This window comes from Pongo pygmaeus, chromosome 14 (assembly GCF_028885625.2).
Source record: "Pongo pygmaeus isolate AG05252 chromosome 14, NHGRI_mPonPyg2-v2.0_pri, whole genome shotgun sequence".
In the NCBI taxonomy this organism is placed as follows: Eukaryota; Metazoa; Chordata; class Mammalia; order Primates; family Hominidae; genus Pongo; species Pongo pygmaeus.
In genome coordinates this window covers 118,148,611-118,270,506 of record NC_072387.2, presented here as the reverse complement: position 1 = coordinate 118,270,506, position 121,896 = coordinate 118,148,611, and the positions used below count along the sequence as shown (strand labels likewise).

Here is a 121,896-nt window from a genome sequence, read left to right as displayed (position 1 = left end):
TGTTGTCTTCATCACCATCATCAAACCTCAAATGGTGAGGATTATGAATTCTCCACTGTACCTTTGATGTGGTTTGGCTGTGTCCCCACCCAAATCCCATCATCTTGAATTGTAGCTCCCATAATTCCCATGTGTTGTGGGAGGGACCTGGTGGGAGATAATTGAATCATGGAGACGGTTTCCCCCATATTGTCCTGTGGTAGTGATAAGTCTCACGAGATCTGATGGTTTTATAAGGGGTTTCCTTCTCCACTTGGCTCTCATTCACTCTTTGCCTGCCACCATGTAAGATGTGCCTTTTGCCTTCTACTGTGATTATGAGGCCTCCCCAGCTATGTGGATCTGTGAGTCCATTAAACCTTTTTTCTTTATAAATTACTCAATCTTGGGTAAGCCTTTATCAGCAGTGTGAAAACAGACTAATACAACCTTCTAATTACAGCAGAGTGGGGGTCGGGCCCAAGATGTAATAAAGGTTGCTGCCAATGAGATTGCCCTCATTGATGCCTTTCGTGATCCCTACAAGATGCTTGTCCTGGTGGAATTTCACCACCTCATAGTCAGCTCCTTAGGAGAAGAATGCTTGGCCTGCTGTTAGCTTTTCTCAGTTATACATCTACTTAATATTATAAGTAATATATAAATACTTGATATTATACCAATAATATATACTTAATATTGTACTAAAAATCTCACAAAATATACTGTACTGTTGGATAAATTCAACTCTAAAGGTAATAACATAACCGATGTCTGCTTTTAAATAGTTTAAAATTAGGTAGTTAGACAGATACAGATGTGAACAGATTCTTTTTCGGATATGGAAAATATTCACATTTCCAAACTATCATATCCTAACACAAATTAATTTATCATGTTTCACCTGATTTTAAAAATAACATTTAATTATACAGCGAGAATTCAAAAGGTGGGTGTTGCTAGACAAACTCAGTCAGACAATGAGGCAAAAGGCAATGAATGTTTTTATTTGTTAATCCACATTAGCAGCAACACCAGAAAAATCATTAACCACTCCGCCTAGCATTGAAACTCTGACTCCACTTATCGCTTCTTCTTTTTAAATTATAATGTAAAAATGAATTGCAAAATATATTTTATTTGAACTTACTGAAGTCGAAATCACAGGAACCAGATATTTAAATAAAGTTTAAATCTAAAGTTTAGATTTTAAACATAAAATTTAAATCATTTGTTTTGAAAAGTATATCCTTGAAAAGTATTTTGATATAGATGGGAACATTTTCATAGACTGTCATCTATTTTTCCACCTACTGTTTAATGAAGTAAACTGTTGAATGATGTAAACTGTTAAATGAAGTAAACAGTTAAAACTAATGACATAAAAGACAAGCAAAGCAAAGGAAACATGTTATAAAAGATAAGTATTCCAGCATTCTTAAGTATGGTACTTTATAAAATGAAAACTGGGGTGATGTCTTCTGAGATATCAACATATTTATAAGGAGCACATGGTATGTGACATACTTCAGGATGCCAAGAATTTTAATTAAAACTCAACCTCTATAAGGTGAATATAAAGCTAATAGGAGGAATATTTTTAAAGGTTGGGATATGTAAACTACAATAGCAGCAGTTTGAAACAGAAGAGCAAGAAATAAAGGGAAATTACATTACATTAGTATGAATGTATTCAGTAACTTCTGTTGGAGATTATGTGTTATATATGCAAAATTATAGTTATTTTTCAATCAATGCTTTATATGCATAAATTGAAATTACCTGATATTAAAAGTTTCTGAAATTCACTATAGAAAATACACATGAGCATAAACAAATGAGGATATTCTCTCTCTCCTGTGAAAAAATGTGTGGGTAATATATTACATTATAGATAGAAATTGCATACTTGAAATAACCATAAAAGACTTAAATAGTACATGGATACTATTTTCAGCCAAATTGCTTCATATTTAAATTTAAACTTTTAGTTATTTTTTTCATGTCTCTAATGCAAGATTTCTAAAATTTTCATTTCTTACTTTTTATAATGTTAACTGAAAAGGAGGGAGTGCATTTAACATAAAAACAGAAGATGAATCCTGAGATTTCTCATAAATGTCTTAATGTCCTAGAGATGTGGGCACTTGTTCCATAGTAAATTATGGATGCCACATTTTACAAAATCCTTACTGCCCCTTTGAATTGTGTCCTTCCTCCAAGATAAGAAGCTATGACTCAATTGTTCAACATGGAATTATAATGAAAAGCCTTTCTAGTTCTATCTTTCCCTAAATGGGCTCTATTTCTTGTAATTCACATGACACTCTTTGGCTGTGGCTGTCTGTTAAATTTCCTGTTTTGGACTAGTTTCAGCAAACCAAAACAAATAGCTCACAGAAAAGGCAATGGTAACTCCTTTTTTTTTTTTTTTTTCTTTTTTTTGGTATTTTCAGTTAGATTCTTTCTTCTTAGAGGTACAGAGAAAGGGAGGAAAATAGCTACAGACATGGTGTAAGTAGGTCACAGCAGTTTCAATGCACCAAAAAATGTGACATCTCCATCCAGTGATATTTGTGCATTTTCTCTTGGTATTGCAAGTTGGAGTTCATCTCCTTCTTCCAGTTTTGCAATGCCTGGGAAAAAATGATTTACAAGAACTATAAGTGGTTATACAACAGAAAAGAAAAGAACCTTAAATAAAACTATTTTGTTCTGTAAAAAAAAAAAAAATGTCAACATAGGCATTCACACTTCAAAATACAGCAACGGACTAAACTATTACAATTATCTTAGCCTAAAAGAAATTTAGAAGAAATAAGCAAAAGGAGTTACAACAGATACGTATGCATTTATCACCTACTCTTTAAAAAAAGGAGTTCCCCAAAAGAAGCCCAATATCTAACTTTTTAAACAATTAGGTAAATCATGGAACATCCCTTGATAGAATATTAAATGATTAGTGATGAGTTTTGTTTAATTTTGTTGACAAGGAAAGCTTTTATGATAATGTTAAATAAAAATGTGAAAAATTACACACACATATATATACTGGATATTCCTAATTATAGTTTTAAACATAAATATTAAAAACTGAAGAAAACACCATTTCTTAACATACCACATTCATTAATATAGTTTTTCTTGAGAGTCCAGACTATGGATTTAAGCATTATCTGGATTACTTTTCACAACCTCTTATATTTTGTTTTCTTAGATGACCACGTTTGTCTTTATAATCAAAAACAACAATGTAATTAACTCTTCAAAAATGACCAATAAATCTGTGTGCAACTAATTTACAAGGACAAATGCATCTGTGAATTAGTAGTACAAAATACATTCAAGGACTACACTCAATGTATCAGGTAATTCTTTACCCCACTTCAAAAGAAAAATATGAAGGAGAAGAAAGAGGAGGAATAGGGGAAGAGAAGAAATAAAGAAACTAACAAACAACGAAACTGTTATCTGAATCATCAATACTTGTGGCTATTTTTAGAATAGTTGCATTGTTTCAGTAGCATAGTGAAAATGTACCTACATAAACACATGCATGTTCATGTGTATTCTAACGTAAAGCCCAAAGCATGCAAATTTGCTCAGGCAGCAGCCAGGGGGACTTTATTTATTGAACATAGTAGTACCAGGCACCCTTCTAGACAAACATACAGTAGTGATCAAGGATGGCAAAATTTCCATCCCCACTGGGCATGCTTTTTTGTAATGGGCAAAGACAGAATACAAGCAAAAGAAAGATTTTTAGGACTTATTAAAGGTTATGTGTACACTTTCTAGAATTGACAAAGCATTTGAGGACTACCTTAAGTAGTAAGAATAAAAAGATTGAGATTTATTTGTTGAACAGACTTGTCATTTTCATAGAGATTGGAAATGACCTAACATTTTGACAAAGACCATAGCTCACAAAGCATTAAGTAATACTAACTCTAAAGATTAGGTGGGTGTGAACAACTATAGAGTCCATTTAACATTTTAACACTAAGTTATTGGCTATTTCAATTCTTCCAGATTACAGCAATCAGGTATAATTTTTCTAATAAACATTTTATTAATACAATAAATAATAAGATTCAGCTTTAGGTATATAAGTGGTTCTTTGGTATTATGTTGGGTTTCTTAAGTTGGCCATTTACATCTTTTCAGGTTACTATGGAAACCTTTTATGTACTTATATATACTCTAATGTGTGGTTTTAAATGGCTTTAAATAAATTTGCCCTAAAACAGATTAAAATTGCAAAACCTGAAACTTACTAGAGGATGGCACTCATATACAACAGTAAGCTACTAGTAACGAAAAATATTTTTAAAGTCCGGTGAATTATTCTTAAAAAGTAAGACACCTTAAGAAATCTAGCAGAGTCCTCTAATAGCAAGTAAGTGTTAGAGGAGCAGATGATTAGAAAAATGTTTTAAAGAGTTACTTGTAAAATTTTTAGTACTAATAAGTATAAATAAATAACAGATTGGAGTAGTCTCACCATTTATAAATATTTTGCAACTCCAAACTACTAGTCAGCACTGGGTGAAGGGAAACATCTCTTTATGAAAATTAGGGAATTCTAATTTTATAAACTTCCTCATCTCTGCACCAATGCTATCTGTGGCTGCAGATCCAGAATGACATCATTTCCATTATGAGAAACTATTTTCCTTAGTTTCTAACTGACTTATTGGGCATTTGTTTGTAAACACCTTTGAAATACAGTTTTTCAAAATGCGTAGCCAGCCTCCGTTCCTGTGTGTCACACAGTCATTCATGGTAACCATCTGGAACTGAAGCCATTCCTCAGGGTTCTGGATTTTTACAAAATCAACAGAGAAAATAAATGTGTTTAAGGTAAATATTTTTCTCCAAAACCGGCCTGGATTAATTTTAAATCACCCTTGAAAAATAAAATGAAGGAAATGTTGACAATTACAGCTGAAACAGACCTAAGGTTTACAAGACCTGCCGTGCTCTCTGCCTCTCACTGCTCCTGGGTGCAAAGGTAGGTTTGCGCCTACACTTTCACATTCTTAAGTCACCTGTCTGGTGTCCATTGACACAAGATGTCACCTGTATTTAGAAAGACACCATTGTACAACTTTCCCTTACCCTCAAACCCAGCCAGGGGCATTTCTTCCACAGCATGCAAGAAGAGTTTTGGTTGCTCCCAGTGTGGAGCCAGACTGGCTGGTTTAAACCAAGTCTAAAAATTAGTAGCTGTGTAACCTGGGACAAGTTATGTTACTTCTCTGTGTCTAGATCCTAACTCCCTTAAATGCAAAGATTAAATAAGCAAGCATATATAACATGCAGAAAAGAGTGCCTGGCAAGTGGTAATCACTCTATCCTTGTCAGATATTATTATTGTTGTTATTAAGTGTTGAAGAAAATACATTAGAATTTTTCTTAATGTAGAAGTTACTATGTAGAAGTACTATGTACCATGTACTATGTACAATGTAGAAGTTGCTATGAAATGACTACCCTTTCTAAATGTATCTAAAAATGGTGAAACTATTAGTAATAATTCCATCTTTCTCAATTAGACTAGTTTATCATTCAAGATTTAAAAAACACAATATATTGAGGAATGTCTTTCTGTCTATTTGTATTTTAGGGCACCATCCTTTCATTTTTGCATTTTGCAGCTCAGATTTTTCGTCAAACTCTCTTCATTTCACAATTAGCAGGGTGTGAGAACTATTTATTTACCAGCTGAATAGCAGGAATTATTGGGTAGTGTTTCAGGCATATTTTGAATACATCGAAACAAAGTCACCAGACTCAATTCATCCCCAAAGACATGGACCTTTTTCCTCTGAATTAGATGTCCCATGGCATAGGTCTTATCAGTATATAAAACCTGAGAAACAAACCAAAAAACATTGTCAGAAATGAACACAAAATGGGAGGCTTTGAACAGTAAAACCAGAATTAGGGTTTGAACCTACCTGACCATATATAAAAAAGTAACCAGTTTCTTTGACCAATATTTTATTCTCTTTTTCTTCTAGGGCACTTCCCCTTTTAAAGCTGAGAAGCCATGGAACAAATGTGTAAGATCCTGCAATGAAGAGAATCATTTATAAGGAAAGAAACCAAGAAAAGCAGTTTTCACCTCCATTTAGTTGTTAAGCTACCTCTGAAACTTAGAAGATAATTCCATCCTTAAAAAAAAAAAAGAAAAAAAAAGGAAAAAGGAATACAAGTCACATTACTGCACTGGATTCTTTGCCATCACTTATATGTTAACCTCGGTTAATACATCAGATACAAGAACCTGAGAGCTAACCCTTTATATGAATGTCTGGGTTTTCCCTTTATTGGTCTATATTTCAGCTATTTCATAATAAAGGCTGATCTGGATAAGAGAGTTTGAAGCAAAGAGTGGACAAAATTTCTCTGAATAACACACTAGTAGAGATTTTCCTTTGATTCCCAGAGAGGAAAGAGTATCTGAAGAGTTCAGCAAAAGGTTTCCAGAGGAAGAAATGTCTCCATTCCTTGGCCCAAATGTGGCAACAGAAGGGAGCCTACGGAAGAAAGAAGAAAGTGACTAAGACACAACCCTTACTAAGAACAGTCAAGGAACTTTGTAACAACCATCTATGATATTTGAGTTTCAATGGCTTCTGTTCAGTTCAGTGATAATTCTCCTCCATTACCCATCAAAAGTCACTTGGGGAGTGACAAGGGGGCCACTGTGCTCAAGGGTGAGATGAAAGGGACAGAGAGAGGACAGTAGCCATCAGTGAGTAGGCACATGGGGGACCACATTGCTGAGCCAGAATCTGTAGGTGCGTTCAGACATCAAAACCCATTAAGAGAGCAGAGACACTCCTTTCCTGTGAATTCATACTTTACATTCCCTGGATTTCTCATGGGTGTGTCGAGTAAAGGGTGAGCCCTAAGGCTGGAGATTGGGAAATTTGGGGAGTATAAATTAAATGATGTAAAATGAATAAAAAGAAGATTGGGGGACTGTAATATAAGGATAAAATAGTAAAATAGAGCTATGGAAGTTAGTCTAAAATCATACTTTAAATGTCCCTATATAATTGCTAATGGTGGACCATACCTGTGTCCAAATTTCATCCTGATCATAGCAAAAATGAAAACAAAATTGATAATAAAATTCAGAGTCCACAACAGACAGTAGGCTAGAAGCCCAAGAAGATAACAATCTTTCTAGAATTGAGATTAAAGAACATTTTTTTCTGTGGGTTTTCATGAGGGGCACAGGATGATGTGGTAGCTAACAATGTGTTCACATTCTGTAAATACAACTGCCAAGTGTACATGCCTTCTTCACATAGTGTTTCCAAGGCAAACCAAACATATTTAAACTTTTTCCAAATAAAATTCTTTTTTGATCTTATGTTTTAACTGACAGATAAAATTGTACATATTTGTCATGTACAACATGATGTCTTGAAATATATAGGCATTGTGCAACGACTGAGTCAAGTAAATTAAAATATATGTTACCTCGTATAGTTGTCATTTTTGTGGTGAGAACACAATATCTACTCATTTAGCATTTTTCAAAAATACATTTTCATTAACTGTAGTCACCATGTTGTACACGAGATCTCTTGAACGTATTCCTCCAGTCTAACTGAAATTTCGTAACCTTTGACCAACATCTTTTCACCCCCACCCCCACCACCCCAGCCACTGGTCAACACCATTCTACTCTCTACTTCTTTGAATTTGACTTTTTTTAGATTCCACATATATGTCAGATCATGTAGTGTTTGTCTTTCTGTGCTTATTTCACTTGTTATAATGTCCTCCAAGTTCATCCATGTTACTGCAAACAACAGGGTTTCCTTCTTTTTATGCTGAATAGTATTCCACTGTGTATATATCGCACATTTTCCCCATCCATTCATCTGCAGATGGACACTTAGGTTGATTTAATATCTTGGCTATTGTGAATAATTCTGCAATAAACATTGAAGTACAGTTATCTCTTCTATGGTCACACCACTCCGAATGCACCCTATCTTGTCTGACCTCAGGAGCTAAGCAGAGTTGGGCATGGTTAGTACTTGGATGAGAGATATCTCTTTGACACACTGATTTCATTTTCTTTGGATATATACTTGGTAGTGGGATTGCTGGATCATATGGTATTTTATTTTTAATTTTTAAAGAAACTTTTATACTATTTTTCATAATGGCTACACTAATTTATATTCCCATTCCAAATAAGATTATTGAGGGAAGAATATAAAATAAGAACCACATATTTCTGATTGTTTCTAAGGAGTAAGAATCCTAGGTGATAACAAAGCAAATTACATTGTAAATTCAAGTTGAAATAAGTAACATTTCCTTAGTCAGATCTTTGAGTTCCTATTACCATAGACAGAGGGAGGAAAGATGTCAGAGAGAGTGGGGAGGAAGGATGGAGGATCTATGGGTGGATCAAGAAACTTCCCAGGTCTTCTTCAGCACATGTTCTTGTCGGCCTGTGCTTCTTGCTCACTCCCAGGAGCCACCTCTGTCACCGTCTCTCACTAAGGGTGAATGTGCCTTGATATGGGCAGGTCTAATTGGCTTTTTCCAAAGAAGGGAACATTTTCCTTAAAAGAAAAGCCCTCTTGTATAGTAATAGTTAACACAAGATCACCTCAATGACAAATTACAAATGCAAAATCATCATCGCCTCTTTTACGATATAATTTCAGTGAAAAGATTATAATAAAATAGTTTTTAATTTTGTTTAAATGACATAATGTATGCAAAGCACTTTTTGGAGTGCTGAAAAATGAGGAAGAGTTAATACAGTTACTGTCATTATTGTAAAACACAAACTGATGACTTCACCAAGGCAGTTGCTTTCATAGTTTAATGATATTCATTTGATACTTGGAGTGAAGAGAGCTTTTAAAAAAATAATACACTTGAGAGATACTAAATTTTCTGAGCTAAAGGGCCATTTATGTTTGGTTCCCTGTCATTTTCCCAGAGCTTAACATCATGACTGACCCACAGTAGACATGCAGCAAATATTTATTAAATTAATGAATTCAAATTTAAACATAATATAATTCACAATAGCAATGTACTGTAAAAATTAATCACAGATATTCAATTTTTTTTAAAAGCATTTTACTACCAAGTTACTGAAATTCTTGGTAATGAAATGCCCTCCATCATAGAGCTAGTATATTCTCTTAAATTTAAGTAAAATACAAATTTCTAAAACATTGTTTTACATTCTGGCTAGAGATATTTGTTTACTAAAATTTTATGATAATTTAGATTGATTTGTTAGATTTTTTACATTAAATTTATATCTATAAAATTAAAGACCCACTTCTTAGTAAATGTCACTGGTATATTGTCAGCCTAGAAAATAAAACAAATACGTAGTAGGTCTCTATTCTTACTGTCTCTTAATATTTTATTTAGGCATTTTATCATCCCTTTCTGGCAATAATCTTATCAAAGTGATAGAGAACATGTTTACTTATTTTTATATATTGTCTTTATTCCTCCAACATCCACACACACACATATGCACATCCACATACCTACCTGGGCTCTCTGCAAACAGGAGGTAAAGACTAAGTTTAACTGCAGACAGCCTAGTGAAAGGTTGAAGAAATACCCCAGTTCAGAGGCTGTTTGTAAACACCAAGAGAGATTTTTATTTTTATTTTTTGACTTCTAATGTTTAACGAAATCTCTGTCAGGATGAGGATTAGCGATAAAATCATCTGTATCAGGCCAACAAAAGAGATAATAGAAGAAGGACTCCTGTGTCCACACAGGACAAGGAATAGACTCTAGGCAAAAAAACAAAAAAAAAAGTATTTTGGAAAAATTACTAAACAAGTGAACAACTGCAGTCCACATCCATTAACAGAAAACCCTGAGGATGAGAGTAGTTTTGATTTCCAGATTTTGCTACATTGTAACATCCTAACTGCCTAACTGTTCACTTTTCAAGAAGAAACTTCAAGGCATACAAAGAAAGAGAAAATTATGAACTACTCAGCAGACCGAAAGAATAAAGTCATTACTACAAGATTAATACTCAATAGCGAATCACTTTTCTACCAGTGATCTAACACTTTTCTACCAGTAATAAACAAGTGGAATTTGAAACTAAAAACATAATGGCGTTGAGATGATTACCTCAAAAAATGAAATACTGAGGAATAATCCAACAAAACATGTAAAAGATTTAAATAACTAAATAAGTGGAGAGCTATTCCATGTTTATGAATAGGAAGACTCAATATTGTCAAGATGTCAGTTCTTCCTGTAGATTCAATGCAATGTTTTGTTTATTTGTTTGTTTTTTGTTTGTTTGTTTGTTTTTCCCAAGTCTTGTTCTGTTGCCCAGGCTGGAGACAGGGGCGCCATCTTGGCTTACTGCAACCTCTGCCTCCTGGGTTCAAGTGATTCTCCTGCCTCAGCCTCCCGAGTAGCTGGGACTACAGGCACGTGCCACTACACCGGGCTAATTTTTGTATTTTTAGTAGAGAGGGGTTTCACCATATTGGCCAGGCTGGTCTCAAATTCCCGACCTCGTGATCCTGCCTTGGCCTCCCAAAGTGCTGGGATTACAGGCATGAGCCACTGTGCCCAGGTGACTCAATGCAATCTTAATCAAAATCAAAGCAAGTTGAATATCAACAAACTGAGTCTAAAGAATATATAGAGAAGCAAAAGACACAGAAATGCCAACATAATATTAAAGGATAAGAACAAAGTGGTAGAACTAACACTACTCTACTTCAAGACTTACTGTAATTGATTTTAATAAGATTTGGAATCTTTTTGTCTTTACCCTCCTTGAAGTTTACTGAACTTTTTAGATGTGTAAATTTATGACTTTCTTCAACATTGGAAAGAGTTTGGCCATTATTTCTCCAAATATTCTTTAATCAGATTTTAACTCTCTTCTCCTTCTGTGACTCTCATAATGCATATGTTCATCAGTTTAATGTATCCTGGGGGGGTCTCTTATAATCTGTTCACTTTTTGTTATTCTTTTTTAACTTCATTTTTAGAGTCATTTAGATTCACAGAAAAACTGAGAGGAAGGTACAGTGATATCTCATAGACCTCATACTCCCTACAGATGCATATCCTCTCCCATTATCAAAATCCCCCACCAGAGTGATACATTTGTTACAATTGATAAACCTACACTGATATATCATGGAGGAAACTTAAATTGCTATTACTAAAAAAAAGAAGTGAAAATAAAAATGTTACATACTGTGCAATTCCAACTACATGGCACTCTGGAACAAAGTTAAAACTATAGAGACATTTAAAAAATGCCATTTCCAGGGGATAAGCAGCGGAAAGGGAAAGGTAGTTGGAGTGAAACACACAGAATTTTTAGGACAGTGAAAATACTCTAATACTACAATGGTGGATACATGCCATTATACATTTGTGCTAACCTATAGAAAGTAAAACATTAAGGTGAACCCTAATGTAAACTGTGGACTCTGGATGACAATGATATATTAGTGTAGGTTTATCAGTTGTAACAAATGTATCACTCTGGTGGGGGATAATGGGGGAGGATATGCATCAGTAGGGAATATGAGGTCTATGAGATATCTCTGTACCTTCCTCTCAATTTTTCTGTGAATCTAAAATGGCTCTAAAAATAAAGTTAAAATAAAAAAGAAAAGTGAACAGATTATAAGAGACCTCCAGGATACATTAAGCAGATGAACATATGCATTATGAGAGTTACAGAAGGAGAAGAGAGAGAAAATTTTGAAAAAAGAATATTTGGAGAAATAATGGCTAAACTCTTTCCAATGTTGAAGAAAGTCATAAACGTACACAACTAAAAAAATTCAGTAAACTCCAAGAAGGGTAAACACAAAAGATTCCTACCAAGACTTATTAAAATCAAGCTATTAAAAGATAATGACAAGGAGGAGACCTTGAAAGCAGAAAGAGAGGCAATTCATCAAATATAAAATATGCTCAATAAGATTAATAGCTGATTTGTCATCAAAAACCATGGAGGCCAGAAGGCAGGGGAATTACATATTTAAAGTACTGAATGAAAAACACTGTCTACCATGTATTCTATACGTGGGAAAATATCCTTAAAATGTGAAGAAAAATCAAGGTGTTCTCAAATAAAGAAAAACTGACGGAGTTCATTGGTAGCAGACTTACCCTGTAAGAAATAAAAAAGGAGATAGAAATAAAAAAAATAACACTAAGTGAGAACTGAAAGACATATGAAGAAATAAAGAATACAAGTAAAGGTACATACATAGGTAAATATAAAAGCCATCGTACGTGTATTTTTAGTTTTTAGCTTCTCTTTTCGTTTCCTATACTATTTAAAAGACAAATACATAAAATAATAATTACTAATTTATGTTAAGGGCTTACAATGTATAAGTGTATATTTTGTGACAATAACAACATAAGAGAGAAGCTAAGTTGTTATCAATTCAAACTACATTGTTATAAATTTAGGATGTTTATTGTAATCACCAGAATAACAACTATGATAATAACTTTTAAAAATGCACAAAAAGAAATTAAGAGAAAAACAAAATGGTGAACTTATAAAAGTCTATTAAAAACAAAATAAAGAGGTAATAAAAGAAATGAGGATCAAAACTTATAAAAGAACAAACAGCAACATAAGTAATTCTTTCCTTATCAGTAATCACTTTAAATATAAATGAGCTAAATTTAAATTTGGCAACTAAAATACAGAGATTGGCAAAATAAATTTTTTAAAAGCCCAAATGCATGATCTAATTATATTCTGCCTACTAGAGACTCACTTCAGATTCAAAAGCACAAACAGGTTTTTGTGTTTCAAGGTTTCAAGATCAAAGGATGACAAATATGCCTCCTTGCAAATAGCAGCCAAAGAGAACAGGGATGGCTAATACTGATATCAGAATAAATACATGTTAAGCCAAAAATTTTTATGAGACAAAGAGAGTATTAAATATTGATAATAGGGTCAATTTATCAAGAATACCTAATAATTATAATCATCACTCAACAGGACCTCAAGATATAAGCAGATATTGGCTGAACTGAAAGGAGAAACAGACATTTCTATAGTAACAGCTGAAGATTTCAGTATCTCACCTGAAATAATAGCTAGACCATCTAGGTAAGAGATCAATAAGGCAATAGTGAACTTGAACAACACTGTAAACTAACTGAACCTAACAGACATATAGAAAACACTCCACCTAAAATCAGGAGAATAAATATTTTCAAATGCACGTGAACATTCACCAAGATAGACCATGTTATGCAACAAAATAATTCTCATTAAATTTTAAAATATTTGAATTCTACAAATATCTTGTATTTTAAAAAGATATGTTTTTCATCCTTTGACCTTGAAACCTGTTTATGTTTTTCAATCTGAAATGAATCTCTAGTAAGCATTCATTCTAGCTACCTTCAATAACATAAGGAAAATTGGAAAACTCACAAATAAGTGAAAATTGAACAAATTCTTAAACAACAAATTGATCTATGAACAAATCCTAGAAGAAAATAGAAAATGCTTTGAGATGATTGAAAATAAAAACACAACATAGCAATATTCATAAGAAGCAGTGAAAGTAGCACTCAGAAAGAAATGTACAACTGTAAATGCCTATGCTAAAAAATATCTCAACTCAATATTCTAAGTTCAGCTTAAGGAAATAGAAATAGAAGAAGAAACTAAGCCCAAAATTGACAGAAGGAAGAAAATAATAAAGATCACATAATACAATAAAGAAGGTAATAATAAAGAAGGTAGATGGAATAAAGAATAGAAAAAGGGCTGGGTGCGGTGGCTCACAGCTGTAATCCCAGCACTTTGAGAGGCCAAGGCGGGTGAATCATTTGAGGTAAGGAGTTGGAGACCAGTCTGACCAACATGGTGAAATCCAGCCTCTACTAAAAATACAAAAAATAATTTAAAAAAATTAGCTAGGCATGGTGGCACATGCCTGTAGTCCCAGCTACTTGGGAGGCTGAGGCAAGAGAATTGCCTGAACCTGGGAGGCAAAGGTTGCAGTGAGCCGAGATTGCACCACTGCACTCCAGCCTGGGTGACAGAGACTCCACCTCAAAAAAAAAAAAGAACAGAAAAAGATGAAATAATAACACTGAAAATTGGTTTTTTGAAAAATATGAACAAAAATGACAATCATTGAGCTACATTGACCAATAAAAGAGAAAATACTCCAATTAATAAAATCATTAAAGAAAATGGAGGTATTATTAATGGTCTATCAGAAATTAAATGTTTATACCTTTTTATTATTTATAATAATTGTACTCCAACAAATAAGATAATGTAGATGAAAGGGACAAATTCCTAGAAACACACAAACTACCAAAACTGACTCAAAAATAAATAAAAAACCTAAACAGACCTATAACCAGTATACAGTTTGAATTAATCCAAGTCTTCCCTCAAAATTCATAACTAGATGGCTTTACTGCTGAATTTTACTAGACACTTAAAGAAAAATTAACATCAATCTTCTCAAACTCTTCCAAAAAACAATAAAAGAGAAGGGAACCATTCCTACCTTGTTCTGTACGTCTAGAATTACACAGATACCAATGCCACATAAAGACACCACAAAAAACTACAGGCCAGAATCAACCATGAATATAAACGTAATAATCCTCAAGACTACCCTAACATCAGAAACAAGACTATGCCTGCATTTACCACTGCTATTCAACATATACTGGAAATTTAAAAAAAAATCCAAATGCAAGGAGAGTAGTAAAACCATCTCTATTTGCAGATATCATAATTCTATATACAGAAAATTTCCAGCCAGGTGTGGTAGCTCACGCCTGTAATACCAACACTTTGGGAGGCTGAGGCAGGCAGATCTCTTGAGGTCAGAAGTTCGAGATCAGTCTGGCCAACATGGTGAAACCCTGTTTCTACTGAAAATACAAAAATTAGCTGGATGTGGTGGCAGGCGCCTGTAATCCCAGCAACTCGGGAGGCTGAGGTGCGAGAATCATTTGAACCCAGGAGGCCGATGTTGCTGTGAGTCGAGATCGTGCCATTACATTCCAGCCTGGGCAACAGAGTGAAACTCTGTCTCAAAAAAAAAAAAAAAAAAAAAAAAAAAAAAATCCATGAATTTACAAAAAAATCTACTAAAACTAATCAATGAATTCAGTTAAGTTGCAGGGTACAAGATCAACACTCAAAAATCTGTTGTGTTTCAATATACCAGGAATGAATAATCTAAAAATGAAATATTAGAGAAGATTCCCATTTACAGTAGCATCTGTTATGGACTGAATATTTCTGTCACCCAAAATTGATATGTTGAAATTCTAACTTCCAATGTGATGGTATTAGGGGGTGGTGCCTTTGGGAAATAATTACGTTGTGGCGGCACAGCCTTCATGATGGGTTAATGTCCTTATAAGAAAAGACACAAGAACTTGCTTTTGTCTCTGTTCTCAGCCATGTGAAAACACAATGAAAAGGCCACCATTCACAAACCAAATCTGTTGGCACCTTAATCTTGAATTTTCCAGCCTCCAGAAGTGTGAGAAATACATTTCTATTGTTTAAGCCACTCAGTCTACTGTAATTTGTTATAGCAAACTGAACTGACTAAACAGCATTCAAAATAACACCTAGAAGTAAATTTACCCAAGGACATAAAACACTTTAACACTGAACACTACAAAAGATTGCTATAAGAAATGATAGGACATATAAATAAAAGAGAAGATATCTTGTGTTCATGGATTGATAGATTTAGTTTAAGATGGCAGTAATACTGTGTTATGTACAGATTCAGTCTAATCCATATACAAATTTCAGTGACCTTTTGTTTTCCAAAATGAAAAAGCCAGGCTTACAATTCATTTGTTATTGCAAAAGAGTATCAAATAGCCAAAACAATCTTAAAAATAAATAACAAGATTGAAGGATTCATATCCTAAATTTCAAAATTTACTATAACATAACAGTAATCCAGATAGTATGGTGGTCCAGCATAAGGCGAGGTGTATAAACAAACAAAATAAATTTGAAAGTACAGAAATAAACCCATACATCTATGTCCAACTGATTTTTAACAAGTGTGCCAAGACCATTCAATGTGGAAGAAATCATCTTCTTCAACAAATGATGTTGGGACAACTAGATATCCTCATGCTAAAAGATGATTTTGGACCTCTGCTTCACACCATATACAAAAATGAATTAAAATAGATCAATTACCCAAATATAAGACATAAAACTACAAGACTCTTAGAAGAAAACATATGGGTGAATCATGATGTTGAATTTGGCAATGAGTTCTTCAATGATGACACTAAAATCACAAGAAACAAAAAAAAAAAGATAAATTTTACTTCATTTATCTGATGCACATTACTCTTGTGCCTCAAATGACATTCTCAAGAAAGTAAAAAGATAATCCACAAAATAGGAGAAAATACTTGCAAATCAGATATTTGATAAGGGTCTTACGTCCATAATATATAAGGAAGTTTTACAACTCAACAACAAAAAGACAAACAACCCAATCAAAAAAAATGGACAAGGTACTTGAATAGACATTTTTCCAAAGAAGACACCAAAAAGGAAATGAAAAGATGCTCAACATCATCAGTCATAAGGAAAATGCAAATAAATAACAGAGATATGGCTTCACACCCAATAGGAAGGCAATAACAATAAAAACATTGAAAATAAGATGTGTCGGTGAGGATGTGGAAAAATTAGAACACTCGTACATTGCTGGGGGGAATGCAAAATTGTGCAGCACTGTAGAGAACAGGCTGACATTTTCTCAGCAATTCTACTCATCGATTCATCGATGTATACTCCAAATAATTGAAAAGAGGAACTCAGGAAGTACTTTATGCAAATGTTCAAAGGATCACTACTCACAATAGCCAAAAGGTGGAAAAAACCCAAATGCCCATTCATGAAATTATGGCTTACTTATAATAGAATGATATACATTCATACAGAGGAATGAAGTATGAATACATGCTAGAATGTGGGTGAACCTCAAAACATTATGCTAAATGAAAGAAGCCAGGCACTAAAAGTCACGTATTGTGTGACTGCATTTATATAAACCATCTAAAATAGGTGAATCCACAGAGACATAAAGCAGATTGCTGGTACAGGGGCATGGGGAGACAGAGAAATGATAACTGATTGCTTAATGGATACAGGATTTTCTCTGGGGCTGAAGAAAATATTTTGGAGTTATAGAGAGTTGGTGGTTGTAAAATATTGTGAATACTACGTTACAATGAATTGTGCATTTCATTTTATGTTATATGAATTTAATTTCAATAAAAAGATATAACTGAAAAGGTAGCTACCCCTAGTATTTAGCATTTAGAAGTCTACGCTAACAGAAAAAGCAAAGCAAATAGCCTACATAGTAAGCAATCTCTTTAAAACTATAAAATAGAAACTCTTTTGTTAATGTAAAAAACAATACACAGTATAGCACAATATGATGAATAAAAGCCAAATACATTTCTGAAATAAGTAAATGTAAATTGATTTATATCACCCAATAAATGAAAATTATTTTAAGATGAGATCAAAAAACAAAGAGCAACTCTGTTTTGCATACATGGGAAACACAGAAAAATTATTTCAGAGAAGTTAAAAGTAAAATTTTGGGCAAAGTCATGCTAGGGAAATGCAATCCAAAAACAAAAGAAAACATTTCAACCTTAATATTGAAAAGATATATCATGGAATTCAAGGCTTTTATACACAAAAAGAACAACCAGCTGGAAAATATAATGAAAGAAAATGTTTCTATTTATCATAGCATTTGAAAAGGTAAAACACCTTGTAATGATATTAATAAGAAAAATGCACGAACTTCTTGAAGAAAATTTCAATACATACTAAAAGAAACAAAAGGAGACTAAACAAATATAAATATATATCATGTTCTTGGATTTGATTTGTACATCTGTTATCATGAGGGTATTTTTCTTAATTTATAAATATGAGATTCAACAAAAATATCAGCAGGTATTTTTCTTTTTCTTTTTAACTAAGTAAGCTGATTCTACAGTTCCTATATTTAATAGAAAAAAAAAGAAAAATTCTAGAGGTAAAAAGAAAGAATGAGTGAACTAAATTTACCAGAAAATAATACAAAGCCCTAGTAACCAAAATGCCATTTTATTGGGGTGCATAAATAGACGTTAAGTCAATATGGTATAACAGAAAAGTATTTAAAAAGTGAAAAAAACATAGACTAAACACGGGAATTTAATAAAAGTTAAAGTTAATGTCTTCAAGCAGTGTGGAAAAGATGGGCGATTAAAAAAAAATTGTGATGCCCTCACGGGGGTAAATTAAATTGGTTTCATACCTTACATCTTATACCAGGATAAATTGCAAATAGATAAATTATTTAAAGGTAGAAAATAACTATAAAGGTTTCAGAAGGAACACGAGATCTTTCCTTAATACATTTAAGTGTAAAAGGCCTTTCTAATCACAACCCAAATCCAGAATCCGTTAAAAAAATTGACAAATTTGACAGAAAAAAAACTATGCAAAATTAAGACAAATGACAGCATGGGAGGAAATGCTTGCAATTAGTCATAAAAAGAATTAATCTGCTTGAGATATAAGGTACTCACAAAAATCAGTTTAAAAATGACCAAGTCCAATGAAAAAATGGAAAAAAATATGAACAGATGGCTCACAGAAAAAAATAAAAATAGACGTGAAAAATTGGAAGAATGTAAAGACAGAAATACAAATGGTTCTTAAAACATACAAAAGAATGGCTTGAAAGAAAGCAAATTAAGAGATGCTCTTTTTCACCTGATGTTCTCTTGCTGCAAGTGATAGCATAACACTTTACAACCCCTATAGGACCACTTAGCAATAACTGTCAATATTCAAAATCTGTCCCACACATAGGCTGACATATGAGAAGTTACGGATGCACACAATTATTTTTTGAAGCACCTGCATTGCAAAAGATGGTCACCAAGAAGTCTATTGGTAGACTGGTTAAATACATTCAATTCGTACAGTGGAATACTATGCTGCTTTTTTTTTTAATATGAGGAACTCTGTACACAGGCATCAAAATGTCTGCAATATACATTGTTAAGTAAAGAATGCAGGTTATAATCTCATTTTCAAATCATATGTATTGAAAATATGGTTTTTAAGTGTTTACTATAAGAAAGGAGGAAAGCAGAGCTACATTTGCATTTGTTTGCGTTAACATAGAGGGAGTCTGAAGTCTATATAGGAAACTAAAAGTGAGGCGACTGTGGGCAGGAACAGATGGGAAAAGGAGCAATCCACACTCTTTGTGCTTTTTTATTTTTTGCAACATGTGAATGCATTACCTATTAAAAATCTAGATTAAAACTCAAAAAAACAAATGAACAGAAAAGACACAAGACTACACTCTGATAAACCCCTCTTGTCTTTTTCTCTTTTGTGAAGTTTACCTCTGCCCTCACTGTCTGGACAAAGGTATGGGGCAGAGTAAGCACAGGAACTCAAAATATCAGATGGACGTAGCCCCGCTCCTTTGAACCTCCATGTCTCCGGAATACATAACATGATTTCATCTCAAGACCTGATGTTATGTATAATACAATAAGATAATATATATAATATGCTAATAATATTATCATCATATTATATATATATCATATCATATTATATATTATATATATAAAATATATATACACAAAATATATATCATATCATATTATATATAAAATATATAAATGATACATATGTCATATCATATTATATATATATTTTCTTTCCCCAGAAGATAATAATACATTATTATATATAATTATTATAATACATTATATATTATATAATACATAATTACATATAATATGCTAATAATATTAATATTATATTATTATATTTTCACAGAAGTATTCTTATGGACCTGTGCAAGTGAAATGCTTCATTGAGTACAATCTTTTTTAACAAAATGCAACCTACCTCTATCTGCCTGCTAAATGCCCATGCACACTAACATTTATATACTGGTCAAGGGTTTGCTGACATCACAAGGGCAACCTGTTCATCCTAAAGGTTGGAGCACTGCAAGCAAGCATCCCAGGTAATCATCCCAGTTCAGCACCCCTGAATCTGTGGGAAGCAGTCACCACTCCAGGAAGATCACAGCACACTCTCCAGTTCACACACACATTGGAGTATAGCAGCTGCATAATTTGGTGCAATTTATAGCATTTTGGGGGGTGGGAGAGAGATGTGTAAAGTAAACCTTTTCCAAGGAATTTTTAAAAACTGTAACTTTGGCCCTTAAGGTCTTCTTCTGGCTTTCTTTTACTTCTTAGGAAACAGTGTGCTGCTTATTAAAAGTTGCAAACATGATTTAGGAAAATGTTGAGCAATAAATAATAGATTTACAAGTAGTTTAGTACTTCTGTTGCATTTAGGACAATTAACGTCACACAGAAAAAAACAGATGAAAAGAGCATGCCAGGGAATCATTACCACTGCCAACTCACATTCATCATCTGTGCTAGTTTTGTTTTGCCCATTCCTCATCGCCTAGCTTAATCTCCAGATATTCCTGAACTCGTAGTTCGTTCACAACACAAAACTTCCTCCTGCCCCCGCCTGCTTTGCTGCCCTCCACAGCATTTCGTCTCATCTACATTTTACTTGCTCATTTGTGGGTTGTTGGGTCTTTCATCTGTTTTCTCCTCATCAAGAGGTAAGCTCTTTCAAAGTAGAAAACCACCCATATGGACTTGCGACAGTTTGGCTTAGACTCTTCAACTTTACAAAGATGTGAAAGCCACATACATTCAGGAGAAATCATACTTCAGTCCAGTATTCAAAACATAATATGAGCTACTCAATACTTTACTATAAAATGGGCTTCATGTTAGATAATTTTGCCCAATTGTAGACTAAAGTTAAGTGTTCTGAGCACATTTATGGTAGGCTAGACTAAGCTATGGTGTTTGGTAAGTTAGATGTCCTAACTGCTTTTTTCAATGTATGTTATTTTCAGCTTAGGATGGGTTTATCAGGACATAACTCCATTGTAAGCCAAGGAGCATTTGTACATATTTTAGTCACTGATACACCCAGTAAACATACAGTAATTAAAATATTGTATATTCTTAATTAATAAATGTAAAATAAATGAATCAATGAATGTGTGAGTGAACGAATGGTTCTTTTAGTACATTTTTGTTCACTAGTTATCTTATATAAACAAACGCTACTATAGAGCAGCAATTCCCATTTGCTTTCAGAGAGAGGTCGATACATGATAAAGCAGCATAGTCACAAAACTTTGTGAAAAACTGGATGAAACAAAGTTAAACAAATATTTTTTAAAGTAGGACTACTTAGATTCAGTAACTTGCTAATGTGCCTTGTGACTCAAACAAAAATATGTAAGATGCTGTGTTTCCAAACTTATTCGACACTGTAACTCTTATTTCAAGGACCATTTCTCTGGACTAATATTCTGGGTGATACATATTGGGAAATGACATTAAAAGTTGTTTCTTTGTGAACCTGGTTTCAGGCCATTATTACAGAAAACACTTACTTGTCTAAAATTAAAACTAAAAAAAGCTTCAAATAACTGAAAAATGTAAAACATTCTACCTCCGTGAGAAAATGGTAAATTATCAAGCAATAATTTGACATTGGAAATTTATTTTAAAAATACAGTTTTTAAATAATCTGTTCAGTTTTATTTTCCTCTATGATTTTTACAATTGAATATAACAGGAGAATTCATATTTGTGAAGATGGTCTTGAGTCATTCTAAAAGATAAAATGCTGTCTAAATGATAAAAATGAAATTTGATTTATTATTGGTTTTTATTTTATTGTAGTTTAATTATTTAACATTTCTAAGTATTAGTGCCTCTAACGTCATTCTCCTTATTAGATTATTACTTTGGCCTTAATTATTATTTATTCCCAAGTCATTTTGAATAAATGTAAGTTTATTATTTTTTACCTGATTATAAGAAGTTTTGAGATGGTTGATTGATTTTAGATGCAATTCAAATACAGTCTTTAGACTTGAAACTTACAAATATTTGGAGTGGACTGAATTCTAAGTGGAAAAAGTACTGGGGATTTTTTTTTATTATTATACTTCAAGTTTTAGGGTACATGGGCACAAAGTGCAGGTTAGTTACATATGTATACATGTACCATATTGGTGTGCCGCACCCATTAACTCGTCATTTAACAGTAGGTATATCTCCTAATGCTATCCTTCCCCCCTCCCCCAACCCCACAACAGGCCCCGGTGTGTGATGTTCCCCTTCCTGTGTCCATGTGTTCTCATTGTTCAGTTCCCACCTATGAGTGAGAACATGTGATAGTTTGCTAAGAATGATAGTTTCCAGTTTCATCCATGTCCCTACAAAGGACATGAACTCATCATTTTTTATGGCTGCATAGTATTCCATGGTGTATATGTGCCACATTTTCTTAATCCAGTCTATCATTGATGGACATTTGGCTTGGTTCCAAGTCTTTGCTATATTTTATTACCTTTTTGTATAGTTGGTGTTTCACTGTCTGCAATCAGTTGCAAGCAGTCTTGAGTGACTAAAAAGCAAAAATTTATCATTTTAGTTACTTGAGTAGAAATAATAAAGAAACTAACTGAGAACACAAAGCTAGAAACCCACTCTTCCAGAAACACTAAATCAATTATACTTTTTACATTGATTGCATGATATTATTTTTCAAGTTACTTTATATTTGCCCATTGATTTATATATATGATATATATATGAAATTCATGACATTTCAGAAAAGCTCTATGTGCTGTTAAAATATAATATCACCCATACAGTTTAACCTAATTTGCTCTGAGAAATGGCTGAAAAGAAAGCAAGTTTAATCATTTGTTTTGCAAGTCTACCAAATACATGAAACAGCTAACCTTATAAGATCATTCTAAACAATCTTTGGTTTTAAAAAAATCTAACACTAAATAATGACTTACTACTACAGAAAATACTATTTCTGAAACTTCTGAAAGTAAAAAAAAAAAAAAAATGCTAATACGTATTGAACAGATTTAAGTGCAGACAGTGTACCAAGACAGTATATATCACTTCCTTTTACCCTCACAAGAATCCTAAAAATTAGATATTGGAAACTAAGGCTTGGAAAGTGTAAACAGCTTGTTCAGGAATCAGAGACAGAAAGTGATGGGACCAGAATTTCAATTCCACCTGTTTCACTCTGGATCCAAAATCAAGCTTTTGGTAAAATATATTGGACCGAAGAGAGAAAGAGAGATAGAACATCTTTTACAAATAAAATGGAAGACTTTCATGAGAGTGCATATAGTCAGTAAAGCTTCTTGAAAACATCAATTCACATCACATATTACATGTAGAATATTCCAGTCAATATTTAAGAAACTAAATAGCATTGCGTTAAATAAGGAGAAATGCCTTTAGGCAAAAGCAAATTAAGTACACCTGCTAGATCTGTAGGGAAGATACAATAAAGCAGTAAATGTCTGTGAAAAATATGAAACATAAATCTAAACTTGCATGTTTTAGATTAAGAAAATATTAGTTTAGTTTTTTATCTACCAAATATTTTACTCAGAGTTAAAGTAATACTTTATAAAGGTGCTTCTCAATGTATACATTTTATGAACTTGACACAGTAGGGAACTTCTATTGTGATTAGTTGGTGATTGTATGGAGATTAGCTGAAAAATTTCTAATACAGTCATGCACTGCACAATATTTAGGTCAATGAGAAACTGCATATCTGATGGTGGTTCCATAGGATTATTTATAATACCAAATTTTTACTGTACCTTTTCTATGTTTAGATACGCAAATACTTACCATTGCATTATTATACAATTGCCTACAATATTCAATACAGTAACATGCTGTACAAGTTGGTAGCCTAGGAGCAATGGTCTGTACTGCAGAGCCTAGTTGTGTAGAAGGCTACACCACCTAGGTTTGTGTAAGTATGCTCTGATGTTTGCACAATGATGAAATTGCCCAGGGATGCAGAATGTATCCCTGAGACTGTATCCCTGTTATTAAGCAATACATGAATGTATTTAAAACTTGAAATAACATAGTAGTAACTAAATAAGTTTGAGTTTGTATAAATACATACTATTAAAGGGTGTGGTCACATAAGAAAATCTGTTAAGAAATTCCCCTTGGTATTTAAAGATGAAAATATATTGTTAAAAACTATAATTCCTTTATAACTATAAAGCTTTTCTAACACATTTTTATGTTAATTTTCAGATATTTTGATAGGAGCAGAGCATTTTGGTCCACTCTGAGGATTCTTTTATTGATCTTATACAAGAAAGGTAGCCATGCCTGTGCCCCAGGAAAAACATGATTCGTTAGTCACTATGGCAGACTCTCTTCTGCTGGAAGTATGGAAAAGCATCCTAACAGGAAGAATGGTAGTGAAAGAGGACAGAATGAAAGAAAGGAATAACAATGCCTCCGGGACAGCTAAAGCCCCAAGCGCACAGTCTCTACAGTAGTACAGTAGTAGCCACATTCAACCTATTTTAAAAGAGTTTTTATTTTTCCAACAAATTCTTCTAAAGTAATTATTATTCACAAGGCACCCTGACAGGTTTCTGTGAGTAGCACTAGGGTCAATCAGAGCATACAAAGCTCTCATCTTTCCTCCACATCAAAAACAAGGGAAGATGTTGATGAAAGTCAAAGTCAGATTTTTAAACTTTGCATCTTTCCTTTGTTATACGTATGTTGTAAAGAGTAAATGACACAATGCATGGGAAGCACTTTGCGCTACACTCAGTGCATAACACCTGCAAAATAAATAAATCTTGACTATTTGTATCAGTAATGGTGTTAGCATTATTGTTCTTAATAACATCAAGGCAAATAACTTAGAAAACATCATGGAAGGACACCGTGGAAACATGCCGCCCAACTGCAGCTGACAAAGGCTAAAGAAATACCAGAATGTATGACCTCCTATTTCTTTTGTCATTTATTTATTTATTTATTTATTTATTTATTTATTTGAGGTGGAGTCTTGCTCTGTCGCCCAGGCTGGAGTGCAGTGGCGCGATCTCAGCTCACTGCAAGCTCCGGCTCCCGGGTTCACGCCATTCTCCTGCCTCAGCCTCCCGAGTAGCTGGGACTACAGGCGCCCGCCACCATGCCTGGCTAATTCTTTGTATTTTTAGTAGAGACGGGCTTTCATCGTGTTAGCCAGGATGGTCTGGATCTCCTGACCTCGTGATCCGCCCGCCTCGGCCTCCCAAAGTGCTGGGATTACAGACGTGAGCCACCGCACCTGGCCATGACTTCCTATTTCAAGTCACCCTTTCTCTTTTTCCCAAAAACTTCAGTAGGAGACGGCTATGGTCTGAATGTCTGTGTTGCCCCCAAATTCCTATGTTGAAACCTAACTGCTGAGGTGATGCTATTAGGAAGTAAGGCTTTGGGGAGGTGATTATGCCATGAGGGCAGAGCACTCATGAATGGAATTAGTATCCTTATAAAAGAGATCCCAGAGAGCTAGCTTGCCCTATTTTCCCCACGTGAGAACCCAGTGAGGAGGTATCATCTACAAGCCAGGAAGCAAGTCCTCTTCAGATACCGAAATCTTCAGGCATCTTGGTCTTGGATTTCCGATCCCCTGAACTGGGAGAAATAAATCTCTATTGTTTATAAGCCACTCAGTCTGTGGTATTTTGTTATAACAGCCTTGAATGAACTAAGGCAGAGTTAGATGTTCTATGTAGTCAGAGAGAAGTTTACCTAGTAAGTAATGACTTGACACTATGAATATGTCTCCATTTTAGTCTCCACAGCCCAATTAAAACTTAGTCACAACCTACACATTGAAAAACAGTGGTCTATTCTCTCATGTAGTAGCAGAAATCTAACATTTAGCAGAAAATGTGCTTTAAAGAGAAAAGTTTCTTTCAAGAACTGTTCTTCAGAAGAGAAAATAAGGTATAAAATTGAGGTTTCAATAATGAGGTTTAAATTACAGCCACTGAACTTGTGTAAGTATGCTCTGATGTTTGCACAATGGTGAAATTGCCTAGGGATGCAGAATGTATGCAGAATGAACAATTGTCCTTGTTCCAGACAAAGTTACTCGGCTTTTCCAAGACAATTCGCTTTAGGAAATTTGATAGCTATTATCGAATTTCAACTATTTCAGCTATTTCAACTTATCTCCTATTCAGTCTTTTAAGACTTTCTTTCTCATTCAACATAGATCTGGTCTTAGGCTGGAGATTAGTGCTCAGCTAAAGATTTGCCTCACAAAGAGAGGAGCAAAAATGGCAATATTATTTTTAATATCTTCCAGTAACATAGATATCTAACGGCAAGAGTTTTGAAAATGCGTAGTCTAATATAAGAAACACAGTTTGATAGCAATTATCATATTAATTGATTATTGTTTGGTTCTCAAATGCCTTTCACACATCTCTCCCTCTACTACAATTGAAAGGAATTACACAAGGGGTTAAGAATAGTTTTTTTTATGTTTGTTATTGTTTTTTCTTTTAACTAAGCAAGGCAATAATATACATTAAAACCTTTCTGAGCCTATGGAGACACATTTCTGAATATACATTTCTGGGGATTATGATGTAATAATGTGTAAAATACATAATCTTATAAAATGCCATTTTACGGCATAAGAGAATTTACTCATCATGATAAACTTCACATAAAATATTTCTAAAAACAAAATATTATAATGATGACAAAATGTTTACAAAATAAAATTACCAAAATAAGAACTTTAAGGACAAAAATAATTTGCTATTGATCAATATTTAACACAATAAAATTCAATACTTCACAATTAGAGGGTAATTTAAATACTAACCATATGGGAAATATTTTTACAGTTTGAAAGGCCACCTTTTGAAGTATAATGTCTAAATACCATTTAATCAGAAAAAGTGATTTGAAAGTTTAGAGAATGGTTAATATCTGTTATACTATTTTCTGTACTGGAACTGAATCCATTAAAACTTGAAACTGGTTTATTACACATTATTTCAACAAAGCCTAAATCTAATATGAACTACCATAAATAATGCAATTATTGCAGATTATGTGTGTCTCCCATGAAAAACATTACACACAGAGCGTTCCGATTACGTTTATCCCATCCATACCACCTGCACCCACAGATTCTTCATAGTGCTTCTCACTCATCTCATTCAAGAAGCCTCCTCCAGATGAGATGTACGTCCTGCTTCTTCCCTTATCTCTTTGTGTGTTTTTTTTTCCTGTCATCTTATTTATTGCACCGTATGTTTTTAAAGAAGGAGGATCTTAGACGGCAATGCCTCACTTTCATTTCTGCAAAACTTATCATTTGGTAAACGTAAGTTATGACAAACGTAGCTGTTTAATTTTTCTTGAACTAGCTTTGAATAAATAATCAGTGGCAGAAAAATGTTAACTAGAAAAAAAACACTTAAAGATCTCAATATTGACCTAATATTTGACATAGACTTATGAAGAAAATGGGGAAAGCATGCTATTGAATTAACATTTTCACTGAAATTAAAATACATGAATTTAGAGGAGGGAAGCTAGTTTATAAGGTGTTATTTGACCAACGATAAGCAGTTTGCTTTGGTTGCTTACTTAAAAAAGTAATAAAAGTTGAGAACTTTGAATTTTGAGAGAACTAGATTGAGAAGTACATATTGGCCTACTAGAAATTCTTATAAGTAGAGTTCCCAATCTTGGGAGGGGTCTGCCTGACAGACCTTGTGCTTGAGGAAAATCATGCTCCTGTCTGTGTGTGAAGCAAGCTCCTGTGAAGGGAGGGTGGCAGCAAAGGTCTCAGTGATCTACTGGGAAAAGACATAGGATGAGGATGGTTTGGTCTCAAATGCAGTTATGTAAATGCAGCATCTAAGATACATTGTGAAGAAAAATTGAAGTCGTGGCCAATAGTTTTTAATTTTGGAGAATTCAGAAAGATAATAGCACTATAGTGTTCCTGAGAAAGTAAGAAAGGGGTGCTGGGTATTTTTTGGAAGGGGGTGTTGGAAAGGAGTTGATAGAATAGAAATAACCACAGCTGACGGAATGATGACAAATACTTCAAATGATAATTTTCTTTTCTTTCTTTCTTTTTTTTTTTTTTTTTGAGACAGAGTTCTACTCTTGTTGCCCAGGCTGGAGTGCAATGGCACAATCTTGGCTCATTGCAAACTCCATCTCCCAGGTTCACATGATTCTCCCAGCCTTCTGAGTAGCTGGGATTACAGGCATGCGCCACCACACCTGGCTAATTTTGTATTTTTAGTAGAGACAGGGTTTCTCTGTGTTGGTCAGGCTGGTCTCGATCTCCTGACCTCAGGTGATCCACCTACCTCAGCCTCCTGAAGTGCTGGCATTAGAGGTGTGAGCTACCACGCCCGGCCTCAAATGATAATTTTCTATAACTTGCGTTTGTGTGTGTGCGTGTGTTTGTATAGACAGAATCTTAAGCACTAATTGATTATTGTCACATATCCACTCATATTTTAACTATGTTTTGTGCTTAAAGCAATATTGGAGATGTAAAATTGCAAGGCTTTTGCATTGCCTCATAGGCACTAAGAGTAAAAAAAAAAAAAGCATTATCATCGCTTAATGTTGCTTCAATTTACTATTCATCTAATATTTTAATTTTAAATTGATAATTTTATACTTGAATCATCATCTGTGTTTCTCCATGACTTCACTGAATTATGTTAGAATATTTCAATTTATTAATAATATATTCTCGGAATGCACTGAATATCAGGAGCTTGCCAGTAGCTTCACGATATCACATGTAAACCAACCTGATGTCAAGGAAGATAAAGCCAAAAATAGAAAAACAGTTGAATGTCTGTATGAAGTTACTAATGAATTGCCCAATCAGCAATTAAATCTTCACCTTCCCCTTGGACCTTTCCATTTGGATGCCTTAGTGATACTCCAAATTCAACATGTCTCAAATATAATGCTTTATCTTTCTCATGCGTACTTATTTTCTCTCTGAGTGGATATATAACTATCCTCCGAGTTGCCCAAGCTACAAACTTTATAAACATTCCTGATTTCTGCCTTCTCAATCTTGGAGTTCAACTAATAATCAAGTTCGAATGGTTTAAATTTTTAACTTTTGTTCAATTTAGATTCCATCTCTCATCCATTTCATTTTAACAAATTTACTAAGGACGTAATCTATGTCAGGTGTTGTGCTAAGTACAGCAAAAAAAAAAAAAAAAAAAAAAAAAAGCAGACGCCATCGCTGCCCCCAGGGAGTTTACAATCCAGTGGAAGAAATGGGTATTACTCAACATCACACAGACAGAATTAAAGTTTCAACTTTAATTCTTGGTGCCCAGGCCGGGCATTTGATCCAATCAGGAAGGCTTCTCTGGGAGGTGACACTTCAACTAAAATCAGAAAAAAAGAGGAGCAATATGAGCGTCACGGACAAAATTAACAGTTCATGAATCTATGCAGATGGTGATATTGGGAGGGACACAGAGAGAGAGGGAGGAAGATGAGGAGCATAGCAGCCTAAATTCGGATCCCTACCTCACCATTCTTGACAATTTCATTAGCCTACCAAGTTGTGTCTCTCTTTTTCACAATAACTAGTCCATCATTTGCATTTCCTCCTGAATTATCTTTCTAAGTGCAAATTTGTTCTTCTCATTCTAATGCTTATAATTCACTCACTGCATCTTCCTGGAATACAAACCAGTTCCTCCATGCCCTGGCCCAGCCAACATTCAGTCTCATGCGTGTCACCCACCCAAACCCAGTTGTACTTAAACACACCTCAGAACGAGAGGTCATCTTCCATGCTTCCATGACTGTATGTCTGCTGTTCCCTCCTACAAAATATACTTTACCTTCTAGCCAGTGGAACTCCATTCATCCTTCAGTACTCAAATCAAATACAAACTTTTTCTACAATCCTTCTAGCAAAATATTTGATCCCACTATACTTTGCATATCATCTATTGAAATACATGTTACTATACACACAGTTGTTTCTGTAACTGTTTCTCTCCCTAGATTGTGAATCACTTGATACTAAGGACAATCATTCACAAATTTTCAGTGTCTGATTTACAGCAGACTTAAAAAAAATCCATGGAATAATATATGAAACAAAATTTACATAAAAAATAGCACTCAACTTTTCCAAACAATTCTTAAAAACCAGTCACTAAATCCAGCTTTATGAAACGTGTTAGATCAAATTAAGTCAATGCTTGAGGGAAAAGGGGTTCCATAAAACAAAACAATTTCCATGAATTGTGGACTCTCTCATAATAGGCTTTGAAACCTCAGTTATATAGGAAACATTTTCCTCAAGAGAAAACCTTAATAATACATTTTTGAATCTCTATCCACAGAAGTGTAGCACTCTATAATATTTTTAAAGTAAGTAGTTGTGCACCATTTTCCTAAAATGTCTTATTTTGTAATTTCCAGAGGCTCCAGTGGGGCAGATAGAAGAGAAAAAGGCCTGAAAGTGAGACTTCATAGCTGCTGTCAGGAGCTGTCACAGCACAGTTATTCCCCTTTCTCTTACCCTTCCCTGTCTCAAATAACCTGATCAGGAGGAGGAGGAGGAGGAAGAGAAGGGGAGGAGGAGGAAGAGGAGGAGGAGAGGAGAGGAGGGGAGGAGGAGGAGAAAGAGAAGTGGAGGAGGAGGAAGAGAAGGGGAAGAGGAGGAAGAGAAGGGGAGGAGGAGGAAGAGAAGGGGAGGAGGAGGAAGAGAAGGGGAGGAGGAGGAAGAGAAGGGGAGGAGGAAGAGAAGGGGAAGAGGAGGAAGAGAAGGGGAAGAGGAGGAAGAGAAGGGGAAGAGGAGGAAGAGAAGGGGAAGAGGAGGAAGAGAAGGGGAAGAGGAGGAAGAGAAGGGGAGGAGGAGGAATAGAAGGGGAGGAGGAGGAAGAGAAGGGGAAAAGGAGGAAGAGAAGGGGAAGAGGAGGAAGAGAAGGGGAAGAGGAGGAAGAGAAGGGGAGGAGGAGGAAGAGAAGGGGAGGAGGAGGAAGAGAAGGGGAGGAGGAGGAAGAGAAGGGAAAGAGGAGGAAGAGAAGGGGAAGAAGAGGAAGAGAAGGGGAAGAAGAGGAAGAGAAGGGGAGGAGGAGGAAGGGGAGGAGGAGGAGGAGAAGGGGAAGAGGAGGAAGAGAAGGGGAAGAGGAGGAAGAGAAAGGGAAGAGGAGGAAGAGAAGGGGAAGAGGAGGAAGAGAAGGGGAAGAGGAGGAAGAGAAGGGGAAGAGGAGGAAGAGAAGGGGAGGAGGAGGAAGAGAAGGGGAGGAGGAGGAAGAGAAGGGGAAGAGGAGGAAGAGAAGGGGAGGAGGAGGAAGAGAAGGGGGAGAGGAGGAAGAGAAGGCGAAGAGGAGGAAGAGAAGGGGAGGAGGAGGAAGAGAAGGGGAGGAGGAGGAAGAGAAGGGGAGGAGGAAGAGAAGGGGAAGAGGAGGAAGAGAAGGGGAAGAGGAGGAAGAGAAGGGGAAGAGGAGGAAGAGAAGGGGAAGAGGAGGAAGAGAAGGGGAAGAGGAGGAAGAGAAGGGGAGGAGGAGGAAGGGGAGGAGGAGGAAGAGAAGGGGAGGAGGAGGAAGAGAAGGGGAAGAGGAGGAAGAGAAGGGGAGGAGGAGGAAGAGAAGGGGAGGCGGAGGAAGAGAAGGGGAAGAGGAGGAAGAGAAGGGGAAGAGGAGGAAGAGAAGGGGAAGAGGAGGAAGAGAAGGGGAAGAGGAGGAAGAGAAGGGGAAGAGGAGGAAGAGAAGGGGAAGAGGAGGAAGAGAAGGGGAAGAGGAGGAAGAGAAGGGGAGGAGGAGGAAGAAGAGAAGCGGGAGGAGGAAGAGAAGGGGAGGAGGAGGAAGGGGAGGAGGAGGAAGAGAAGGGGAGGAGGAGGAAGAGAAAGGGAAGAGGAGGAAGAGAAGGGGAGGAGGAGGAAGAGAAGGGGAGGAGGAGGAAGAGAAGGGGAGGAGGAGGAAGAGAAGGGGAAGAGGAGGAAGAGAAGGGGAGGAGGAGGAAGAGAAGGGGAGGAGGAGGAATAGAAGGGGAGGAGGAGGAAGAGAAGGGGAGGAGGAGGAAGAGAAAGGGAGGACCAGGAAGGGGAGGAGGAGAGAAGGGGAGAGGAGGAAGAGGAGGAGGAGAAGGAACAGGAGGAGGAGAAGGAGGAGGAGGAGGAAGAGAAAGGGAGGAGGAGGGATAAGAGGAGGAGAAGGGAGAGGAGGAGGAGGAGGGAGAGAAGGGGAGGAGGAGGAAGAAGAGAAGGGGGAGGAGGAAGAGAAGGGGAGGAGGAGGAAGAGGAAGAGGAAAGGAGGGGAGAGGAGGAAGAAGAGGAGGAGGAAGAGGAGGAGCAGAGCAGAGGAGGAGGAGAGGAGGGGAGGAGGAGGAAGAGGAGGAAGAGGAAAAGAAGGGGAGGAGGAGGAAGAAGAGAAGGGGGAGGAGGAAGAGAAGGGGAGGAGGAGGAAGAGGAGGAGGAAAGGAGGGGAGAGGAGGAAGAAGAGGAGGAGGAAGAGGAGGAGCAGAGCAGAGGAGGAGGAGAGGAAGGGAAGAGGAGGAAGAGGAGGAAGAGGAAAAGAAGGGGAGGAGGAGGAAGAAGAGGAGGACAGCAGCAGAGGAGGAGGAAGAGGAGGAGGAGAGGAGGGGGTAGGAAGAAAGCTTGCATTTGCAAAAACACTTCAACAGATCAGCACTTGCAAAAATTTACAAATTTAGAAGAGGAAAGGGATAATATAAAGATGTCTGTATGGGATAAGCCTCTGTGCCTACTAAAACAAGGCCTTTTCTTGAATTATTTCTGTTTCCTATTTCTACCTTGTCCCCATAACCTCAGATATTCTGTCCTCTTACCCAAGTCTGCTCCATCTTCAAACCCACTTCAGCTCACTTGACCACTGTCTAGATAATCTCGCAGTCTGCAATCTCTACCACTAACAGCATTCTCTGATTGCTTAACTTGATGTCTCTCTCACTGGCAATAATCATAATACCCTGGGCCTTATCAGACCCAATATTTTTTTCTCAAATCTGGTGGCACACTTGAAAATTAAGTATGTACCGCTATTATCACTGAAAAAAATCAGAATTTATAATCAATAGATAATGAATTCAAACCTTACCTCTCCTATCAATTAGTTGTCAAACCATGAGTTTGACACTTAATTTTGAAGCATTTTAAATCTGTATAATGATGTCAGAGGCAGGTGAACCAGAGCAACTCCATCTTGAATAGGAGCTGGGTAAAATAACTGAGACCTACTGGGCTGTATTCCCAGATGATGAAGGCATTCTAAGTCAGAGGATGGGATAGGAGATCAGCACAAAATACAGGTCACAAAGGCATTGCTGACAAAACAGACTGCAGCAAAGAAGCCAGCCAAAACCCGCCAAAACCCACCAAAACCAAGATGGCGAGGAGTGACCTCTGTTGGTTCTCACTGCTACACTCCCGCCAGCGTCATGATGCCATGGCAATGTCAGGAAGTTACACTATATGGTCTAAAAAGGGGAGGCATGAATAATCCACCCCTTGTTTAGCATATCATCAAGAAATAGCCATAAAAATTGGCAACCAGCAGCCCTCAGGGCTGCTCTGTCTATGGTTTAGGCATTCTTTTAGTCCTTTACTTTCCTAATAAACTTGCTTTCACTTTACCCTGTGGATTTGCCCTGAATTTTTTCTGGCATGAGATCCAAGAACCCTCTCTGGGGGTCTGGATCGGGACTCCTTTCCTGTAACATTTCTCTGGTGACCACAGAAGGGAATATAGTACAGAAACCCCCCCACCCAAAGGTTAACTTTGGGTAAGTGTTGGGTCCTGTAACAATGGGAATAGCAATATCCATTTCATACTGCTGCGAAAATAGATTGAAGTCATAATTTAGATGTGTTTTATGAATTGTAAATAACTTATCTATTTTATTGTTCTTTTAAATTTTGCATCAATTTGGCTTAACTTCTCCAACTATTAAATAATTAGCTTGCTGAGAGAGACATTTGATTCTCCGGGTTGCAGTTTTCTCATCTAAAATGAAAACAATAATGCCCAGCTAACAGAGTTGTTGAGAAAGTAAATGATACACATTCCCAGAGCCCAACACAGTGTTTGCACATGAAACACGCCTAATAATTGTTAGCTTTGCTGTCCTCTTCTCTGTATATTATGGAGTGCCTACCTCAGATATTTGCAGAAACAGTGGGTGATAAATCTATTTGAAGAGAAACCTTCTGTTTCTCTAACTCTTCAGAAATGGGAACGTCTTTTAAAAAAAATATCACCACAACAAAAATGCAGCTGCTCAATGCAGTTCTGTTAAGTAGGAGTTGATCTATAAAAAGAATAAGCATTAAAACTAACATTTTCCATTCATATGGAATTACTAATAAAAACAACACAGGTATAAACATTTTGAATTTATTTTAAAAATCACCTACCCATATCTGCAATGTTAAAAAAAAAGTCAAAAGTATAAAGTATAAAGAATTATTGAGCTTTCAAGAAAAGATAAAAAAGGGCTTAATGAACCTGGCCTCTCCATTCAAAATTAAAACGCATTTCTTTCCTTTCCTCACCCTTCACATTCCTGATACTCATTCCCCTGCCCTAACCTTTTCCCTTTTTCAACATATTTACCATTTTTTTGTATTTTAATTTGCTAATTAACTATATGTACTATCATTTTTCTGTTTCTCTTCAACTCACGATAATGTAAGATTGTGTAAAAGAGATACAATATCACATTTGGCTGTGTTGACTGATTTGTTTCCTAGCTCTTCCGTTTCCCAACATCTCAAGCTTAACAAGAACAGGTCAAAGATTTGGTTTGAAGGTCAATGTTTTCAATTTTAAATACTTTTCCAGAAGTTGAACAGAAGCCAGTTCTTGCAACACTGAAAAAAAGTCTCACTATTGAAGCAGGGGGAAAAAAAATTACTCTCAGGGAAAGCTCTGGTCAAAGATCGCCTAAGCAGCAGCCAGCTGGTTCTGTTCCATGAAGGAACACACCCTTGCTGGGTAAAAGGCTCAAGTTAGCCTAATTTTGATAAGGGCTGGATGGTCAAGTTCTACACTGCATGCTTCCAACACTCATGTTACAGTCTGGAACTCACAGCTAAGACAGAAATGCCAACCGGGCAAAGACTGGACATTACAGACTTGTCAAACATCTCATCTTTCCTTGCAAAGGAGTTCGACTTTGGATTTCAAAAAAGAAGACTCAAAAATAGTATTGATATCTTTACTTTTGAAAATTAGAAAGGTTTATCCTATAGAAAACTTAAGGTATAGTATTGGGTGTTTATATATGCTACATTCAAAATTTTAATTTAAAAAATATTAAATACAATGTGATATCCTGATGGATCCTAAAACATAAAATCATTAGTAGAAAAACTCGTGAAATTCAAATTAAGTCTAGAATTTAGCTAATAGTTAAGTCTCAATGTTGGTTTCCTTTTTGTAATGAAATACCATGGTCATATAAGATGTTAGGATTAGGGAAGCTGGATGAGGTACATGCCAACACAGTGTATTCTTTGCAAGCTGTGTGTAATTCTTAAACAATCCCAAGCTCACTTAAAAATGAAGAAAAATATAACTTAAAGTAGATTGACCAAAAATCTCACGATAATTATTTGGAAGGTGAAATACGGACAATTTTTTCTATTCTTGCTTTACATTACTTTGAATTGTTCATATTTTTACCATTATTTTATTATTATAATTGAGACAATTATAATAAACATTATCAATAAAAATAATTTTGTCTTTCTGTAACCTAAAACACATAAATTTCTAATAGTTATTAATTAACAGGAAAGAAAATACAAAGGTTACCTAATTTTAACAATGAATCTTTTTAGGTCAGTGATAACCCATTTGAAAGAATTCACTTTCTTGATAGACTCTAAAGACATTTATCTTTAGGTTCTTAAAATTAAGAAAATTATAGTTAAGTGATGTTCAAAATGTGGATCTTCATGATTCCATTTGTAAATAAATTTTATTATGTAATATTTTCAAAGCCATATTGTTTTAGTTAATTTTTAAATTGGGAATATCTCCAAACACAGTTACGGGCTTAAAAGTGAATTTTTGGCTAATATGAGCTATTTGGCAATTTTTTAATCCTGGATTTCCCCACATTTCTGTTTATTATACTACAATCAAAAATGATATTATGAAATACATTAAGCTTAATGAGATTTTGGTTTGAAACACAAAGTAATTAAGAAAAACAAAACTAAAGCCAAAGTACTAAATTCTAAAATTAAAAAATTAAGTAAAACCACTGTTTACCCATGGGATGCCTGGAAGAGAGTATCATTGGGACATGTTGGCTGATGGTAATTCCCCTCCCTTCTTCTACAGTTTGTGTGAAGTTCCAATAAAAATACTTGGTTCTAAAACTTGTAGACAATTAATAAATATGAACATAAATAAACACTTTAAAAGTAAAAAGGACAACTTAAGGTTTTGAGTCCTACTGAAAATAAATCAGAACTTGAATGAAAACAAAAATCAAAGAAAGCTGCATAGAATTTTCTCAATGCCAAAAAATTCCTACTAAAAAAAGTCCTTGTGTTACAGACAACTTTTTTGGGAATATAAACATTAATTTTGGAGTATGCTAAATAAAATAAACTTTCCCTCCACCAAAGAATAGTATCTAGAACAACATTCAAATGAATTTCCTAATTTTATTAACAAGGAATAGTAGACATCACCTGTCATTAAGATTCTTATCTTCAAACCTTCCACCTTGGATTTATGAATGTTATGAGTGTGTATACTATGTCCTATTTGAGTATATACACATAACACATATGCACACTATATATATGTATATATATATTTGTATGTATATATATTTGTACATATATTTGTATAAATATATATATCTGTTCATATATATATATGAACAAATACAGTTGATCCTTGAACAACACAGGAATTAGGGTCACTGATCCCATTCAGTCAAAAATTTGTGCTTAACTTTTGACTCCCAGATCTTAATTACTAACAGCCCACTGTTGACCAGAAGCCTTTCTGATAACAAAAACTCAATCAATACGTATTTCATAAATTAAATGTATTATGTAGTGTATTCTTACAATAAAGTAAGCTACAGAAAAGAAAATGTTATTTAAAAAAATCATAAGGAAGAGAAAATGCATTTACTATTCATTAAGTGGAAGTGGATCATTATAGAGTTCTTCATTCTTCACATTGAGTAAGCTAAGGGGGAGGAGGGAAAGGAGGCGTTGGTCTTGCTATCTCAAGGGTGGAAAGTGGAAGAAAATCCACATACAAGTGGACCCTCGCGGTTCAAACGTGTGTTGTTCAAGGGTCAACTATAATGTCATGACTCTTCTTTGCTTCTTGGGAGCATTTCCAGCATCATTATCGCACTTTCTATAGGTCTCATGGTGTTATTCAAGGTTTATGATATTGTATTATACAAGATGAAAAATACACACAAATCATGAGAAATCATTTTTACTGCAATACCCAATTGATTGGAGATACAACTGGCTCATGCAGAGATGATTAGCATCACATGGTGTTTTAAGCAGATACTCACAGCACTTGAGCTCACTGCAGTAGCAACAGGAGGTGGCTATGAAATTATTACAGTAGTACAGTATGTACCACAGTTAATTTTATGCAGTGATGACTTAATACTGCATGTTTATGTTTGTTTCCATTTCTCTAGACTACAAAGGGCGCTATGTACAGTCTGTTTGTATGCATATGTTTTGAGAATTTTTAACTTTTGTGTATATTTTATGATAGTAATAAGAAAATAGACCAGTATCTACATATATTTTATACATTCATGACATGGCTAATTAATCTTAATATTTTCAACATTTCAAGGATACACAGTCCTTCTATGAGTTTTTTCAAATTATCACAAATCTACAAACAATTTTCCAATAGGTTTATTGAAAAAAAATCCACCTGTAAGTGTACCCGTGCTGTTAAAACTTGTGTTGTTCAAGGCTCAACTGTGTGCAATATATACCTATATGCACATTGTATTAAGGTTTATTAAAAAGTCTAGGACAAACCATGAAATAATAATAGTAGCTACTTCTAGGCTGTGGAAATCTGGGCAAATTTTTTTTCACTTTGTTAGAATCTACAAATTGCAAATTATTTGGTGAAAGAGTCTCATCAGTATACTATTCCTGGATGCCATTAAAACACAAATACATAAAAGTATTAATAGGAGAATTTTGGGAAAATGTGACCCAAGAATTATTTCTTTCCTACTCTATTATTCTTTTCTTCTTAAATCTGCTGAAATGAGTCTACATCTTTTTTTTAATTGTAAAGTTAAAGTTTATTTTTAAAACTAATATTTAGAAACAGGGGGATAGTAGCAGTGAAGGTTAAGGAGATTGAAGGATCCTGACCCTACTAGTTATTGAAGCCTCTTATAATACAAATTACCTTAAAAATATTCTTTAAAGCATATAAATAGAATAATTAATCAATTAAAAAAAAAGAGTCTCAAATAGATTCAACTCTTATGAGGAACTTAATAAAACACCATAAGCTTTTCAATACCAAGGAGTTAAAAAGAACTATTTAATACATTTGGTTGAGATAGCAGTTTGAAAGGAAAAAAGAGAGAGGGGGAAGTTAAAGCCAATGTGAGATGATTCATCAAAATAAACAACAGAAGGACTAATGAATTAAAACAAAACACTCAACTATGAAAAAGTCAAAGTGGCAGGGAGTCAACTACTTAAGAAAACATGAACAAATGTATTTTTAGCTTTAATATTAGGGAAAATTTTTTAAAGATTATCACTTTACTATAGAGAAATGCAAAATGTTCAAGTAAAAAAAGCAGCAAAACTGTTAAAATATTTACATCAAAATTTTGATCAATAATCAATATGTCTAATTAGGAAGAGCTTATCCAAAATTATAAAAACATGGGACAGACAAGTGGAGACAGTTATAAATAAAAATTAGCAAAAGATAAAATTATAAATAATCAAAATATGCAGAAAGTTTATTCATATTAGTAAACAAGCAACACATCAAAATAAATGTGAGATATTGTTTTGTAACTACTAAACTAATCAAAATACACTTTAAAAATAATATGCAAGCAAGAATGTGGAGGACCGGTACACCACATTTTTGATTGCATGTATAACTCATTTTGAAAACAATATGGCAATCGGAAACAAGGGTGATGAAGATGTTTCTTCTCCCTAGCTCAGATATTTCACTATATGAATTTTATATTGAATATATAATTTCACAGAAATAAAAGAGTTCTGTGCAAAACTTTTGAATGTTGTATTATAGCAAAGAGAATGGAAATAACCATTTAAAACAATTGTTAGATAAATTAATACAGATATATGAAAAATACTTAGAAATAGGAAAAATCCTTATTGTATAAGTCAAAACAAAAAATATGTCATAGTATATATTCTGTATTATTTTCAATTAGGAAATATAGATTATAAAATGCAAACGATAAAAAAATTGATGTGTTAAAATAATAAAAATGTGCACGTTTCCTAATTTAAAAATGTTTAAGCCCAGTTATTCCTCATAACTGGTACAAAGATACAATAACCAGATACCAAAAATTACGGTTTTATAAAATAAGAAACAATTTTTTATGAATAAAGCATATAGTCAAAAAACAAGTTTATAGTCAGGGTACCTCATGCGTGTGTGTGTGATAGAAGGGTCCCTGGTGTATCTCTCACTATGTTTCTTATTCAATTCTCTTCAGAAGTGAAAATATACATAAATTATTGCATGTATTTTGTGGACTTCATAGAGTCACTGTGAAGGTTAAATGAAATAGTATGTTTGAAAATGCCTATTCTGGTCTATAGCTGTACGATACGTTCCAGGTGCTCAAAAAATATTCTTTCAATATATTTAATAAAAGGACAATAATATTAAGAATTTGTTATATTATAACTTTAATAAATGTATATAAAGATTCTTTTTTTCACCTTCAAATGAAAGAACTAGAATTGATCATTTTGGTAGGCCCCACCAACTCTGTAAAGTTCTGTGGAATGAGCAAAACATGAAGAAAGTCAGAAATCACTAAAGGACGATGATAAGAAGATGATAAATGCATGGATCTCCTGGAAAAGCATACCTTAAAGAAAAGCTAAAATCTGTGTGTGTGTGTGTGTGTGTGTGTGTGTGTGTGTGTGTGTAAAATAACCTTTTTAACAAATAAACAAAATTAAAGCACAACATACAGGGCCTTTCATTACAACATTTACCTGGTTTCACAACACGTAATGCACATTCAGAAAATAGATGTCTTTAACTTTCTATGACCCAGGTAGTAAGCAAAGTCTAATTCTAACATGTAATGCTTTTTTTGATTTTTCTGGAGTGATGAATAATGCTTCTCACATGGGAGGGCATTATCTACCTGAAGAAACACATATGGCCCTTTTATCTCCTCTGCTTAATGCACAGATAAATACTTACACATGCACAGAGAAATGCTTCCACTCACACCATCTGCTCATTGGAGGAAAAAGCACACCCATGAAGCCTGTTACATTTGCCAGCGCTGGGGCTTTGCTCTAAAGCAATGTCTGCTTTGGATGGCAAATTTCATAGTCTTATTTAATCGGTTCATAGAGGGGATACTCACCTCCAGCTCCCCCAGACTGGATGTTATTCTCTAATCCCTGACTGCTAAAAGTGTGTGTGCCCAAAACATACCTGTTTCTTCTGGACCCTGAACGGCACGCTTATTTCTGCTGCTCTGACTGGAGTTGCCTTCTCCTGGAGCTGGTGGTTCAAAGATCTATGAACAGAAAAACTTCAAGTTACTAGAAAGACAGCTGAGGCGAGGGAGAGGCGGCAGTGTAGGCAGGATCTTGCCTGTGTCTTGCAGCTGCTGCAAACTCACTTTCAGTCCCGAGGTGACAGCTGGAGCTTCCTCCAGGCCGGCCTTGGGGGCTCCTGCTCCTGCTGGCAGCTTCTCCGCGTGGTGGCCCTGCAGCTCTGCCCGGAGGCTGGCCAGGTCCCCTTGCAGGGCGGCCACCTGGTAGAAAGACACCACCGTGAGGCAGCAAGACAGCAGTGCCAGCAGCAAGGTTGCAGCCAGCAGCTTTCCGTCTTTGGAGGATCGGACAGAGGGGCTTTCCTTCCGTGGGAGGATGGAAACACACTCCTTCAGTTTCATTTCTTCTCTTTTCTTAAGGCAAGAAGTAAGGCGTGACTGCTCCCTTTCTGTGGAGTCATCCATATCACTACTTGAACTTTGAAGGTTGGGGCCTTTAGAATAAGTGACCACAGGGAATGGATCATTTCCTGTTATCTGTGTTTGTTGATGTCCTGCGTGCACTACATGGCAGGGCTTGGCTCACCCCTCAGGAGAGTTCTCCTGAATTTTCTTCTTTCTGCCTTTCTGCATCTCTACCCCTACTGTACAGTAGGTTTGCTGGCATTTACCCTCCGATTGGATTGCTCAATCTGTCTTCCTCATTTCACTTTCAGTTTTTGTAAGAATTTCAAAGTCATCTCTTAACACTCACGCTCAAGTAGATTTAAAGCCCCTTAAATCTGCTGAGGAAACTTGGAGTTTGGATTGGCACATTCAAGGGAAGGCTTTTAAGATATGCACAGGTCTAAGAAGCCCACCCTTAAGCGTAGTAAGGGAACTGTGTCTGCTTGGGGCCACATGGCTTCATAAGGAAGGGGGAAAAGCAGCTGAAAGTTCCTGCTGCTGTCATAAAAATAATTAACGTGAAGGTCAGATAAGCTAAGTGCTTTAGCATTGAATTGTTCTTAGCTAGAGAGTGATTTATTAACAGTCTTCAAGTATGAAATAAAATGGAGAATCCTTGAAGGAAGTGTGGAAGTAAGTCCATTGGGAATTATTCATATTATTATACTAATAATGTCATAAAAAGAATGAGACTAAATTTTACAAATGTATCTAGGTTAGATATCTGAAGGATTCTCTAAATATAAGTGAATATATTTTTAAGGAAAACATGCATAAACTTTTTCCTTCTGAGACTCATCACTGAAACTCAATCATGCATATGAACAGCCTGTCCCAAGTAGCCTGGTCTCAGCTTTTCTGCTCAGACTTCTGAAGCTTTAAGTCCCCGCTCAATACGATACTAGTTGAGGAGAATCAGCCTTGTCTCTAGCTCCAAATGCCTGACTGCCGCCATTAACCACTCTCAAGTAGCTTGTCTACAACTCCCATGTTGACTGTGCCACAGCCTAACAGGTCAGTGGACAAGAAGTCCTTGATCAAACAAGAGCCACCTTAGTTTTGGATTTTTCTGTTGTTGACTTGGTATTCTAGTCCTGCCTCATCCTGATGGCTGGTTCCTGGACACTCCCCAGTTTCTTACTGCTTTGCTCCAGCATTGAAATATTGATTCATCTTTCAACAAACGTTACTGAGCACTTACCAAGCCCTGGGTAGTCACTACTCCCCATGGACTAAGACTAGTGAGCTTTAGTTCTGTCTCACTCTACATTTCCATACAGTCTTAAGTAAGAAGTTTACAGAAATGATATAGTGCAAAGTGGAGAACTCCAGACCCAGGCTTCTAGACTGCAAATCCTGCCTCATCCTCACTCTCCTTACGCAAAGTACATAAACTCTCTGTGATTCCATTTCCTCGCCTGTGAATTGGTATGACGATATTAACTGTCCCTGAGATACGTAATGAGGCTTACAAGAATGTGGAAACAAATTAACATTTTGGATGCTTCCATTTAAAAAAAAAATTATTTCCACAGGTTTTTGGGGAATAGGTGGTATCTGATTACATGATTAAGTTATTTAGTGGTGATTTGTGAGATTTTGGTGCACCCATCACCTGAGCAGTGTACACATTGAGCCCAATTTTTAGTCTTTTATTCCTCACCCCCCTCCCACCCTTTCCCCTGAGTCCCTAAAGTCCATTATATCATTCCTATGTCTTTGCATCCTTGTAATTTAGCTCCCACTATGAGTTAGAACATACAATGTTTGGTTTTCCATTCCTGAGTTACTTCACTTAGAATAGTAGTCTCCAATCCCATCCAGGCTGATGCGAACATCATTAATTCATTCTTTTTATGGGTGAGTAGTATTCCATCGTATATATGTATCACAGTTTCTTTATCCACTCATTGATTGATGGGCATTTGGGCTGGTTCTATATTTTTGCAATTGTGAATTGTGCTGCCATAAACATGTGTGTGCAAGTATATTTTTCGTATAACAACTTCTTTTCTTCTGGGTAGATACCCAGTAGTGGGATTGCTGGATCAAATGGTAGTTCTACTTTTAGTTCTTTAAGGAATCTCCACACTGATTTCCATGGTGGTTGTACTAAATGATCAGGGAAATGTAAATCAAAAGCACGGTGCGATGCTTCCATTTTTTCATTCAGTTTTATTCTTTACATTCAAAGTATAAATGAAACATTTTTCAGTTACAAATAGTGCTCTAATAGATATTTTCTACAACTGTGCTTGTAACATCTGCAAGGGTTTCCCAGCAAATGCCTGCTGAGGGAGAAGCACATCTTCACTTTTACAGGCACCACCCAGTTACCCTCTGATGAGTTCCCATTTCCTCATTGTCTTACTACAAAATGACGCAGTCAGACTTACTTGTTTTTACCATTAGAATTGTTCTTTTTTTTTCCCTTTGTGTCTGCAAGTTTCCAAGACTTTTTAAAATAACGTGTTATTATCCTGGCCCCCAAAATAAGCTGCTAATTTTTCTTACCTATAACTCCCACAATAAGGTGAGTGTGCCCCAGTCTAACAGGTACGTAGACAAGAGGTCCTCCATCAACCTTCTCAGGTGGAAGTCTTCTTTTATAAGGATGCTTGTAAACCCTTTTGCATCAGGAATGACACAGTACAATTCTTTTCTGTCAGTTCTTGTTCCAGATCAATTAGGGTGAGTCATACGGAGTAACCTTGCCATAAAAAATGGAATTTGTATGGGGATTGTATGAAGGCCTTCTTACTGAAAGTAATTGAGATCCTTTAGATTATGTGTTTGTGTATTCTTATGACTTAAATACACGCAGAAATGAAAGGATGCAAGGCAGTGCTAGAAAGCATTTTCTCTCTGTGTTTCACTCAGGGTTTCCTGTAGCCACTGCTTCTCTCCGTCCGTGGACATTCTCCCACTTCTGGTGAGTCATTCCCCTCCATATTCCTCAGAGAAAATTCTGAAGACAGGGAATGATTTGACTGCTTTAGGGAATTCCCTCTGCCTTCGTCACTCTGTTGGGCAGAGACTTTCATGCCTGACCATCTCAAAAGAGAGTCACTGGCCAGCCTACACTCAGCCATTTTTAAACCAGTGGCCGATGTTTGTTGCGGCAATGAACCGTGCCATGCATAAAATGGGCAAGTTCTTCCACGAAGGGCAGCCATCGTGTCCCTCTGGCTAAAGGGACAGCAAGCAGGGATGGCAATGTGCACGTCCTCCACAGGGATCTGAGAGCTGCATTTTCTCTAAAGACAGGTAGAAAACGAAGTTACATTCATGACTCTTAAATCTCTTATTAGATGAACAAAAGGAAGTTATTACTCCATAAATCAAGAATCTGTTTCCTGAAGAGGAAATGGTTTGGCAATAATTTAACAGAAATTCTGTTAAACAAGAAGCATGTTCACGTTCATTGAATAATACACCACATCACAAGTTTATTCAGGGACAAAAGGCCACTGTATCTGAGCCACAGATTGTGCAGCGATCTTACTATACATTCAGTGTTTACTGACAGTATTTAGCTGCTTTTTACACACATCTTTTTCTCAATGTAAGTGTAAAGCATTCTTCTGTCATTCAATAAACAAACTGAGATACTAGGACTTTGTGATTGATGAAACTGTTCTATCCACTCAGAAATAGGCACATAGGATTGAAAAGAATATAACTTGTGAGTTTGTCCGGGAGTCAGAAACAGCAGAAAATAAACATTCACTCTCTGACTATGTTCTTACATTGACAAACTCAAAAATATTTTTAAAAATGAATTATAAATTTCTGGCTAAATAGTGTTATAAAGAATTACAGGTTTGAGGAATCTCTCCTTTGCCCCTTTTCTTTGAGGAAAAGCGTGTTTTCCTCAAAATCCTTTGAGGAAAAGGATTTAGACCAGTCAAGCATGGCGACAACAGCTCTTCTAGATCTGTGAATGTACTTGATCTGTAAATGTACCTAAAATTATATCTAGATAAAATTGGTATCCTAAAGCACTCAGAATATGGAAAATTGTATGATATAGGTTAAGTATTACATTTCAGGAAAATATGCTGTTTTCCAGTAGAAATATTATATATATATATATAAAATATTTATATATTATATATTTATATATATTTTATATTATATATATTATATATAATGGAGAGAGAGAGTATGTACAGTAAGTTATTATATAGTTAAATTTGACTTGAAAGGCTAAATGTTAATCATTGTATATAATTTTTAATTTAAAAAATTTTTAATTGACATATGTATTTATGAGATACAGTGTCATGTTTTGATATACATATACAATGTGTAATGATCAAATTAGGAAAATTAGCATATCCATCACCTTAGACATTTATCATTTCTATCTGGTGAAAACATCGAAAATCCTGTTTTCTAGCTCTATTGAAATATATAATATATTATTGTTAACTATAGCCACCGTACTGTACAATGGAACACTGGAAATCGTTCTATCTAACCCTGACTTTGTACCAGGTGACAAACCTCCACATCAATACCTCCAGTAACCACTCTCCTACTCTCTACTTCTATAAAATCAACTTTTTAAGATTGCACATATAAGTGAGATTACACAGTATTTGTCTCTCTGTGCCTAGCTTATTTCACTTAATATAATGTCCTCCAGGCTCATCCAGGTGGCTACAAACGACAGGATTTTATTTTTTATGGCTGAATAGTAGGCCTGTGTTATACCACATTTTTAAAATTCATTCATCTATTGATGGGCACTTAGGTTGAGTCCCTATTTTGCCTATTGTGAATAGTGCTGAATCAGCATGGGGATATTTCTTGGATACATTGACTGCTTTCTTTTGGATATAGACCTAGTGATAGAATTGCTCAAGTATGGTAGTTCTATTTTTAGTTTTTTGAGGAACCTCCATACTGTTTTCCATAGTGGCTGTACTCATTGACATTCTCACTAACAGTGCACCAGCGTTCCCTTTCTCCACATTCTCACCAGCTAGAGGTCATTATGCTAAATGAAATAAGCCAAGCATAAAAAGACAAATATCACATGTTCTCATTCATATGTGGGAGCTAAAAAGGTAGGTCTTATGAATATAGAGAGTAGATAGGTGGTTACCAGAGGCCAGGAAGAGTAGGAAGAAGGGTGGAGGCATGAAGAGAGGTTGATTAATGTTAGAAAAAATAAAACCTAACGCTTGATAGATTAATAGGGCAACTATAGTTAGCACTAATCTGCTGTACATTTCAAAATAGCTAGAAGAGAATCATTTTAATGTTCCCACAAAACAAAAGGATAAATATTCAAGGTGATTAACTTCCCAGTTACTCTGAATTGTTCTTTTCATATTATATGATGTATCAAATTATCACATATACTCTGAAAATATGTGCATCTGTTTTGTATCAATAAAACAAATAAATTAAAATTGAATAAATGGACTGAAAATATTTTAATGATTTATTTGAAATCTTGCTTATTAAATTTTGAGAAGAGGATGGGGTTAGGAGTGTAGGCTCTGAAGCCAGAAGCGTCTGTATGTCCAATTTTGCTTCACCATCTTAACAGAATCTTTCTTGCCCCAAATCTAGAAGCTGACTTTGTTTAGACATCTATCTCTGTAGGATGCTGACATAATCTCACACTTTGGGGAAGTCCTAATCATGAAATCTACTCACGATGACTCCATCTACATCACCACTGATTGCTAAGGGTAGACAAATGAGAGAGGCTTTTTACAGTTGGTTGTGAGGTGGTCTCCTGGGGGGACTGCTAAGAAAGAGTTCCTCATTCTTAAAGAGATTGACAAGAAAGAGATGTTCTTCTTCCACTAGACATGACAAGCCTGTCCGTGATCACCGAGAACTGCCATCCTGCAACTGCCGTCAGGCCCAGACTGAAACACTGACGGTGAGAACAAGATTCTGGAGGGAACCTGGCACTGTAAGGACATAATTGTCCTGCTGGATTACTCAACTCTTCGTGCTTGTTATTTGGATCATACTATTTCCTGTTTACGCCAATGTGAGACAAGATTAGGTGTTAATTCATCCAAAGACATCCTAAATCTGCTAGTTAGATTAGCAGTTGATTAGGATCCAAAGACATACTAATTCTGCTAGTTGTAAGAATTGTATTCTTACAACCAAAGAACTTTGTATAAGAGAGTTTTAAATGTTCTTTCAGAATTTTTCCAAATGTCCACTTTTTGGAACTACGGTGTAAAGAGAAAAGGTCAACACCCACAAGCTAGAAAAACTAATTCATTTGTTAAGAAGAGTCTTGACCGGGCACGGTGGCTCATGCCTGTAATCCCAGCACTTTGGGAGGCCGAGGCAGGCGGATCATGAGGTCAGGAGATCGAGACCATCCTGGCTAACATGGTGAAACCCCGTCTAAAAAGTACTATTATGTGAAGATGTGTTTAATGAATCTGTCTTTTCTATGTGGAACCAAAATAAACGTAGTCACCTCTTTCCGAAAAAAAAATGCAAAATTAGAATTTGTGCATCTCAGTGTAAGAAGGGAATAATTTCAAACTAAGAAAAAGTAAGAGAGATATAGTGTATTCTGAGAAAACTGCAACCTGAATGCATCTTTCTTCTCCTTTACTAACAACTGTAAATTATCTTTCTTCTCTGAGCCAAATTGCAGTAGAACTTAGAGGTAATTGAGTGTTAGCGAGGGGCTTTTTGCTCTAATCGGCCCTAGATAGAGAAAAATAACTTTTGAGGTTTATTTCTCGAGAGTATTTGCAGTACTATATCTGAGACCCAAGTCTCAATGGGTCTTAGATAGAATGGTTGAGCAGAAATCTGTGGGCCCCAGGCAGTGGCTAACATCAGCCTCACAGAATACGCCAAGTTTCCTGGGCCTCTGAGCACCCACAAAGGGAGTAAGTGCTTAGGGTTAGTCCTCCCTGTCCCTAAAGCTGAGAGACTATCGGGGGATCACAAGAAACAAAAGCCTCCCCCAAATGCCTCAGAGTAGACTAGAAGTTTCCCTGCTAGTCCAATCCTGGCTCACAGGGTTAGACAGGACTTGATTTCCCACCTCCTGAGGCTAGACTGCCCCAGTTGAGCCATCAAATCAAACATAGGAGGTGTTTAAGAGAGAAAGCTTGAAATTGGGATATCGGGAGAGATCCAAGAAGTGGCTGGACGTATAAGTAGTAGCTAGACGGTAGTGTTTTTGCATGCACAGCTATGGTGGTGTGAAATGTGAAAATGAAGCCATTTATATATATATTTTTAAAAAGATTATGGCAGAGGGTAGGGTGGAAGTAGGGAAGATATGTACAGAAAGAAATGATAAACTAAGAGAGTTCAGCTCCATGAGTGCAGAAATGTGTGGTTTCTAGCCTATTGTATCTCTAGTGCCTGGAACACTTGTCCTTCATGGATTCTGTTATCCTCTGTTAAACGCTGACTAAATAAACGTCTTCCAATGAAAATTAAAAAAAAAAAAAGAGAGATAAGCCATCAAAGGAGAGCACAGAACATCCCAGCATACACACAACACAAAGGGATGGAGACAATTTGAATTTTAAAAACTAATAGAGGACTTAACATTCAACTGAAGAAATTTTTTAGGAACTAAAAAATATCTCTATAGTTTTCAATTAAATAATTTAATACATGCATTGAAGAAAAGGATGGTCACTTTTGAGCACTGAGTTACTGGCCTGCAGGCTCAAATAGAAGAAAAATCTCAAAACTCAAGAGTGTTTTGCAACTCACATGCAAGAAAAATGGGAACATAAAAGGAGGGACAGGATATAGATTAAACAGAGGCAATGACATAAAAACTTCCAGGAGAAAAGGATAATGCTTCTTAATCTATGAAAGACCTGAAACTACAGTTTGAATTAGCTTATCAAGTCCTAGGTTAAAATGCTGAGAAAATCTGTATGGGTAGCTTTTTGGAAAAGAAAAATAAGAAAGTAGGTGTGGCGCGGTGGCTCACGCCTGTAATCCCAGCACTTTGGAAGGCCAAGGTGGGCGGATCACGAGGTCAGGAGATCAAGACCATCCTGGCTAACATGGTGAAACCCCATCTCTATTAAAAAAGTACAAAAAATTAGCCGGGCGTGGTGGCTGGCGCATGTAGTCCCAGCTACTCAGGAGGCTGAGGCAGGAGAATGGCGTGAACGCGGGAGGCGGAGCTTGCAGTGAGCCCAGATCGCGCCGCTGCACTCTAGCCTGGGCGACAGAGCGAGACTCCGAGAAAGAAAAGAAAGGAAGGAAGGGAGGAAGGGAGGAAGGAAGGAAACGATGCTGAGAAAAATCGACCCAGGTAAGGTCTGATGGTATTACTGAATATAGAAAGAGTTGTTGGGATATGATGAAAATAAAGTATATAAAATCTTGTAAAATGCATTTAAAGCTATTTTTATGAGAAAAATGATATCTTTGATGGCATGTTTTAAAAAGAAGAATGGAAAGAAATAAGCTGAGCATACAGTTCACAAAGCCCTAACAAGTTAAAAGGTGAAAACAAATTAAGCTTAAAGATAGGAGTAAAAAATATAAAAGAGATTAATGAAATAAATAATTATACAATAAAGAGAATTAAAAATTGGTTATTTTAAATAACAAATAAAATTAATAATTTGTAGTAAGACACAGTACAAAGAGAGAAAGTATGAAATTTCAATAACAGAAATTTTAAAAGCGGGACATTTTAGAGCTATTACAGATCCTAAACAGGTAAGAGGATATTATGAATAAATTTGTGTGTAAAATTAAGGGGAAATTGGAGTATACATGCATTTCTCTTGAATACAAAAAAAAAAAATGAAATAACAAAGTAGCTAAACCAATTGCAAAGGAAGGATATTCACCATCCACTCTTTCAGTATTGTTCTAGGTACTAGGCATATAAAAATTAAAACAGAGAGAAAAAGAAGAAAGAAAAAAGAAAACTCCTGTGTCATGGAGTTAAATTCTATTGTATAAGATCATTTTAAACGATTTCAATTTTTACTTGATAAATTTATACAAAATAGTTTCTCATCTGGTATTCCATTTCTTTTGTATCTGTGGTTAAGCATTTTTTTAAAAAATTGTCTGCATACCATTTCTCCTTTTATTCTTGAAAGAATAGCTAAAACTTGTCTGTTTTGTTAGTGTCAAATAAGTAATCAGCAGATAGTTCTATTTATTATCATTATGACTTGTCTCATTCTACTTAAGTTTGTTTTGTTGTTTTCTTTAGTCTGACTTCTTCAGTTGAGTGTTCAAACATTCATTTCCTTTCTTATTTGTTGATAGGCTATTAAATTTCCCAAGAACATTGCTTAGTAAAATTCAATGATATCAGGTATGTATTGTGTTTTATTATTATTGTGTTTTTTATATATTGTGCTTATTATTTTCTAGAAACGATTAATAATATAAATTAATCTAAAACTTTTGTTTGGATTTCCAATTTGACTTAAAAGTTATTTAAGAGGTATTTGTTAATTTGTTTTAATTTCCAGAAATTTTTTCATTTTTCTCACTAACTTCTATTTTATCGTATTGCATTCAGATAATTTTCTCTCACAATTTCTACTTATAAAGCTTAATCAGAGTTTCTTTAGGGATTAATAATATTGTCATTTGTGTGAATATAACATAGCTACTTGAAAAGAAGGGATATCCTTAATAATTTTATTATTTTAGTCTACAATATCTGCATTTTTGTTTATATGATGTCATAGAATAATAGAGATGAGTAAAATTTCTCATGTTTTTTCCTGTGTATTTCCAGTTGTTTTTCTTGTAGTTTTAGCTTTATGGTTATTGATGCTATATTATTTAGCATTATAACATTTAGTGCAAAGATATTCAAAAATGAGAGGGAGATAATGAATTATGTCTATCAAAAAGATAACTTTTTCCCCAAATGTACAAGTGATACTTAAAATTTTAGTCAAAATGGACAACTTTAAAAAGTAGTCTTTTACAGGCTACCATGATGGATAGTTTGCAAAGACTGGAAGAAATACTCTCTGGTGGCATGCCTATTTGCAATGTGACTGATAATAAGATTGGTCTGTCTCCTTATCCCCTAAATCTGAACTGACCTTGTGAATTGCTTGCTTTGACCAGTAGAACACAGAGGACTGCCACCCTGAGACCTGCATGCAAGAAAGTCAGTCTAGCTTACTGGAGGATGAGAAGATACATTGAAAACCACTAAAGTGCCTGAACCACCTGCCAGCACTTACTGCCAAATGTGTGGGTGAGGCTATCTTGAACCTCCAGCCAGCCTGGCTGTCAGAGGCATGCAGCCACACACATGAACTCAGGTGGAGCTGGCATAAGAGCCACCTGAAAAACTCACAGAATTACAAAAATAATAAAGGGGAGCTGTTACAGGGCACTAAAGTAGGGTGGTTTATTACTTAGTAATACCTAAATGATATATCCCATTCATTGATTATAATCTCATAAAAATAGAAATCATTACAAAAAGGTGATCAAAGAGTTGCTTACTTGAAAATGTAAAAATACATTCACAGGTCAAGTTTGTATCAAAGAAGTATGCAAAACTGAGATTAGAAATTACCTAGAAAGTCACAAAAGGGAAAACAACTTATACCAAACATATGAGCCAAAGCAGTACTCATTAAAAAATTATAGCATTGAAAACAAAGCTATAATATAAACACAATGATATTCAAAAGAATTAATACTTATCCAAAGAAATTTAAAAAGGAATAAGCCAAAATAATCCAGGTAATGAAATTGAATAAAGATAGCTAACACCGATGATTAATTATATATTGTTAGTTAAAATGTGAGCAAAAGTTATTCTTTATATATATATAAAGTATATATATATAAAGTATATATATATATAAAGCATATATATATAAAGTATATATATATATAAAGCATATATATAAAGTATATATATATATAAAGCATATATATATAAAGTATATATATATATAAAGCATATATATATAAAGTATATATATATATATACTTTAAGTTCTGCTTTACAGGTACAGAACGTGCAGTTTTGTTACATAGGTATACACGTGCCATGGTGGTTTGCTTGAAAATGTAAAATAATAAGGTTGTTTTGGAAGCCAATCTAACGATACTAGAAATATTATAAACATATCTACACTTCAATTCAACAGTCTCACTACTGAGAATTTATCCAAGGTATCCATGGTGGAAAAAAAACAATAGAAAAAGTGTGTGTGCGTGTGTATGTGTGTGAGTGTGTGTGTGTGTACATGTCAAGTAAAATTAAATTCTCTTTCGTTTAGTACTCTATCAGGGATCAAAGATTTCTCTTGTGTTTTTCTGCTACTCAAATATAAAGACTCTTGTCCTCAAATTGTTTTATTACCACGACTGATTGCTAAAACAGAAATATAATTTTATATGAAAACTCATAAAATCTGTTTTAGATACTTTCAGACAGTCATAAAACATGTCTAGTAGTGGAGACAGTATGAGTTCATAATTGTACTTGTCATTGGTTACTTCTAAATTTACTAAATTTAAAATGCACTTGCTAATTTTTTGTCTATTTTAAATATAAGCCTCTGGTTATTAAAAAGTAAACAAAAACTGGTGGGTGATTCCCAGAATTTTAACCAAAAGCATAATCTGTTATCTCACGGCAACAGCTGTTTACATACTTTAAATTGAATAATGAGCTTTCAACAATTTCAAAATTTAAACACAATCCAGACCAATGTTGATATTTCCACACTCAGGACAAGTGGTGCAGTGTAAAATTCATGTGAAAATCTCATCACTGTCAACCACCAACACTAGCAACAATTAACCAAGGATAACAAGTCAAATCAAATAAGTATAAACTGCACTCTACTAGTGACTATTAAAAATTCAGCATTTCAGAACGCTAATCTTCAATCCTTTATCAAAAGCATTTTTTGACTTTAAAAAATGTGGTAAAATACACATATATTATACAATTTACCATCTTCATTATTTTTAAAGTCACTCTGCAATTTCTCTTTAATATCACTGACTTGTGAATTTATAATTCTCACTCTGTCCCAAACAAGGGAACCTATTTCATTTTGTAAACTTCTGCAGGTCATGAATTTTGCACCTCAAAGAGGATCTGTGTGTTGTTGAAGGCTTAAGAGGACAGCAGTGTATGAAACAAAGTACCGGACTAGCACTCAGAAAAAAATGTGTTCTGGTTCAGTTGTTCAACTACATTTAGTCTTGAACTCTTGAGTTTTATCTCTGTATTCTTTGTGAAAAGATGTTATCTTTTCTTTAAGGTCTTTTCCACTCTAACTGGTGGCAGAGAAAAGTGTTTGGATTCCCAGGACTGTCTTCTTTGCTTACAATGTCTCTTTCGGCCCTAAATTTTTTTAATGTGATTTAAAAACACAAAACTTTAAAAGTTACCATCTAAACCATTTTAAGTGTACAGTTCAGTCACATAAAGTATATTCACATTTTGTGCAGTCAATCTCCAGAACCTTTTTAGCTTGCAAGAATGAAACTCTATGCCCATTGAACTAGCAACTCCCCAAATGTATAGTAAATATATATATACCATATATATATTTATTTAGTAATACCTAACTGATATATCCCATATCTCCAGCTTTTTCTTTTTCTCTGGAAAACTCTGACTGATCAAAATATTTTGTACATCCATGCATCAATGTTCACTTGGGCGGCCTCCACCTTTTGGCTATTGTGAATAATGCTGTTATGGACATGAGTATGCAAATATCTCTTTAAGGTTCTGCTTTCAATTCTTTTGGATATATACCCAGAGGTATAATTGCTGAAACATATGGTAATTCTATTTTTAATATTTTGAGAAACTGCTATATTGTCTTTCATAGTGGCTACATCATTTAGCACTCCCACCAAAAATTCACAAGAGTTTCAATTTCTTCCACATTCTTACTAACATTTGTTATTTGTTTTCTTATGTTTACCATCCTAATGGTTTTGAGGTGATATTGCATTGTGGTTTTGATTTGTATTTTCCCTAATAATTAGTGATTAATCATGACATTTAAAGAAAAGATCTTTAAAATTGTTCTTTAAGTATAATACAAATGCTACTTTATCTACAATGTAAAATAAAGCTGAAGACTTTATAGACAACAAGTTCGTGTTCACTGATCAGCAAATTTTCTCAAATATGCTGATGTATGGGCAAATATACTAGTGGGGTAAAATTAGAAGTACAAGGTTGCTGAGTTGACCAGGGGATTTAGTTGGATTAATTTCATAGTTATCATCAACCAAGCTAGCCTGATAAACCTACTTCCTCCACAAGGACATGGTAAAATAGTCTGTCAATTGGATTTTTGTTTACTAAGCCACTTTTACTGACCAATCCCCATTCTAATTAAAACATGATCTTTTCTTTGGATTTGCTATTCTTGTTTCATGAACTATTCTACTTTTTAAGGTGATTTAGCGTAGATATAAACTATTATAACTAGTATTATAAAATAAAATATAAAACTGAAATGCAATGTACAAACCAGATGAATATCCTGTTTCCAAAAAATGCATATTGAAACTACATGGATTTCAAATTTCTTTTGTATCAAAATAAAGTTATACTAACTTATTATAGTATGTCTAAACAAGATCCAGTTTGAGGCACTAAGAAGAATAAGACATCAGTTTGAAAAGAGCTCAATCAGAGCAAAATGAATTCTATAAATTAAAGTAAGAACAAACATCAAATTTGTGGTGAAGCTTGGGTGGAAGAATGGTGAAATCACTGATGTTTTGGAAGAATGGTGAAATCATTGATGATGTTTTATGAAAAGTTTATGGGAACAATGCCTGATACGATTTGGCTGCGTCCCTAACCAAATCTCATCTTGAACTACAGTTTCCATAATCCCCACGTGTCACAGGAGGGACCCTCTGGGAGGTAATTGAATCATGGGGGCAGTTACTTCCACATTGTTCTCATGATAGTGAGTGAGTTCTCATGAGATCTGATAGTTCTATAAGGGGTGTTGATCCCCCCTTTGCTCTGCACTTCTCCTTGCTGCTGCCATGTGAAGAAGGATGTGTTTGCTTCCCCTTCCACCATGATTGTAAGTTTCCTGAGGTCTCCTCAGCCCTGCTGAACTGTGAGTCAATTAAACCTCTTTCCTTTATAAATTACCCAGTCCTGGGTATGTCTTTATTAGCAGCATGAGAACACTAAATTGGTGCCACAGAGAGGGGGCACTACTGTAAAGATACCCCAAAAATGCAGAAGTGACTTTGGAACTGGGTAACAGGCAGAGGTTGGAACAGGTTGGAGGGCTCAGAAGAAGACAGGAAGATGTGGGAATGTTTGGAACTTCCTAGAGACTTGGAGGGCTCAGAAGACAGGAAGATGTGGGAAAGTTTGGAACTTCCTAGAGACTTGTTGAATGGCTTTGACCAACATACTGATAGTGATACGGACAAAGAAGTCCAGGATGATGTGGTCTCAGATAGAGTTGAGAAAATTGTTGGAAAACAGAATAAAGGTGACTCTTGTTGTGTTTTAGCAAAGAGACTGGTGGCATTTTTCCCCTGCCCTAGAGATCTGTGGAAATTTGAACTTGAGAGAGATAATTTAGCTTATCTGGTGGAAGAACTTTCTAAGCAGCAAAGCATTCAAGAGGTGACTTGAGTGCCATTAAAAGCATATAGTTTTATCTATTTACAAAGATATGGTTTGGAATTGGAACTTATCTTTAAAAGGGAAGCAAAACATAAAGGTTGGGAAAATGTGCAGCCTGATGACGCAATAAAAAAGAAGAAAAAACATTTTCTGAGAAGAAATTCAAGCCTGCTACAGAAATTTGCATAAGTAACAAGGAGATGAATGTTAATCACCAAGACAATGGGGAAAATGTCTCCAGGGCATATCAGAGACCTTCATGGCAGCCTCTCCCATCATAGGCCCAGAAACCTAGGAGGAAAAAATAGTTTTCTGGGCTGGGCCCAGGACCCCCATGCTGTGTGCAGCCTAGAGACTTGGTGCGCTGCCTAGGGACTTGGTGGCCTGCATCCCAGCTGCTCTAGCCATGGGTAAAAGGAGCTAAAGTACAGAGACCATGGCTTCAGAGGGTGCAAGCCCCAAGCCTTGGCAACTTCCATGTGGTGTTGAGCCTGAATGTGTACAAAAGTCAAGAACTGAGGTTTGGAAACCTCTGCCTAGATTTCAGAGGATGTATGGAAATGCCTGGATGTCCAGGCAGAAGTTTGCTGCAGGGGCGGGGCCCTCATGGAGAACCTCTCCAAGGGCAGTGCAGAAGAGAAATGTGGGGTTGGGGCCTCCACACACAGTCCCCACTATAGCACTGCCTAGTGGAACTGTGAAAAGAGCTCCAAACCCCAAAACAGTAGACCTACCAGCAGCTTGCACCATGTACCTAGAAAAGCAGCAGACACTCAACACCAGTCATGAAGGCAGCCAGGTGGGGGGCTATATGCTGCAACGCCACAGGTGTGGAGCTTCTCAAGGCCATGGGAGTCCACTTCTTGTATCAGCATGAGCTGGATGTGAGACACGGAGTCAAAGGAGATCATTTTGTAACATTAAGGTTTAATGACTGCCCTATTTGATTTTGGACTTGCATGGGGCCTGGAGCCCCTTTGTTTTGGTCAATTTCCCCCATTTTGAATGGGTGTATTTAACCCATACCTGTATCCTCACTGTATCTAAGAAGTAACTAACTTGCTTTTGATTTTACAGACTTATAGGTACAAGGGACTAGCCTTGTTTCAGATGAGACTTTGGACTTGGACTTTTGAGTTAATGCTGAAATGAGTTAAGAGTTTGGGGAAACTGTTGGGAAGGCATGATTGTGTTTTGAAATGTGAGGATATGAGATTTGAGAGGGGCCAGGGGTGGGATTATATGGTTTGGCTGTGTCACCACCCAAATGTCATCTTGAATTGTAGTTCCCATAATCCCCATGTGTTGTGGGAGGGACCCAGTGGGAGGTAGTTGAATAATGGGGGTGGTCACCTCCATGCTGTTCTTGTGATAGTGAGTGAGTTCTCATGAGATCTGATGGTTTTTTAAGGGCCTTTCTTCCACTTCAGCCTGCACTTCTCCTTGTTGCTACCATGTGAAGAAGGGCATGTTTGCTTCCCCTTCTACCATGATTGTAAATTTCCTGAGGCCTTCCAAGCCCTGCTGAAATGTGAGTCAATCAAACCTTTTTCCAGCTGGGTGAAGTGGCTCACACCTGTAATCACAGCACTTTGAGAGGCTGAGGCAAGCAGATCACCTGAGGTCAGGAGTTCAAGACCAGCCTGGCTAAAATGGTGAAATCCCATCTCTACTAAAAATACCAAAATTAGCCAGGCTTGGTGCAGACACCTATAATCCCAGCTACTCAGGAGGCTGAGGCAGGGGAATCACTTGAACCCAGGAGGTGGGGATTGCAGTGAGCCAAGATCACGCCACTCTACTCCAGCCTGGCTGACAGAGCAAGACTCTATCTCAAATAAAAACAACAACAACAACAACAACGACAAAGAAAACACCTCTTTCCTTTATAAATTACCCAGTCTTGGGTGTGTGTTCAGTAGCAGTGTGAGAATGGACTAATACAATGCCCCAAATAAATCAGCAGTTTACAAATAGATAACTCACTTTAAGAACGGACAAGATGATGTTGAAGATGAAGCCTGCTATGGCAGACTATTTACAACAATGTGTGAGAATAAAAACAATTTGTTTATGCTCTAATTGAAGAGAACTGATGATTACAGCAGAAATAGTAACCAACACCATAGACATTCTAATGGGTTCAGTTTACAAAATTCTAAGTAAAAAATTAAAGTTGAGCAAACTTTCCACTTGATGGGTACTCAAACCGTTATTCCCAGATCAGGTGCAGACAACAGCAGAGCTTACAATGAAAATTTTAAGCAAGCAGGATCAAGATCCTAAAGCACTCCTCTGAAGAATTGTAAAAGCATTGCTTTGCCAGTAAAATCCTGAAGACAAAACGCAATCAAAGCAATGGTTATCAAGAGGTAGAAGTGGTCCACTCAGAGCAAAAGGAGACCAATAAAGAGCAAAAGTCATGGCAACAGTTTTGATGGGTACTCAAGACATTTTGCTTGCTTACTTTCTGAAGGACCAAAAAAAGAATAGCATTTGGTTATTATGAGAGTTTTTGAAAAAGTTAGCCAAAGCTTTAGCATAAAATCACCTCCACTACAGCAATGCTTCTGTTCGTTCCTCTCATCAAACAAGGGCTGTTTTGCAAGAGTTTCAATGGAGTATCATCAGCATTCACTTTACAGTCCTGATTTGGCACTTTTTGGCTTCCTTTTTGTTTTCTAATCTAAAAAATTCTGGAAATAGCACCTATGTTTCTTCTTAATAATGTAAAAAAGATTGTATTGAAATGGTTAAATTCCAAGGACCTTCAGCTTTTTAGGAATGGACTAAATGACTGGTAATCATAGCTTACAAAAATGTTCTTGATGGAACTTATGTTTAAAAATATAGTTTACAGTTTTTACATTTTTATCTTTAAATTCCATTTTCCATGAACTTCTTGAAGTTCCCTCATGTTTTTGTCTGCGTCTATGTGTATAATATATAAATATACACACTATGTACTCTATATGCTATATTATATATAATGTATATAATATATAATGTACATATACCCTATATAATATATAATAGTATATGTTCCATATATACTATATAGTCTATGTATATATAATATGTATACACTATAGAGTCTATGTATGTATAGTATATATATACTATATGTAATATATAATATATGGTATATAACATAACTATATAACACATACCATAGTATATATGATATATACATATATACATGGTGCATATGTATTATATATAATATATAAATACTATTGGATATATAGTGTATATATAATATACAGTATATTTTATTATACTGTATATGCACTATATTATGCTATATATTACATATAAAATATCAATATATAGTATATATACACTATATATTATACATAAACTATATATAACAGTACACATAGTATATATATGACTTTATGTATATGACATTTTAGACTATTCTGTCACAATTAGTGATTGTAATTCCAAGTCTAAAAAAATTAAAAGTAACAGAAAGTCTAACTATAAATGCCATAATCCCTCTCTAGCGTAATCTTTATCTTTATCATAAATGTGTTCACCTCTGCCACTTCTAAGGATCAAGCTAAGGTAAAGAAAAAAACATAAAGATTAAGTCTATTGCTATTTTTATTTTGAACCTAGTGGAGTTGACATTATTAAGTAAACAAAGGTGAAGAAATCCAATAGTAATAAAGGTTGTTGATAATACCTGTCAACAAACATGACCAAAATCCATCATCCAAAATAACAAATCTTACTTGAAAGAAAAAAAATTGAATTAAATTGTATGTTAACAGATGTATGTTAACAGAAGTGTTTCAGAAAGTAGTCAATTGCTTTTGGTTGCATGTAAAGTAAATATGTACTGAGAATCTCCCCTTCCCTCCATTTTTTCCTGCGGATTCTGCACTGTAATAAAAGAAGTCTGTTCTTTGCAGTAGCACTGATTTGCTAACCTTTTTCACCATGCTTCCATATAACTAATTTTATAAGCCATGTGTAATTACATGAGCAATTAACACTCAACAAGCTCAGGAAGCTCTCTATTTGAGCATTTAGCTCATTCATTCATTCAAATTTTGAGCAACATTACAAGGCTTGATCCACACTATCAAGTGCCAATTACTGTGTGAAGAGTTGAATATAATGTGTTATTCTCATTCCCCTTTAGGAACATCTTCTTCTGTTCTTTTACCCTTTAAGGTTCAAATGCTTAGGTTATTTCTTATATTATCCTTTCCTTTCATACTGTTGGCTTCAATATTCCTATGCATTATTTTCCCCATGATTGTGGAAATACACACACACACACACAGACACACACACACACACCAGAGTATTTACCGTTTTAACCACTTTTCAAAATATGTCAGTAGTATTAAGAACATTCATATTGTTATGAACCCATCCATTCTTGTGGTATCATTGATAACCACTGAAAACCAATCTTTAGCCTACATCTCTCTCCCAAAATCTATTAGTCTATTCAGCATCTCCTATTGGATATTGTATCATTCAGCTTTCTCATAAGTGAAAGCAACACAAACTATCTCTACCTCACTTAAATAGAAAAATATTTTATTAAAGGGATTTGGGTGATGCCCAGAAACTCTTGGAAGGACTGGAGATGCATGCTCCAAGATGACATAATTATTACAAAGAAATCTTTCCCAATCATAGTGCAAAGGTGAGCCTATAAAAATACCACAGCTGTTATCACTAGGCACAGATCCTTCAGTTTGTACCACCATTTGCATTCAAACCTCTGGAGACCTATTGCTGAACTTTCAGGAGCCAGAGGCTCTGTAATCCAGATACAACTTCTGCTGTTGCTCATGGCTACTGCTTGCCTCAACATAGACTTTATGTAGCCTTCCTTCTGCATGTCACCAGTTTCCTTCTCAAATTCCAGAGCAAGTGTCTCTGATTGATAAAATCTAGGTAATGCACAAATGGCCCACCCCCTTGCCCCACACCACCACCACTGCCACTGTGAATGCATGCACAGAGGCCACCAGCCCCACACTGGCCAGCTCCCCAATGCTGCACCAACACTGCCACCAGTGCAAACATGAACATGGACACCAGGTGCCTGCCCTCAACAGCCCCCTGATAGGCTACAACTGCTGGTGCTGTGAAAAACCTCACAGCCACCAGAAGTCCTGTGCTTGCCAGCAGCCCAGACCCAGCCTATGAGCATGTACCACACTGTGCTGCTGCAACTGCTGGCACAAGTGAACAAGCATAAGTCCCGCTACCACCACCCAACAAAGCACTTTGTTTGGCAACACCCATTGTCACGGTGTGGACAGTGGTCCAGAAACACTTCACTTCCTCCAGTGTAGCAGGTTTCTAACCTCAAGGGGCCAGAGAACAAAGCTGGGGGCCTGATACCAGCCCCCAAGATTTAGAGGACACTGCCAAGCAGTGTTGAGCTTAGCCTTGGCCCCCTAAAATCTTCAAGAAATGAAGCCAGTCTATTAAACCCACCTTATATCACAATCAAATCCCCAAGGATGTCGAAGAAGATAAAAGAAAAAAAATACATCCAAAGGCCAGCAACTTCAAGAACTGAAGGAACATCTACTCATGGATGAGACAGAGCCAGTGCAATAACTTTGGCAACTCAAAAAGTCAGAGTGTCTTCTTATCTTCAAATAACCACACTAGTTCCCAGACATGGTTCTTAACCAGGCTGAAATGGCTGAAATGACAGAAATACAATTTAGAATATTAATAGGAATGAAGATCATTGAGATTCAGGAGAAAGTTGAAATCCAATCCAATGATTCTAAGAAATACAATAAAAATACAGGAGATGAAAGACGAAATGGCCATTTTAAGAAAGAACCAAACTGATCTTATAGAGCTGAAAAATTAATTGCAAGAATTTCAGAATACATTCACAAGTATTAAGAGCAAAATTAACCAAGCTGAGGAAAGAATCTCAGAGCCAAGAAGCCAGTTCTCTGAAATAATTCACTCAAACAAAAATAAAAAAATAAATAATGAACAAAATCTCTGAGAAAGATGAGACTGTATAAAGAGATAAAATCTATGACTCATTGGAATTCGTGAAAGACAGGGAGAAAGCAAGCAACTTGGAACAAGTATTTCAGGCTATCATCCATGAAAATTCCCCCAACCTCACTAGAGAGGCCAACATTTAAATTGAGGAAATGCACTGAACCTCTGTAAAATACTAAACAAGATTTCATGCCCAAGACAAATAGTCATCAGATTCTCTAAGGTCGAAATGAAAGAAAAAATGTTAAAGACAGCTAGAAAGAAGAGGCAGGTAACCTACAAAGGGAACTCCATCAGGCTAACAGTGGACTTTTTAGCAGATACCCTATAAGCCAGGAGAGATTAGGGATCTATATTCAGCATTGTTAAAGAAAGAATTTCCAAATGAGAATTTCATATCCAGCCAAACTAAGTTTCATAATGAAGGAGAAATAAGATCCTTTAAAGACAAGCAAATGCTAAGGGAATTTGTTAATACCAGACCTGCCTTACAAATGGTCCTAAATGGAGTGCTAAATATGGAAAGGAAGCACAACTACCAGCTACTTGAAAACACAGTTAAGTACATAGACTAGTGACACTACAAAGCAAACACACAAACAAGTCTGCATAGTAGTCAGCTAACATGACAGAATCAAATCGTCACTTATCAATACTAACCTTGAATGTAAACAGGCTAAATGGCCCAATTAAAAAGCACAGGGTGGCAAGTTGGATAAAGAAGCAAGACATATGCTGTCTTTAAGAGACCCATGTCACCTGTATGACACTCTTAGCCTCAAAGTAAAAGGATAGAGAAAATCCTACCAAGCATATGGAACACAGAAAAAGTAGCGGTTGCTATTCTAATTCCAGACAAAACAGACTCTAAACAAAGATCAAAAAAGAAAAAGAAGGGTATGATATAATGGTAAAGAGCTTAATTCAACAAGACCTAACTATCGTAAATATATATGCAGCCAGCACTGACGCACTCGGATTTATAAAACAAGTTCTTAGAGACCTACGAAGAAACTTACGTAACCACACAACAATAGTGGGAGACTTCAACACCCTACTGACATTATTAGACAGATCATGGAGGCAGAAAACTAACAGATATTCAGAACCTGAGCTCGACACTTGACCTATTGGACCTAATAAATACCTACAGAACTCTCCACGCCAAAACAACAGAATAAATGTTATTCTCATCTGCACATCCGCATACTTTAAAACTCACCACACGACTGGACATAAAATACTCTTTAGCAAAGTTTAAAAAAAACTAAAACCATACCATGCACACTCTCAGACCATAGTATAATACTACTAATAGTACTGATTTTGATACCATACAATTGTATTTGCATTTAAACAAATGCAAAACCATACTATTAAATGGAAATTAAACAACATGCTTGTGAATGACTTCTGGGTAAATAATAAAATTAAGGCACAAATAAAGAAATTATTTGAAACTAATGAGAACAAATATACAACATACTAGAAAATCTGAGACACAACTAACACATTGTAGGAGGGAAGTTTATAACGCTAAATGTCTACATCAAAAAGTTAGAAAGATTTCAAATTAATAACCTAACATCACAACTAGAGGAACTAGAGAAACAAGAGGAAGCCAACCCCAAAGCTAGCAGAAGAAAAGAGCCCGCATTGCCAAGTCAATCCGAAGCCAAAAGAACAAAGCTGGAGGCATCATGCTACCTGACTTCAAACTACACTTCAAGGCTACAGTAACCAAAACAGCATGGTACTGGTACCAAAACAGAGATATAGACCAATGGAACAGAACAGAGCCCTCAGAAATAATGCCGCATATCTGCAACTATCTAATCTTTGACAACCTGACAAAAACAAGCCATGGGGAAAGGATTCCCTATTTAATAAACGGTGCTGGGAAAACTGGTTAGCCATATGTAGAAAGCTGAAACTGCATCCCTTCCTTACACTTTATACAAAAATTAATTCAAGATGGATTAAAGACTTACATGTTAGACCTAAAACCATAAAAACCCTAGAAGAAAACCTAGGCATTACCATTCAGGACATAGGCATGGGCAAGGACTTCGTGTCTAAAACACCAAAAGCAATGGCAACAAAAGCCAAAATTGACAAATGGGATCTAATTAAACTAAAGAGCTTCTGCACAGCCAAAGAAACTACCATCAGAGTGAACAGGCAACCTACAGAATGGGAGAAAATTTTTGCAACCTACTCATCTGACAAAGGGCTAATATCCAGAATCTACAATGAACTCAGACAAATTTACAAGAAAAAAACAAACAACCCCATCAAAAAGTGGACGAAGGATATGAACAGACACTTCTCAAAGGAAGACATTTATGCAGCCAAAAAACACATGAAAAAATGCTCATCATCACTGGCCATCAGAGAAATGCAAATCAAAACCACAATGAGATACCATCTCACACCAGTTAGAATGGCAATCATTAAAAAGTCAGGAAATGACAGGTGCTGGAGAGGATGTGGAGAAATAGAAACACTTTTACACTGTTGGTAGGACTGTAAACTAGTTCAATCATTGTGGAAGTCAGTGTGGCGATTCCTCAGGAATCTAGAACTAGAAATACCATTTAACCCAGCCATCCCATTACTGGGTATATACCCAAAGGATTTATAAATCATGCTGCTATAAAGACACATGCACATGTATGTTTATTGCGGCACTATTCACAATAGCAAAGACTTGGAACCAACCCAAATGTCCAACAATGATAGATTGGATTAAGAAAATGTGGCACATATACACCATGGAATACTATGCAGCCATAAAAAATGATGAGTTCATGTCCTCTGTAGGGACATGGATGAAGCTGGAAACCATCATTCTCAGCAAACTATCGCAAGGACAAAAAACCAAACACTGCATGTTCTCACTCATAGGTGGGAATTGAACAATGAGAACACATGGACACAGGAAGGGGAACATCACACACCGGGGACGGTTGTGCTGTGGGGGGAGGAGGGAGGGATAGCATTAGGAGATATACCTAATGCTAAATGACAAGTTAATGGGTGCAGCACACCAACATGGCACACGTATACATATGTAACAAACCTGCACGTTGTGCACATGTACCCTAAAACTTAAAGTATAATAAAATAAAATTTAAAAAAATCAGAGCTAAACTGAAGGAAATTGAGATGTGAAAAAAAAATATACAAAAGACAAATTAATCCAGGAATTTGTTCTTTGAAAGAATTAATGAATAAGATAGACCATTAGCTAGATTAATAAAGAAAAAAGAGAGAAAAACCAAATAAACACAATCAGAAATGACAAAGCACATGTTACCACTGACCACAAAGAAATACAAAAACCCCTTGAGGTGTACTATGAACACCTCTATGCACAAACTAGAAAACCTAGAAGAAATCAGTAAACTTTTGGAAATACACCACCTCCCGAGGTTGAACCAGGATGAATGAAACGCTGAGCGTACCAATAACAAGTTCTGAAATTGAATCAGTAATAAGTCTGCCAATCGGGAAAGCCCTGGACTAGGCAGATTTAGAGCCAAATACTATCAGATGTATAAACAAGAGCTGGAACCATACCTATTGAAAGTATTCCAAAAATTTGAGGAGGAGAGACTCCTTTCTAACTCATTCTGTGAGGCCAGAATCATACTGTCACCAAATCTGGCAGAGACAGGATGGAAAACAGAAAACTTCAGGTAATAGAAATTAAATAGAAAAGAGAAAACTTGATGAACATAAATGCAACAATCTTCAACAAAATACTAGCAATCCATGTCCAGCAGCACATCAAAAAGCTAATCCATCACAATCAAGTAGGCTTTGTTCCCTGGGATGCAATGTTGGTTCAGCCTATGCAAATCAGTAAATGTGATTAATGACATAAAAAGAACTAAAAACAAAAGCCATATAATTATCTCAATAGGTGCAGAAAAGGTTTCTGATAAAATTCAACATCCCTTCAGGTTAAAAATTCTCAATAAACTAGGTACTAAAGGACTATACCTCAAATAATAAGGGCCATCTATGACGACCCCACAGCCAACATTATGCTGAATGAACAAAACCTAGAAGCATTCTCCTTAAAAATCGGAACAAGACAAAGATACTCTCTGTCACCACTCCTATTTGATACAGTACTGAAAGTCCTGGCCAGAACAATCAGGCAAGAGAAAAAAAAAAAAAAAAGGCATCCAAATAAGAAGAGAGGAAATCAAACTATCCCTGTTTTCAGACAATATGATTCTATACCTAGAAAAACCCACAGTCTCTGTGCGAAAGCTCTGAGATCTGATAAACCGCTTCCATGAAGTTTCAGGATACAAAATCAATGTAAAAAAATCAATTGCATTCCTATACACCAACAACATCTAAGCTGAGAGCTAAATCAAGAATGTAATCTGATTCACTTTACCCACAAAAAGAAATACCTAGGAATACAGCTAACCAGGGAGGAAAAAAAATCTCTACAATGAGAAATACAAAACACTGCACAAAAAATCAAAGATGACACAAACAAATAAAAAAAAACTCCATGCTCATGGATAGGAAGAATCAATATTTTTTAAATGGCCATACTGCCCAAAGCAATTGCAGATTCAATGACATTCTTATCAAATTACCAATGAAATTATTCACAGAATTAGAAAAAAATTATTTTAAAATTCATATGGAACCAAAAAAAAGCCTGAATAGCCAAGGCAATCCTAAGCAAAAAGAACAAAGCAGGAGGCATCACATTACCTGACTTCAAACTACAGTACAAGGCTACAGTAACCAAAACAGCATGGTACTGGTGCAAAAACAGACACATAAACTAATGGAACACAATGGAGAGGCCAGAAATAATGCCCCACACTTAAAATCACCTGATTTTTGACAGTCAACAAAAACAATCAACGGGAAAAAGGCCTCCCTAGTCAATGAATGGTGCTGGGATAACTGACTAGACATATGCAGAATATTGAAACTGGACCACTTCCTTACACTATAACCCAAAATTAATTCAAGATGGATTAAAGGCTTAAACGAACAACCTAAAATTTAAAAAACCCTGGAAGAGAAGACAGATACATAGCCAACAAGCATATGAAAAAATGCTCCACATTAGTAATCATTAGCAAAATGCAAGTCAAAACCACAATGAGATATCATCTCATGCTAGTCAGAATGGCTATCATTAAAAAGTCAAAAAATAACAGATGCTAGTGAAGTTATGGGAAAAAAGGGAACACTTATACACTGCTGGTAGGAATTCAAATTAGCTCAGCAAATGTGGAAAACAGTTTGGTAATTTCTCAAAGAATTCAAAGCAGAATTACCATTCTACCCAGCAATTCTATTACTCAGTATATACCCAAAGAAATATAAATCATCCTACCATAAAGAGACATGCACATGCATATTATTCACAATAGCAAAGACATGGAATCAACCTAAATGCCCATCAACTGTAGACTGGATAAAGAAAATGTGGTACATATACACCATGAAATACTATGCAGTCATAAAAAAGCATGAGATGATATCCTTTGTAGCAACATGGATAGAGCTGAAGGCCATTATCCTAAGCCAACTAGAACAGGAAGAGAAAGCCAAATACCACATGTTCTTACTTATAAATGGGAGCTAAAAACTGAGTACATGTGGACACAAAGAAGGGAACAACAGGTGCTTGGGCCTATTTGAGGGTAAAGGGGGGGAGATGGGTGAGGATCAAAAAACTACCTATTGGGTACTACACTTATTACCCAGGTAGCAAAATAATCTGTAAATCAAACCCCTGTGACATGCAATTTGCCTATATAACAAACCTGCACATTTACCCCGAACCTGAAATGAAAGTTAATAAAAAATCTAGGTCACATATGGAACCTGGGCCTTATCTGTGAGAGGGGCATCCCATAGTGGGAGATGGGCTCTGACCCATTATGTGGAATAATTGCCAAAGCAGAGGACAAGAATTGACCATTTTAAATAATAAAAAAGTTCATTACCTTGTTTTATAGGCACTTCAAATTCATCATAAACCTGATTTGAACTTCTCATCTTTCTCCCAAATCCTTGTGTTCTCCTAGGCAGAATTATAGAAGTATTAATTTTATACTTTCCTGCACCACTCCCAATCGGTTACATTCCAAGTATATCTTGAATCTTTCTACACCTCTCCAGATCCACTACTATCATTTGAATTCAACATTTTTTAACCTAGAATATCCCTAAATGGTCTCATTCATTATAACAGCTTTATTGAGATAGAGTTTACATGCAATACTATTTAATCTTTCCAAGGTACAATTCAATATTTGGTATTTTCAGAGAGTTGTGCAACCATCACAACAGTTCATTTTAGAACATTCTCATCACCCCAAAAAGAAACCTTTTGTCCATTAACAGTCATTCCTCATTTCTCCTGATGCCCCTAGTTCTAAGTAACCACTGATCTACTTTCTGTCTCAGTAGAGTCACCTATTATGGACATTTTGAATCATTGGTATCACACAGTATGGGTCTTTTGGGACTGGCTTCTTTCACTTGGCATAATGTTTTGAACGTTTATGCATGTTGCAGCATCTATCATTACTCCATTTTCATTGCTAAATAACATTACATCATATGACTCTACCATATTTAATTTATCCTATTATCAGTTAATGGGCATTTGGGTTGTTTCTACTTTTTGCTATTACAAATAATGCTGCTATGAATATTCAGGTATAAGTTTTTGTGTGGACATATCTTTCAATTCTCCTGGAGTATAAATCCTGAGTCATGCACTAACTGCATATTTAAGATTTTATGAATTGCTAAACTGTTTTCCAAAGTGGCTGTTCCATTTTACACTTTTACCAGCAGTGCATGAGTGTTCAAATTTTGTCCACATCTTCACTGACAGTTGCTATTTGCTAATCTTTTTTTTATTATGGCCATCCTAATAGGTATAAAAATAGCATCTCATTGTTTTGATTCACACTTCCTTATGACTGATGACATTGTACATCTTCTGTGTGTTTATTGGTCCACTGTAGATCTTGTTTGGATAATGTGTATTCAAATCCTTGGCCCATTTTTAAATTGGTTTGTTTGTCTTTATATTATTGAGTTGTAGGTGTTCTTTATATATTCTACAAACAAGTCTCTTATCAGATATATGATTTGCACAAATTTTCTCCTAAACTGTAGGTTGTCTTTTCACACTCTTGATAGTGTCCTTTGGAGAATAATTTTTAAATCAAGCCCAATTTCTGTTTTTCTTGTTTGTTTTGTTTTTGTCACTTATGTTTTTGTCCCTTATGTTTTTGTCATGATATCAAAGAAACCATTGTCTAATCCAAGGTCACAAAGTGATGCCTATGTTATCCTCAAAGAGTTTCATCATTTTGCCTCTTAAATTTAGGTCTTTGCTCCATTTTAATTCAATCTTTTGGATGGCGTGATGTAGAAATCCAGATTCATTCTTTTGCATGAATATTAACGTTACCACTATTTATTGCAAAGACTTTCCTTTCCCCATTGAAGTGTCCTGGAACTCTTGCCAAAATAATTGAATGTAAATATATGTTTGCTTATAGAATTTCAACCCTAGTCCATTGATTTATGTCTATTCTTATGCCTGTATGTCTTGATTATTGTAGCTTTGCAGTAGGTTTTAAAATAAGCATAGATAAGATCTCTAATTTTGTTCTTCTTTTCTAAGATCATTCTGGCTATTCTGGGTCCCTTGCATTCACGTATAAATTTAGGATCAGCTTGTCTATTTCTAGAAAAATAAACAAAGCACCAGCTTAGATTTTGATAGGGGAACATATTGATCTATCTTTGGAGAGTATAGCAGTCTTCCCTTATCTGTATTAGGGCTGCCATAATAACCAAAAACTGAGAGACTTAAAACCACAGAAATTTATTCTCTCACAGTCCTAAATGAGAGAAGTCTGAAATAAAGGTGTAAACAGGGCCATACTTTCACTGGTAGTTTCTAAATGATTCGTGGGAATGTTTGGAGTTCCTGGGCTTGAAGCTGCACAACTCCAGTGTCTGCCTCGATTGTCACATGGCAATCGTGTGTGGGTATGTCTGTGTGTGCATGTCTATGTGACTTCCTGTGGTGTTCCGCTCTTTATGTGTATATGCATCCATTTCTCTTCTACTCTTATTCATAAGGACACCAGTTATATCTTAAGAGCTCATCCTTCTTCAGCAGGATCTCAACTTACGTTTTAATTATATTTTCAAAGACCCTAGTTCCATATATGGTCACATGCATAGGTTCCAGAAATTAGAATTTCAGTACATCATTTTTGGCATAAACAAATCAATCCTCAATACTTCCCATCATATTAGATTTTTTATCAATAATATATAGAAATAAAATTAATGTTCCATCTTGATCTTCAACTCTGCATCCTTATTGAATATGTATAATAGTTCCAATGTTTTTTAGTGGATTTCTTTATGGTTTTCTATGTACAAGATCATATGGTCTGCTAATATAGTTTTACTTCCTCCTTTCTTGTCTGTATGCTTTGTTATTTTATTTTTCCTAATTGTCCTGAATAGAACCTCTAGTAAAATGTCGAATTAGAAGTGACAAGAGTATATATTCTTGTCTTGTTCCTGATCTTAGGGGGAAGATTTCAGTCTTTCATCATTGGGTCTGATGTTGGCTGTATTTTGTAAATGCTTATTATGATATTGAGCCAGTTCCTGTCTATTCCTAGTTTTTTAACTGTTTTTTGTTTTGTTTTGTTTTGTTTTAAGGAGATAGAGCCTTTAAGGAGGTAATTAAGGTTAAATGAAGGCATAAGGGTGGGCTGTAAACCCACAGTACTGGTGTGCTTCAAAGAAGAAGAGACAATATCTCTCTCTCTGTCTCTCTCTCTCTCTCTCCACAGAGGAAAAGCCATGTTAGAATACAGTGAGAAGGTGATCAACTACAAGTCAGGAGGAGGACCCTCACCAGAAACTGAATTTGTTGGCAACTTGATCATGGACTTTTAGCTTTCAGAACTGTGAGAAAATTAATGTCTATTTTTTAAGCTAATCAGTCTGTGGTATTTTGTCATGTGAGCCCGAGTGGACTAAAACATATGGTGTATTTCATTAGTTAATGCTTAGATTTTAAACCATCTTTGCATTCCTGTGATAAATGCCACTTGGTCATGGCAATTGATTCTTTTATATATTGCTGGATTCAGTTGGCTGGTATGTTATGAGGATTTTGTACCTATATTTATATGGGTAGCTTGATCTTTAGTTTTCTGTCTTGTAATTTCTTTGTCTGGGTTTGGTATCAGAGTAACACTAACCTCATAGAATAATTTGGAATATGTTCACTCATCTTTTATTTTTTGGAAGAGTTTGTGTAGGAGTGCTGTTAATTCTTCTTTAAAGTTTGGAGCAATTCACTAATGAAGGATCTGGAATTAGAATTTTCTTTGTTGGATGGATTTTGATTATTTATTCAGTCTCTTTACTTGTTTCAGGTCTGTTCTGATTTTTTATTTCTTCTTCAGTCAGTTTTGAGAGCTTGTATCTTTCTATAAATTTTGTCCCATTTGATCTAAATTATCTAATTTGTTGATTGTTGATACAGCAGTCCTGCCCTTATTTGTCATTTCACTTTCCATAGTTCCAGTTACCTGCAGTAAACTGCAGTCCAAAAATATTAAATAGAAAATACCAGAAATAAACAATTCATAAGTTTTAAATTGCACACCATTCTAAGTAGTGTGACAAAATCTCATGTCATCCTGCCTCACTTTTTTTTTTTTTAATAGAGACAGGGTCTCACTGGAGTGCAGTAGTGCAATCATAACTCACTGCAGCCTTGAACTATTGGGCTCAAGTGATCCTCCAACCTTAGCCTCCCCAGTAGCTGGGACTACAAATGTGTGTTATCACCCCTAGTCGATCCCGCTTCATCTTGCCCAGGACATAAATCATCCCCTGTGCTGCATATTATACCCATATTATACTAATTGACATTATAATTAGTATAATGCATATTATACTAATTGACATTAGTCAATTAGTAGCTGTCTTGCCTATCAGATCATCCTGACATCCAACCATTGATATTGTTGTGGCTCAATGATCTGAGATAACCCAAAGCACATGGTCCTTCTAGCATTACCAGAGGAGCAGTAGTAGCCTAACACTATGCCACAATACACAAGTCATTCACCTCATTTTCTCTCAGTGGGTAGGCAGCTCATCATCTTGCATTATCACAAGAATAAAGGCAAGTACAGTACAATAAGATATTTTGAGAGAGAGAGAGAAACAGACTATATTTGCATTTTGTTACAGTATATTTCTATAATTATTCTGTTTTTATTAGTTATTGTTAATCTCGTGCTGAGCCAAATTGATAAATCTATCACAGGTATGTATGATAAGGAAAAAATATAGTATATGAAGAGGTCAATATTATCTGTGGTTTCAAGCATCCACTTGGGATTTTGGAACATATCTCCCACAGATAAGTCATTACTACTACATTTCTTTAAATCTTTTAATTTCAGCAGTAATGTCCCCTCCATTCCTGATGTTATTAACATAATTCTCTCTCTCTCTCTTTTGTTTCATCAGTCTAGTAAAAGGCTCTTCAACCTTATTGGTCTTTTTCAAAGAACCAACTTTTTGTTTCACTGATTTTTATCTATTGTTTTACTATTCTTTATTTCATTAATTTCAACACTAATATTGATTATTTTTAATCTGCTTGCTTTTTGTTCAATTTGCTCTTCTTTTAGTGTCTCAAGATGGAATATTGGTCCATCAATTTAAGAACTTTTAAAAAATACAGTATTTTACACTTATAAATTTCCCACTAAGCTGTATGCCTGTTTTTAGCTACATATTAAGTTTTGGTGTGTTGTATATTTATTTTCATTTATCTTAAAGCATTTTCTAATTCTCTTTGTGATTTCTTCTTTTACCCACTGGTTATTTAGCAGTGTGTTCTTGAATTTCAACATATTTGCAAGTTTCTCAAATTTCTTTCTGTCATTGAATTCTAGTTTCAGCCCATTCTGCTTGGTGAATATGCTTTGTTATTTCTATCCTTTTAAATTTTCTAAGATTGGTTTTACAACTTAGCCTATGGAATCCTGAAAGATCTTCCATGTGCGCTTGAAAAGAATATGTATTCTGCTGCTTTTGTGTAGAGTATTTTATCTGTGTATGTGAAGTCTATTCAGTTTATAGTTTGTATAAGTTTTATATTTTCTTGTTGGTCTTCTGCTGATTTGTTCTATCCATTATTGAATGTGTAGTACTGAAGTCTATGACATGTTGAATTGTCTATTTTTTTCTTTCACTTTTGTCAGTTTTTCTAGTGTGTATTATAGGGCTCTATGGTTAGGTGTACATACGTTTACAATTGTTATATCTTTCTGATGGATTGACCCTTTATCAATATAAAATAACCCTCCTTATCTTTGGTAATATTTTATTTTTACGATCTATCCTGCCTGTCTTAATTTTATATTGGTACTATAACAAATTTTTTAAGATTTTGTGGCTTAAAATATCAATTCCTTCTCTTACTTCTCTTACTCGTCTGAAGTCAGAAATCAAAAATCAGTTTCATGAGCTAAATTCAAGATGTTCGTAGGCTGTTTCCCCTGCAAACTCTGAGAGAATTAGTTTACTTGCCTTTTTTAAGCTTCTAGTAACTGCCTGCATTTCTTGGTTTGTAATCCCTTCCTCATATCTCTACAATCTCTTGCTTCTGTTGTCATATCTCTAGCTTATCACTTTGACATCCTGATACCCTCATAATGACTCTTGTTACTACATGAAGCTCACTTGATAATCCAGCATAATCTCCCCACCTCATCTGGGGAATATTCAGTCATCCTACCACAGTGTCTGATAGAAGTATAGCCACTTAAGTTTTCTTATAGTTACTGTTTGCATTTGTTATATCATTTACCATTATTCTACTTTAAACCTATTTGTATCTTTCAATATAAAGTATGTCCTCTAGAGAGTACATTGCTGAATCCGACTGCCCACCCTAATTGATTGTCAGCAATCTCTGACTTTAAATTGGACTATGTAATCCATTTGCATTTAATGTTATCATTTGGTATAGTTATATTTATATCTGCCATTATAGTTTTTGTTTTCTATATGTCTCATATCTTTTCTCTATTTCTCCTTTACTGCTTTACTTTGCATTAATGTTTTTGAGTATAGCATTATTTAATTCCTTTAATAATTTTTTCACTATGTATATATTTTTTCACTATATTTACTGTATTAATATACACATATATTTCTTTTAAACCGGGTTGACCAAGCTGGAGGGCAGTGGCACAATCATTGCTCACTGCAGCCTTAAATTCCTGAGCGCAAGCCATCCTCTTGCTTCAGCCTCCTGAGTAGCTTGGACTACAGGTGTACACCACCACACCCAGCAATTTTTAATTTTTTTTTTTTTTGTAGAAAATGGGGACTTGCTATTGCCCAGGTTTTTCTCAAACTCCTGGCCTCAATTCACCATCTTGCCTTAGCCTCTCAAAGGGCTAGAGGAGCTACCACACCTGGCCTCACAATATATTTTTAAGTGATTTCCTTATTGGTTTCTCTAAGACTTACCATACTTATCATAGCTTATCAGAATCTACTTCAAATTAATACTAACTTAATTCCAGTGAGATACAGAAATGTAACTTCTACATAGCTCTCTTCCCTCTTTCCTTTTTTGATGATATTGTTATACATGTAAACATCTATGCGTATTATAAAACCCAAACCAACATAAATTCTTATAATTTTATTTATACAATTTTATATTTACTAAGGAGACTTAGGGATAAAAGCAAAGCAAGTATATTTATAGAGTTTGTTATGATGGTCTTCTTACTTACCATTTTAGGTCCATTTTTTTTTCCCTGTGGATTCAAGTTACTATCTGACGTCATTTCATTATTCCATGGCAGCTTTGCTCCTACCCACTTCCTTTGTTTTTATCATCAAATTACATATTTATTTGTTGTAGACTGAATAATACAATTATGCATATATATTTTATGCAAGTTATTTACATAATTTAAGAAAAGGAGAAGAAATATGCATGTATACTGTCTTTTCTAATTACATAATTATCTTTACCAGTGCTTTTTGTTTTTTTGTGTGTGGATTCAAATTACCATATATGATTACTTACTTTCAGTGTGAATGACGTCCTTTAGTATTTCTCGCAAGGTGGGTCTTCTCACAAAAATTATGTTCTTGTTTCTAGGAATATTTTGTTTCATGTTCATTTCTGAAAGTTTTGTTGAATATAAGATCTTGTTTGACAGTTCTCTTAATACCACTACTTTCTGTCTTCTGCTAATCAGTTCTGAAGATTAGTCAGCTGTTAATCTTATTGGGGATTTCCTTATACATGATGAGTTGTTCTACTCTTGCTGCGTTCAATATTTTCTCTCTTGTTTTTCAGCATTTTTCCTTTGTTGTGTCTAGGTATGGATCACTTTGTGCTCATCCTACTTGGAGTTCCTTGATCTTGGGTGTATATATGGATGCTTTTTATCAAATTTGGGGAATTTTTGGTCATTAATTCTTTGGATATTTTTTCCACTCTTTTCTCTCCTCTCTTTCTGGCACTACCATTATGTGCAGTTCTTTCAGGCTCTGCTCATTTTTCTTCATTCTTCTTTGCTCTCTGTGTTTCAGATTGCCTAGTCTTGATCAAGTTTATATAAACTTTATGAAGTCAATATTCAAGTTTGCTGATTACTTCTGCCAGTTTGATTCTGCTGTTAAGCCTGTTTAGTGAATTTTTCATTTCTGTGATTGTGCCTTTCAACATCAGAATTTCCAGTTAGTTCATTATTTAAAATAATTTCTATCTCTTTTGATACTTCTCTGATGAGACAGAGACAGTTTGATGTAAAACCGTTTGATGTAAAAACTGTTTTTACAAAAAGGAAATTATCCCATGCCATAGCCATCTTCCAAGTGTTTACTTTGCTCTAGAATATGACTGTAAAACCAGAGTATCTACAGCATTTAAATTGATCCAAGATACATACATTTAAACATTGCTGACAAATTGTCTTTTTTTTCCTTATGACTGGATAAAGAACCAGGTAAACAAAAGTTGAATTTGCATTTATCCATAATGTACTACAATGAGCATTCTTATTCAAAGTAAATTCATGTATTTTAAAGAAGACATCCTATACTTTTGACCAACCTTATGGGAATCTAAAATAGCTTTTGATTTCTATATACTCGGAATCATAGAAAGCCCTTGCTAGGCCGGGCACGGTGGCTCATGCCTGTAATCCCAACACTTTGGGAGGCCGAGGTGGGCAGATCATGAGGTCAGGAGATCGAGACCATCCTGGCTAACATAGTGAAACCCCGTCTGTACTAAAATACAAAAAATTAGCTGGGCAAGGTGGCAGGCGCCTGTAGTCCCAGCTACTAGGGAGGCTGAGGCAGGAGAATGACGTGAACCCGGGAGGCGGAGCTTGCAGTGAGCTGAGATTGCGCCACTGCACTCCAGCCTGGGGGACAGAGCGAGACTCCGTCTCAAAAAAAAAAAAAAAAAAGAAAGTCCTTGCTAGACGCAGCCACTGGAACCAACTGAGCCAAACACCCACTTTTCACAAGGCCCTGAAAGGTGAAATATCATCCCAAGGTCACACAACTTCTTAAATTATAGAAGAAAGAATCACTTTCAATAGCAGTTCAATCATATTTACAAGCTCATTAAATAAAATGAGACTTTTTATGAGAAAACTGTGACATTTGATAGAAATATAAATCACATTTGTAGGCAAAAAATAAACATTTTATATAGTTTGACTTTAAATTGTTAACCGCGTCACTATTTTGACAATCCGAAAAGGAGGAGGAAAATATAAGCCTCCTTCACCACATATTCTATTTAAATTTCTCATTTTATATGTGGAACAGTGAAGATTAGATTGCAGGCTCTTTAATTTCAGGGTTCCTCTGTGTAAAGTATACTTGTTGACATCTTACAAGGTAATTCTAATCTAATCTAATATTCAGCTTGTCTTCCTCTTACTGGACCTAAGAAGCGCAGCACCTTTGGTGAAAGAGTCCAGTGACATTCAAAGGAACCATGTAATGTTACCGGACGGACTATAGGCCTCAGCTTTCTCCAAAATGCTGATGATCGAGGCACTCCTACCATGTCCCTTACTTCTTTCTGAATCCATACCAGAAGCCCAGTTAATGTCCACATTTCTACCAACAGTCTCTTTAAGGCAATCTACACTTTTCGTAGTACATTTCTCAAAATTCTTCTAGCTCTATTCACTGACTCCGAAGCTATTTCCCCATTTCCTCTACCAAAGTCTGTATTATCTCCCTATGAAAGCCGTAATAAATTACCACAATCTTGGAAGATTAAAACAATGGGGATTCATTCTCTGGTCATTCTGGAGGCCACAAGTCTGAAATTAAGCACCAGCAGGACCCCCCCTTCCAAAGGCTTCTGGGGAGGAGTCTTTCCTTGCTTCTAGTTTCTGTGGCTGCTGGTGTTCCTCGGCTTCCTTGTCTCATGGTCTCACCACTGCAGTCTCCACCTCCATCTTCACATATCCTTCTCCTCTCTGTGTCAGATCTCCCTCTGCCTCTCTCTTATGGCAGTTATGGTTGGATTAAGAGCCTACCCAGATAGTCCAGGATAATCTTCCCAAGTCAAGAACCTTAATTTAATCACATCTGCAAAATCTTTTTCCTTACAAGGTAACATACAGATTCCAGGGATTGGAACCAACTAACTTTGGAGCCATTATACAGCCAATATAGAAACTAAAGAGATTTCATAACTAAATGCAACTTGTGGTTTGAAACTCAATCCTTTTAATATAAAGGACATGATAGAGATAATTAGCAAGACTTGAAAGGGATCTTAGAAAGGGATCAAGAAATTATTTGTTAATTTCTTGATTGTAATGGTTGCATTGTGAATGTGTAGAATATTTTTAGTAAATACACATGGAAATATTCACAGGTGATGGTGCATTAGTTCAGGAACTTATTTTCAAAATGATTTAAAAATAATTCTTTTACTGTACTTCCAACTTTCTGTAAGTTTGTGATTATTAAAAACAGTAACAACAATAAAAAATGTGAATGGAGAAAAAAATAAATAGGGACCAGATTGAAGGACTACTAATATCTCCAGAGGAAGAAGTGAGAGGTTCAAGCAGAAAGGGAAATTTAACAAAATGCTATAGTACTGTTTAATCCCAAGGCAGATCAAAAAGTGTGCTGTTTTCTGAGCTACATTGTAATCTAAGCCTACATTTTTCTCACATTCCAGTATTCCCACTCCCTTGCATTTTCTCCATCTCTGAGTAGGAGATAGCACATTTCGCTACATGACCTTCTTCTGAAAAATTCTCCATGATTTGCCTTTTCTCTCTTCCAGTTTTACTCACATAAATAAGAATTAGAAGGCAATGAATTATTCATTAATATGTTTTGTTGAATTTGAGGCTCTAAGCATAAATAATGATTCTAATAAGGGAAATAAATTGCACTATTAGAACAAAAATGGTTTATGTTTTAGATTAGCGACTCCCCTTATAAAATGGAACACAAATCATTGTTATTAAACATATATATTCCAAATATAAGGTAAAATTTGCACATGGAAAAATTTAAATTCTCCTTCCCTTCAAAAAAGGCTTCTATTGTTTTTCTTTTAAGTGAGAAACAGCATAAAACATTATTTTGGCCACCTACCCCAACTACCTTGTATTCCAATAAACAAAATGTCATGTAAACCAACCTTTAATGATTGCATTTTAATTATTAACATGATTGTTTTAATTACATGTTTGTGTTTTAATGATAAGTGTAACCATCACCTTGTACTGCGTTATCACCTTTACGATTACCTTGAGTTTAATACCCAGATTAATCCAACTGCATACTGCAGCCTTTACAAGCTTGTGGGGTGCACAGCGATGCAAATGGAGACTACTGAAAGTTCTAGAGCTTTCCACTCGTGCAGAAAGTGACTTTGGAGTGCAAATGTATTTAAATATTTATATATTTCCATCAATATCATTATGTAGTGAAATATTTTCTGTATGCCAGGAATTTTTTCATTCATTAAATGTTTATTGAATGTCAGCTATGCGTCAAAGGCATTGGTCTTTCCATGGAGGAGAGAGTATTGTGCCCACCTTCACAAAATTGGTAATCCATTGGGTGAAACTCTATACTTGGTGTCTGTGTGTCTATAACTCAAGGTGTTAATGACTAGTTAATGACTAATGGCAGGATATCCAAATACAGGTAATGGTGAAATACAGTAATAGACTGGAGAGATGGCAGGTTTGAAAAACTATTAAATCATATAAACAGAACCAAAGACAAGAACCACATGATTATCTCAATAGATGCAGAAAAGGCCTTTGACAAAATTCAACAACCCTTCATGCTAAAAACTCTCAAGAAATTAGGTATTGATGGGACGTATCTCAAAACAATAAGAGCTATCTATGACAAACCCACAGCTAATATCATACTGAATGGGCAAAAACTGGAAGCATTCCCTTTGAAAACTGGCACAAGACAGGGATGCCCTCTCTCACCACTCCTATTCAACATAGTGTTGGAAGTTCTGGCCAGGGCAATTAGGCAGGAGAAGGAAATAAAGGGTATTCAATTAGGAAAAGAGGAAATCAAATTGTCCCTGTTTGCAGACGACATGATTGCATATCTAGAAAACTCCATTGTCTCAGCCCAAAATCTCCTTAAGCTGATAAGCAACTTCAGCAAAGTCTCAGGATACAAAATCAATGTACAAAAATCACAAGCATTCTTATACACCAATAACAGACAAACAGAGAGCCAAATCATGAGTGAACTCCCATTCACAATTGCTTCAAAGAGAATAAAATACCTAGGAATCCAACTTACAAGGGACGTGAAGGACCTCTTCAAGGAGAACTACAAACCACTGCTCAATGAAATAAAAGAGGACACAAAGAAATGGAAGAACATTCCATGCTCATGGGTAGGAAGAATCAATATCGTGAAAATGGCCATACTGCCCAAGGTAATTTATAGATTCAATGCCATCCCCATCAAGCTACCAATGACTTTCTTCACAGAATTGGAAAAAACTACTTTAAAGTTCACATGGAACCAAAAAAGAGCCCGCATCGCCAAGTCAATCCTAAGCCAAAAGAACAAAGCTGGAGGCATCACGCTACCTGACTTCAAACTATACTTCAAGGCTACAGTAACCAAAACAGCATGGTACTGGTACCAAAACAGAGATATAGATCAATGGAACAGAACAGAGCTCTCAGAAATAATGCCGCATAACTACAAATATCTGATCTTTGACAAACCTGACAAAAACAAGCCATGGGGAAAGGATTCCCTATTTAATAAATGGTGCTGGGAAAACTGGCTAGCCATATGTAGAAAGCTGAAACTGGATCCCTTCCTTACACCTTATACAAAAATTAATTCAAGATGGGTTAAAGACTTAAACGTTAGGCCTAAAACCATAAAAACCCTAGAAGAAAACCTAGGCATTACCATTCAGGACATAGGCATGGGCAAGGACTTCATGTCTAAAACACCAAAAGCAATGGCCACAAAAGCCAAAATGGACAAATGGGATCTAATTAAACTAAAGAGCTTCTGCACAGCAAAAGAAACTACCATCAGAGTGAACAGGCAACCTACAGAATGGGAGAAAATTTTCGTAACCTACTCATCTGACAAAGGGCTAATATCCAGAATCTACAATGAACTCAGACAAATTTACAAGAAAAAAACAAACAACCCCATCAAAAAGTGGGCAAAGGATATGAACAGACACTTCTCAAAAGAAGACATTCATGCAGCCAAAAAACACATGAAAAAATGCTCACCATCACTGGCCATCAGAGAAATGCAAATCAAAACCACAATGAGATACCATCTCACACCAGTTAGAATGGCAATCATTAAAAAGTCAGGAAACAACAGGTGCTGGAGAGATGTGGAGAAATAGGAACACTTTTCCACTGTTGGTGGGACTGTAAACTAGTTCAATCATGTGGAAGTCAGTGTGGCGATTCCTCAGGGATCTAGAACTAGAAATACCATTTGACCCAGCCATCCCATTACTGGGTATATACCCAAAGGACTACAAATCATGCTGCTATAAAGACACATGCACACGTATGTTTATTGTGGCTCTATTCACAATAGCAAAGACTTGGAACCAACCCAAATGTCCAACAATGATAGACTGGATTAAGAAAATGTGGCACATATACACCACGGAATACTATGCAGCCATAAAAAATGATGAGTTCATGTCCTTTGTAGGGACATGGATGAAATTGGAAATCATCATTCTCAGTAAACTATCGCAAGAACAAAAAACCAAACACCGCATATTTTCACTCATAGGTGGGAATTGAACAATGAGAACACATGGACACAGGAAGGGGAACATCACACTCTGGGGACTCTTGTGGGGTGGGAGGAGGGGGGAGGGATAGCATTAGGAGATATACCTAATGTTAAATGACGAGTTGATGGGTGCAGCACACCAGCATGGCACATGTATACATATGTAACTAAGCTGCACATTGTGCACATGTACCCTAAAACTTAAAGTATAATAATAATAAAATAAAATAAAAAGAAGAAAAACTATTAAATCAGCTCTCATTCATCTCCAGGGCCACTTTTAAGAAAGAATTAGAATTGTTTCTTGTCTTACTCACTTTGGGCTGCTGTAACAAGTATCACAGACTAAATGGCTTAAACAGAAATTTATTTCTCACATTTCTGGAAGCTAGAAAGTCCCAGATCAAGGTGCTGGCAGACCCCACATCTGGTAAGGGCTCTCTTCCTGGTTGGTAGACAGCTATCTCCTTGTATCCTCACATGGCAGAGAGAGGTAGGAGTAGCTCTCTTCCTTTCATGAGGGCCCTCATCCCTCCACACTCATAAGGTCACTGCCCCACAAATCCCCACCTCCTAATAACCATTGCTTTGGGGATTAGGTTCTCACACATGAATTTTGGGAGAGCACAAATAGTCCATAACATTTACTGTCTCCAGAGATTTTGCCCTTCCCACACCCTCCCTAATGCAGTCTGTCCTGTTTTGAGACATGCATGCTCTTTGCATAGAGGAGCCTGGAACTCACTTATACCTCAAGAAATATGCTCTGGAACAAAAGGCTAAGAAAAATGCCAGTGTCACATTAATTCAAGTGTCTGTGTCATTTGTTTAAAAAGTAATGGTGATGATAATTTTTAACAAAGGAACCATGGGTACAGGGTTAAAAGAGGCCGGGCGTGGTGGCTCATGCCTGTAATCCTAGCACTTTGAGAGGCCGAGACGGGCGATCACGAGGTCAGGAGATCGAGCCATCCTGGCTAACATGGTGAAACCGCGTCTCTACTAAAAATACAAAAAATTAGCCTGTCCCAGCTACTGGGAAGGCTGAGGCAGAATGGCGTGAACCCGGAAGGCGGAGCTTGCAGTGAGTGGAGATCCCGCCACTGCACTCCAGCCTGGGCCACAGAGTGAGACTCCCTCTCAAAAAAAAAAAAAAAAAGGACAGAAAGAAATAAAAACTGGGACAGTAGTCACTATCTCCCCAACTGGATGTCCCATGACAAGGGCTTCTTTGCCCTTCCACTAAAGTGCCCACCTGACTTTCTGGTTCTTCCTGTCTCATCCAACACCAGATCTACTTGATACTGCCACACTTGTTGATCTCCACTGATCTCTGTTTCACATCCACCATCTGTACTCTTTGCTCCTCTCCTCCCTGAGCTTACTGTTACCAGGCTCTTCTGCTCTGCTTAAGAAGGAGCCCTCAAGGAACATACAACCTGCACAACTATTGCCCCCATTATTTTCTGCAGACTGATGTAATTACACGGGTAACTTCCAATGTTTCCACTTTAATTATTGCTTTGGGGTGTGTGTAACTTCCAGGTTTGTTGCTATTTTAGGTCTAAACTTTTAAGAAATGTAAAGTATTAAAGTAATGGCCTTCGTGCTTTTCTTCTTAAAGAGGGAGGTTTGGACAAACTTTATACTCAGTGTGCACATTCTATACAGAAAATGTATTTAGTACTACAACACGCTCAGCACTGTGCCACGTGCCATGTAAGACAGGAATCACATGACATTCCTGTCAGATCAAAAGACAATATATTATAAAGAAATGAATTGAATATAATCAAGTATCAAAATACAAAATGCTTTGAGTGCAATGGGTGTTCAGAAAAAGAAAACAAAAAAAGCTATTGGTAGAGCTACCATAAATTTGGTCAGGGACTCAGGGGCCTAGAGAGGTGGGAGGGAGGCACTGGATCTAGAGGTTAAAGCACCAGATATAAATAAATGCACAGAAGAGGAGTAAGTTTGATTCAAGAAAGAGAAAGAACAGATACCTTTTACAAGGTTTAGTTTGTAAAGGACCCTATAGAATGAGACCCTGACTTTGATCTACTGAGAAATGCAGCCACTGAAAACCACTGGATAAGGAATGATAAGGAGTTTTTCTGGTAAGCTAGAAAGAATGGGGCAATGGTCCAGTTCATATTCAGTTATTAAGAATAAACGACATAAAGGAGTCAGAACAATACTTTGAACACAAAAATCACCCAATAAAAATGTTGACTACTATGAAATAATGTCAGGGACTAGTATGGTAGTAGTGGAAATGTTGGGAAAATAAATCTTATTGGAAAAACAGCAAGATGTGTTTCAAAATATCAGGAATAAAAAGATGACTCCAAGGTTTTTTGAGAGGGTAACTCTTATGAGACTAACATCTAGACTTTCCTACAGAAACACGCATTTAATGACTTTGAAAACATGTACTTTACTGTATAATACTTATTTCAGTTCACAGCCAATTCTTTCGGATTCCTGAATAACTGATCAACTTGTAACCCATTTCAACATTTCTAATCTATTCCAACATGAACAAAATTTTCAAATTGTTTGGGTAAATTGGCAAATGAATAGCTGTCCTCGATTTAGAATTAGAGACCTGGATTGACATCTTGGTTCACTCTAGGTAACCTTGAGCATGTTACTGAACCACTCCGAGCCTATTTCTTACAAAATGGGACTACAAATCACTCTAAGATTTGTTGTGAAGATTCAATGACATTAACACATTCAACACCTGGGCCTTATATTTGAAGATACTCAAAAAATTTCTTTACCTTCCTCTCCCCTTAGTAAGATAGGAGTTATAGTCTCTAGCCAGATCTAATTGTTCATGCTTTTTAGTATGTAACAGAATGTAATGAAAGAGTTGGAGAGTGAAATGGGAATGTGAAAAAACTTATCTTTCAAATGTAAGAAACAGTAATCTAAAAACGACTTCACCCTGGGATTCAAGTTGGCGATCTTTCAGGGTAGTACATGAGAGACCCTAGCTCCCACCAGATCTGCCCATACAAAGATGGACCTCAATACGTGAATTCTTCATCTTCCCTTTCAGGGGACCATTTAAGATTCATCATACACTTCCTATTATCCAACTCATTCTGACATACTCAAGCATGCACATTTCTTGTTAGGAAAAGCAAGGTACAGGCCCCTAAAGGCTGAGTTAGTATCAGGCCATTTTTTGATCATTAAAAACCATTAACTAAAATACAAACAAGAGGGGAAAAAAAGCAGAATTTTTTTAAAAAAGCATTTTATGAAATCTGAAGGCAACATAATTATGAAGTTAAAATGTATTCATTCCTAGATTCAATTAACTAAAGAAATGCATTAGGGATTAGTTATTCACCAATGGTTTATGTATAGTTTTAATATTAGCCTAAATTAAATGTATGTAAGAGGATAATACTCTCCGGGGAAGGAAATATAAATCTAACTTCTATTTTTTATCCACACCATTACTAGAATAAATTCATTAATTTCAGTGCAAATTCAGGAATTTTACATAACCATTGAGGAAACTTTAATGTCCTACCATAAAATTCTAGATTAACAATTTTTAAAAAAAGACTGAATACAAACTATCTGAAGACATTAATCAAATTTTTAATGTACCAATTTATTGCATATGTCAGTACAGAAAAATAGAAAGTATATTTTAAAAGAAATTTATTGTAAAAAACAAATGTAAATGTTTGCTTGCCATGGTTAGCACACAATGTACTATGACATTCAAATTGGAGTTATAAAATTTTATCACTTCAAATAAAATATGGCAAATAACAAAAATATGATTTACATTATGAAATGGGATTAACTTATTTCATACTGAACATACTTGAATATGTTAAAAACAACTTGAATTTTCCATATACGCTGTACTGACGGAAATCATTATAAATTATGTTAAACACACACTCACCTGTTACATATGTATATATGGCACTTTTTGTAAAAAAGTGTCTCATACATAGTCCTATTTTTAAACTACATTTTAAGATACAAAATATAAATGGAGGTATATTTGCGCCATTTGGCAAAAATGTATAGACTAGTATTAAGATGACTGCATTTATCTTGCCATACAAATGAATATATTATTTCCAATTTGCTAAAACGATGTGTGTATATATATATATATACATAGTATTAAGAATAAACAGAAGTACATTTCATTTTCTACCCTATCAATTTAAAAAATAAATGTCTGTGCTCTGTCATTTCCATCTTTACCTGAGTAATATGAAAATACATAAATTTAAGTGGATAATCCAAAAGGGTTATTTATGACTAATTTTTCCTCTCACAGTTTTTAAAAATACATATAATTATCAAACATAATAGAAAAATGGGAGAGAAGAATGAGTGGAAGATTTCAGTATCTCAATCATGACTTAATTAAAAAGTGACTTGTGACATTCTTTTTACAAGTTTACCTTACCTATCCCTATCCTCAAGGAGAAAAGGGTCTCCTTAATATAAACTGCTCTTAAGCTATCTGAGCTTGAAAGGTAATTTATAAAAAATGAAACATGGCCTTCACCCTTTAATTTCCCCACACCTATTCCCACAAAGCCAAATCTTACAAACATAAGAAATTAATATATAAGCATCAGATGGTATGAATTCTCAACAGGTATTACAGTGTAATTACTCCAGTGACATATTACCAAAGCTGTAATCTATGTAATTATCAAGTGTCTACAGGTAATCATAAATTTAAGCAGCCCTGTAGCAAAATTCAGAACACCATTTTTATGAAAATATCCATTTTAACAGTCAAAAACATAACTGCAAAAACAGGGTAGTTGCAATGGCAAGTGCTCCAGTCACTTTTTGTTAGAAATGCTTTGCATTCAAATGTTTTGCACGATTTCCTTTCACCAATCTCATTAATTCATTATTTTCTATATCTAAATTTAAAAACTGTGTCACACTTTCCTTTCTTCTTGTTTCTATCCTAATGGTATTATATTACCTGTCACAAATTATTTCTTCTCTTATTTTGCAGAGTTCTTTTTAGGGTCCTTTTTATATTTCTTTTTCACCAGTTTTTCCCCCCAATCATTCCTTTTAAAATAATGGATGTGAGATTTTATTCTAAATGAGCTGTATCTTGCCATATTTAAGATCACTCTAGGATCGCCAAATTTATAGTAACTTAATAACTTAAAGTTCTTTTGTAAACTCCTATAGCTGCTCTTGTATAAATAAGTCAGAAGTTAATACACAAGATAGATACATATACTTCCATTCCCACTAAGCAATGGGTCCACAGTGAAGGAGTGACTCCTGTAGAAGTCTCATTTTACTAAAACCAATTGCTTTGGCTACAAAACTAGAAATATTTTCAAAAATGATGCCATGGTCTTCATGGACCCCTGACACTAAGTTTGTTCTCCACCTCTTACCCATCTAAGGAAACAGTCTCAAATACAGATGCTAGTGGTGGTATAGCCCTAGGCACAGCCTGTGCCCTTAGCTGCAGAAAGAAAGGCTCCTTAACCCTAAGAGAATGAAAGAAGGGGACGGAAAACAAGTTCTCTACAATTTTTGAAGTCCTAGCTTAAAATTTAAAAAGATAGTTTATAAACCTGGAGTATCAAAAAGAAAAAGCAGCATAAAAGCAAAATACTGATGAAGAAATAGCTTTTATACTTCATCAGCATATTTAGAACTAAAGCTGATAAATTTCTCCATAGTGTAATGACTGATTACATAAAAACATAAGGTGTTTTTTTGTAAACTTTAAAGAATGATACAAATATAAGGTATGCCATGTAAGCTCGTGTCTAAATATACATTTTGTTGTATTTTCTTTTTAATACATTAATATTTAGAATAGTCATTCTACATAGCAAGGACTGACAAGAATAGTCTTTAATTGTGGTGAATTTATACATACAAAATATGCCTTCCATGATATGCATTACCAACTTGTTTTAAAAAGCAAGACTTTTTACAATCAGTAATTTATAGAAAAACATTATTCTTAGAAATCATACTTGCTATAATTTATTTTTTCTAGATACTGGCATAAAGTGAATAAGAATGCTATTTGGCAAAAGTATTTCTAGCCCTATCTCCACTGAAAGTTTTAAATTGAGGTCAAGATTATTGACCCATTATTTCTCTGTTCTAGTTGCTTGCAGAAAGCCACTAAATATAGCTAAAATATTCAAAATATTATATGTTAAAGCTGACATAATATTACACAAAGCTCAATTACATCTAATTTTTGAGGACTGCATGAAACAACTTGGCACAATTATGACTCATAGTGTGTATTTTTATTAAGGTAAATCCTGCAAGTTTCAAGGGGCTTTTTTCTAAGTAAGATTTTCTTACTTTTCTATACATCTAAATCCTACTTCCCACCTATAGCCATTTAATTGCTAAATGTGGTAAGAGGTTTTGTGTCAAAAAGCTCCAGAATTCCTTCATTCCCACACTCCTACATGTAAAACTTTTAAAATCAATAAATAAGACTTCCTAAAACTGTCTTTTGATTGTAGGAGTTCTATTTCACAGCAACTGGAACATTAAAACCAAGAACATTGGTTTTTTGTTGTTGTTGTTGGATTTTGTAACTTTTATTTTCAAGAAGTCCAATAAATGATATCTTGCCTTTGATAAGTTAGATATAACTAGGTACTGGGATTTAAAATCAAATGTGAGAATTTTTATAAAGTAGTATGTACAATCCTGTAATGATAAAAGACTTCCTAATTTAATTCTAAGTAGTGCTAATCTTCACTATGACTGCTATTAGTGGTTCAGCTGAAGACTTACAAAATCGATAGAAGCTAAAATTCTCTTTGCCACCAAAGTTACAAATGTTAAAAAGTTCAAATATGCACATCGAAGCTGCAGTAAAATTCTAAATTTCTATTTCTACATGCCATGATCCAGACTGTACCTAACAAAAACACGGTACATTTATATTGGAAAACAGGGTCCCATTTATTTGTAAGAAAAAGCTGGATCTCAGCATTCACCAGAGCAAAATTCAATGGCAACCTGCACATAAGTCTCAATTTCACTTCTTGCCAAAAACAAAATAGAGTTTACATAAAAATAGATATAACCCAGATAACCATATACATCAGTATATGACCAGTGCTATTTACATGTAAAATGTTGCATTGCATAATTCAAGGAATAAAATACCATCATGCATTTCATTTAACTTTTAAGGTGAAAAATGCAGTTACAGAACTAAGTTTGCTTACCATGATTGTCCCAATATTTACTTAAGAAATAATACCCAAAGGTTTCTTGTTTACATCTCTTTCCACATCTAGCTATTCATCTGTGTAACAGATTACACCACTTTAGCAACAAGAAACTTTTGAACAATATCTATTATACTGACATATTAAACTAAAGATATGAATACATAATCACACTGAAAGTTTTGATGAAAATGTATGAAAGAATCCCAAGAATTATAGTTTTTCCAATGTAAAAAACTATTTGGAATATCATAAAGGAGCAGTGAAGTCCTTTCAAAGTTTAATGTCACTCTTCAGACAGGTACAGACAGAAAATACTTCTAAAAGGAACATTCTTTATCATTCTGCACAAATTAAAATACAATGCAATAATCAAAAAGGGAAACATTATATAATTGTTACATTAGATGAAGTTTTTGCCATTTCTTCAGGAGAATGGCTCTTTACGACTTCTTTGATGAACTGTTCAAGTGCAGTGAAATAGCCTTGGCACTGCCATGTGTCATTGTGAGTCCCATCTGGAAAAATGGCTAATCTCTTAGTCCGAGATGGGGAGAGTTCATAAAGTTGTTTCATCATTACTGGTGGAATTAATTGATCTGAGAGTCCAGAGATGAAAAGAGAAGGCATTCTGCACTGAGAGATTTTTCTGTAGGACAAAAATTTATTTTTGTAGCACCATAAAGGAAGGTAACGCATCGGAAAGAATGAAAATAAAGTGCTGGCCATATGTGGTATGCTTAAAAATGTGTTCTCCACCATAATGGCTGAAATCCTATGTGAATTTTCAGAAGCCAAATGAATAGCCACTGCTCCACCCAAGGAACGGCCAAAAAGAAAAATTTTTGTTTTATCAAGGTCAGGTCTAGTCATCACGTAGTCTAACACAGCTTCAGAATCTAAGTAGAGTCCTTCTTCACTTGCTTCTCCTTCACTTTTTCCATATCCTCGATAATCAACCAGCAAAAGGTTAACTTTGAGGTTAACCAACATAAGTAATGCATTTGGCAACCTGTGACCTATGTTGCCTGCATTGCCATGAAAATAAATTATAGTTGGGGAATAGGGTGAATTGTCTCCAGTGTATCGTATCAAAATAAGATTCAGACGTATTCCATCTTTGGTTCTGATGAAAATGTTTTCATGTGGAATGCCAGTGGGCATGGGAACATAAAGACGTGAAGAGGATGGCTGTTCTGGAAAATAAAGCAATACATCCTGGAATTTATACAGAATACCTGCTATTGATATGAATATTAACAAAAGTAAAATAATGCCTCCATACAGATGAAAAGTCACTATTAAAGGTAAAAGAGAAATACGGCAGAGAGCCCAAGACCATGAAGCCAAGGCTATTAGCCATCTTTCAACAAAGTTCCACAGCATCCAGGACTTTTCCATTGTAGCTCTCTGTAAGTATCCTAGAGAGAGAGAGGGAGAATATCAATAATTCAACATCTATCTATTTTTTAAAAAATCCATAATATAATAAACTATGGTACTAGGCCACATGTAATTGTTAAATATGGTAATAGGTACAGTCCATCCACAAAAGTAGCTGCTATAATTTCCCTTGTCCTTTCTGTTCTCAACAGTTTCCTTTCTACCATATCCCTCCACTGTCATATTTATGAAACAGTAATATTCTTCAAATTAATTGATTTTTAAAGTGCTTATTTACTGTCAGCTATCTTCATATAAATGTTCTCACTGATTTGACCCCAAAAAAATTTGATGCAATAGTGTCTTTTTTTTTAATGAGAAAACAGAAGCTCAGGGGCATAAGTAGACTGGCTATCATCTGGTTCTCAATGTAGATGAGCTGGGAGGCAAACAAGCATGATTCTAGAGATCGTGGTACATCTGCTGTTAGGTTATGTATGTCCAGGGCAAACTGTACTGAAAAGGCAGTTCAGAAATTCTAACACAGCAAGACCAATCTAATATACTTTGTCAATCTTTTTCATATACGGTAGCAAAAACTAAAGAAACTAGGGTAAGGAGTTGGGCAAAACAAAGCAAAATAAAAAAACAACTAGGGAAAGAAAGAATAAAAGTATCCCCCCTCTACCTCGAAGTTTTAATACTAAACTTAAATAATTTGCTTAAACACTAGATTCTAATATTGTATTAGTTTTAAGAAAATGATTAATGATTTATCTTTCATATGTAATTAAAAATAAATATCATATTGCTAGTGTCATGAGATTGGCAGTATCTTTTATATACTCTTTATTGAAGTTTCACGTTCTGGGGTCAATAGATTGCTAAAATGTATTGATAATGCAATAAATACTTGAGAGTTCAGTGTGAAACAAATACATAGAAGTCCTCTGAGAAACAGAGATAAATAAAGTAAAATGACTCACTGGAGAACAATTCTTAAAAAGATTACTAAAATATGTACCTGATATAAAGAAAGTAAAAACTATTAAAAGAGAATTTTTTGTTATCAAAAGGTTTATACATGTTGTCTTAAAACGGCAAAAGAATTGAGATATGTTACAAATTTTCTTATGTACTATTCGTCTACTTATGCTTATTTACTGAACTTTTAAAAATACTACATTTCCTTCTTTCCCACTAACCAAACTGCTATAAAGAGGTTATAGATTGATTATACAAATAATGAGTTGGATTTAACAAATTTGATTTTTTATTATTATTTTACTAAACATAGACTTTTACATTTGAATTATTATTCAAATGAACTGAACCTTTTTGAACATAAACCAACATTTTTCTCTGATTTCCCAGAAATCAACACTGCCACCCAGTGGTAGCAAGTTTTATTACAGTATCACATCCTCCCTGAATAACTATTTATCACCTATTTCCAGTCTCAATTGCCTTTTTAAGTAGAATGAGAGTTTTTAAAATGCTTACCTATGAGGCTGGTCATTAGTATCAAGTAAGATTAATAATGAGATCATTCATAAATGTTACAGACATGTTAACTTTATTTGCTTTTGTGACTGGTATTTCTGGCTCTACTACTTTCTTACTGTGTTCTGCTCAAATTAGTTCTTATTTTAAAAATTATTATAAAACCAGATGAAATAGCTCCAAATACATGAATAAAGCATATTTTAAAATTTGAATCTTATATTTACATTTATATAAATTTACATAGTTAAATTTTCAACTAATGAACTTTGAAAAGTTATTTTCGTTTTAGTAGCCTCTAACATCTAATTTTAGCAAACAATACTGAATTAAAATTTATAAGGCTAGGAATTGTATTTCTCTTTTTCACTATTGCATCTCTAATGTATAGTACAGCACTTTATATATACTTACGACTAAAGTATTTTTAAAATAATCTAATTACATATACGAATTATTCAATTTATTTTAAAAAAAGTATTCTGAGCAGTGGGCATATATGTTTAAAACAACATCAGAAAAATGGGCATATTTGTTTGGGTCTATAACTGGCTAGGAATAATAAGGGATAAACTTAAGAGTTTTCCACAAAACATTCCTGAAAAGTCACATTAACTAAACTGTTTTGTGATAAACAATCATAATCTTACAATGAGTTGTTGCACTATGGAAGTCGGAATAAAAGTCCATTCATCTTGAGTAATATCAAATGGAAATCATTTTTAAGAACAGGTTAATAAAAATTGCTCTGGGGTGGTGGAGTGTGTGGGTATGGGCGTGTTTTCTCCTTAAGATATTCTTATATTGCTGGTTTAGAGTAAGAACTCCATTCACAGATTGCCTTATTTTTACCTAACCCCACTTGCTAATAATCTCTGTTCCCTAGTCTGTATGATATATATTTCCATCACAAAGATGATCTTAAAGGAACCAGGACAAGTGAACAATATCAGGAAGGATTTTTAATTTACTGAATTTGCTGAAAGTATCAGCAAAGCATAATTACCATGCACCATCTGCTGAGATGTAAAAACAACTTCATACCCAGATGTTATGACAGTCAATAGAATCAAACACTGCCTCTAATAAAGTCGACTGCATGGATCCTACAGCCAGCATTATGTTTTCTATTGATTTTGTCAATAAATTAGTGTGAGTAAATGGTTAACAAAACCTTTCTCCCTCTTCAGATAAAAAATGACCACTCCTTAACCTTCCTGCACTGTTTCCCTGGAAACCTGATAAAGGTGGGCTATCAGCTGTGTTTCTAAGCAACAGTGTAGTAAAAATGGCTCCTACTGATGAGCTACATCTGGACTGAGAGGACAGTGAGCAGGGCTAAACATGCCCAGTGGGAAGTATAAACAGGGGCTTTTCTGAATCAAATATGACTTGTAATTGGCTTATCATTTGCTTAGTCCTGGATGCTATACTCATGTGCTGTCACAAAAAGACACTGTTTCCTGTGGAGCATGAAGCAGCTAAGCCAGGGTGGCGCTCACTCCCACCCTTGTGTCATTTTCCGCTAGACCTGAGCTATCATCTGGGAACAATATACCTAACACTGACATGTTGGGTTTTCAAAAAAGCAGAGAGGCTGATGCAGAGTACGGTCCACTACGGTCTACTGGGTCTTGTGAGTATCCATGTCCAGTTGACCCCAAGACCACTGCTACTAGTCATGAAGAATGAGTGAAGCAATCAAGTATGTCCTATGTGGTAAAACACCTATAAAACGTGTCTTCAGAGGAGATGTATTATTTGTCGGGTTCTTCTGCATGTGAAATCCATTTGCTGATAACATCTTAGCATCATAAAAATCAGGAAAAAGGATGCATTTAATACACTCAAACTTATACCAACTAGAAGGGCTGCTGAGTGGGAGAGCCGATTAGACCTGTTCTATGTAGAATATAGAAATGTAGATAATCAATAACTTCTCATCTTCCCGTCTTCTTTTACATCATTATTGTATGTATTTTTAACCTTATGTCTACATCTTAAATGAATACCTGACAGTCCCATTTCTCAATTTTCTGTTTGCTATGTTATCAGATCTGGTATTACATGTCAAACATTTCTAAAACCCACCAATCTGTGGTTTTAACCACCCCCAGTAACTCCTTAACCGTTTACTATCTGAGAACTTGCTGACTGACTTCTCATAATGATCTCTCATAAAACGTAAACTTCACTTTAAAATAAATCTAGTGGATTTTTCTCAATCCACACTGCACCACTGCACCACCAGACCCCCAAAGTGTCATTTGCTGTTGGCTTTTCCTCTGTACTCAAATTGCTGTTTCTCTCTGCCCTGTACCCCGAAAAGCAGGCATTTTCCAAGGTCTTCTCCACTCATTTAGGTTATGATGTTGTTTCCCTCAGTGATTTCATTCCTTCTCACGGCTCCAGTGATCACACCTGTGTAGGAATTATTCCCCACCTACAAGTCTACTCTTCACCTACAATCTCAATTTACCTGGTCCTCACGTACCTGAAGGTTCACTGATATTTCAAACTTACCCAAAACTAAACACATCCTGCTCCCTTCCCAACGTTTTGCAGGCTTTATGCTAATTATACACAAAAAAAGCATGATGTGTAAACAAATACATTTTTTAAAAACCCAGGATATGTAGCTAAGATTTAAGTATTACAGTTTATTATAACCTGTACCAGTCTTGCATTTGAATAAAAAAAAATCAACCTTAGAAACAACTTTCGTGCTTTCTAAATGAAGTGGTTTGAGGTGTCACATTGATATTAGTGTGTCTCAAAAAATAATCTACTGAAAACATGACTAATCTTTATTACCGTGTACTGTATAAATTAGATATGATTGTTTTCCTTTTACAAGAATAGTTTTGCAGTATTAATGACATCCTGCTATACTACGTAAGTAGTTTGATCATCTGATGCAATTTAATATATGGTGCTCATCTTGAGGATTTATGGTCCTAATTGGCTTGTTGTAGTCACCTCTAGTGCTCCCTACTTACTGTCTCTAAATTTAAGTCCATTACGGGTATACAATAAACAATTTGAGACTAAAAATAAGAGCAGTCTAGAACTGTAAAGCTCTCAGACCACCTTGCTGGCTAACAGTGTTAGCTGAATGGTAAGTCAGCTAATGGCATGAGTGATGGCCATGCTTATCTGATGTCTACTAATCATCTCCTGTGTTCATATAGGATCACAAATGGTTCCATTTTTAAGGAAAAGTATTTCATTTAAATAACTATTTTATAAACTGATGCTTTAAAAAAAAGAGATCAGTATTGAAGTCATGCCCACTACGAATGGTATGAGTCCTCAGAATATCACTGCAGGCTCCCAAGGGAGCTGTGAAACCCAGCGTGGACCACTGAAGCAGGCTACAGTTGATTTCCCAGCCTCTTCCGGAAGAGATGGCCATCAGATTCCAATGCATCCTAGTATACTATACAGTCCTTGCTCTCAAGTAGCTTGGGATCTACTCAGTAATGTTCAAGCAACTCTTGAGGTACTCGGGAGACAGATATGGATATAAATAACTACATATCTAACATAAGTTCATTTAATATAGAGCAGACAAAGAAAAATCAAAGAAAGATGACAATTGTCATCACATATAGCAAAGGAAAATCAAAACCTTAGCTATATCCTTCCTTCACAACATAATTTTAGTAGTCTCTGGATTTCATCAAGGTTGATTACGTAGAGATACCAAGTGGAAACTTATGCAATGTTTTAAAAGCAGGACAAAACATAACTCCAGGATTAAGAATCTCTATTACTTTCCATCAAACAGCTGTCTGTGACACTTATTTTTATTCATTTAGCACGATTATTCACAGAAACTGCAAGTATTCAGCATAATCTAAATAAATACTTGGCAAAGATAGCATAGAGGAATTTAGAGCTGTTAAACTGGATGAACTTTGAGGGCTCTAGTAAATCTGAGATCTTTCTATGCTAGTGGTTCTCAAAAGGTGGTCAGAAACCTGAGGGTCCCCAAGACCCTCTAATGGGGTCCACAAGATAAATATTATGCTCATAATAATACTAAAATATCATTTACTTTTTTCACTGTTTGACATTTGCACTAATGATGCATAAGCAATGATGGGTAAAACTGCTGGTGCCTTTACAAGAATCAAGGTAGTGGCCTCACGTGTTGGAGTCACTGTATTCTTTATCACCATGAGCTCACAGTAAATGAGGGAATAATCCAGTTTTACTTAAGAATGTCAAAGAAGAAGTAGCAAAAATTATTTTATCTCAACTAACAAGTACACATCTTTTTAACACATTGTGTGACAAATGTGTGACAACACTCGAAGTGCACATAAAGCATTTTGTGCTGTGTATTGAAATACATTTGAATTGTGAGCTGAACTAGCTGCTTTGTTCAGGTGACAACATTTTTATTTAAAAAGACAACTGACAAACTATGGTTGTTCAGACTTAGAGGTTTGGCAGATATATACTAGAAAATGAATGAGGTGGCCGATAGCTCCTAGACACTTAAGAGACCTTTTTGATGGCACTGTGGTAATCTATTCATATTAAACGTGTCACCATTTGGAAGAATCTGCGTTAACTCCATAAACCAATATATTCCAAATGACCAATGAATGGTGTCACAAAATCAAGCAAACATGAGTAAAAAATTCACTACAAACCAACAGATTTTGATGTAACAAGAGACAACAATTTCTCTGATGTAGGTTTCAGATGGCACGATATAACTGACCTTTAAGGAAGTGCCTCCTGTTGGGTGATGGAGTCGTACCAACGAGTATCCACAATTCTCTATTACAATACTCTTCCTTTTACAACTACAAATTTGTGTGAGCCTGACTTTCTTCATGTTTCACTTAAAGAGCCTAATAATCTGCCTGTTTTCTATGAGGCAGACATTAAAGATAATTACAAAAACATAATCCCACATCTCTATTTTTTGTAATTACAATTGTTTTATATAAAATTTTATATATGTGAGTATGTAATGAACTTACTACTGCTATTTTTGAATGAATTAAAACTTCCAGTTTTAATTTATACACTTTATAAACTTCCAGTTTTAATTTCTAACACAATAAATATCTATCTAATCCACATACATACAAAAAAATCTTTGGGATCTTTACATTTCTAAAATATAAAGGGGTCTGAGACCAAGAAGCTTGAGAACCACGGTTCCATACTATTTAACCATATAACTGTATTGCCTTATGCCCCAGAGACTTGCCTTCTTCAAATTAAGAAAGACATATTACATTTATTTAAATCCTTTCTGCATTATAACATATATAAATATATTTAAGGTTTTTACCCAGTAATATTTTCTCCAAAAATTAAAAATACATAAAAACTTATATATCAAGAACTGAAACTCAAAAGTATAGGAGTAAACACATTTAAATTATTGCCGTAAGGTTAGTAAGAGAGTAAATTAGACAAATCTATTATATCATAGATAAAATTTTACAATAAAAATTGTATTTTAATGAAGGTCAGAACTGCCCTACAAATTAAATTCTAGTTATTCTAATTATTTTTAATTAAAAAGTGTACATTGGGCCAGGCGTGGTGGCTCATGCGTGTAATCCTAGCGCTTTAGGAAGCCAAGACAGGTGGATTGCCTGAGCTCAGGAGTTTGAGACTAGTCCAGGCAACATGGTAAAACACCGTCTTTACTAAAAATTACAAAAAATCAGCCGGGCATGGTGGCGCGTGCCTGTAATCCCAGCTACTAGGGAGACTGAGGCACGAGAATCACTTGAACCCAGGAGTCGAGGTTTCAGCGAGCTGAGATCGTGCCACTGCACTCCAACCTGAGTGACACAGTGAGACTACGTCTCAAACAAAAAAAAAGTGTACATTGTATTGCACATTGTATATCGAGTTACTGATTCTGCCACCAGCAAATGGTCTTTTAAAAATACAAAAAAATGCATCACCCATAGGTGAATTACAACGAATTTCCCAAAAACAATTTGGCAAAAGGCTAAACAATTTCAAATACAATTAAAAAGTCCTAAGTCATAAATGCACTATTATTTCTTTAAAGATCTTTAAGTCCATCCTAAATTGGTAATTTTGGGAACAGCTTGTTTAAAAATAAAAACTGTTCATACATTTAAAAAAAAAGATGCCTACAAGTGGAAAGAACAATGTGCAGGTTCAAGTGAAGACGGTAAAAAGTGGAAAGCGAGTTCATGTGTCAATGTCGACATCCACATCCCAGCAGAGAATGAGGACCCCGCACCCCATGGTGCTCATTAATTACTCTGGGTGAATCACAGCTTCTGATCACATGTGAGGTAATGTGGAACTCAGATTCAGTATTCTTATGTCAATCTCTCTCCTCTTCTGTTAAGCACTGGGAAGCTAAGAAACCACGCCAGCTGCACAGCTGAAATGGAAACACAAATAGCTGCTATCAAGGTGTTGGAGACACTACAGAATGAATCATCTATTTCCCTAATGGTTACCCACGTGCCATCAATAATGAAAACGTGTGTATTAATAGTCCTACGGGACAAATGAACAGTAACTGCCTATGGAGATGCTGGATAATAACTGGATAGTTCAGACAGCATTTTTAACTAGGATTTAAATCTGTATGAGCAGATAGCTCAAAAATTATACCAGACAGCAACTTAGTAGCTTTTTCGTGCTTGAAAATCTTGGCAAATAGAGTCAACTCTGGCAGAAGTAAAATGAGAGATTATTGTTACTATGGAAGCCAACCACAATTTGTTCTGAGATTATAAATATCTGAAATGTTTAAAAAAAAATCCACAAACCTAAAACCGTAGTGATGTTAGACTGATAATGAAATTCACAAAGTTTCCAATTTATAAATGGGCAATGTTCTAAAACTTTACCTATAAACTAGATGGATGAAACTTAGAATATTTGTTTTGTATAAAACCAGTGTTATATAACATTGAGTATGGGAAAGTAAGTACAACTAGAAGCCTTACTAGAAGTATCTAGATTCTCAGGCTAGCTCATAAATGCATGTAGTCCATGTACTGGAAATACTACATCTTTGCAAGTGATTTCAGCAGAATATACTGTTGTAGGAGTTCACACCATGTGAAACAGAAACATAAAATGTTATAATGTATTACAAAATCTGTCATTTGAGGAAAAATATCTTACTTAGAAGAACTAGAGCATCTTTTAAGTCTACATGAAAAAAGGCTATTTAAAGGTCTTAAGACTTTCCTGGGGCAACTAAACCAGGATTAGAAAGATTTCAGAATCTGGGTAATACATTAAACAGAGAAACAGAAATAGATTCCCCTGAGGTAAGTTATGAGGAGAGATGACGGGAAAATGCTAGATCCAACAGTTTCCTGTGCCTATCACTAAGTTATATGGTTAACCCAGGGCAATTTGCTTAGTAAACCCTCTTATTCACACGCCAAGAGGTCTTTGATGTGCCCAAGAAGAGGACAGTGTGCCAAGAGCTACCTGTAGGTACCTGGCTTGCTTTCATCATTCCAAGTTAACTATCAATGGGAGGCAGTGTGGTGCAATGGAAAGGAGACAGTGGTTTGGGTCATGGTCTGTTAATAGATAGGTAGCTTTTGCCAACTCACTTAGCCTCTCTAAATATATATTTCCTCATATGTAAAAGGAGGATGAAAGATTAAATTGAACTACTGTTGAGATAAAATGTAATAGTGTGTTAAGTGCAGCTACTTCTATGAGACAAAATTTAAATTACTTAATTATGTACTATAGCAGAGTATGTGAAAGTAAGGACAACTAGAAGCCCTATTAGTCCTGGAATAAATAATGGATATGATTCCCTACGGGTACCGTATCTGAACACAGGAAGTAATCAGAGCAATGCACTCTTTCTCTGTTAAAACCAAACTCAGGTAGTAGATCCTCTAGAAAGCTTTCCTTGGACCCCTATTCCCTCCTGCCATCCATTCCATATTCTGTAGTTTGTGCAAACTTACGTGGCAGAAGTTACTATTACAGCGTAATTAACCTGCTTATACAGGCTGTGAGTTCCTCGATGACAGAGACCTCATCCTATTCAACTCTACATTTTCTGTACGCAGCAGTGCCTGATGCATAGTGGGCCTCTATTAACAATTATTTAATTGAGCAGCTGATGTCTTAGGTAGGATATCATGACATTAACACTAAATGGGCAATCATGAAATCTTACACAGTAAAATAAAATTTGATATTTTAGTCAAAGACGAGTGATTTCCCTAAGCATGCATACAAATAAGTACTGATCCACGAACCCTCTCCCGTCAAAAGAGATCAGTGAAAAATCCAATATCGACACACAAAGCCAATATACTCATCTCTTTCTATCCAGTTACTATCACATAGTAAACATAAATAAGAGTTGTTAAATGGGGACGGACTTTTTTTTGATTTCGATACCTTGGGTAGTAATACTAGTAATTCATTTTACTCAAATGTTGACTAAAATCTACAGCAAAATTGACTTTGATTGTGTGGGGTGCTTTTTTGATGTTTCCTGAATACCCCAGAACTTCCTGCCATGACATTCACAGGTCTAAACCTGTTACCGACGTGATTAGATAGGCGCTCTCTCTCTCTCCAACCTAGTAGCTGGAATTATTCTATTTTACTTTTCATGTCTGTGTGGGAAGGTGGGGGAGCGGAGGGCTGGATTTTAAGGATCGTAGGTTTGTACACATTACTGGAAAGACAATTGACATAGAACATTAAGATACGTTTTAGGTTCCAATTACAAAACGACACCCGGCGAGCCTCTGGCAATACGCGCACCTTAGTTTCCAGAACAGGTATGTGGCTTCAGTTTGCTGCCCCTGGTGAGGGGTGAGCGGAGTCGGGGCGGCCGGCAGGGCTGCAGCCCGGACAGACACGGCGCCCCGGGCTGGTCCTCCACAACCCCCGGCGCTCGGCCCCCGCACGGCCCCGCGGGGAAGCCGCACTGGCCCCAGGGCTCCCCCCACGGCCTCCCGGAAGGGTTTCGCGCCCGCCTGGAGGAGCCGGCGGCTCCCCGCGGCCCTCCTAGAAGGCGCGGACCGGCGCTCGGGCCCCGCGGGCTCGGGGTCCCCGAGCCGCACTTACTCAGACTCGCGGACAGGCTGCGCAGTCGGCCGCGGGCACGAAACCGGGCGCCGCGCAGCAGCGTACCCCCGCGTCGCTTCCGTCGCTCCTCATCATCCTCCTCCAGCCCAGGGGCCGCTGCCGTCGCCACGGTCTAGCCCGGAGCTCCTGCGGCGAGCTGTGGCCCCACTTCCGGCTCCCGCTCGGGTGTCGCCGGCAAATGCCCCCGCCGGCTCCCACATAACCTGTTCTCCGTCTCCGCTCCCGGAGTGGGAACCCTGCCCGCTCTCCCGAGCATGCGCAGAAGCGGCTGCCCGGGAGCCCCCGCGACGGTGGCCCGGACGGAAAAGATACCTCGGCGGCGTAGGCCCCGCTCCCTGCTCCAGGACCTGGGGATCTTGGCCTTCCACCCTCCTCCGAGCACCAGGACTCCCTCCAGTTCCGTACCCGAGGCCTCCGGGGTGAAGAGGTGCCGGACCCGATGAGCTCGGGAGTCCACCATCGCTCTGCAAGCCGCAGGTTTGCGGAGGAGTTTGTTCTGCCTGATAGGGCTGTTAGGGGTGTCGCAATGAGGTCCACGATTTAAAGCGCTTCCATAACTATTTTTGTCCTTTTACCTCTACCAGAGTGGACTGTCAAGGGCGAATGCAGGTTTTGTGAGGCCTGAACCTTGTGCCATTCGGAGAGCCCTTTTAAAGAAAAATAATGTAAAATTATCTTATTTTTGCAAATTTTACCGAGGTACACGACCATGGGAACACCTCGTTAGGGCCCCTCTCAAGGCGTTGGAAGTGTTCACAAAAATGGGCCCTTAAAACTTGGGCTTCTTTAGCTTCACTGTCAACCCCCCTGTGCACTGAAGTGTACACACTTGTTTACAGATGTGTGCCTCCCCTCCCTTGGGCTTTCCTTATTCTGTGTCCCCTATTTTATATATACAGAGGATATTTCATAAATTTGTGGGGTTTTTTTCCTTTTGAGACGGAGCCTCGCTCTTGTCGCCGAGGCTGGAGTGCAATGGCGTGATCTCGGCTCACTGCAACCTCCGCCTCCCTGGTTCAAGCGATTCTCTCGCCTCAGCCTCTGAAGTAGCTGGGATTACAGGTGCCCGCCACCACGCCCCGCTACTTTTTGTTTTTGTTTTGTTGTTGTTTTGAGACAGAGTTTCGCTCTTGTTTCCCAGGCTGGAGTACAATGGCAAGATCTCGGCTCACCGCAACCTCCCGCCTCCCAGGTTCAAGCGATTCTCCTGCCTCAGCCTCCCGAGTAGCTGGGATTACAGGCATGCGCCACCACGCCCGGCTAATTTTGTATTTTTCTTTAGTAGAGACCGGGTTTCACCATGTTGGCCAGGCTGGTCTCAAACTCCCCACCTCTGGTGATCCGCCCACCTCGGCCTCCCAAAGTGCTGGGATTACAGGCGTGAGCCACCGCGCCCGGCCTAATTTTTGTATTTTTCAGTAGAGACGGGGGTTCACCATGTTGACCAGGCTGGTGTCAAACTCCTGACCTCAAGTGATCCGCTCACCTCCGCCTCTTAAGGTGCTGGAATTACAGGCATTAGCCACCGGCCTAGCCTGTGGTGGTGGTGGTGTTGTTGAACGTACGTGTCTTGCTACCAGATCGAGAGCTCCAGGTCAAAGCTAGGTTCTTGAATCATAGCTTCCTAATGTTGATCACGGAATAAGTGCCAAGCATATATAAAGTAGACCATTTACATAAATAAATTAATAATCATGGCAACTCTAGAAGATACTTAGTGAAAAAAACCCTTGATTGTCTTTGAACCAAGCAACTAAAATAACATGATAAAATGGAGACTGGGCTTTGAATCAATTTGGAGTTTGCCTGGTTTCACAATTCATGGTTCCTCTCATGTAACTAATACAAAGTCCAGCTTCTGACATTGTAGGAGCTCAGTAGAGGTTGAGCAAGCCACAAATGCACACGGATAGGTACCCTCTCATAAGATGGGTAAGTGGAGGCTCCTCTACCTTAACACTATTCATTTCTCCTCCAAAATAAATTGATAACTAAATTGAAGAGTAGATACAAAACAATATCATGAGACTTTACAACATCACAGATGATTTTAGATATTCAGGCATCTTAGATCAATTAAACATACAAAGTAAATAACTGAATGTTCTTGGGCTAAACGGAACCCTAAGTTCTAGCTCCACTACAAACTAGCACTGAATTAAATGTGTCAGTTTTGAAAAACGAGGTTTTTATACATTACCCAACCTCTAAGGGCACTTAACAGCTCTAATATGTTTTATCAGGACCCATTGCAGCAAAATTTGTTTTATTGTAAAGCAATATTTTATGCTAAAATAGTTCTAAAAGTTGTTTCCACCCCGCTTTAAATAACTTCTCACTTCTCCATGGCGAAAGAGGACTGACCACAGCAAAAATTCGGTGGAAACCAACAGCTCCTGGAACATAAAAACTGGGGTTGTTTATAATCTCCCCACCCTGAATATCTAGCACCATTACTATATAATAATAGGTGCTCAATAAAGGTTTGTTAAATAACTTTAATTTTAAACCTTAAACAGATACTAGAAGAGTCTATAGTTGATTTCTGGTCATGCAACGGTTTATTTCTGTATTGTAAGTTATGTATTGTTATGTATTATTTCTGCATTAAGAGAACTCAGACCACAGTAGCAAACATCATGCAAAAAAAAAAAAAAAAAAAAAAAAAAAAAAAAAAAAAAAAACCAGCTCTATATAGTTTGCAAAAGCCCATTTTTTTAAAACTTTAAGTGAAACAACCAACGTTTTGAGTTGGGGGGGATGCCCTGTTCTCTCTTGGGAGTTTTCACAACCAGCGAAATCAGTATAGTTACCACTATTTTACGTACAGAGAACAAGAATTAGAGGCTATCACTAGCTAGGGCACAAAGTGATCTTAGGTCTCCCTCAAGACAAAATCCACTGGCGTGTGGATCAACTGCTTGCAGAGAGCATCTGCTGCCGAGGCCAATAGGAGCCGTGTGTACTCAAGACCCTAACCAGGATCCTCCAGGTCCCGCCTCCGCAGCCCCACTGGGCTGCCGGCCCACCCACCTCCCATCGCGAGCCTGGCTGCGCAGGCGTGCTTGAGCCCGGTGACTGTAAGGCCCCCGGGTCTCCCCTGCGCCTGCGCGGCGAGCAGCTGGCGGAACCGGCATCTTCTGGCGCCAGCTTCCGGCTTAGCGGCTGAACTTCAGGCTTGACGTCAGGTGGGAAGGATGTGGGGTGGCAGGTCGGGGGAGTTGGGAGGTGGTGGGGGTTGGCAGGTGGGAGTGGGAGGGTGGGGCGTGGCATATGGAGGGTGTGGGGGGAGTCAAGTGGGAGGTGTGGTCCAGCAGGCGGCGGGAAGTCTGTGGGGCAGCAGACCGGGGGAAGGTCTGTGGGGCGTCAGGCGGGGTATCTGTGGGACGTCAGGTTGGGGTCTGTAGGGCGTCACGTTGGGGGTCTGTGGGGCGTCAGGCGGGGAAATCTGTGGGGCGGCAAGTGGGGGGTGTTCGGGGCGGGGTTTGGGGGATGTGTGGCGGCAGGAGGCGGGGGAGGTCTGTGGGGCGGCAGGTTGGAGTCTGTGAGGCGTCAGGCGGGGGTTATGTGGGGTGGCAGGTGTGGAGTGTGTGGGGAGGCAAGTGGGGGATGTGGGGCGTCAGGTTGGGGGTCTGGGGGATCAGGTGGGTGGTGTCTGGGACGTCAGGCGGGGGTCGGGGGGTCGTCAAGCAGGGGATGTGTGGGGAGTCAAGTAGGGGAAGTGGGGCGTCAGATTGGGGGTCTGGGGGATCAGGTGGTGGGGGTGTCTGGGACGTCAGGCGGGGGTCTGAGGGGCGTCAGGCGGGGGTCGTTCTGTGGGGCGGCAAGCAGGGTGTTTGTGCAGCGGCAGGTGGTGGGAGTTGCCGAGTTCACAGCGCTGTACACTGCGCCGCATTAGAAGCCTGGCCTCCTGATGCTGTGCTCTTCATCTAGACCCAAGCCCCAGGTCGTGGGACGATTTCTCCCATTTTTGACTCCCTGGAACTGTGTTGCCTGCTTTACCTGCGTACATGCTGATTCTTTCTCATGGCAACCCCGCAGGAAACCGTCAAGATCTTACTTTACAGCTGGGATTCTCTGGTTCACAGAGGTAACGGAGCTTGCCCGTGGCCAGGTATTCACTGGGAATCCTTTAAGGGTTGGGGGAGAGTAGGGGGAACGGGCAGAGGAATGATGTAGACTCCTTCAGGATTTTCCATTTTCCGAGAGGGTACAGGGGGCATTGGAGCGGCAGAGACTTTAGGCTTGGAGGGAATTACTTTATTTCTCTTCTTACACTTGGTCTTTCATTAACTTTTGGGATCCCAGAGCCCTTCTAGCCTTTTTGTCCGCTCATTTCTTTCTGCTGAGATTGTCCCAAATTGTCACTAAGTGCTGTGGAAGATAGGCAACTGTAAACCCTTTGTTTCCTAGGGAAACACAGCTTGTCAAGGGTTGCATGAAGGATACTTCAGTTGCATTAGTCACTTTCTCCTTTTTTTCCCTCTCTTTTTTAAGTGCAATAACATAGCACTTAATCACCTTCCATAGTCACTGAATAAAACCTGCCGGTTTATTTTCATGTGTCACTTCGGGACAATTTAGTCAGCAACTGAATGAATGATGAATCGTTATTGTGTACTAATTGCTTGCATTCATTCTCCTGAAAGCTTTGCTTATTGTTAAAGAGTGAAGCTTCTTCCCACCTTTTTATCTCGTTAGTATTTTGCAATATTTATATTTTAAATGTTGCTTGGATCAGCAAGCATTATAGTATTAAAATTATCAAGACTTACTACTATTTAAAGCACATTTTGTAGATTATCTGATTCTATCTTCATTCTAATTTCTACATAGTTTTTAACCCCATTTTATACTTTAGGAAACTGAAGCTTGGAGAAATTAAGTAACTGCCCAATATCATACAGCTGTTAAATGTTACCATCCACATTTGAACTCGGATTTATTAGAGTCTAAAACCTGAGCCCTAACCAGGAACCTCCTCATTTGTCTTACTGCAAATGGAATGAATCAGCTAAAATCCTCAGAATCCAAAAAATAAAATTAGCATGTAAAAATGAATGAAAGTCCTAATCTTTGACTTTTTATGCCATTGTAATGAGCAAAAATACTTATGCCTAGTTTATGGCAATTTTGGAATCCTTGTTATCTGCATAGCCATTTTAGGATACATGTGTATCCACACCATTACCTACATTTTGTCATTATAAAGTAATTTAAGTCCTTGCCTGGGATTTGTTGAGTGAAACTTTAACTTTGAGACCATATAGAATCTATAGATATATCTGTAGAAACTATATATCAATATTTGAATATTAAAGAAATATTAGTTAACCTACTTCATTTTACATAGTTTATATAGAAATTGTAGATATAGCATTGTGTACCGTGATGTACTCCCCTGAGGGAGCATATTTTGAGAGATAGGGCAGTGAACATGCATAACCAGGTGTTACAGTCAGTTATGCAAACCAGATTTAGAGAGAGGAAACAACAGTATATTCAAAGATAAAAGTTTCAGGAAAGTGGTCTCTCATGCGTTTGTCCCTCGATCTAACCCACTCAGTAGAAGTTGGGTTTCCTTTGTCAGAAATTAGACTGAGAAGTGCAGCTTTTTTCTCTATAGGCCACCAAATGGCTGTTGTAAACCATTGCCAGGGCAGTCAGAGCTACTGAATATTTTTAACCAAACTGAATCTCACCCACTGTGCGTCTGCGTGCGTGTGTGAGTGTGTGGTGTGTAACCAGACCATAGGTTTCCCTAGTGTGCTTATGCAGGAGTCAACTCTAGGTGCTCAGTAATTCATTCAGCAAACCTCCTACATGTCTGCCACGAGAGCACAAATTACAGCACAATTTCTGGCCTCTAGAGACTGACAGTATAGTAAATGTAGTATTGTAATTAGCCATTTGATTTATTTTACTGGATACTAGATAATGTAGCCTTGTGCATGTGTGTGTTGCTCATTTGTTTGCTGTGATGGAGAATTGGAAGATGGGGAGTCACATGTTTTCTGCACTGTAATAGATCTCCCCCCTCCCAGCAAAACTTCTCTGACTCTACTGCCTGGGATACATGGTGGTGTCTGAAACCACGGGATAAAACATAGTTTCTATTCATGGAGCATACATTGTACTTGAAATCTTTCTTTGGAAAAGTTATTTTAACATTACATAGTTTAAACCATATTAGAATTAATATATTTCTCTTCCAGTAGAACTTGTATGAATATTTAAAACTAAAAAAATTTACACTTGTGAAATTTTAGGGAATATTCTTGCCCTAGCTCAGCAAGGTACCCATTATTTCTTCTCTGACTTTAGCAGATACTTCAGGGAAAAGCTCTCCGCTCAGGACATTTTACGTTTGTTTTATTTTGTTAAAGCACTTGGCATTTTATTATACTCAGTTTCCATTACACTCCCCCCCTTCTTTCTTTTTTTTTTTTTTTGCAGAATATATTTTCTTTTAAAGCAGAAACATGCAGTATTTTCCCCTAGCACAGTGTATGTAGCACATCTCATATGTAGTCATTAAATACTTAGGGAATAACTGGCATGGAAATATGAAAAAAAGAAGCATACTAATACATTTATACTTATAAGACAGTAAGTAACTATGGTAAAATAGATAAAGTGAGGATTTTTTGAGTAGGGCATTTTGAGTTGGGATTGAATGCTGGTGTGATTTGGCATAGCTAGCAGTGAAGAAGTGAAAGGAAACATAGACGTAGGCTTTGTTTGGCTGGAAGAAGAGGGTACCTGTTTTTTCCTTTGTTTTTTGGTCAAGGGCCCTGCCTATGATTAGGATTTCTAGGAAGTCAAATTTCAATTCAGCAAATGAGTGATTTGTTAAAAACATCTGTTTGAAGATCAAGTTCATTTCTGGTGCTATGTGGTAGTCTGACAGGGAAAGAAGAGACATACATGAAAGGCCTTCCCTCAGAAGCTCAGAAGTGAAGTGAATTAAGCCTGACGAGGTTTTTTTTTTTTTTTGTCACCATTATTAGCAATATTTGTTTGTATTATGTGCTAAATAATTAATATATAGAATAACTGGAATTTAAGGAGAAAATTAAAATGATTTCTGTATTATAAATATAGGAAACACAGCTATACAGCAGATGATGCTTTTCATAATAACTTCAAATTAGGGTTGGAGCAAAATAGTTATTAAATGTAGAGGTTGAAAAGATACATCATTTAGAGCATTGATCTATTTTATTTAGCAAACATTAATAAACATTTATTATGATCTCAGTGATCTTTGTAAGATCTTTACATTAAATATTTAGTTGAATCTTATCTTTTACTTAAAGTTATTCTCTTTTTGCTTTACTAGTTAAACGAGAAGATTCGTCACCGCTTTGATGGCTGCCTCACAAACTTCACAAACTGTTGCATCTCACGTTCCTTTTGCAGATTTGTGTTCAACTTTAGAACGAATACAGAAAAGTAAAGGACGTGCAGAAAAAATCAGACACTTCAGGGAATTTTTAGATTCTTGGAGAAAATTTCATGATGCTCTTCATAAGAACCAAAAAGATGTCACAGACTCTTTTTATCCAGCAATGAGACTAATTCTTCCTCAGCTAGAAAGAGAGAGAATGGCCTATGGAATTAAAGAAACTATGCTTGCTAAGCTTTATATCGAGTTGCTTAATTTACCTAGAGACGGAAAAGATGCCCTCAAACTTTTAAACTACAGAACACCCACTGGAACTCATGGAGATGCTGGAGACTTTGCAATGATTGCATATTTTGTGTTGAAGCCAAGATGTTTACAGAAAGGAAGTTTAACCATACAGCAAGTAAATGACCTTTTAGACTCAATTGCCAGCAATAATTCTGCTAAAAGAAAAGACCTAATAAAAAAGAGCCTTCTTCAACTTATAACTCAGAGTTCAGCACTTGAGCAAAAGTGGCTTATACGGATGATCATAAAGGATTTAAAGCTTGGTGTTAGTCAGCAAACTATCTTTTCTGTTTTTCATAGTGATGCTGTTGAGTTGCATAATGTCACTACAGATCTGGAAAAAGTCTGTAGGCAACTGCATGATCCTTCTGTAGGACTCAGTGATATTTCTATCACTTTATTTTCTGCCTTTAAACCAATGCTAGCTGCTATTGCAGATATTGAGCACATTGAGAAGGATATGAAACATCAGAGTTTCTACATAGAAACCAAGCTAGATGGTGAACGTATGCAAATGCACAAAGATGGAGATGTATATAAATACTTCTCTCGAAATGGATATAACTACACTGATCAGTTTGGTGCTTCTCCTACTGAAGGTTCTCTTACCCCATTCATTCATAATGCATTCAAAGCAGATACACAAATCTGTATTCTTGATGGTGAGATGATGGCCTATAATCCTAATACACAAACTTTCATGCAAAAGGGAACTAAGTTTGATATTAAAAGAATGGTAGAGGATTCTGATCTGCAAACTTGTTATTGTGTTTTTGATGTGTTGATGGTTAATAATAAAAAGCTAGGGCATGAGACTCTGAGAAAGAGGTATGAGATTCTTAGTAGTATTTTTACACCAATTCCAGGTAGAATAGAAATAGTGCAGAAAACACAAGCTCATACTAAGAATGAAGTAATTGATGCATTGAATGAAGCAATAGATAAAAGAGAAGAGGGAATTATGATAAAACAACCTCTATCCATCTACAAGCCAGACAAAAGAGGTGAAGGATGGTTAAAAATTAAACCAGAGTATGTCAGTGGACTAATGGATGAATTGGACATTTTAATTGTTGGAGGATATTGGGGTAAAGGATCACGGGGTGGAATGATGTCTCATTTTTTGTGTGCAGTAGCAGAGAAGCCCCCTCTTGGTGAGAAGCCATCTGTGTTTCATACTCTCTCTCGTGTTGGCTCTGGCTGTACCATGAAAGAACTGTATGATCTGGGTTTGAAATTGGCCAAGTATTGGAAGCCTTTTCATAAAAAAGCTCCACCAAGTAGCATTTTATGTGGAACAGAGAAGCCAGAAGTGTACATTGAACCTTGTAATTCTGTCATTGTTCAGATTAAGGCAGCAGAGATCGTACCCAGTGATATGTATAAAACTGGCTGCACCTTGCGTTTTCCACGAATTGAAAAGATAAGAGATGACAAAGAGTGGCATGAGTGCATGACCCTGGATGACCTAGAACAACTTAGGGGGAAAGCATCTGGTAAGCTCGCATCTAAACACCTTTATGTAGGTGGTGATGATGAACCACAAGAAAAAAAGCGGAAAGCTGCCCCAAAGATGAAGAAAGTTATTGGAATTATTGAGCACTTAAAAGCACCTAACCTTACTAACGTTAACAAAATTTCTAATATATTTGAAGATGTAGAGTTTTGTGTTATGAGTGGAACAGATAGCCAGCCAAAGCCTGACCTGGAGAACAGAATTGCAGAATTTGGTGGTTATATAGTACAAAATCCAGGCCCAGACACGTACTGTGTAATTGCAGGGTCTAAGAACATCAGAGTGAAAAACATAATTTTGTCAAATAAACATGATGTTGTCAAGCCTGCATGGCTTTTAGAATGTTTTAAGACCAAAAGCTTTGTGCCATGGCAGCCTCATTTTATGATTCATATGTGCCCATCAACCAAAGAACATTTTGCCCGTGAATATGATTGCTATGGTGATAGTTATTTCGTTGATACAGACTTGAACCAGCTGAAGGAAGTATTCTCAGGAATTAAAAATTCTAACGAGCAGACTCCTGAAGAAATGGCTTCTCTGATTGCTGATTTAGAATATCGGTATTCCTGGGATTGCTCTCCTCTCAGTATGTTTCGACGCCACACCGTTTATTTGGACTTGTATGCTGTTATTAATGACCTGAGTACCAAAAATGAGGGGACAAGGTTAGCTATGAAAGCCTTGGAGCTTCGGTTTCATGGAGCAAAAGTAGTTTCTTGTTTAGCTGAGGGAGTGTCTCATGTAATCATTGGGGAAGATCATAGTCGTATTGCAGATTTTAAAGCTTTTAGAAGAACTTTTAAGAGAAAGTTTAAAATCCTAAAAGAAAGTTGGATAACTGATTCAATAGACAAGTGTGAATTACAAGAAGAAAACCAGTATTTGATTTAAAGCTAGGTTTCCTAGTGAGGAAAGCCTCTGATCTGGCAGACTCATTGCAGCAGGTGGTAATGATAAAATACTAAACTACATTTTATTTTTGTATCTTAAAAATCTATGCCTAAAAAGTATCATTACATATAGGAAAGCAATAATTTTAACTTTTAAGGTTGAAAAGACAATAGCCCAAAGCCAAGAAAGAAAAATTATCTTAAGAGTGTAGTAGTCAATGATTTTTTATGATTAAGGTGAAATAATTAAACAGTCTAAAGAAGAGGTGTTTTTATAATATCCATATAGAAATCTAGAATTTTTACTTAGATACTAATAAAATACATTTAGAAACTTTTAAAGTCATGAAAAGCATTAACCTTCTAAACAGCATATTCTAAAAAATCAAAACTTTAATAATAGTTTTTATCTAATAAAAGCATTGCAAGAAAATAGGGTGGAATTGTTACAGTTGGACTTGTAAAAATATGTCTTTTTACTCCAGGTTTAAAATGTCCCTTTTAAATGTAAAATGTAAACAAATTTGCTTTTTAAAGTTAAGGCCAAATGTAACAATAAAACCCTGTCAATGATGAGCTAAATTAGAGGAAGTTGTATGAGACTTAATGATCTAAAAACTTAAAATTGAATTGGTTTGATTAAAAATAAAGCTTGCAATTTTAAAAGTAGCTCACATTTAATTTCTTGCATGAAATAGAACATGCTTTAAAGGAAGTATTTTTATGTGAATTTGGATTCTAGTATAAATAGTATTCACAAAAAAGATTTTCCTAGATTTTATCAATTGAATAGGTGTCAATATCGCATGCATATTGTAACTTTCATTAGAAATAAATTGCTTGGACGTTTAAAAATGACTTTTATAGTTAGATTATTTAAAGTCAATGTAGATAGTATATATTATGTATGGATTTATATACCGAATTTTGGAATACAGCCTATCTCATAACCATATTGAAATGTATGGAATTTGATCCGTGAGATACTATGTGTGCATTATTTGAAAGTTATTGGAAATTTTATCCAAACCGTGGAACAAATGTATGTGATTTTGTTATACTTCTTAATTTAAATAAAATATTTAATGTACTATTAAAATAATTTCTTATGTTCTATTCTTTTTTTTTTTTTTTTTTTTTTTGAGACAGAGTCTCCCTCTGTTGCCCAGGCTGGAGTGCAGTGGCGCAATCTCGGCTCACTGCAAGCTCCGCCTCCCGGGTTCACGCCATTCTCCTGCCTCAGCCTCCCGAGTAGCTGGGACTACAGGCGCCCGCCACCATGCCTGGCTAATTTTTTTTTTTTATTTTTAGTAGAGACGGGGTGTCACTGTGGTCTCGATCTCCTGACCTCGTGATCCACCCGCCTCGGCCTCCCAAAGTGCTGGGATTACAGGCGTGAGCCACAACACCCAGCCATGTCCGGCTAATTTTTGGTATTTTTTAGTAGAGACAGGGTTTCACTATATTAGCCAGGATGGTCTCGATCTCCTGACGCCGTGTTCCACCCGCCTCGGCCTCCCAAAGTACTGGGATTACAGGCGTGAGCCACCGTGCCTGGCCCATTGTCAGTAAAATTTTTGACTGGTGCATGTCCGGCTAATTTTTTGTATTTTTTAGTAGAGACAGGGTTTCACTATATTAGCCAGGATGGTCTTGATCTCCTGACCTCGTGTTCCACCCGCCTCGGCCTCCCAAAGTACTGGGATTACAGGCGTGAGCCACCGTGCCTGGCCCATTGTCAGTAAAATTTTTGACTGGTGCCAATCTATTTCCTCTTTAAGAGCCTTTGTATTTCACATTACCCATGAGCTGTATTTAAAATTTTAAACTTAAGAAAAGTACAAAATAAATATTTAGTGTAACACATATGTATAAAGCAAAGTATATGCTTCATTTAATCAGCTTTTCTCAATGAATTTTGAAAATATTTACAATTCACTAAAATACAGCTCCATCATTTTAAATGTTGTGCAATATTTCATTGAATGCCCTGTTATGTAGCCCATTATTGTTCAAATTTTAGACTGTTTCACCATGCCACCCCCACCTTTTTTTTCCTTTTCCTTTTTTTTTTTCTGACAGAGTCTCACTCTGTCGCCCAGGCAGGAGTGCAGTGGTGCGATCTCGGCTCACTGCAACCTCCACCTCCTAAGTTCAAGCTATTCTCCCACCTCAGCCTCCCGAATAGCTGGGATTACAGGCGCCACTGGAATAAAGTACATGAATAAAGGCACTAGGTCAACTATTTACAGGATAAATATTCTGAAGCCAACTGAAAAACACACTTGGTTCTTAATTCTCCAAGGCTATGGTTTCTTGCCAGAAAACAGGACAGCAGATTTACCAAGAACTGCTCCACCCTATTCCATACATCTGATGACTTAGAAGTGTCCTCAAGGAGTTCATTTCAGGCTGATGGCAACTTCTTTGAAAGTCAGGTGGCTAGAGTAGCTGCCTTATACTCATGTGCTTGACCTGGGATCTACGTGAACAGGGCTCCTTTGGCCCCTTGGAATTCTCACTTTTGGGAAAATACATTGTGTTTAAAATGTCTAACATGGAATTATTTGAGCCCTAGAATTTATCCTGTAAACAACACTACAATTCACTTTCATTCAGTACAATAAGTTCTTACTCTCATTAGTAGCCCTTTGGGTAAAAAGAGGGATAAATCAATCCCTGCCTTCAAAGTACTCACAGTGTATTGACAGATAAAGATAATTGGAATACAAAAGGTAAGTGTATTCCCAGTTAAAGGAATGATGGATTGTCCTGGAAAGTCATATGGTGTAGGGCAAAGAGCACAAGCTTTAGAATCAAGTCATTCTGGGCTCAATTACAGTTCTGCCACCAATTATCTGTTATTTTGAGCAATCACAACTTCTTTGAAACTTAGTTTCTCAAGTTTCAAATGCAAATGACACCTGTCTTATCAGAATGTTTGAGGACAGAACCATAGCCCCCTGCACATACTAAGGACTCTAGATTTTACTTGCTATTCTTACCCACACCCAGGTTAGTAAGTGAGTAACTAGGGGAAAATGGGTAGAATTTCATCAGGCATAATGGTATGGAAGGTTTTTCCTGGCGGAGGAGAGATTATAAATAAAGCCATAGGAGATACAAAAGTGTGTGGAAATACTTGTAAAGCATTGAGATTTAGGGGTGAGGGAGAGAGAGAGGTTAAAGTAGGCTAGAGAGGTTAAAGTAGGCTAGGGTAGATTTTGAAAGGTCTGAATATGTCGTGTGCTCAAGATAAATGCATGAAGAATTGTAAGCAAGATATTTTAGCCTCTCGAGTAAGGCTTTTTTTTAATTTCATTTTTTTTGTTTATTAGACCACTTAAAGTATGATAAACAGACAAAAAGCAGTACATATTTGAAGTATACAACTTGATGAGTTTGGAGGTAAGTATACACCTTGTGAGACCACCACATTCAGGCCATAAACTTATCCATCAGCTTCAAAAGTTATCTTCTTCCCCAGTATTTATTGACTGAGTCCCCACCTTGCCTTCTGTTATTTAATGATTCACAAATATGAGTGCCTTTTGAATTCTAGGCTTTGTCCTAGTCCTGGACAAACAGCAGTGATCAAAGTGGGCAGAAATTCCTGCCTTCGTTGAGTTTACATTTTAGTGGATAAAGAGAGGAAAGAGAAAAATTCATGTTTCCTTCTCTCTGATTCTCCCTCTTTGGAGGCTATTTCCCTCAGCATTTCAAAACCATATATTTTCTGGTTGATGTTTCTTTTCACATGCAAGCATTTCTAAGAATTGTCTAAACTTCTAGTTTCACTTTCTGGCTTTTCACTCTTAAAATTACATATATAATGTTCTAACAAAGTCTTTGACCTCTTCATTGATATACCCCATAAATGTTAAAGAGCTTGTTGGGTGTTCCACTAAAGGAACGCAGGCACTTAACATAGCGTTCACCGGGAAGAAACGATAATCATGTTCTGAAGTTATGTATTTGGAGTGAACATTGAAGGAAAAAGATAATCCACCCAACTAGTCAGCTAGATGAACCAAATAAGCATTAGTAATTCTGACTGATAGACATCATGGGGAGGTTGCCTTTGATGGAACACGTGCTTCCTTTGATACTTGAAAAATTTCGGAGCATAGAAAAAACATGGAAGTCTTCCAAAATCATTTCTTAGGGCTTAGTAATCTTGATATCACCCTCTATCAAAAATAGCATAGAATGTGGAGCAACCAGAACTTTCATATGTTGCTAGTGGGAACATGCAATGGTGCCACTTTGGAAAACTGGTAATTTTTAAAGGGATATACGTATTCTGAGACTCTTAAACATGTGATTTGCTCATTTTACTCTGAGTAAATTGTACTTCAAAAAATTATTTAAATAAATATTTGAAACAACTATTGATTGTATAGTTACATAGATAAAACATCCCAATAATGCATTTTAATTAATATTGCAGTAAGAGGAGCAAGAAAATATTTCCAATATTTTAAGAAATGTGAGGCTAATACAACATTATATATATATTATGGCATGTAGCTGTATTAATAGACTAAATGCAGCAATAAAAAATTGGTATATGAAATTCAAAAGCATTCTTTTTTAAGCAATAAGAACAAAAATAATTTAAATAAAAATTGGAGACTTCTTAAAAGAGATAATGCTACAAACAAACAAACAAAAAAAGCCAGGAGCTTTTGGGATTTTAGGATGATGGTGGCAGTGGCATCACAGTTTTTGAATCCCTGTAAATTCCCACACAAGAATGAAACACAACTGCATAGCAATCGAAAACCCATGAACAACATTTACAAAAGGATTAAGTAATGAATAGATGAAAACAGACAGGTGAGCCATAATACTTGCATGACATTCATATGTGTGTGAAGAAAACAGAGGGACCTGAGAAAAGCAGAAACTCCTTAGTCAGCAGGGATTTACTGGAAAGCACAGTGGGCAAGACTGAGAGCAGCACCTGAAACTAAGAAGGATTTTGTCCAGTGGAATAGCAGGTGAGGGAAAGGAGCCCTGGGTAAATCTGAAGGGCCTAGTACCTATGAATTCTCAGAACTGAGCCACCATTGATGCTTTCCAGGTCAGGACCTCATAATGAAGAAAAAGTGGTGGGAATGGAATAAAAGGTGAGCAAAATAGGGGCAACAGAAAGACAAAGCAAATAGAAGGTCCACATGAAGGTGAAAAGGAAGCAGCCAACATTTTAGGAAGCAAACCATTATGGTTCTGAAAAGCAACACAAGTAGGAATTCTGTGACATTAGAAAAATTACCATTAACTACATTTTCTTCTAGATGTTCAGTGAAGCTAAGCTAACCTAAAAACGAGGAACCAAATGATAATGGGAGCTAAATTTACACAAATAAGAAGAAAATAGTGTAACTGAAAGAATACATTTCCACAGAGAATGAACTCACATAAGAAAGAAAAGCCCCTAAAGCAGATCAAAATTGTAACCTGTAGCTTCAAAACATCTGAAAGATTTTTTTTTAAATACAAGATGTGAAAGAACAACATATTATTTCAGAACTGGAAAAACTCAGAAATTAGCTGACAGAACTTAGGAACTAGATATAAAAGAAAAAAAAATCTATGCGCTATTGGAAACTTAAACCGATAGAAGTAATTAATATGTGTAACATAAAACATATTAAACTACATGAAATATTGAACCACATATAAAATATCATTAAGTCAGCATTGGTGGGGGTGGAGCAAGAAGAGGTCTGGGACATCTACCTTCTTCCGACATCACCGTTCCCTAAATCTAACCTATTAAAAGGCACGTAACCTGCTGGTCCTTGGTAGTTCAGTAGGACGTAAATGTGATGATCTCTGAGGTCCTTTCCAACTTTAACATTGTGGTACATCCAAGAATCATTTACTGGCAACCTTGAATTAATTTATTAATGCACCTTTTATATTTATTTATTTACTTACTTACTTGAGATGGGGGCCTTGGTCTGTCCTCCAGGCTGGAGTGCAGTGGTAAAATCATGGCTCACTAAAGCCTCAACCTCCTGGGCTCAAACGATCCTCCTACCTCAGCCTCCCAAGGAGCTGGAACTAGAGGCACATGCCACCATGCCCTGATAACTTTTCAAAAAAATTTTTTGTAGAGATGGGATCTAGCTATGTTGTGTAGGCTGATCTCAACTTCCTGACCTTCAGCAATCCTCCTGCCTCCGCTGCCTGACCTTTTATTTTTATGGTGAGATCTTGAGCTAGTATCCATGGTTGGTTTGGGAGATGGGACTGGGTGGCCAGCTGATAGAGTGATCCTGGGGAGGTGAGGGAATCTGTATACATGCATCTAGCAATGGCTTTTTCAAGTCATGGTTTTTCCAAGGAACGGCTCTTCATTTCCATCAACCTTTGGTTTGGATATACGAGATTCTTCTATCTTATGTAAATAAAATGTCTTTCATAGATTTGATACTTTCATTAATCTCTAACATCAGTATATGTATAAACAAACCACTTCCTAAACAAATGCACCTTCGAGACAAATAATCATGTCCTTTTCCCCACAATACAATTAGATGGAATTCTCTCCCTTCTGTAGAGAGATTGTGTATAAAAATTCAGGAGCAGCATTGCCTAGTGATTAAAAGCCAAACCTTACTTACATAACTCTGGCAGAGGATTGTTGCTCAAATAATAGTAAGTGTTGTTTTTATATTAGTGTTAACATGCTTTCTGTTATGGGATAAGATAAATAAATGAAACAAAAATCATGAATTCTTGAGAATCTTGATGAGCTGGAATTTAGTTACCCAGTTTGAAATAATGATGGTAAAATGGCCAAAGCTCTTGATGCTCTTAGTGAAGAGCACTAACATTTCTTAGATTTTTCTACTTGCTGATTAAGGACTAGATAGACATCTGGCAGCTACTGTTAGATTTAAGGTGTACCCTTGCAAGATCTAAAAGGAAATTGAATTCAGTGACTAATATGAGTCTTCAAATTCTTACAAAATGTATATCTTAGTATTTAAGGACAAAAATATCATTCAGCACTATGAATTCCTGAAATTCGTACTTTATATAATTTAAGGGAATAAGGTACACTCTTTTCCTTATGACTCTAACAGTGGTTTCTACGATTATTGGAGCAAGACTTTTGGGGTTTCTGAAACTAAATTACCAAAAGAAGTGTACTGATTTTTTTTTTTCCATTTCATTCTGTTAATTATTTCCTTTCTGCTGGAAAGTTGGTATTGGTAATAGCTGTAGAGCGTGCTGTGAGTTATGTAATTTAGTCTTAAGTGACAACAAGCTTTTATAGTGTGTCTGGCTTTGGGGTACAGCATCACTTTTCAACAGATAGTTTGGGAACCTCAAGGGTGTACAAAGAAGTTTCCATATAAAGTTAGTAATGGTTTTAATATCTTTGGCTTTTTATATAAATTGATAAATAACTAATGTTTCCTTTAAAATTGAGTAATTTGAAAGCCTCTGATTAGAAATTCAGTAAGCGCTAGTAATAGTTGAGGCTGACAAGTGGCGAATGACTCATTTACTGAATCATATCATCATTCAGCTGAACATTCCATGCTGACATAGAGGTTATGGCCATTATTCAGTTTTGAATTGTTTTTATTCCTAATCATATACAACTTAATTTGTCTCATAATATGTATTTAATAAAAGAAGGAAAAATAAGGTACATTAAGATAACACAAGTTAATGAAGAGCATGTACATAATAATATTACAAATACATATCAAGATAATTGTCACCAAATTAATAAATTGTATTCACCTGATCAAAATTCCTATATGTCATATCAAATTTTTCCTAGCAGTTCCAAAAGCAATGTTACACAAAGGAGAAACTATATTGGTAATCATATCCAGTTTACCTTTTACTTGTTAGTAATAGAACACCATCCATAACCTCAATGTATTTATTTGTAGAGTTGTATTTACAAAGAACTCCAAACATTCTCTTTTTCTAGCCACTTAGAGAAAAACCATGACCTTTTTCAAAAATCTAGTCCACTTGACTTTTTGGAAGTCCAATTTGTGAAAATCAAAAATCAGAAAATTAAAGTATTTTAATATATTCTTGGTGCTGAAACATACAGTTAATTTTTAGCATATATTTAAATATGCAAGAGGATATAGTATGCTATTTTAAAATTTTTTCCAACAAAGCATGGCTACTTTCATAATTTATTTAAAGAGAATTCAACTGAGTTTACTTATTAAAGAAACAAAAATTGGACTTATGAATATTGTTCCAGTTACTATTATTACACAGCAAGTTGATCCAAAACTTAATGGTATAAAAAGCCATTTTAATTATGGTCAGGTATTTAGTTTGTTCACAGCAGGAATGTCTTACATGGTTCTGTTATGTCCAAGGACTTAGCTGGGTGTAAACTTCTTCTCACTTCTTGCTGGCTTTGAAGATGTGACAGAACATGGATCTCACAGCCTCCAAGAACTGAGTTCAAGCAACAATCATGAGAGTAGGGAAGTGACAGTTCCCAGTTTAACCTTCAGAAGAGAAAGCAACAGTAGAAAACTAATGTAGATTTTTAGTCCCAGAAGTGGGGTGCTGCTTAACAAATACCTAAAAAGTGACTTGGGAAAAGAGTAAACAGTAGAGTCAGAAGGAATGTTGAGGTGTATAACACAAGAAGGGTAAGTTACTGAGCAGACTATTATTAGAAGTCTGGATTTCAAGGTCACTGCCAGTGAAGTCTCAAAAGGAAGCAAGGAACGTATTATTGGAAAGTGGGGGAAGAGGGATCATTGTCATATAGTGGTAAAATCCTTAGGCAAATTGTCTCCTGTAATTATGTAAAAATCAGAACTTGCAGGTGACAAACTCAGTTATAGAGCCAAAGAGATTTTCAAGCAAAGTGCTGGTTTCTTGTTGCTTATAAAATATGGTAAGATTTAAACAAATCTGTTTTTGTCTATTTAAAAAAAGAACTGCCAGTTGATGATATTGAAAATTCTCAGTATCTCCAGAAAGCAAAAACTGCTGAAATTAAGAAATTGCTTCCAAAATTTGGTATGCAGAAAATTCCAAAAGCATGATTGTGCAAACTTTGCTCTAACCTCAGATATACCTGAAGATCAGATTATTCAATTTCACAGACTCCTTTCAAGAGATCCTCTTAGATCTTCACAAGCAAGCTATGGGGCCTGTAGGAAAGTTTTAAGCCATCTGATATGGTTTTGCTGTGTCCCCACCCAAATTTCAACTTGTAGTTCCCATAATTCCCTTATGTCATGGGAGGGACCCGGTGGGAGGTAATTTAATCATGGCGGCGGTTCCCCTCATGCTGTTTTCATGATAGTGAGTGAGTTCTCACAAGATCTGATGGTTTTATAAGGGGCTTTTTCCCCTTTTGCTTGGCACTCCTCCTTCCTGCTGCCATGTGAAGAAGGACGTGTTTTCTTCCCCTTCCTCCATGATTGTAAGTTTCCTGATGCCTCCCCAGCCCTGCAGAACTGTGAGTCAATTAAACCTCTTAAAAATAAATACCCAGTTTTGGGTATGTCTTTATTAGCAGCGTGTGAACAGATTAGTACACCATCTCAGCAGGAGGATGAAGCAGAGGAAGACTTATATTGTGCTGATCTATTGTATAGCTTTGGTTTAGTGGAACAAACTCAATTAAAATCTTCAGGAGTCAATCTTGTTGAGAAAATTATTTTAGCATAAACACTATCAGCTTGGAGTACAAGGAACAGACAGACTATAAAATAAAAGGAGTCTGAGGGACCATAAAAATTCTACTGGTGAGAAGCAGTCTCAGAAAACTACTCAGCTGCAAACATTCGTTTTCTTTCATGAAAAGAAAGGAACCAAAAATGGCATATGATCTGTGACTTTAGAGATGAATAGATTTTAGAATTTTGAGGACTGCCATGGCATGTACTCAAAGAAGGCATTTCAATAGAGGAAACAGGATATAGTTGGATTTTGAAGGGGTAAAGCATAGCAAGTCAAGAAAGGACAAATGCATTTTTTTCTCTAATGCACCTCCTTTTATTACTATATATCACATCACCTCTACATCTATTATTTTTCCTTCTTGCACCATGTACAAAATTTAATTATACAGTACAGCATTCTAAACATCATCCTAATACACACACATGTGTGTACATTTAGTCCTAAAAACAATTCTATAAAATAGATACCATTATTAAACTACTTTATAGAAGAGGAAACTAAGGCATGGGAAATTGTATAACTTGCCCAAGTAGAGTAACCCGATTTCAAATCCAGTTTCGTTATTTCCAGGGTCTGTACTCTTTATCACAGAGCTACACATGTGTTTTCTTTCTCAAGCAGAGAGGTTTTCAGCAGTTGACATCATTTCACACGTCAGTATTAATCTCTAAGAAACAACAGTGATACTATAGATAACAAAAGAAGAAAAGTTTCAGAAAGAAATGGGGTGAGACAAGACTGTGTAGGCGTACTCTAAATATATTTATGAAACATTCAGTAAACACAAGAGGCACTGAAGCATAAAAGATTCATTCACATAGAATTATTCATAACCTCAAAGATCTAAACCCTTTCTTCCATTTCTTCCAGACAATGTGAACCATTTCTTCCAGACAATGGTTCACAACTGGAGATGACAATCAAAAAGTATCCAGATGTTGCCACCTAGAGGGGTGTCAAGACTGGTGGTGCTACTATCATCTAGTAAGCAGAGACCAGCAATGCTATTAAATATCTTACAATGAACAGAACAACCCCTACAAACAGGAATTATCCAGACTAAAATGTCAATAGTATTGAAGTGGAGAAAACTTATTCTAGAATCTTCTGCAATGCATGAGAAAAGACATTATATTACTTGTTAGTAATCCTTTTAAATCATGCATATTCACAGCTGTATTGCAAATCAGTGTTCCATTGATAAAACAAATGCTAATTCCTACTTATTTCCTTTAAAGGGGTTAGGATGTACGTTAATTAGTGTTTGCAAACTCCTTTGATGATGTAAAGTCCTATGTAAATACTACTTATTATTAATTACCATTCTGGAAGAACTGCACTGTGACCCTACTTGTTCTCTAGTAGAGCCAAGCCTCAAAGACCTGAGCAACGCTGAATTATTTTTGATAAGTTAGAATACTGATAATGAGAAAGACAGACATCAGGGACCTAAGCCAATTTTAGATAGCTGGGATATGACTGTATATAAA

The 121,896-nt window shown here is 36.2% G+C and overlaps 3 protein-coding genes across 13 annotated transcripts; 1 reads left to right on the top strand and 2 right to left on the bottom strand.

Moving 5' to 3' along the window:
- Positions 1–966: 966 nt before the first annotated feature.
- On the bottom strand, positions 967–76,476 carry TNFSF13B (TNF superfamily member 13b). Of its 3 annotated transcripts, XM_054446852.2 has the most exons (8): positions 75,099–76,476; positions 67,918–67,994; positions 40,966–44,543; positions 40,776–40,860; positions 22,556–22,612; positions 5,943–6,055; positions 5,704–5,854; positions 967–2,615 (listed from the first exon to the last, which is right to left on the bottom strand). In XM_054446852.2, the coding sequence occupies exons 3-8, from the start codon at positions 41,302–41,304 to the stop codon at positions 2,503–2,505; spliced, it is 858 nt and encodes a 285-aa protein (XP_054302827.1). In that variant the 5' UTR covers positions 41,305–44,543; positions 67,918–67,994; positions 75,099–76,476; the 3' UTR covers positions 967–2,502. The 3 variants fall into 3 exon arrangements, with proteins under 3 accessions (XP_054302827.1, XP_063507211.1, XP_063507209.1); XM_063651141.1 differs by lacking the exon at positions 22,556–22,612; XM_063651139.1 differs by lacking the exons at positions 67,918–67,994; positions 75,099–76,476 and adding an exon at positions 56,644–56,674.
- An 11,835-nt stretch (positions 76,477–88,311) lies between these two features.
- On the bottom strand, positions 88,312–90,003 carry ABHD13 (abhydrolase domain containing 13). Its single transcript, XM_063651138.1, has one exon. It carries the CDS (start codon positions 90,001–90,003, stop codon positions 88,990–88,992), a length of 1,014 nt encoding a protein of 337 aa, XP_063507208.1. The 3' UTR covers positions 88,312–88,989.
- A 10,599-nt stretch (positions 90,004–100,602) lies between these two features.
- Positions 100,603–111,800, top strand: LIG4 (DNA ligase 4). Of its 9 annotated transcripts, XM_054446623.2 has the most exons (4): positions 100,603–101,073; positions 101,738–103,784; positions 104,638–104,710; positions 107,939–111,800. In XM_054446623.2, the coding sequence occupies exon 4, from the start codon at positions 107,967–107,969 to the stop codon at positions 110,700–110,702; it is 2,736 nt and encodes a 911-aa protein (XP_054302598.2). In that variant the 5' UTR covers positions 100,603–101,073; positions 101,738–103,784; positions 104,638–104,710; positions 107,939–107,966; the 3' UTR covers positions 110,703–111,800. The 9 variants fall into 9 exon arrangements, with proteins under 9 accessions (XP_054302598.2, XP_054302606.2, XP_063507207.1 ...); XM_063651137.1 differs by lacking the exon at positions 100,603–101,073 and having other exon boundaries at positions 103,297–103,784; positions 104,638–104,686; XM_054446629.2 differs by lacking the exon at positions 100,603–101,073 and having other exon boundaries at positions 103,298–103,784; positions 104,530–104,686.
- The last annotated feature ends 10,096 nt before the right edge of the window (positions 111,801–121,896 follow it).

Bases quoted from the DNA above. Each gene is read 5' to 3' on its own strand.
- TNFSF13B (XM_054446852.2), bottom strand. From the start codon at position 41,304: ATGGATGACTCCACAGAAAGGGAGCAGTCACGCCTTACTTCTTGCCTT. The intron at 22,613-40,775 runs GTATGTTTTGGG...TTTGCTTTTTAG, and splicing joins TCAGGGTCCAGAAGAAACAG to TCACTCAAGACTGCTTGCAA. The intron at 5,855-5,942 runs GTAGGTTCAAAC...TTTGTTTCTCAG, and splicing joins ACTTTTTTATATATGGTCAG to GTTTTATATACTGATAAGAC.
- ABHD13 (XM_063651138.1), bottom strand. From the start codon at position 90,003: ATGGAAAAGTCCTGGATGCTGTGGAACTTTGTTGAAAGATGGCTAATA.
- LIG4 (XM_054446632.2), top strand. From the start codon at position 104,623: ATGGCAACCCCGCAGGAAACCGTCAAGATCTTACTTTACAGCTGGGAT. The intron at 104,711-108,018 runs GTATTCACTGGG...TTCCTTTTGCAG, and splicing joins CGGAGCTTGCCCGTGGCCAG to ATTTGTGTTCAACTTTAGAA.